The sequence below is a fragment of the Mastacembelus armatus genome, chromosome 11 (genome assembly GCF_900324485.2).
Source record: "Mastacembelus armatus chromosome 11, fMasArm1.2, whole genome shotgun sequence".
Classification (NCBI taxonomy): domain Eukaryota; kingdom Metazoa; phylum Chordata; class Actinopteri; order Synbranchiformes; family Mastacembelidae; genus Mastacembelus; species Mastacembelus armatus.
In genome coordinates this window covers 20,274,063-20,375,000 of record NC_046643.1, presented here as the reverse complement: position 1 = coordinate 20,375,000, position 100,938 = coordinate 20,274,063, and the positions used below count along the sequence as shown (strand labels likewise).

The 100,938-nt window shown below is 42.7% G+C and overlaps 8 protein-coding genes and 1 long non-coding RNA gene across 13 annotated transcripts in view; 6 read left to right on the top strand and 3 right to left on the bottom strand.

Moving 5' to 3' along the window:
* Window positions 1-4,572: 4,572 nt before the first annotated feature.
* Window positions 4,573-11,481, bottom strand: necap1 (NECAP endocytosis associated 1). The gene is made up of 8 exons (XM_026301071.1): window positions 11,339-11,481; window positions 10,143-10,243; window positions 9,958-10,062; window positions 9,726-9,807; window positions 9,328-9,436; window positions 8,633-8,780; window positions 8,361-8,454; window positions 4,573-8,198 (listed from the first exon to the last, which is right to left on the bottom strand). The coding sequence occupies exons 1-8, from the start codon at window positions 11,431-11,433 to the stop codon at window positions 8,144-8,146; spliced, it is 789 nt and encodes a 262-aa protein (XP_026156856.1). The 5' UTR covers window positions 11,434-11,481; the 3' UTR covers window positions 4,573-8,143.
* A 769-nt stretch (window positions 11,482-12,250) lies between these two features.
* epn1b (epsin 1b) lies at window positions 12,251-20,051 on the top strand. 4 transcript variants are annotated; one of them, XM_026301040.1, is made up of 12 exons: window positions 12,257-12,338; window positions 12,843-12,976; window positions 13,080-13,183; window positions 13,396-13,551; window positions 13,845-13,973; window positions 14,199-14,319; window positions 14,446-14,621; window positions 14,847-15,281; window positions 15,384-16,104; window positions 16,623-16,769; window positions 17,250-17,411; window positions 17,913-20,051. In XM_026301040.1, the coding sequence occupies exons 3-12, from the start codon at window positions 13,115-13,117 to the stop codon at window positions 18,473-18,475; spliced, it is 2,679 nt and encodes an 892-aa protein (XP_026156825.1). In that variant the 5' UTR covers window positions 12,257-12,338; window positions 12,843-12,976; window positions 13,080-13,114; the 3' UTR covers window positions 18,476-20,051. The 4 variants fall into 4 exon arrangements, with proteins under 4 accessions (XP_026156824.1, XP_026156825.1, XP_026156823.1 ...); XM_026301039.1 differs by having other exon boundaries at window positions 12,251-12,338; window positions 12,843-12,993; window positions 14,847-16,104; XM_026301038.1 differs by having other exon boundaries at window positions 14,847-16,104.
* A 383-nt stretch (window positions 20,052-20,434) lies between these two features.
* LOC113126943 (uncharacterized) lies at window positions 20,435-23,291 on the top strand. The gene is made up of 3 exons (XR_003295351.1): window positions 20,435-21,596; window positions 21,897-22,281; window positions 22,969-23,291. It is a non-coding gene; the product is annotated as an uncharacterized LOC113126943 (long non-coding RNA).
* Window positions 23,292-23,888: 597 nt separating this feature from the next.
* LOC113126855 (germ cell-specific gene 1-like protein) lies at window positions 23,889-29,242 on the top strand. The gene is made up of 6 exons (XM_026301053.1): window positions 23,889-24,084; window positions 25,020-25,214; window positions 25,945-26,004; window positions 26,154-26,312; window positions 26,571-26,682; window positions 26,980-29,242. The coding sequence occupies exons 1-6, from the start codon at window positions 23,889-23,891 to the stop codon at window positions 27,569-27,571; spliced, it is 1,314 nt and encodes a 437-aa protein (XP_026156838.1). The 3' UTR covers window positions 27,572-29,242.
* A 1,452-nt stretch (window positions 29,243-30,694) lies between these two features.
* Window positions 30,695-33,663, bottom strand: LOC113126881 (recoverin-like). The gene is made up of 3 exons (XM_026301077.2): window positions 33,286-33,663; window positions 31,620-31,731; window positions 30,695-30,780 (listed from the first exon to the last, which is right to left on the bottom strand). The coding sequence occupies exons 1-3, from the start codon at window positions 33,661-33,663 to the stop codon at window positions 30,695-30,697; spliced, it is 576 nt and encodes a 191-aa protein (XP_026156862.1).
* Window positions 33,664-38,737: 5,074 nt separating this feature from the next.
* On the bottom strand, window positions 38,738-40,943 carry tmem238a (transmembrane protein 238a). Its single transcript, XM_026301087.1, has 3 exons — window positions 40,616-40,943; window positions 39,679-39,824; window positions 38,738-39,150 (listed from the first exon to the last, which is right to left on the bottom strand). Exons 2-3 carry the CDS (start codon window positions 39,821-39,823, stop codon window positions 38,987-38,989), a joined length of 309 nt encoding a protein of 102 aa, XP_026156872.1. The 5' UTR covers window position 39,824; window positions 40,616-40,943; the 3' UTR covers window positions 38,738-38,986.
* A 152-nt stretch (window positions 40,944-41,095) lies between these two features.
* Window positions 41,096-43,908, top strand: LOC113126863 (coiled-coil domain-containing protein 106-like). The gene is made up of 7 exons (XM_026301065.1): window positions 41,096-41,242; window positions 41,951-42,124; window positions 42,465-42,656; window positions 42,743-42,889; window positions 43,020-43,220; window positions 43,413-43,573; window positions 43,753-43,908. The coding sequence occupies exons 1-7, from the start codon at window positions 41,206-41,208 to the stop codon at window positions 43,906-43,908; spliced, it is 1,068 nt and encodes a 355-aa protein (XP_026156850.1). The 5' UTR covers window positions 41,096-41,205.
* A 1,810-nt stretch (window positions 43,909-45,718) lies between these two features.
* LOC113126847 (CCR4-NOT transcription complex subunit 3-like) lies at window positions 45,719-70,639 on the top strand. The gene is made up of 19 exons (XM_026301037.1): window positions 45,719-45,868; window positions 51,492-51,554; window positions 55,574-55,641; window positions 56,043-56,117; window positions 57,239-57,328; window positions 58,981-59,109; window positions 59,318-59,413; window positions 61,823-61,951; window positions 62,171-62,261; window positions 62,686-62,819; window positions 64,186-64,242; window positions 64,805-65,801; window positions 65,909-66,014; window positions 66,119-66,248; window positions 67,217-67,313; window positions 67,600-67,801; window positions 68,992-69,124; window positions 69,388-69,513; window positions 69,895-70,639. The coding sequence occupies exons 2-19, from the start codon at window positions 51,530-51,532 to the stop codon at window positions 69,991-69,993; spliced, it is 2,784 nt and encodes a 927-aa protein (XP_026156822.1). The 5' UTR covers window positions 45,719-45,868; window positions 51,492-51,529; the 3' UTR covers window positions 69,994-70,639.
* Window positions 70,640-93,317: 22,678 nt separating this feature from the next.
* The window catches only part of shisa7b (shisa family member 7), a 13,406-nt gene continuing 5,785 nt past the window's right edge, over window positions 93,318-100,938 (top strand). The window contains exons 1-5 of one of the 2 annotated variants that reach the window (XM_026301043.1): window positions 93,318-94,414; window positions 95,518-95,760; window positions 95,867-95,983; window positions 96,163-96,308; window positions 99,810-100,046. In XM_026301043.1, the coding sequence (XP_026156828.1) occupies window positions 94,011-94,414; window positions 95,518-95,760; window positions 95,867-95,983; window positions 96,163-96,308; window positions 99,810-100,046 (1,147 nt within the window). In that variant the 5' untranslated portion in view covers window positions 93,318-94,010. The remainder of the gene's footprint in view (window positions 94,415-95,517; window positions 95,761-95,866; window positions 95,984-96,162; window positions 96,309-99,809; window positions 100,047-100,938) is intronic. The other variant, XM_026301044.1, reaches the window with a different exon arrangement.

The following is a 100,938-nucleotide window of genomic DNA, read 5'->3' as shown; positions in this document are numbered from 1 at the left end:
GCGACAGAGCGCTTCCCAGGGGTGGGATCATGCCCCTGCTGGGATGCCTCGCCACAGGACGGAAACCAAACTAAAAAGGCCTCGACTTTCCCCTTGAGTGAAACTTGGCAGAGAGACGACCCAGAGACTGAACCTCGAGGTCCAACCCACATTACACTTGGATTAAAATTTGGGTGGTGATGAGCAACAACTAGTCTTAAAATTACAAGAGCAACCACACGTTTGCACCAAACACACACAGGTGGGACCAAACACACACAGGTGGGACCAAACACACACAGGTGGGCCCAAACACACACAGGTGGGCCCAAACACACAGGTGGGACCAAACACACACAGGTGGGCCCAGGCGTTCACGTGAATAAAGTGCGTTTGTCTGCAGGTTTCCCGCGCGCTGTTGTTGCCTCCGCACCTGTTCGTGTCCACGAGGAAAGAAAAGCCGCGTTTCAGCCGCGGCCCCTACAACACCTGAACAGGTGTCGCTCAGCCCGTGAATGACGGCCACGCCCACTACGCAGGCTTAATAATGGCATCACAGGCCACTTCCTTTTCCGGCACCAAAAAAAATCCGATTTAATACATAAAATAAAGGAGCAGAAGGAAATAAGAAACAGGAGAAGCAGCTCAGATGTGTGACACAACTGAAAAAGTCCACAAAAAAGAACCGACATAATGAGTTTGGTCTCTCTTTTTTTTTCGCTGCACGTTTTTTGTTTTGATGCGGATTTTTATGTGCGTCATCCACCTGCGTTCAGTCCGCAGTTCCCCAGAACAAACAGCTGCAGTGACGACGTTTTTCTTGGTCACTGAGTCACTTACTGTATTGATTACACAGCCGGAAGGTGCAGCTGTGCGTAATTCTGTGCGTAACGGATGGCACAGCAGCAGCTTCGTTCATGATTGACATGATTCTTTCTCAGGTGATGTGATGATTTATCTCAGCTCCACTGGATGTTCTTCTGTCCTGATGTTCCAACAAATCTGTGGCAACTCTCTCAGGATTTTTAACAATTTTGTGGTCAAACTTCTTCATGTTCCTTTTGTGAAAACTAGTCACTGTTACAGTCACAGTGTTGTTACCACTGAAATGTTTTTAAATCGTGTTGAAACTGAGCTCATTTACTCACAGTACTGCACTGAAGGGGGTTCTTGTACTTTGCCTACATATTTTTATTTTATGCTTTTTACTCCTCTACAGAGGCAAATACTGTAGTTTATACTCTGCCCAGACTGGGAGCTGGTTCCCATTCTACTTTTATAGGAACCACAAACAGACCTAATGAATGTGTTAGATTTAAAACAGGTTTTATAGGACTAGTTTAGACTAGTTCGGACACCTGTAGTACCAGGAATTTAAGTGTAAATATTTAAGTAAAAAAGAAAGAATAACAAATCAGCCAATAACAACATTTGTGCATTAAAAGACACTTTCTTATGTCTCATATTTGAAACTGCATTCCAACTACTCTGTTTACCCAAGTTTGTATGTTCACACTCATACTTCTGGTCTCTGTTTCCCAGCCTGGAAAGGTGGCAGGGAGCAGCTACTGCACAGCTTGTTTGCCAGGAGACATTTGATCTTTGATGCTCCTGTGGAAAAAGGAAAGTCAGCAGCATTTCCAGAATGAGAGGAAGCTGAGGTCAGGGGGAGAGAAGGAGCGTGGCAGACCGCAGAACCTTGAACCGCTGCCCAGTCTAATAAAGAAAAAAACCATACAGGAGTCTTAAATAACAAGCCGAGGTGAAAACACAAACAAGAAAACTCCTGCGGGATAAAGGTACTAGGACTGTGCAGGGCAGTAAAAACCGCCTCAGGCTCAGATCTGGCACCGGGTCTGTGTCAACAGCCTGTCCCAAAGTGATGCAGAACAACTGGTCCATGCATTTGTTGTCTCCTGTATTAGCTTCCTGTGAATTTAAAATCCTCATCCTCACATGAAGCACCTTCACACCTTAAAGGCCTCACAGAAGACATGACTCTCTGAGCGCAGGTCTACTTACCTGCTGGCCCTGCATGGTTAGTTAGTTTGGTTCACTTTAGTCCTTGTCTTCTTTTTGCAATAGAGAGCGTTTCACCTTCACATCCTCGCACTAACACTTCTGATGGACCATAACTGTGTGTATTTCCTTTTCATTATGACCTCAGAGCTGTGACAACATGAACCCAAATCATCTTTATTTCTTCCGAACTGATTCAGAGAGCCAAAGAGGAATCGGAAACTGGCAGCAGAAACTAAAACTCATTCAAAAGCCACATAAATAACGACTAGTCCTTCCTCAACCAGGGGGACAGTCCCTCAGGGAAGGGACCATGTGCGGCCTGTAACCAAAGGGGCCCTGAACAACAGTTTTCATCTTTAAAGTCTTGTGAAAAAAAAAAAGAAATGGCTTTAAAACGCTTCAGATAAATCATAGATCTCCCATTTGTGTCCAGTGTGGCGTCTTTTCCACCTCACTGTGGTGTCCCTCAGGCTCATTACTGCTCTCTGAGGCCACAGAGTGGAAAACACCCACCGGTACTTGACGGGTAGTTAAAACCATAGCGGTTATGTGTGTTTTTCCCCCAACATGAGGCAATAATGAGCCCAGTCCACCCTCAAAAACAAACTCCAACGAGCAGCATGAAGGTGAGCTGTTTCTGAAGTGTTTTCAAACTGGATTCTTCAGTTTCACCAGAGAAAACAGGATGAAGACTTGATTTGGCAGGTGAGTCTGGTTCCTCACTGGGGCTGGAGCGAGTCTAGAATCATCTCTAAAAACAGCACATCAGTGTTCAGACACATTAGAGCCAAATATCTGACTTGATAATGGGAATAATGGGAAGGAACAGGTTTCATTTTTATCATAAATGCAGATTGAGAGATCTGAGCGTTGACTCGGCTTCTTTACAGCTGTGTAAAAGTTTACAGTTTATTTTGACGTGTGATTTATGTTGGCAGTGCTACTGCATGACGAGAGCTGAGAGTTTAAATAGGAAACATGAGGTCGTGTTTACCTGATCCTTTGCTCCCACTCACAGACAACATATATCATCTACACACAGCATATATAAGGCACACAGGGGTGGAACAACTGCTCAGGTCCTTTACTTCAGTAGAAAGTAGCAGTAAAAGGAAACCTTGTTGGATTTTAGCTGGATTGTTAAAGGATTCGCACGTCGGTCAATGAAAACACGGCTGGTTCCTTTGGCTCCTTTCTTTGGTTTCCTTTTTCTTTCTGAGAAGGTGAAAATGTGGAGATACAGGGTTTTCATCCAGGAGCAATAAACAGTGTGAACACATGCACATACAAAACCACAGCGAATGTGTTTTCAAGGTTTGGTTTAGTCCAACAGGAGAGAGGCCCGTGTGTCCCAGCAGCACCTAAAACATGCAGAGCAGCGTATCCACGAATTCTTAATAAACAAAACAGGAGGAGAAACAACTCCAAGTTACATCACAACCGCTCTGAGCCAAAACTAATGAATTAGTGAGCTTGTTAAGGGGAGACAGCTTTATTATCATATCACACTTTGGATGCAGGTCTGAGAGTCCAGGCGGGAGAATGTCTGATCGCCTGTGAACTATCCCGATCCAGACTCTTCTCCTGACATTTCACCTGATATGTTGCATCAACACTATGTGTCTCCGGTATGTCAGGGCTGTGCAGCAGGGTCTGCAAGTATGTGTCTATTTGTCTTGTCTAATTTGGATTCAGTGATAATAGTGAAAGACGAGGTGAAAGTGCAAATGTGTCCAAATGCTGAAAAAGTGAATATATAATAAACTGCAGAGTTTCTGTTAATAAAATATTGTATTGTAGTTAAATGCACCAGAAAATAGTTTGTTTCGTGCACTGGAGGATTTAATGAGGTCAAGATGAGAAATGTGGCAAACGACAGTTTTAATAGACATGAGTCAGTTTTTATTTGAAATTTGAAACTATCTATCGATCAATCTATCGAGGTTCAGAGAAGATTTTTAGGATAATGACACAAGTGGAGCCACAATAAAAAAAAATTCACATCCCTTTGATTAAATCATGTGTGGACTTTCTGGACTGGTCCAGGAGACATGGGGGGAATCTCCAGCTCTCTGTCTTTCTTTCAATATAAGTGGATGAAAGATCAAAGTGGACTGACCAGCCATTCGATATCACCTCCAACACATCGCTGAAATACTGTTCAGCACCTGACTTGACAGGAACCTGGACTTGTGCTGGTTCTGGAGCCTATGGAGCAGTGTGTGAACCTCATTTGGATGTGAAGGAGGCAACAGATCTCCTGTAATGGGTACGTGCAACACGATCTCTGGGCACAGACTCTGGATTCTTCACCTCACAGCCCTGGGCCAAATGAAAAACATACTTGTCTATTTATTTTATGAAGTGCTGATATTTGTAGCTTTGAAAGTGATGCTAAGCTAAGATTAGAGCTGCTGACCCAAATCCTCTGAGTGTGCTAAACATCTCGTCAGTCCACAGCAGACAGATGGACAGACTGAGCGACTCCGAGAAAAAAACCCACAATCCTGAGTTTTGCAGCTGCTAAAAAACAGATCAGAATTTTTTATGATAGCTTGTTTTATGTCTGTATTTGTGTATTATCAGGGGTGATCAATCAGTCAGGCCACCAATTAGGACCAGAGTGAAATATCTCAACAACTGAACGGATTTTCTATGAAATTTAACTTCTGCCACCAGGATTAAGTCAAAAGTGTAATTTGGTTTATTACCAAACACATTCAAAACTAATGACAATCATCTGGACACATGAAGCTAAAACTGAAAATCCTGCGTAACATCAGGGTGTTAGCATAGTGACTGGAAACTCTTAATCCTGTAAAAGGAAAACAAGTCTGAGGAACCAACACGTCTAACGTTCTAGGGATCAAACTCTCTCCCTGTAAACTTGAGCGTTCTGTGATGGGCCTCTTGTACAGTCAGTGAGTTACGGGTTGAACCTTTAAATCTGACCCCACACGTGATGATAGAAGGTTGTCTGGAGGGAGAAACTGTATCTCTAACAAATGTGCAGGGAGATCAAGTCCCAAATTTCTGTGTAATTTATGTTTGGCTGAGAACAAAGATCAAAATGACACACGTGTTTCTGTGAGATGTGCTGCTCAGTGTATGTTACAGAGGAACAGCACAACATGGTCATACAGGGTCTAAAATCCACATACAGCACATTGAGAACATGTTCGATCAGACTGTGCTGTCACAAACACAGACAAATGCCAAACGGCTAAATCTGTCTCGCAAGTGAAGAAAGGTGACAGGAAAATCAGAGGAAGGTTGTCGGTGCTGCTGAGCGGAGGCTCGTCTCCATCCAGCCGTCTGTCGCTGTCCTTTCTGTCTGTGACACAGCACTTCTCATCTCTGCAGCGACTTCCTCTCCTCTCTAACAGCTTCGTACAGAGCTCGTAATCTCTTTGCAACGCAGGAGGAAGTATTTCAAACTATTAGAGCAAAACCTTCGCTAAGGTGCAGAGGTGGATTCCTAAGCAGACGGGAACAGACTGGAAGTGAAGGGGGGGAACTGAGAATAAAGAACTCAAAGTTGTAGAAAAATTAAATTATCCTTCAAATTGAAAAAGGCCCCAAACTGTCTGTGTCCGTCTTTCAGGACATGGAAATTCACCACACACTTTTTTCACCAACCGTCAGGACTGTTGTCAGCGCTAATCCAATCCAGCACAAGAGCCACAGTTCAGACTGTACCTGAGAGACGTACGGCGTCTCCGCTCACAGGGACTTCAACGTGACCTGATCTAACTTTGCAGTTCTTGCATGAGTGCTCTTTAAAATTAGAACATCACTTCGTACATCCTCTGAAAGGATTTATTGCCTCTTTCACATTAGATTGGTCCTAAATCAGAAGTTAGTCCAGTGATTTTACAGCCAGAGTGGAGTGAGTTAGTAAACGGGAGACATCTTTATATTTTAGTGAGCAATACGAGCAGTGTAACCACAGCACACAAAAACAAACAGTTCATGTGATGGAAACACAAAAGAATTCACAGGCAACAAATGTTTCTGAAACTTTGTATGTCAAAGTCGTGTAAACAGCGTCAAAATTCACAAACAGCCAAAGACGTTGCAGCACAAAAAAAAAAAAATCAACATTCATCATTTGCTGCCATTAGGACATTCATCAGATGAAGTGGAACAATCATTTTGTTCTTCCTGCACAACAACATTTCTACAGTCTGACACCATTTAAGTTCATTTCATTACTCAGCAGGTTATTACAGTAAATTAATGAAGCTCTGATATTTTGGGAAATATAACCAAACCAGATGTAACAGTGAGCATCTGAGCGGGAAGTCGAACTTCGTCGAGCAAGTCATGAGAGTGGTATTAATCCTCTCATCTGCCTCTCAGCCATAAAGAAAAGGAGCATATTTAACTGCCCAAAACAATGAACTCCTCCTTAAAGCTCCAGATATTTGCCTCAGATTGTCAAACCTCTTCGTCTCAGTTCTGTTTCTGGCTCCTGCTGAACATGCACTTTCTCTCTTTCCCTGTCTATCAACATTCATCTGCATGAAACTTGCTGTATTTATGACTGAGCCACTGCAGAAATGGCTCTGCAGATAAATTGCAGGCCCCTGAACACTAAACAGCCTCGTGGTTGTTTTACAGAGATGAAAAAGCAGGTAAATTCATTGCATGTGCTTTTCTGTAGCTGCTTCTACTGCACAGCAGAAAACTCATCTTGTGATTTACTGGCTCCGGTGCTGTAAACTGCACGTCACAACAAGTTGGGAAGTTGCTTCTTTTTCCTCTTGGTTTTGTCTTTAGACATTAGACTGGTAGTAAATGGACAGTTCAATGCAAAACAGCTCTTTTAACATCCGACTTTAAACCTGGACGTTAATATTTAATGTTTCTGATAATCTCATGGCATTAAGGGAAGTAACACTGCAAAATATGACTTCCCAGTAACAAGTCCTACATTTCTGCTCTGATCTGCCTCATTCTTCGCATTTCAACTGAACTTTGAAACGAAGAAATTAATTAAGATGAGACAGTTTTCACAACTGATTATAATGACCAAGGCCTCTGAGTATTTAAGTTGGTTTAATTTGACTGCCAGCAGAAAGACAGGTTCAGTTCTCGTCTCTGAATTCAGTAATGTGATGTGAAGTGTAAATAAACGACAGAACTGGTCCTGTTTTGGCTACTGATGACAGTGTTGCAGCCAAACCAACCTGCTGATAATAAGCACCCAGTAGTAAACACATATGTGACTTCACATTGTAAATCTACACTTACAGGGGAATGTGGATGCACTCCTTATATTTCTATGAGCATTTGAAAACATCTGACCTACAGTGAGCTCAATAAACACACTAAATACTCCACACTGGATAACGTCCGACTCCTGTGGCGATAAACAGCCGTAAAGCCTGATATTATTAGATTATATTGGCATCTGCTAATGGGAAAGGTTCTGACTTTGCATCATCAAATACATTATCACTGTGTAATCAAAATCACACTTTACACCTACAGCAGCTTTTTTAAAAACACACATTTTTAGACATTTGACATGGGCTGACCTACAATTCACAGTGTAAAGAACCAGCAGTTCATTTTATACCCAGTTCAGTCGAATAATCACTTTTCATGGAGGTAAAACTTCTGCAAGTGAAGAAAAAGGGTGTTCTGTGTGTGTTTCTTTGGGATTTACACTGACACCAACAGACCACTGCTGAAACATTTAGAAATAAAGTGCCAATTGTAAATCATTAAACAGTAACTTTCTCTGACTGCAGTTCAGCCTTTTCTCAGTTGCACCTGCAGGGGGCGCTGCTGCAGCAACAAAAAGAGCTGTGTGCAGGGAGCCATCTACTGGGGAGGCCATGCAGACAGAAGAAGAACTGCTACTACTCAGGACGGCACATGTAGCCCTTAAATACTGTTGGACATGGCTCATATCAGGTAATGGCTTTGACATGGCTTCATCTTCTAGCAGGAATTTCTGGATTTGATTCTTTGTGAATGGGAAGATGTGAAAAGTGGTTTCTACAGCTCTGTGTTATTTCACATGTCTGCTCTGGAATCAGCGTGTGGGAGTTACACTCAGTGTGATGCGCGGGAAGCTACAGACACAAATGCAGGCGAGATGGAAATCACAACCCACGAAACGGCCGACAACTCAAAACTGGATCCAGTTTGCGGTCTTCTGTGGTCGTGACGGTGGTGGAACGGAGCTGAAAGCACAAAGTGATCTTAGGGTTTTTACTGTGTATTCTGATGATTAAAATATTAACAACTACGAACAATCACAGATACTTTACAGTGACGTGAACACTGATAATGTGAGAAGAACTGCACCACCACCCTCTGTAAAGAGAGACAGATTAGTTTTCTACCTTGCTGGAGCAGAGAAGTCTCCCCAAAGATCTGAACTAGGGTTTGACTGAACCACTGTATTGGAGTTACTACTGTCCAGCTCCAACAGGCAGCCTGAGAGACAGAGAGAGAGAATGAGGAGCTCATTACAAGTAACACACTGACACAGATTTCATTCACTTCAAAGCCACAAATTAAAATAGGTCACGGTGGTAAATCACAGCTGCACAGTCGGTATGAAAGGGAGCTGCAGCAAAAGGCGGTGCAGCTTCAATATTTCAAAACCCTTTACCTGTCGCTGTGCCGCCCATCTGGGGGACTATGTTGTGATTGGAAGGGCCTGATGAAGGGGGAGGAGCTAATTTGCTTCCAGGTGGTGGTGGAAGGAGCCCAAATCCACCTAAGACTTGTGGGCGGGGCTTGTCCTTCTTTTTACCTTGCTGAAAGAAAAAGACATCACATTCATTTATGTTTCAGATTTTATTTTATGTTCTTCACAACATTTAGATAATCTCACTTAACACATGCTTGGATAAAAGAAATATATAAATTAGCTGTTAGAGTATAAGTACAACCAGTACGTATTTACCTTGTAATGTACATATGCATTAATTTACATATGTTGTGTTTACGTGCTTCTGTTTTATCCCAGTTACGTTTCACTGATGCAAAACCAAACATCTCTGAAATAAATAAGGAGACTGAAGAAAGGAAGCAAAACCTGATTTAAAAAATAAAGTGCACTGACATGAGCCATGTGATTTTTTTTAGCACAGGGACACGTGTGTTGAGAAATACTGGAAACATTTATTTGTACACTACAAATGAAACTAGGGCTTTGTTCTTGGTATTACAGGCATCATAAAGCCTTTTTTATATGTCCTACTATAGTCACGTGTCAATTACAAAACCACTGATTTTAACGCCATTACTCTCATTTGATTTTAAAAGGTTTTGTAAACGTGGTACATTTTGATGGTTTCTTACCCCTATGTTCAGTGTGATGGTCTGTCCCTCTTTAAAGCCCAGGTCCAGCTTTGGTCCTGAATCCCCGAGCAGTGCACTTTTACTGATTTCATTCTCCTGTTTCACCCATCTACAGCGAGGGACAGGCATATACACACACACCGTCAGCACTGCTACAGAAATAAACAATGCATCTCAGCAGTTTTCCCACACAGCACGCAGCTGTCCACGAGCACAGTGCTGTATATCTAAAAAAGAAAAAGCTTCCTGTTTAGCTCAGACTACAACCGTCAACAGCTCAGAGGGAAACTGAATGATAACCTGCATTTTTAATGTCTGTTCTCATGCATGCAACTATTTTTAGGAAAGTGGATCTCAGAGGAACCTGCAGCATGAATTTCCCAGCATGCATTACTTACTTGAAATGATCCTGCAAAGCCACATTGAAGTCAAAGGCGTCCCCTCTGTCCCCAAAACCAACTCCTATGAAAGCGCTGCGGCCTGAGGACAATAGAGGATGGAAACTGACATGAACTGCTGTAAATGTAAAGTCCCTCAAATGCACATACTTACTCCACATGCTGGCATTTAATATGCAGATTTAATACATGTAGAGTTGTCTGGATCGGGAACAGAAATACTCATCCTCACCATTATCATCCTGTATCCGCAGAACAAAATATCGGCTGGAGTCACTGACTGTTTCCACTGCCACGCCGGGATACTCCTTAACCGGCGCCTGTGCAAAAAGCTCCCCTGCAGGATCGGGCGACATATTAAACAAGTGCAAAATAAAGAACCATCCTTCATACAGCAGAATAAAAACATCAGTATACCTGAAATCTTGTCCTCCAGTTTGACGTAAGCCACTTTGCCCTTGGCTGTGATCCTCATTCGGCCAGACCAGTCTGGAGCATCCAGCTTCCAGTCAGCTGCCCTGCAGACAAACTGTTATGTTTACTGAACGTAATCCTCTAAATCTAATATTTTATTTCATGTCAGACACCGAGCAGCAGGTTTTTTTTTAGTCCCACAAAGAACAGAGTGAAACAACAGCACCCGAAGCAACATCACTATCAGTCCTGATGTCAACCAGTGTAGTGTTGGATGATTTCTGCAAAGTAAACCTGTAAACTTACTAAACATAATAACTGTTAAAGACGAGTCTGATTTAGTGTGAAATTCTAAAATTTGAGGTTAACATTAATTCTTACATCCACCATAATGAACAAGCAGAAATCCAACTAGAAAGGTTAGAAATGAGAAAAGAGGTTTCCATCTGTATTAAAGCAATAAATAATTCAGCGTATGTTTATTTCTAACAGCTACACAGTTATTTGCTAAAAAACAGTGAAAAACAAATTAAACTTACTAAATACAAAAACATTATACAGACATAACGTTCTCCTCCCTTTTGGTATGACCTTTATTTTATCTAGGCCAGGCAGTGTCCCAAACCCAACCCAAAATATTTCAAATATAAGATATTCATGAATTTATAGTAGTAGGTTACAAAGGTGACTAAAGTCTCTAAAATATTTTGTCAGATCACAGGTGTTAAAAATGTGTATTATGGGGCTGATATTGGCCATATGGAGCCACCTCACAGGTACAGAACAGACATGTTGTTATATTTATGGTGCCCAGACCAGACTGGGCAGAGATTCTGGAAATCTGTGGGTTCTGATAGTTTCAGTGCGTAAAAGAGGAAATTCAACTACAAGCGGCTGCTTCTAACCTGGCAACCCGCCCGTATCGACCCGGTATGACGACAGATATCCCGGTCACATCTGTCACAGCCCACCGCTGTCAACAACAAACAACAACAACAACCCTTTAAACACCACAACTACCACATCTGGAAACCAGTCCTCGTCTCCGCTCGTCTCCGCTCGTGTCCAGCGTCCCTCTCCCCGGCGCAGGGAGCAGCTACACTGGGAGCTGTGTTTCATGTGAGCCCGCACCGACCGACACCGGACACCGTTAAACCCAATCTCACAGCGCCGTTAGCCGCCGTCAGGTGCGTCTTTACCTGTATGCGCGGTTTGAAGCCCGCGGCGGGATGCGATAGACGTTCACTTCGGGTTTGACGCACAGGACCGACTCGTACTCGCCCTCAGCCGCCATCTTCACTCAGCTGTTATTGTGTGACTCATTGATTCGGTTCCGACCCGGTGCCGGGACTTTATTAACCGGGTTCGACTCTCATCCCGACACTTCGTATTTAATAAAACAGGTTACCACTGATATCTTGTCCAATCTCAGAATAAAAAAATATAAATAAATAAGAACAATATAAATATCAGGAGGAGGCGTGGACTTTCTGGACGTGTTGCCAGATTGGATCATTTTCCTCACTTTATTTGGACTTTTTTTTTTAATTCATTTAATTTTTTAACATTACACTTTTAAGATTGAAATAAATAAATAAGCAAAAAAATATATGACACGTTACTGTTGTAAGGGCACAAAGGCGCCAGTAGAAGCTCCACATTATTAAAAGCATGATATCATTTTCTCATTGGAAGCAGTCGTGATCATTTTCACCCTCATGCTTTCTGTTTTAGGGCTATGAAGGATTTGTGCTTGTTGTTAAGATTAATTGGATTCAGTGTGACTGTGATTACCACTGAGGAGCCTTTGTAAAAACGAACTTCCATAAATCCGATTAAAACTTTACAGATTAAAGGTTAGAAATCTGAATAAGAATATCAATACATAAGAATTTACCTGAAAATAAATGTGTTTCTAAGTTTTTGTCAGCATCAAACCAAGTCAGTGAGTATGTAATGATACATAACACACAGAAGTGACGGATAAATAATTCAGCATAACCATTTTGTCTAACGTTAACACTTTTAAGATAAAAGTCAGGTTCAAGCATAGCTCATTCTTAAAAGTTCACATCATATCAGATTGAATTACTTCTTTCAGTCAGACCTGGCAACCCCCCTAGCAGGTGCTGATAACAGCGGAAGCGGAAACCGCCGCGTCGTGTCGTCTCCTCGAAGGTTCCTGAAGATCCTGCCGAGGTTTGTGCTTCATTTCTTGCTGTAAATACTCGCATTTAATACGAACTAACTCACGGCCCCGGGTGGTTTGGTTTGGAACTAGCTGCAGCGGCTGTTCCTCCGAGTGTTGTTCTTCGTTTGGCCGCTGGAGCCGGATGTAAAAGCCGATTCCTTGACAGCAGCGCTGGGCCGTTAGCGTGTTAGCGGTTAGCCGTCTCAAGTCGCTCTCCGAGGTCCTGAAAACCAAATCAATGATCCCTGATACATGGATCGATGACTGGAACGTCGATCTGTTTAGTTAATTTGGGTCAAACAGATCAATAATTGAGATGATAGCTTGACTTTAAGACGCTCGCAGCTAACTAGCTTGTAGCTTAGCAGACGGCTAACGCTACAGCAGGGTCTGTGTTTGTCGCAGTGATGATGGCAAAGGTGTCACATTCAGCAGGTGTAGGCTCTCAGGGGTCCAGTTTTACTGTAGGTCAGGGTCAGCTGCTTTTTATGTTGACTGGTGTCTCCCTGCAGCTGTAGGATCTGGTTTCTGACACCCAGACCAGTCCCGAGGAGGAGAGACCATCAGGATGAACTGTCTCTGAGCCATCAGCTGCACACAACAGTAAACAGTTATTCTTTGACAGCACAGCCACACTCTGCACAAGGTACGGGAGGTTTTTATGTAAGTGCTGATTGGGCAGATATGTGTTTTCTGCATCTTTGACTCTTTGAGCCTGCAGCATTGTTCCTATGTCTTCTCTGATTCAGATCACGTCCCTTTGACTCCCCACCACCCAGACACCATGACGTCTTCTATGCTCCGCCGACAGCTGAAGAACCTTGTCCAGAACTATTCTGAGGCTGAGGTCAAGGTAAGAAGCCTGAGATTCGGACAGTAAAGGCATAAATGGATTGTGCAGCTCTGAATACAATATGTGGCATCTGTGCAAACACTATATGAACATGTTTAAAAGGACTGATGGAGAGGTTAAAGCAAGGAGAACTTGCTGCATTGCTGCCAGTCCATCAATGTCCAGCTGACAGCTCTGTCACACTGTCACTTTTCACTTTGGGTTCTTTACAGGTGAGAGAGGCGACATCTAATGATCCATGGGGCCCATCCAGCTCTCAGATGGCCGACATCTCTGATCTGACCTATAATGTGGTGGCCTGTAATGAGATCATGACGATGCTCTGGAAACGCCTGAAAGACGACAAGAACTGGAGACACATCCACAAGGTGACACTGAATAACACACAGTAGGTGCTTTACGGTCAGACTGGTTTAACAGCCTGGTGCTGTTTCCTGGTATTTACATGAACTAAACAGTACAGGCCTTTCAAAGAGTTGTTTGTGCTCAGTGTGTGTGTGTGAGTGATTAAAAATTCAGTTATTTTACATTACATTACACACATAAACATTCAAATCTAACAGTGTGTCTTATGCACCATAACAAACACATGCTGCAAACATTTAGCTTCATGTAAATTTGTTTATGGTCATGCTTTTTTCCATGTTTTTTGTGACACTAGTCCCTAACGCTGCTGGAGTACCTGCTAAAGACCGGGGACGACCGTGTGCTTCTGAAAATGAAAGACAACATCTATATTGTCAAAGCCCTGACAGAGTATCGCTTTGTAGAAAAGGACGGCAAAGATCAGGTGACACATGCATGTTTCCTAAACATGCACAAAGCACGCAGACCTTTAGTGTCTATTGACGTGGTTGCATGTCATGTATTAAGGTTACTGGTACCGTAACATCCAAATCATTACAGTCATTTAACTTCTAAGCCTGGTTCAAAATTTAAAATGGAGTTTTTCAGGCTGAGATGGCCCAAATGTTCAGAGCCAAATTAAAACATGATACAAACATGTGTGTCCCAGGGTTCAAATGTGAGAGAGAAGGCCAAGGTTGTCCTGGTTCTTATGGAAGATGATGACAAACTGAAAGAGGAAAGAGAGTTTGCCAAAAAGACCAGAGAGAAGACGTCAAAAAGTGCTGCTGGTGAGCCCTTCTGTCTTACATTCAAACTGCTAAAACCCTTTGTTTCAACAGTTTATTAGTGCAGTTCTCTTTAGTTGTCGTTCATGAGTCTCATTTAATCATTTTTTCCCCACCCTTTCTAACCAGCCTCATCCTCAGACAGCGTCAAGGATCCCAGCTACAAGCCATGCTACGTTCCCGGGGCCACAGGACTTCCATCCTTAGACAACATACCCTCGGTGGCCGACTTGACTGCGTCCTTCGCTGCCCGCAAGGAGGAGCGCCTCAGACAAGAAACTGAGAAGAAAGAAACAGAGAGGAGGGTGAGCGTGAAGCAAGAACATTGCTTTTTTTATAGTAAATTGATAAAGTAACATCAAAATAACACCAATATAATGCTTTCCAGTACTGCAACAACACAAATCATGAATAACCAAAGTTATACATATGAACATTATTTTGACAAATATCAGCAGAAGTAAACATTGTTTGTTTTTGTTTTTGTGCTTTCCTGCCCTTTTTCTAATTTTGAAACTGTACTGTCCCAGGCCAAGATGAGTGAAGATGAGCTGCAATGGGAGGATGCAGGCAAAAGCACTGATATTAAAAGAGATGTTTGGGGAGGAGAGAAGCCAGAGGAGGAGGAGGAGGAGAAACCAGACCCATGGGGAGCCCCCAAAGAACCTAAAGAGGCTACGGATCCATGGGGTACACCTACAAGACCTGTAACAACTAACACAGGAGCTAAAAGTGATCCTTGGGGTGCTCCAACTAAAACCGATGAAGACCCATTTGCTGCACCAAAAAATGGAGAAGATCCTTTTGTAGCACAAACAGATGAACCTGATCCATTTAGTGCATCAAATGATGATGCTTTTAATACATCGAAAGACAGTTCAGATCCTTTCAATGCAACAAAAGAAGAGGAGGATCCATTTGCTGCTCCAAAAGATAAACCCGACCCTTTCAGTTCATCTAAAAAAGATGATCCATTCAGTACCCCTAAAGAAGATCCATTTGCTGCTCCAAAAAATAAACCAGACTCTTTCGGTTCATCTAACAATGACCCTTTTAATACACCCAAGGATGATCCATTCAGTACCCCAAAAGAAGATCCATTTGCTGCTCCAAAAGATGATCCCTTTAACACCCAGAAAAATGATCCCTATAGCACTGCAAAAAATGATCCTTTTGATACCGCAAAGGATGACCCATTCAATACTCTGAAAGATGATCCTTTTAATACCCCAAAGGATGACCCATTCAGTACACCAAAAGATGATCCCTTCACTGCAGCAGCATCAACACCCACTAAAGAAGACCCATTTGCAGCATCATCTAAAGTAGACCCCTTCACCGTTCCCACCACACCACCTAAGGAAGATCCTTTCTCTGCACCACCTACATCTACTCAAGATGACCCCTTTGCTGCACCAACAACACCACCCAAAGAGGATCCTTTCTCTGCATCATCCAAACCTCCAAAGGATGACCCATTTTCCACTCCAACAACACCTCCTAAAGAAGACCCCTTTGCAGTGCCATCCAGCCCACCAAAAGATGGTGCCTCAGATCCATTCAATGCACCTCCATTGAGTCCGCCCCAAGACAGTGGAGATGCATGGGGAGCGCCTGCCAGTTCTCCTCCTGCCACCGTGCCAGATCCCTGGGGGACACCATCACCTCCAAAAGAAAAGATAGGTGGAGATCCCTGGGGGGATGGAGCAAGTGCCTCCTCACGCATTGATAATTCTGATCCCTTTGGTGACGCATCCAAACCTGACAATGACCCATGGGGTGCCCCAGGTAAGAAACAAATGCTTGAAAATTAAGAGTCATTCTTGGAACCTGTTTCTGTGAAAAACATATTCCAAACTCTAGACTCACTCAGTAGTTTTTTTTTTTCCCCCCCAGAGTTTCTAACTGTGTCCAGTGAATTAGAGTCACAGAACATGTATTTTAGGGTAAGAGGGAAACGTAATGAAACCCCTGTCAATAAGACTCCCACTGGGATGATTTTGGTGTCCATGTGCTGTTGGAACATTAAGAGTGTTTAAGGAACAAGAAGTCAACAACCATTTGCATCCAACACCAGGGCCTATTTCTGAGCAGAGACCGGGTTCCATCCTACCTGCTACATGCAGCTGCTTGTTAACTATCAGTGGGATTTTGTGTTTAGATCACATAATGATACCTAGTCCCACTCACTGAAGAAGGTTGTTTAATATGGCAGAAAGCTGGGAGGCAAAGCTCATGTTTGTAATATTGTTCTTCTTTCTGTATTACAACTGTGTCAAACCTGCCTGTGTTGTTCCCTCGTTAAGCTGCAGGTCCAGTTAGTACAGATGACGCGTGGGGTTCACCTGCTCCACCCTCAGACTCCTCCCCATCTAACGACCCCTTTGGAGACGGAGCATCAAAAACCAGCGACCCCTGGGGTGCGCCGAGCAATGCAACTAGCAATGGCACAGGTAAACGGCACTTTACACTCCGCCTGAATGCACATTTCAGAGATCTGTTCGTTTTCTATTTTTATTGAGGGTAAAAAAACTCATTGTCTGCTTTGTACTCACCCAGTAAAAGACTCACTCTGATAAAATCAATAAAATCTTTGTTCTCAGTGGTCTGCTCGAGTTTGTGCTTGTTAATAATCAATAAGAGGTTGTGCTGATTGGCTTAATGTGCAGCTGAGAATGGGAACTCTAAAAACTAAACCATAATTGTCTGAGCCTGTCTTTATGAATTATTACACCTATTTTTCTAAAGGTCATTTGCATGCCTGACCATTTTCCTCCATCTTTTTAGTTTCATCTCCATTTTCTATCAATCAGCTGTTGACTAACAACCTTAATAAATTAACCTTCTCTTTCACTTTGCTCTTTCTTCCTCCCTGACCTGTCCCCAAAAGAAAACACCTTTTAGAGTAGAATTGGACCTTTATTTTATTGCAGGAAAGCGAACGGCACAAAAGGAGGAGATTTATAAAAAGACTGCTTCGTTCTTGGGCTCAGCGGGAGCGTCGCTGGTTGACTTGGACAATCTGTTTTCCTCTAACCCCAAACCTAAACAACGCCCTGTTACCAACACGCTCGCGGGTCAGACACAAGCCATTGGTAAGGACAGAAAAAGTGTCTCACTCTGGGTGAAAAATACCAGTTTTGACAAAAGTCTTCATGTGGGATTCTTTGTGATTCAAATGGATGCATGACCAACCTCGGAGACTAACAAGTCACTTAAATACTAAACATCACTGTCCGATGAGGGAACCCACTGGTCAGCTGAAGACACAGAGGGCTGGGTGGAGCAATATGACTGACAAATATTTATCAAGAGGTTTGGATGGAAACACTTATTGTGATTATGTGATTTGCAGACTCACCCCTCCCCTGTGGTCTCACTGTACTGTATAGATGTTATATTGTGTGTGTGTGTGTGTGTGTGGGATCATCAGTGACATCTATAGAGACTAGTGTATATTAACCAATGGATATATAACTCTCCTCAACCCTCTCTCTGTTCTGCTTTGGTGCATTTTCTCTTTGCTGGGTTACTTCAAACTGTATGTCCATCCCTCCCTCTCTTCATCCTCCTGTTTACTGCTTCTAATTTCCCAGGCATGTTCAAAGCCACAGGCATAACATCTGGCTCTGGGGTCAGATCAGGGGCTGTTGTGGGGGTGTCCCTTCCTGCAACATCAGTCCTACCTGGCAGTCCTTTTGGTTCCACCATTGCGCCCTCCTATGGTGCACCCACTTTTGGAGCTGCTAATCCTTCCAGTGAGACTCTTCTGTTTCAGCTACCAGCCCATAACACAGGAAGGTCCCGCTCTGGTCTGAATATGTTTCAGGCAGCTCAGACTCCTCCAGGTTCAGGAAGTGGCATGATACAAACCATTTCTGTAGGAGGGAGTCCACAAATGAGGCTTAACTTGGACCCTCCCTCTGGTGGGGTGGGAATGCTGCAGTCTGGATCTCTGATGGGGAATCCTTTGGCAGACCCCTTTTTATTGGGAACAGGTCAGTCCAGTTTCTCTGGAGGGAATCTTCAAGCAGGAGTGTCTCACTGGGGAGGATCCACCTCAGAGGCTGCAGGTGGAGTCCCAGTGCAGATGCAGCTGCTCTCAGGCAGCAGGCTGGGTGAGACCAGTAACAAAAATAACAACCCTTTCCTGTTCTGACATATGTCCAAACCAGAAAGCCTCTTTGGTTTGCATTTGTTTTCAGCTAGTTATACATGTTTGATTATGAACCACAATATCAGACCTGTAGACCTTCCAGGTAGCCACCGGGTCCTGTTATCCTCATCAGCTGTCTCACTGTTGCAGCTCTGTACTTGAAACTGAACTAACATGTTTTATTGCTTTGAAAACAAAGCAGTTTAAATGTGCGAGGTGGTGACAGTAAACACTAAATTGTGGGCGGAAATATGACAAACCACTTGATGATGGTTCAGGTAAACCCATCGGGTCCTCCTCTCTTCCCTTTCAGTCCTAGCGTCCAACATTTGACAGCCATGGTTTAAATGCATACAACGTAGTACATAAACAGAAGTAAACATTTAAAAATGTGACTCAAATCTACTGCATCATGCAAATTTGGGGCACAGCAGCTGAGTGTGAGTGGGAACAGTGAGTGGGAACAGTGAGTGGGAACAGTGAGTGGGAACAGTGAGTGGGAACAGTGAGTGGGAACAGTGAGTGCTCAGCTGTTGTGCCAGTCCGTGACTGGACGTGTAGAAATTAATTGAATTGATTTGGAAACGTGTTTTCATTGAGTGCATGTGTTTGTACACAGTGTGTGTGTGTGTGTGTGTGCAGTATATATTGTGCTGATGTAAATAGTGGAAGTAATCACAGATAAACCTTGAATTCTGCTGTATATCAGAGTGTTACAGTCATGAGTAACTATTTATTGAGATATTTATTCATTGATTAGCATAATTGCTTGATTATTTATTGATGCCGTAGCGATGACGTCCAACAAAGTGCAGGTTAACTGTCGTTATTGGGCTGCTGTTATCAGACAGGTTGATCTGACGGTATTGGTCACGTGATGCTGAGCGGCTTGAATCTGATTGGCTGTTGAAACACTACATTATCAGTAAGCAGAGGTGGCTTTAACTTTCCATTCATAGCCAGTCATCTCATGGCATTAGATAAGTAGCAGAAATGTATAAATGTGCATGCCGTCTGAGCAGATCCTCCTCTCTATATATGCGTGTCTGCCTAATCCTCGGTGGTGTGTGTGATGAAATGAATGAAATATTTCAACACACACGTACAAAAGGCTCCACTTTCCTCTTTCATTCTGTAGTTTTGCAGACAGCTGCTTGTTAGTGCAGTTACGTTCTGAGACATTTTGACTTGAAAAAACATGAACAGCAGCAGGATTGAAGTAGTTCAAGAGATCAGAGCTCAGTAAATGAAAGTCGCCTCGAAAGCAGACGGGACCAATAACATTTACAAGGTCACATGGTTTTGAATTGTTAATATTGTTTGTGTTTCATGAGCCTGTATGTGCCCTTCATGTGGTTTTGACTCCTGTTAATGTGAGCTTTGGTGGGGAAATGGACTGAAAGGCAGTTTAGCTTCAAGGAGCTCTAGTAGAGAAGGACGACATGAGAAAAACTAGTCCATAATACTAATTTAATTTCCTATGAAATGAATTTATTTTGCTCTGTACTTAAATTCAAGGCTGTGTTGTAAACTGTGACAGTATGCAGTACATTGGAGAAATAAAATGAAGTGACATGATGACAGTTCTGTGTTTTATCAAGATTCAGCCCTTTTCTATTGTGAACTGACATGTGCTGACCACGTTTGTGTCTAATTTGCAGGTGGATTCAGGTGAATTCTCAGGAAATGATTTATGGGGGAAAAAAATCCTGCCTGTTGTCACCACAAGAGGGCGACAAACATCACATCCTTAACACGAGTTTACCTCCGGGACACTAAACATATGAGGGCGGTTTATCACGGATTATTAGAGACCTGAAACATACCACCAAAAATATCACGCTGAAGAGAATAAATCTGCAAAACTGTTTCAAATTAAATGATATAGAATTGACTTTACTAACATAATGAGCATTATAAAAAAAAATTCTCTTCCAGCTAAAATATCCATAAAGTCTGGATTTCTAAATGACAGGAGTAGATGTGTTTTAATGATTTCAGTAATGTATTATTTGAATTTGACTACTTTGTCTAAATGCTGTAAATTTCTTACAATTGCGAACATCAATCAGATTAATTTAGCAGAGTAATGGGAGTGGGGTCAGTTAAGGCCAATACAGAATCTGTTGAGAGCACGAGGAAATGTGGGATTGACAGCTGAGCCGGATCTGAGTCTCCCCCACCCAGGGAGGGAGAGCTTAATGAGTGAGAGCAGACCAGAGGAGACAGTTAATCATCAAGTTACATTAGGACACAATGGTCAGTTCAGTCCTTGTGTTGCTTTTTTTACACAGATTGCATAACACACCAGGAACTTCAGCAGCTGCACATATTAATTACAGATTCTTCCAGGCAGGTCCTGTTTTGTTTTTTCCTCCCAACAGTTCCAGTGGTTAATGCATTTAAGGTAACAAATGGTGACCATGTTTAGATTTTATGTTCATTCAAATATAGCAATCAACTAGAGCTGCTGTCTGTTTCAGGTTGAGCATTATTTTCTTACAGTGACCAGGTTCTAACAAGCTTCGTTCTGTCTAAATGTCATTTACATTGTTTGGAAAGATTAATGAGCGTAGGAGCACACACACACACACACACACACATATCTGAGATTCACAGGTTGAATTTCTGGGGGCAACTTGGACAATGTGTTGTTCCACTGAGGCAAAGTGGGTTTATAGTTTATTCCCAAATGGTGTGGAAGAGGAACTGATTCGTACTCCATTAGAATAAAATCTCAGATATTATTGTGCTGTGCATGACGACCTGCAGCTCAGATGCTGGAAATTTTGATTCAGTTTTTAATTTAGATGTGTCCAGTTGTGTAAATGTGTATTTTCAAATATAGTTTTAATATCTGCAGTTTCATTCTTCTGCAGTTTTTCACTGGTTTGGTTTTTGTCTTGTCCAGGGTGGACCCCTGCCTTTCACCCAAAGAGAGCTGGGATAGGCTCCAGCAGATCTCTGGGACCGTGGTTAGGAATAAAGGGGTACAGATGATGGATGGATGGTTTTTGTCTTTGACATGAACCAGAACTAATCAGTGATGTCAGCTCCACCTGCACTGGGTCGGTAGAAACCCCTGAGGTTTGGTCTCTTGATGCTACGTCAGACTGTGAACTGTGTAAGTTAATAAAATAAAAACAGGGCAGTCTCAGACCAAAGCCCCTTGTTTGTTTGTTTGTTTTTTAGGTCACTGTGTGAAACAGGTCCTGTTGGAGACAAATGTTTCAGTGTTTTGGCTCCTGATTATGTGAAGTGATTTGGTTGTGAGATTAAGTGCTTAGTTTCATCTTGTTATAAAGTGTGTCAGCAGTTTAAAAAAGTGAGCTCAGCATAGAGAGACTTGTTATAAATTGTTTTTGTTTTTTTTAAAAACACATTCTGATACCTGCAATATCTCTTTATGTGTTTTTTCTCACAGGTTGGGCTATAATCTCCATCTGTCATTCACCCAGAGCCAAACAAAGTCATCTGAAGCAGCAAAACCTCCAGAGTTTAAACACAAACACAGCCCAAGCTGTTCATATACCATCAGATTAATCACTATAGGACCACAGGTCAGGAGGAGACAGATGAAGGAAACGAGAGAGGACACTGTGAGGACGGGGGAATGGATGCAGTTTAGAGGGAGTGAAGCAGAGAGAAAGTAACAGATGGACGTGAGGATTAGAGAGAAATCTGTGGTGGGTTTCTGACAGAAACTCGCCCAAGACGCAGGAGGAAAGTGCAAAGGAAAGGTGAAGGAATCTGAATCGAGGAGAGGGGACACAAACACAGAGGGAGTCTCCCCTGGGGTCCCAAACACGGTGAGTCTGGTTGTTTTTTGGATCTTTCTCATGTTGTTGCTTTTGAGCTGATCAAAAGTTAAATGAGGCAAAGATTTCAGCTCATCATGACTGAAAATATCTGACAGGGATAAGACATGTCTTCTGCTTTTCTTTATTTCCTTCTGCTGCTGGTACATGAAGAATATTTTTCTGTGTGTGGTATTTGGATCAGTCAGAACATTCACATGTCAAATGACCATCAGATCAGGTCACAGCATAAACAAATACAATTAACGATCCAGTGCAGACTAGTTTCTCTTACTCTGTTTATTTGGTGACTCTGCTCACATGTTTTTGAAAAGGAAAGTTTCAAAGGTTTTGGAGTAAACTGGAGCGAAACCGTCCATTTATAGGGATATAAAATAAAGCACTGTCACGTCAAACCTCTGGTACTGGCTAATATTAGATGACATCTGTGCTGCGTTGACCCAAACTGAAATGCTGATAATGAAAATCTCAACACGTCTGATGACGATAAGAAAATGCAAAACAAAGAAAGAAGAATCCAGGTTTTCTTCACACAGTGTTATTAAAACTGAATACAATAAGCACCTGACAGAACTGAACTGCAATATAAACCACTTCAACAAAGACTTCCACTTTAGTCGACTGTTCCTGATGACTCTAATCCAGATGTTTGCCTCTGCCTCCCTCCTCTACTCGTAGGTGGTCGTCCACACAAAGACAGCATGAGAGACAGTGGGCATTAATCCCATCCACCTCACCCTGCAAGATTAACACAGATTAGCAGGCCTGGCCAGAGGTAGACCCGAGACCCTGGACTAATCACTGCTTTGTGAGCTCAGTCCCATCCCGGAGAGGTGGAGGAACAGGTGGAGGAGCAGGTTGAAGAACGGGATGTGCCCTGAGAGAGCAACAGATTAATTGTGGAATCTGCAGGATAAGATTTAGACGTCTGTCCTCGCCGGAGAGAAAAGAAGCAGATGGGAGTAGTGATGGAAAGATGAGGTAGAGCAGAAGCTCAGTGAGAAGAGATGTGTGGAGTCACGTGTTCCGACCGGCTTGTGCTGTAACACCGAGAACAAATGAAGTTTGATGAACTTCAGTTCAGTTCAATCTGATGAACCTCTCTTCTGGTTTTCTGTGAGGTGGAGAGCTGGACTTCTTCCTGCCACCTCTGGCCCACACATCTGTCTCTTTGTTGCTCACTGGGTTAAACCCCAGCGCTCCATGTTTCTTCACTCTGCTGTCCTCTGGCTGTGTCTTGTCTTAAACCCTGCCCTCCCTCCATCTCTCCACCCAGCCTCTTTTTCCCATCTTCCCCTCTGATCTTTGTTCCACTTCTCAAACATTTCTAATCCCCTTATCCTCACTTTCCTTCTTTTTTCTCCTCTCTCCCATACTCCATGAATCAGCCTCGATCAAACAAACCACCGCATTGCACTTGATCTTGACTTGTCATAGCGTCACGGATGTCTCCCCTCTCTTTTCCAATCTACGTCCTGATTGGTCAACAACCTCTTGCAGCCAGTTTTGAACCATATTTGAGGTCGGGCTGAAGCGTACTCGTTTGGGCGTCATCTTTCTTGCTTCTCTCCGGGTTTTCCTCAAGTCCAGAGGCAGCCATGCTGGAGAAAATGTCCAGACGTAACCGCTCCCTGCTGTCCCTGGCCCTCACCTCCCTGGCCCTCACGCTGTCCGTCTCAGCTTTCTGCACTTCCTACTGGTGTGTGGGAACTCACAAGGTGGTGAAGCCGCTTTGCCTGTCGCCCATCAAGATGAAGAACTGTGGGCAGAACAACAGCCAGCCGTACACCGTAGGTGAGGGCAGGAAATCATCTCAGCAACCATGTTTTCATTTGACCAGCAACTTAACACTCAATGGAAGTCTGGTCTTCTTCTGAGCTCTGGGGTTTAAAGGATCATTTTCTATATTATTTCCAGCACTGCCCTTACACAGAGACTAAAACCAGAAACGACTGTCCTGTGTTCTCAGTCAGTCTCCGACCTGGATTAGCTTGTTCAGCACATTTAAACTACAGGTTGAAAAATAATCACTGAAATGTTACTGAGCCAAATCCTGGATGTGTAAAACACAGATGTTTGTATTGTGATTATTATTGTGAACCCGTGAGAATGACTCATATCATCAACAGTCTGACCTAAATCTGTTTTCACTTTGTTTTGTGGGTTGCCAGTTAGAGAATTAAGTAAAGCTTCATGAACACATAAATAACTTGTAGATGCACATCACAGATTTATGGAAACGTATGTAAGAACAACGATTAATGACTCCAAAAATATCTCTCAGTAAATAGTAATTTAGTGCAAGAGCTTATGGCCTGGACCATATTTTATTTTTACCTCTTATTCCATCTTTTTACACTTGATTTGACAGAGATTCACATAATCCTGGCTTTGTTGCTAATCTCAGAACTTTAACCTCGTCTTATCTTTCAGCTCTAAGCCTATTTGTTTTCATGTAGTATTCATTTTTTATGACAGAAAAACCACAGATTACCCAGAGAACAGTGTTTCAGGGCTGGATTGTGTTACATACTGTGACCCACTGGAATCCTGTTGTAGGATTTACTTCAGTTTCGTTGGCACAGTGGCCATAAAGACACACACTGCCCATTGAAAATGTCATTATATGTCTCTGACCTTGTTTTTCTGAAACTCTACTCTCTTTAACTTTGGAAATATTTAGTCCGTTAGTACTATCATCACTCTTTGTCCCGTCTTTCCCCATCCAGAAGCCTTCACCGTGGACCCCAAGAACCCGTCCTTTAATGCAACGCTCTCTCCTCTGCAGAAAGAGGAACTGGCCATGATACAGAAGCAGCAGCTGGCCAACGCCGTCCACTACATCTGGGAGACGGGCGAGGACAAGTACATGCTGCGTTACTTCCACACCGGCTTCTGGCTCTCGTGTGAGAAGCACAACGAAGGTTAGTGATGGGAGTGACAGAGCCCAGTGGCTAAATAAGTAGTGGTGTTCTTGCTCATTACAGTCATTGAAGTGACTTCTGGGACTGTTCAGTCTATGGTTTACACTCATCATACTTGAGTACGTTGCAGTCTGTGTTTCATCCCAGGTGTTGGATGGGACTCTGCAGAACAGACTGTGAATAAGCACGTTACTTTATGAACCTTATTTTAGGCAAACCGCTGCCACAAAGTTTGAAGCTCAGTATTGACCTCAATAAAATAGATGATGTGGAGAAGATGAACCACGTGATAATTCAAGTACCATCACACGGTGTGAGAAAACATGCAGGGAACACAGAAAGATACTGTGAGTGGTCGATAATCAGCAGCTCAAAGCAGATTTCAGCCTGAAGGTTGACCTTCAGCTGTCTGTCCCACAGGGAGGTGGTCCACAGCAGCCGAGCTTAAAGCAGCTCTTTGTTTGATGCTTTGAGGATTTACTGTACACTAACAAGCATGGATGTTCCATTCTCAGCGTACGCAAGAGATTATTACAGGAAGTTTGCCCCAAAAACAACATATTGGATTTGTTACAAATGCTATAACATCAAAAACACACATATATATATATATATATATATATATACATATATACACACATATACACACAGTGTTTTACTACCATGTGCCTCTCAGATGACCTAATGTGTCATGTTTATCAGCTGCACTTTCTTGTCATTGTTCTTTCAGGTGAGGATCAGGAAGAAAAATGTCGCAGCTTCATTGAGCTAACTCCAGGAGAGACCCAAGGTAAGTACAGCTTCTTCACCTTTTTCTACATCCCATGCTCCATTTCACTCACAGCTACAGTTACACAAGGTTCCAAAACAAAAACCAAACAGGTCACATCACATCTCTTTGCAGAAAATATTTGTGAGTTTTTCTTTCCCTGCTTCCAGGCGTCCTCTGGCTCTCCGTCATCAGTGAGTTCATGTACATTGGACTGCTGGCCATGGGGTTCCTGCTGATGTGTGTGGAAGTGATTTGCCTCTGTGCCAGGAGGGAGATGAACGCCCTCAAGATCAACGCCTTCGCTGCGATGTGCACTGTGCTCTCAGGTGAGGACAGAGAGAATTTCTGCTGAAGTGTTAAGAACATTGGTAATTCTATTTCTGAGCAGGCACATGTCTTTCACTGTCCTCGAGCATGAGGGGGTTGAGGTTTGTTAAACTGTTGACTGAATTGTTCTTGTGATCCACAGATTTTTCTTCTTCTTGGTCGAAATATTCAAACCTTCATTTGTTTTTCTTCCTGTATGATTCAACTTCTCCTTTTTTCAGTTTTAGACTTTACGTCTGTCATTTCTCCTCTGCCAGGTATGATGGGGATGGTCGCTCATATGATGTACACCACGGTGTTTCAGATGACTGTCAGCATCGGGCCCAAAGACTGGAGGCCACAATCCTGGGACTATGGATGGTCTTTTGCGTAAGTTTTTCAATTCACTCACGTAAAAATGTTTTATTTTACAAACTCTGTGTCCAGGTGTTCTTGTGTATTACTGCATGTGTGTGAAAGACTTGGTTAAAACCTATAGATATAAAGCTGCAGCAGTTCTCTGACTAGTCCTGCGAGTAGGCTCTGAGCAACCTGTCTAATGGCACCAAGAATTTCACAAAGACGTGGATGAACTTTGCTGTGCTGGTGTGACTGGGTATTCAAACAACAAATTGTATTTGCCTGTTAGTTTGATGGAGTCAAGATCTTTACTCCCTGTGCTCTCAGCATGGCGTGGCTGTCGTTCAGTTGCTGCATGGCGGCCGCTGTGGCCACGCTCAACTCCTACACAAAGACCATCATCGAGATGAAGCACAGGGCCCGGGTGAGGCTGGAGGAGGCTCGGACTGCTGCCCGAGCTCCTTCTTATGAGGAGGTTGTTCGAGCCAGTGGTGGAGGAGTCTATTCCGTCAACCAATTGATTCAACTTGGCCAGCAGGGGGCGCTCATGGACCCATTGTGGCCCAGAGGAGTGGGACCAGCTGTTGGACCTCTGGTGTGCAGTGCAGGGGGAGCATTGGTGGTTGGTGGAGGAGGAGTTGGAGTTGGGGGGATGGGAATGGCAGGAACTGGAGTGGGAGTTGGAGATAATGGAGATGGAATGGGTGGGATGGGTGTGGGAGCAGTAGGAGGTCCTGGCGGAACAGTGGGAGCACTGGGAGGAGCCGGAGGATCTGGAGTGGGTGGAGGAAGGCTGGTGGACCCTCATGGCGTGGTGGTGGTGGAGGGATGCGGTGCTGAAGGATGTGAAGACTGTGAACGAGAAATGGATGAGATAGATTACACTCTGCAGGAGGAGAGAGAGGACTCACTCTGCTGAGACTGAGGGACAGAGAACTGTGATCAACATCTTGTCAGGATTGGCTCTTTGACTGAAACTACACTCAAAGACAAGGAAACTGGAACACACACCTACAATAATCTTTTTGGGGGTTTTTTTGTACATTGTATGAAGTTTCAAAAAGTGTAGCATGATGCATTTGTGGACAGTTTTTAATTTGCATCAGTTACACAACAGCAATTTTAAGTTGCGTTATTCAACAGAAACACTCAGCTGTGGTTTATGTTGTTACAGCTATGACGTTAGTACAGAACCACTTCCAAAGACGTGCTGCTGACAGATTATCACCTCATGTCAGAAAAATATCCAGTCGATTCATTTTGAACAGGGTCGTGTTGGTAAAGTTTTATTTTTAATGTAAATCTGTTCGACGTTTCTGGATGAAGGGTGGGTGAAAACTGAGCACACACTAGTGCTGAGCTTTATATTTGTACAATTTCCTAATCTGAACAGGAGAAATACACTAGAGGAAACATTTCAGGGAAGACTATACAGACCTTCACTCTAAATCGCTGTGTGGATTTTTTTGGCTACCTGGAATTTATGTTCATCTCTGAGAGAACAAAAAACACGAGGTTCAAAGATTACAACAACAGAGAGCTTTGGATGTTAAGATGCTTTTCTTTCAAACCCCGGACACAAGATTATTCCATAATCTCCCCATCAGGGGAATAAGAGAGAGACTGACATAATACAGGCAGTGAAGCAGAGACAAACAGGGCTGTCAGGTCACTGAGCACTATTTGGGGAGTAATTAAAAATATAAATTATACAACAGTTTATGTAAGAGGAGCCTCTCACATCATGCAGGTGATTTATTTTCCTTTGTTCATGTTTATCTGCAAAAACAATCAAATGAAAGTTGAATGGATTCATTAATGACTTTATCCTGTACAGGAGCTCTGTGAGAATGCTTCCTTGTTGTTTTTTTTTTTTTTAAGTTTTATTTTGGAAGGAATCCTCCCTGAAACATCCTGCCATTGGTGATCTAGTAAAAGTCACCATGAAGAAATAAGCACCAAGTGTATTTATAAAAAAAAACAAAACAGATGTCTCTCAGAAAGTGAAGACAAGATTTCTATTGACACCATAATATAATAAAATGAATGAAATGTCATAAGGATGCTTAATAAATTCAAAAAGCTTCAACGTCACTTTCCAAAAACATTCTCCTGGTTATTCTGGATAATCCACAAAGCTCACTGAGAACAGGTTCCTGATCCAAACTATTCCCAGTGGAGCATAGAGAGTTTTTCAAATATAATTTCTCTATTGTTTAGGAATAATGGTGGCATACTTATGGACAATTAGAGGTGAACCTGTGACAGCAACATATGATATGAACTGGTAAAAAAGGTGGTCTAAGCACCAGAGTCACACAGTAACACAATGCAGTAATGTGATTACTTTATTCAGTAACAAGTAGTGGAAATGATTAAGAGATTTGTTATTTAGAATTGGACAGTGTGTGAACCAAATAGCTGAGCTTAACATGTCTGAAGAGCTTTGTTCAGTTACAAAGACCAAGCTACAGTATCTACTGCTACTATAAATCAGAAAAACAAATGAAGTATAAATGGCAGTATCATCTGCGTATAGGATGATTTTAGACGGTCGCATATTACATCTTTTAGTGGCCTCAAGACAAATGTACATGCTGACGGTTTTGCCAAAGCTAATTAAATGGATGGTTTTGAGCTCAAACATATTATCTTAGACCTTTCTTCCTTGAGTTGTGATGTTTGTTAAAAGGATTCACTTTCAACTTTATCTATTACCATCATTAAGTAAAATGACATACATTTATGTCAATACACTGGTTTTGACCAAATATCTTGTGATTCTTATCCTCAGCTGGACTTTGTGTTTATGGCTAAATTAGAAAATGAACTAACCATTTTAGTTAATTGTAATTAACACAACTAAAATGGGGAAAGTTTGCTGCTGTGCTACACATTTATGCATTTTTAGCACTACTTGACTTGACTCGACTCAACTTTTGGTCATTTTCCTTTACAATTGAGTACCACTTCAACGTGGGTAGGGCTGTCATAGCATGGTGGTGACAGACACGCAGGCACACCTTGTGTTGCCTTGCTAAAGACTTTAAAACTGGAAAAACAATGGTCACTGTTGCCTGTTTTTAAAAATGGCAGGTTTTTTATTCTTGTGTCGGACATCGTGATCATGACTCTTCTAGTGATGTCACTCCCTGGCCAATCAGTGTCCTGCAGTCTGCTGAAATCACATTTTAGTATCGGTTGAGCTCAGAAAAAGGATACTTCTGACACCTTGAACTTTATTACTTTTTATTGACTTTACTGTAAAGGGAAATTCAGGACCAACACTTAGTTTTCCTTGTTGCCGTACATGAATAAACCTATTCTTATTTATGCATCACATAACTAGATCATAAAATATGTAGGATTGTGACACATGGGTGAATTGAACACTGTAAAAGATACAAAATTACACAATAAGAGTAGATTCCTCCTGCAATTACTGCATGTAAACTATAAGCTACTGTATTTGTTGATCAGATTCATCCCTGGGTAAAATGAAAAACTAGACACCAGCACTGGCTGCCCAGTTTAGAAAAAAAAAACATTTCATGGTAACGATACTTTGACTAATGCAGATGAGAAATTATTAAAATTATTTGAACGTGTGTTTGACTTACTAAAAACACAATTACTTTTTCTAAGAAATGTAAACTAAATACTGGCAGTTTTATTCATACTGTATGTACTTCATCTATTATAATTTCAGGGATCCAGTTAATCTTAGGAGAAAGATGACTGACTGTTTAGCTTTGGGATAGGATCAATTAGCTTGCATGTGATGAGGGAATACTGCTTTGTAACTGCAATTGCAGCTATCCCGGGGGCCATGGCTTCTGATTTCTGTTTAGCATTTATGTTCTATATCATAAAATCCTGTATGTATGCAAATTCTTTCTCATTATTTAATTTTGAGCGGTGATGCATTATTGTCACACCTGCTTTGTGTTTACATTTTGTAAAGGTGCTGTCAGCTGTCATTGCATTATAGATGTGAAGGGTAAAGTGAAAAAGACAAGAGAGATGCACTGAATCTGAACAGTTATTTTGAAGGCTGATACTGAATCAAACGTATAGCTTCCTCATTGTCCAGCACTCCCTGGATGAATTCCCCTTCTGCCACTCGGTCTAGAAGTAAAAAGAAGACATTTTGATTAAGATACTGAAGGGGCCAGAATTCAAAAATATGTCTTAAACATCTCCAGTGATTTTTGGAGATGTGAATCAAATGGATTCACTGGACAAATCTGTGTAACCTAGTAAAACAGTTGTAATGCAGTCCAATTACTTTACTGGGTATTCAGTTTTAATGAATGTGCTGTGCAAATGCATTTTATGCTTGAGAGGCAAAACACTGCATATTTTTTGAAAGTGATCAACTCAGTTTATGAAGTTCTAAAAAGTGCTAATGCAGACCTTTTGTCTTGAAGCAACTAAATGATACAGTATTTGATGGTCTCAGTCATCCTATATGCAGATGATACTGTTCTTCATACTTAATTGTGTTTCTAATCATAAATGTTCTTTGTTTTCACATTAGCTGAAGTCACTTACATTGTGCAAGGTACATTAACATAAATATATAATATATAGATGACAAATTCAAAAATGCCTTTTCAGTTTATACAAGAGCTCCTATTTGTCTCATAGGTCAGAGCTCACCTTTGTTTGCCTTTGAGCTAAAAAACAGAATTCACTATTCTACATGTGATATTACAGTAGAAAGATTACATAAAACTGCTGCATTACTCATGCTAAGATGTTTATACAAAGAATATGGCAATTGTATCTTTACATTATTAACTTTACCAACTTCCTTTCCCCTTAATCTGACTGTTGTTAAAGAGGCAGTACATTGTCCTTGATTTACTCAAACCAGCAGGCAGAGACAGATCAGAAACAAGAGAACCAAGGTTACTTAATGTCTAACGTAAGGTCATGTCACCATTCACAGTACTTTATCTCACCATTTTCGCCCTTATCAAAGAAGTTCCAGAGTTTATCTGCCCTCTTTTCTGCTGTGCTTTCATCATCAGGCAGATCAGCCAGTTCATCTTTAGGAATCAGCTTAAAAATTGCCTGTTTGGAAAAATAAGATATAGATTAATCAGAGGGAAAGTTATTGTTTTAATCTTTTTGTCTGCATTGCAACAGTTAATTTGTCTTTGTGTTGTGTTATTTAAAGCCCTAAACAGTCCTCATTTACGAAATTAATATGAATTCTACTTTCATAACTGGAGTGGAACTTTTTCACCCAAATCTTCCCTTAATGTCAACCATTTTGTCATCTATGACAGGATCATGTGTATATTGACAAACAGTAACAAACAAACTTTCTATAGTGCCATAGATTTACGCAATAGGCTGTTTGGCCTGTGAATAAGTGATCTCAAATTTTTTATATTAGAATGTGGTGGCCATAAACCGCCTGCAGGGGAAAAAAGAATCTCAAAACACATGTAACAGGCCATTTTTAATTTACTTTCATTGAGTGACATTTTGGGTTAGCACAGCACTTTTATATGTGATAACCTTCACAGCATTGGGTTCCTATCTTTTTTTTTTTTGCTTTTTAACAGTGAATTTGAATGATTAGAATTAATAACTTCATATGAAAAATCTAAGCAGGATTGGCAGTCACAACCCAAACTATCAACTAACATTTTACGGCAACTAAGTTTTGCACCTTCATCTTGAGGCCATATAGTAAATAATCTTAAATCAGCCTGTATGCTGATGATACTGTTGTAATTGTTGATACTGCTGATGCACATATAGCAGCACCAAGTGGTTTTTGTGCTCACTTAAATGTAAAGTCATTTTTGAAACTATGGAGACATGTGCTCTCTAAATTCTATATATAAGTCCAAAGCCCTCTGCTGGCTTAGCTCTTACTTTATCCTAAACTCTTTATCAGCATCGGTTAATGTCTAATCCTGCGTTTTAAAAAGTTACCTAACAAGGATAAGTCCGTGGCATGCAGAATAGATTTGAACACTAGAATAAAATGTGGTGACAGAGAAACCAGTGCTATTACTGAATGAGTGGCTCTTCAACATGTAATCAGAAATTGACAAAAAAGAAAATGGGATTAAACATTTAGGGTCATGCATCCAAATAAAGCAATATGTTGAGTTGCTACAATATTCCAGTGATTTTCGTGCACTTCCTTCAGACTTAACAGCACATGAACTCTCTTATTTTGAGCTGTCTAAATAACTTTTACTGTCCAACTTCAATTCTAATCATTCCTTTCACTTTTTTGCCTTCACCTACCATTAACCTTGTCAGTTACACATACTGTTCCATAAGTATACAGGGGAATCTAAACCCACTGGTGAGGTCCTTAAAACTTGCTAATGTCTGGCCTGTAAGCCACATTTACAGGATAAGCCCAGCAGACATCAATTTGTATGCTGATGATATTCTTTCATATTCTGCATTTTGCTTCTAGAAGGCAGATGTTTGGGACATCAAGCAGGAATGTGTTTTGAAAATCAAAAAGTGGTAACTGGTGAAATGCTGATACAGCTGCCTGTGTAAAGTTCTAATGCAAGAAAATATTACTAAGCTTTGCAAACAAAATGGTACCTATAAAAATGTTTGATTTCAGCGGTTTCATCTAGAACTTACAGTGCAAATTTCTTTGACCTCTGCCTTGGTGATATATCCATTTTTGTCCACATCGAACAGTGAGAAGGCCCACTCCAGTTTCCTGGTGGTCTTCCCTGTTGATGTCATGTGGAGAGCGATGATGTACTCCTTAAAATCCAGTGTGCCATCGTCGTTTGTGTCAAAGGAGCGGAAGACATGTTGGGCATATGTATTAGCATCACTTTCTGGGAAGAACTTGCTGTAGATGGTCTGAAACTCTTGTTTAGAGATGCGACCTGATGGGCACTGCCTCTTGAAGTTTTCATACCATTGGACAATCTCAGTCTCAGAGAACTTGGTATTGAGCTTCAGGTCCTCCAGGATCTCCTTGGACACTGCACCACTCTTGTTACCCATTTTTTTGGTGTCGGTGTTGTTTTACAGCTATATCAAAGGATGAATTTGTGGCCCTTGAGCTCTTCTAGGGCAATTAAAAGAGAACTTCAACCTAAAAACCTGCCTCCTCTACTTTACCAAAGCAGTAAACAGAAGATTATTCCTGCAATATGGTTGCTGTATCCTTGTTGATCCTGGTCCTGCCCTGCGAGTCCAAAGAAGCAAAATATCACAGGCAAGTTTCAACCCACATCACTGCTAAAATGTTTTTCAACAATTCTTAACCACTTTACCATTTTAACATATGCTGTTAGTAGTTTGTGCCAGGTGTGGCTACTCTCACATCAGTAATTTTATCATGCACACTGGACATTTTAAGTGAAAACTAGTAAGACTGGTAACTTTATTTAGTCATCTCTCACTAAAAATGAACTCACTCACTTTTTGCTCTAAAATCAGCAGCTATAACCAAAGTGGACAGCAGGTAACAATCGAAGTAATAAATATCCCACAGAGTACACAGGAGTACTTTGCTTGTGGAAGAACAAACCAATTTGACTAAAGGTGTTGGGGCAGGGATTTATCCAACAAAAAAAAAAAATAACACAAAACAAAAATAAACTATAAAGTGCTAGTTTTTATTATTTAAACTTTGTTGTACTGCACCTCAACTGACTTTATATTTACATAGTGTTTTTTCTCAAAAGAGAATCTCACTTAAATCTGATAAACCTAATCAAATTAGTACAAAATGCATAATAGTGATAGTCTAACTACATCTACAGCTTCAATTGTTCCTCAACATATCCTTCCATGTTTGATATCTTGAGTCTTTCTGATTGTGATATTTCACAGTGTCGGTGTAGCTGTTTGTTTCCTACCTGTGTGAGAAGCTCAGGAGTCCAGGACAAAGAGTGATGCTGTGTCTGTGAGCAGCAGAGGAAATCAGCGTCCACCTGCTGAGATAAGTCAATTAAAGTGGATCACTCTGAGGCGGAGCCACCAGAGCACAAACCTGAACTGCTGAGCTTCCTGAGCTGCTGCTTTTCCTCATGTGGTCAAGTCACATTTGTTTTGAAGGTGTTTATCACAAACCGGTCTGCACAAAGTGCTTTGCAGAAAGGATAAATGTTAGATCCCAAGACTCTGGAGTCAGCAGAGGTAACTGGTTAGGGTTAGAGTAAGGTTAGTGTCAGATTAAGAATCATAAGACTCAGACTAAGTTAAAGGGAAAAATAACTAGAGAGAAAATACTTCTCTTCCCTGAGAATCTAAGAAAGAGAAACTAATACCGCAAAAACATACAAATCACTTTGGTTTGGTTGTTTCTGTTTCTCTGTCTGTGTGGATTCATGTCTGTTAGGTATAACCTTTATTTTAAAGGTTATACACACGTAAACAATTACATAATGATTTGTTTACAGTTTCATGTCTTTTTATTATAAAAGCATTATCATTTTGTGGTCATTCCTCAATTCTAGAGTTAGAGGAAAAAAATAAATGCTCTGCAGAGATTTGACATGTGACACAGGTTAAAGGTCAGACTGAATCCACCAGGATGCTGTGCAGCTTGACTCCTGCCCCATGTCCAAGCTGAAAACAAGTCAGCTGACTGACCCTGGCACAGGTGAGCTGCGGGATTATGAGCAGGTTTCATCCACTGTAAAAATAAACCTGATCAGGTAAAGTGACAAAGTGAAAGTAAGTAATTTCCAAAACCAGTTTTGCACACCTGTATTTTAGGTAAACTACAGCTCTGGATAGATGCTCCCGACTGGAGCGTGGAGCATGGTGGGAGGGAAGGAGGAATTAAATGTCCCTACTCATCAGGGCTCAGAGGTCATGACCTTAGTGTTGGAGGGGTATTTAACCACATTCCCCACCTCTCAACTAGCTCGCTCTGATGTATTTAGTAGTAGCAGAACTATTCTGGCAGCCCATCAGCGGCTGCTTTTGGAGTTGGGCACAAAGAAATTTTGGCATGGTTAGGGAATTGAATCTTTTAGGTCATTTTTTTTAATGTTTTGCTTTTTGTCTGGATGTTACGTGAATCTTTTGTTGTACAGAAAAGGGCTGATCGCCTTTATACCTGCATCACTTATCCAACATGGCAACATTAATTATCAAAATGGACTCATATCCATTAAGTGTTGTCTCAGATGACTTTCTGGCTTCCCCTGTTATAATCATTATTAAATACCCAAAAATAAAGATAAGTACTCTTAATCCAAAATCTGATGAGTGTGTTTCATACACATATGTTCCTAATTTAATCTGTAATGAGATGCAATATTCTATATTTGCTATTTGAAAATAATGTCATTTGACTTTATGGCAAATGTTGTGTGTTTCTTTTGATTAAGATTCTTTCGCCGTATTAACCCACTAAAGCACAGAAAACACTGGATCACTGAACCTGGACGCTAATACAGTAAGATGTTTTGAGGTGTTTTGATGTGCTATTATTTGTGTGCATATAATCTGCTGACATAACTACCTGCAGACATCCCCTCCACCCACTGCTTTCGTGTCAGACGGTGCTGCATCGAGCAGGACAAGTATAGAGCAGCATCCACGCTAAGCTTTCTTGGCACACTGCTGATCTCTCCCCTGTGTTAAATACAACAACTTAATTCCTCTGCTGACGTGCTGAGGCCTAACTTCAGCACCCTGCCTCCTCCTGCTGCTGCTCCACAGGTGATTTGGATTTTGCCATCTGCTGCCAAGCTTTGCCAGAGGACATGCAAAACCAGTTCAAATCAGTTTTTAAGAAAAACAGCTTCTTAAAGTGAAGAGAAAGAAAATCCATCTATACAAATGAAATGTTCTGTTACTAAAACATAATATAAATGTTTTCAGTTTACCACACTATCTTTTTTTCTGCTACAGCCTCATTGTCTGGCCTGACCAAGGCAGGCTAATGTTAGCCACCTTTAATTAGCAAACTTAAGATAGTTGTTGAGTAAGTGAGACAAGTTGCAGACTTCATGACTGGAAATCTGACAACACAACGTCCCGCCCAGACTCAAACCACAGACTGAGATTTTACACTTGCTCAGATTCTTAAACTTTCCAGCAACCGGGAGCCTTGTTGACGTCAACTGAAAAAATAAATTAAATTCCTGTAATTACACTACAACTAGCAAACATTACTTAGCTTTTCTTGCAGTCAGCTCTGTTTGTGTTGGTGCCATTGTTTGACCTGTTTCTTATTCAACGTTTACATTTGGCAGTTTGATTAGTTGCATAATTTACATTTGCAATAAAACTACAAGAGGCCTACAGGCGTAAACAGTCAGTTCATCTGATGTGCATACAAATGAGGAAATAATGATGTGCTGCACTGTGCAGCTCTGAGGTACTTTACTTGACTATTTCCATTTTATGCTTGTTTGTCAAAGTATTGCACTTTGTACTCCATTACCTTTGTTTAGTAACAGGTTAGTTACTTTGGAGATTAAATTATTTCATAGAAAAACTATTATTGATCCATAAATATTTAAACTGCACTAAATGTGTAATACTTCTGTACCATCAAAGTACAATGTAGAACACAGCGACTTACTTTCTTAGCCCGGAAACATAAGAGTTCATGGATCATTTCTCAAAAGTGCCGGGAATTCTTTTAAGTTTTTGAGTTTAAAGAATGTGGGAAGCACCCAGTTAGCTCCTCGCTGTGTTGGACCTGCCTATCACCCAGATCTTTCCTCTTTTAGAACAGGGATTTTCCCCTCAGGCTTCAAATACTAAAGAGTCTGGATTTATTGGATTAGCAGTTTTCATCCCTTGGCTCTTGAGATGAACCTCTCCCTCTCAAAATCTCTCCTCTAACCTACAACCTGTTTTAGACTGAGTTCTAGGAAGAGGAATCTTTTGATTGAAAGGAGAAAGAGATTAAAATGCAGGAGCAGAAGGAGGAAGAGGGAGAGAAGCAGCGAAGGTGATGACGTTAGGCGGTATAAGGAGGATTTGGCAGCCAAGCAAAACAGACAGAGTCGATAGAGGGAATGGAAATCGCCACTGATGAGTATTATCAAAGGTCTTTGGCCCGACCTTGAGGAATCTATTTCCAGAAAAGTAATGTTTAATCTGGACACCCTAATGGGCATCACGGCTTCCAGTGGATACTAGCTGAGGAAGCAGAGGGAGGTTGGATTCATGTGACTCCACAGACTCAGACAGTATTTCTGTGGACAAGATAAACACAAACACCATTTGGACTAAGCAGAGCAGTTCTGGATCAGTCCTGACCTGAACACCACTGAAACTGTCTCCCATCATCAATACAAGTGTGTTGAGATGCAGGATATTGCTGGTTTTTGGGAGTCTATATGAAACGTGTCAATCGATGCTTAGAGACAGATAAGGACACAGCATCCCTATTTCCTGCCTCTGGTCATGTGTTTAACCCCTTTATGCTTCTTTGGTTGGTGCTGAGCAGAGGGAACAGTGTCATTGGTCCTGTCACCCACATCCTCACCTCACCTCTGTCATCTCTGGAGATTTTCCATAAATGGCCATTCCCCATGCAGCCACCAGATGTCCCCAGACTCCGTCTGCTGCCTCACCCACTCACACACCTGATCCCAGTGTCCTCATCAGTTCTCCCATTATTTGAACCAGGCAGCTTGTCCTTGCCTGCTGTGAGCTTGAGTCTTACCAACCTGTCTGTTCCTGTTGTCTAGATCAGAACCAGTTCCTGGAGCTGAAGGCCTGCCCTTCTTTTCCTTACACTAGTTAAAAACATTCATGTCACTGCACGTGATGGCCTTGTATGTTTGTGTCTGGGTGCTCCTTCCTGTTGCTTCCTGTTCGGTCTGTGAGGTGGTGATTCTGTCTTATGTTGTTTTTGGAAGATTTGTCATGCTGTTAAATTTCATTGTGTTACACTGATTGTTTTCTAACAAATGTCTTTTGCTCTCTGTATTTGACACTTAACACTGTATCTCAGTGACTGTTACATCCACTCTCTCCTTTATTGTGGTTATTCAAAAATGCTTCAGTAGATTATTTTTCAGTCAAACCTTTAAATGTCAGTTTGCACCAGATTGTGAATAAAAGTCGTATATTGTTGTAAAAATGATAAACCCTGGTCTGCTGTGTGAAGAGGCCTTTATTGAAATACAACAGGAGAAAAGAAATACTGCTAATTGTAAGACATTGACGCTGCAGTATGACTGTAACAGAATGTGTCTGAGGCTGAAATGTTTCTGACATGTTTGTAACACTGGGGTTTTTGTAACCTAACATTTGATTCTGTGTCTGTTTCCTACATTAATACTGACAAGCACAGGTATCACCAGGCTTTTAAATTGAAAGGGGATCTTGACTTCCTCCACGGGGCTCAGCGATGGCTCCTGTAGGTGCGGATCTTGCGGCTGAGGCCGCGGGCGAGCCGGTCGACGGTGCTGGTGACCTTTCCCAGGTCCTTTGCCGACGTCAGCCCCTCGATGTTTCCGCTGTACCACAGCACCCACCCGCCCAGAGACATGAGCACCAGCAGGGCCCCTGAACAGAGTCGCACCAGTCGCCAACACCAGACATTTAATATCAGTGTTTGTCAGGAAATGACTCAAATGTCTATCACAGTTTCCTAAAGCCTCACAGTTTCCTAAAGCAGACACCATCTGCAGACATCTTGTTTTGTTCAACAAACACATTTATAGTTGAGGTTTAGAGAAAAGTGTTATATCTGTACCTTAGAAACAGAAAGATGATGATGTTACTCAAAAATGACTGAAATATCTAGAAAATCAGCAAATATTTCAACTAGTAAAGCTGGAACCATTTTTTTTTCTCAAATCACTACAAACAAATTAAATTCTTACAGCTCAGAAACTAAAACAGAGTAATGTTTGATTATTTTGTTTAGTGACTGGATATGTCTCACTAACATGCCTGAGCTCTACTCTTACTACAGATGAATAAAACAACTGTTTTACTTATTGTGAGTTTATCTTCTGTTTCCTCCTTTTCTAACATCTTAACTCATCATGTTGTAGTTCCCATTACAGATTAAGGCAGGGACAAACATACCAGTATAGACCAGTAAGTCTCCAAAGTCCTGTCCTTTGATTTCCAGAGGGACAAAGACTCCCAGCAGCAGAGACGAAACTCCCAGTAAGTCCATCAACACAGCAAAGGCCAGAGCCAGTTTACAGTGGGACAGGCCGTCACACATACTGGGAGGAGACAGGAGAGGCAGAACTGTTGTTACCTGAAAATCAAGAACTGCAGGTCCACAGACAGATGCTGTGGTGATGTTGGATCTAGTCACAGCTGGATCAGCTCAGTTTTGTGTCTCAGAGGTTTTTCCAGAATAAAACTCTCACTAATTTGAATTAAATGCATGTGGGTTCGGGTTTGTCTGGTACAAATATGAGCTAAGGGCGAGGAATGCAATAATCAATATAGTTCGCCAACAGACAATCAATAACCTTTTTATTATCAGTGAATAGTTTCTCATTTAAAACAAAAATGCCAATAAAATGTCATATAAAAATAAAAATAAATAAAAGACATTTAAAAATATTGCAGGGGGTTTATGGGAAATACCAAAAAGCATGTTTGCTGGTGCAGGACTGTTGGATTAGAGTGCCCTGTTTTATCTAGGTCTACCTAATTAACTGGCATGTATATATTCACCAAAAGCCACAACTACTTCATGTTTACATATTACTGCATCCCTGAAAACTAATAGAATATCAATAATCACAGTAAATAGTTTATACAACGGGTATAAATAGTAACAACATAACATAAAGTCACGCATTGATCTTTGTCCATTTTCAGACTTTAATTTGAGTTTTCTGACACTAAACTGACTTCGGACTGAATCGTGCTTTGTTTCAGTTAAATCTCTGCACAGAACCAGAGTTGATAAACCGGATCCTGACCAGGTTTAGACGGTCTTTGACAAGAACTTGTAATAATTCTGTAAAAACACAGAACTGAAGCTTCGGCTTTCACTCACTTGTTGCTGTTGTTCGTCCTGCAGCGCAGAAATCTTTAATGTTGTCCTGCACTTTATACTGGAGAGTCTTTCTTTCTTCCGGGTTCACCTTCTCCACCTACCTGCGCCCCGCCCTCAGGTGACGTTTCCGGTGAAACTTAAATCTCTGAATCTCTTTTAGAAAAGCAGCAGCAGAAATACTGTCCACCTGTTGTGCCACAGGCAGGTGTGTCCTGACAAATCAGTGCTGTGCATAAACAAACTGTCATTCAAAAGTCTGATTCTTTACGCTGCAGCTCAAACAGTCCAGACCTTCCCTGTTGGACTCTGCTTCCCAGGCTCAGTTCCCTTCACCCTACCCCTAAACACTGACTTGCTTTTTTTTTTTTTTTGGTCAAAGGTGAGACGACAACTCCTTTCTGCGCATGTGTAAAGCATACAAACCTGCGCGCGCTGCACCTGTCCACGCTACTTATAATCAGGTAATTGCAGCGGAAAGTGTGGCGGCTGCAGCCGTGGGTCGTCGCAGGCGATATTACAGGAGTATAACCGAAGACAGAACCGCGGAGGACAAACACCAACACGTCTCTCCGAACATTTAAGGTCCAGTCATGAATCCAACCAGCAGAGAGGACACACACCCGCCAGGTAACATGGCGTTTTCACGTTGATCGTGCAGCAAACAGACGCGCTCGGTGCATGAAAGAAGTTTAAAAAGAAGTTTTCAGGCTCAGAGTTTGCACATGCAGTGTTTGTTTATGGGCTGTAACAGGCCCTGGACCTCAGCATCCTCATGGTTTGGTTCTGGACAAAGGGCTTCAGTCACATTTATGTTCAGACTCACAAACTCACCTTCTGCTTTTAAAATTCATCAATAATCGATATTATTGAAAGGTGTGTGATATTCAGCCTGTGTTTTCATGCCATAGAAAGTCTGTTATATCTATGAGGACTGGCCACATTAGGTTTTCACTGTTATAATAACTGAGGTTCTGTTTGTTAACTAGTCTTTATTGTCTCTTTTATGTAAAGCTCAAGAACATCATGACTAGCCTGAGTCCTGCCTTTATTAAATGTATTATTGCTTGTTATTATTAGAGCTAAAACAATTAGTCAGCATTAATTAAGCTACGACAGTTTTGATATTGATCGGTTGTTCAACTCATAAAGTGAAAATGCCAAACAACATTTCATATCTTTGGGTTTGGATGGAAAACGAAGACATTTGAAGGCGACACCTTCGGCCCAGTGGGACACTGGTGCTTCTGCTCTTTGCATTCTTATGATGTAGTGGAGGTGGGATGTATTTCATGCTGTTTTATAATCTACATTAACTAAAAGTTGTGTGTTCTTTAGAGCACTACATACACCGGTCTTCATCATCATCATCAGCAGCAGCAGCAGGAGGTGGAGGAGGTGGAGGAGGAGGGGGCCTGTATCTGGACGCCTATGAGGTGTCTTTTCCCCTGGAGGAGAGCATCGAGAGGCCTCCTGCGTATCACCTGAACCACGGCCAGCAGATGATGGACGGTATGCTACGTCTACTACACATGACCTTTTCTGTTGTTGTATATATATAGCAGGAACAGTGTGAACGGTTCAGTTTGCTGCTGATCCTGCTCGTGCTTCAGGGTTTATTCTTACCCCACGACTGGGAGATGTTTGTCCTTGTTAAGGCTGTATAAACTAAGACCTGCAGGTAACCAGACATTTTTCCAACAGCCAGCCATGGAAACAGTGTTAGCTGCATGTAGAAACTATTTGGATCCTAAACCTCTAAACTGTCAGCCTCATCACTTGTTGCCCTTTCCCTACACTGGAATTACATTTTGGAAGAAACTGGTTAAGTTCTCCTTGCTGCCCCCTGCAGAGCCTGTGGTGCAGGAGCTGCCTCACTCTCAGTACAGCCCTTTCATCCTGGTCTCTAACTTGCGAGCTCACCTGTACGTGACTCTGGAGAAGAACGCCTGGCTGCAGAAACGCATCGAGGAGCTGGAGGAGGAACGCAACTTCCTGCGCTGTCAGCTGGACCGCTTCATCGTCAGCATGAGGAGTCCGGAGGGTGAGGCTTCAACATGTTCATCTTTTTTATTAATTACCTGAATTAATGATGAGTTGTTAATTTCTGTGGGATCATTATAATAACAGTTACAGAGTGGTGTGGAGACCCCCAGCGGGTAGTGAAGCCTGCCAGCTCGCCCTCCCCTCCCTCCCCCATGACCACCAGGTCTGGGATGACCCTTAAACGCCTTCAGGGACCAGGACCTCGGACCCGTCGCAGCGCTGCCATCCCTGGTGAGGAGGAGGCTGGAAACTTCATCTTTCTCTTTCTATTTTAATATGTTAGAAATATTTGACTGTACAATTAATTGGTTTGTATCCCTCCTGTCTCCCTCCCTGTGTGTTACGCTGTCGGACTCTTCAGTTAAGCAAGAGTTTCATCTGGAGGAGGATAAATACTACACTGAGGACGAGTACTTGGAGGAAGAGGAAGAGGAGGAGGAAGATGAGGACTCATCGGTGGAGAAGGGTTCAAAGAAGAAGAGCAGAGGACGAGCCAATTTAGAGCCAAGGATGAAGATGAGGAGGATCTTCAGGATCACCCATGGGAGAGAGAGGCAGAGAGGTGAGGCTCATCATCAGAACTGTTCTGTATGGCATTAAATACACTATTGTCTTGCAGATAGTGGCATGCTTAAAGGTCTTTACGTGTGTCCAGACCTGGCCCATTTGCATTTAAAATCAATGCAAAGATTCAAACCACAACATTTTTCCTCACACAGTGTTCACACCTCCCTGTGTTTTCTCACTTTCTTAGTTAAAGACCCAGACGGGGTTCTGATTCGTTATAACAAGATCCTGTCCACCTACCAGCGGGTGAGGAGCATGTCCCGAGCCTTCCAGATCCATGGAGTCGACAGAAACACCATGGCCTCCACCTCCCCCATCGCCGAACTGCTGCTGGTGGCTCCAGAGAAGGTGGAACAGTATAGACTTGATGTTAGACTAACTCATCACATTGCAGTTGTCAGTACTGATTCAGAATGTGTGGAAGAATAATGGGTGTGGTTATCCAGCTGTGTTCAGAAGCCTTTTAAAACAAGGCTCTGAAGAAAGAGATTATTGCTAACTCACACTAACAGCCTGCTCGCCTGCAGGTGGCAGAGGTCGGAGAGTTTGATGCATCGAAGGAGAAGCTTTTGGATTACGCCCGCCGGTGCTACAAGACCATGGACGACCAGACACACGCCAAAGTCCAGACCATGAAGAAGACTCACAAGCTGCTGCCGATCTCCTACAGGTTCAGAAACTGACCAGCAGGATGGAGCAGGAAGAGGAAACGGTCGATTTGGAGCAAGGTTTCTACGCTAAACATGTAGAATGTCTTTTTTTGTTAAACTTTTTTATTTTGCCTTGAAGAAAAAGGAGATTTCTGAAATGTGAGGGGGAAAAAGATTAGGTGGTACATTACAGGATGAATTTGCTGTGAATAGTTAAGGATTTTTGCCAAAAAGCTGCTTGATTTATATAAATTTTCTTTTTTTCCCTTTTATTTATTTCGCAGCTTTTATGGTTGCTGTTTTTGACTCTGAATGTATTACAGTTGGTAGTTTTTTCACTGGTTATTGAATTTATGTGAAGTTACTTTATGCTCTACCTCAACAATTAAATTATATTAACTAGAAGATGCAATATATTGTGAATTCTAATGTACTTGAACAAAAGTTGATTTATTTTTCATGCCTGCAAACATTTAATAGAGCAAGACTTTTGAATTTGTGGAAAAATATTCTGCAGATCCCAGGCTATCGTTTTCATTTTGATGATTAATATGTATCATATTTGCTGTATTTTTGAGTCAGTATTATAGTTTATTTGCACCCTGAATGTTGTTTTGTGAGTGTGCACTCCTGTTATGTATTATTGAGAGATAAAGTGTATTTGTTCATGCATCTCATCTAATTTATATATTTATTTAAGTTGTTGACATGGCCACATTGATGTGGAAGTTGTATACTGAGTTTATATCATGCTCGGACTGCAGCACTCCCCAGTGGAAAAAAGGAGTAATGCAACATATGTTAAACTGCTGTAATAGGATAATTAAAACCTGATGGATGGTATTTGAAACTTTGCCTTATTATGGCTGTTGAACATCAGATTCTATAATATAGTCAGTTATATTACATAGCAAGTACACATACTGCCACATTAATAGCCAAAGTTATATCATTATATGACTTCTCTTGCAAACGCCATCCTTAGATAGAACTTCATATAAATACATACACATTAAGTGACAACTGAACAAATGACTTATGAACAGCCTGAAACATAAACAATTATAAAATCATCATGAAATGTAATGACAAGCAGCCAGATGACCCAACATTGGTGCTGGATCTCACCATTGCTGTTCCTGGTTCTAGAGCCTTTAATGAGAACACACAGTTGCAGGAACCACAGAGATGAGGGGTGTCAGAAGAGCAGCCGCCAGCACAGTGAAGCCTTCTGATCAATAACTGGCCATTTTCATCCATAGTAGATCGATTGATCGATCTGGCAGCCGGAGCACACAGCTTGAGTTTTGAAATCAGCTGATTGATTTTCATACTACAACACATTGAAATGAATAGAAAGGCTTTAAAACACGAGTTAATGGTACAAAGTAGTCAAAATCAAGCCAAATATATAAATTATGGATCAATACATGCCATGAACAAATGTACTTCCACCACTAACTGTTATTGTGAGGACTGTTGTTTTTAGGCACGTTAACAAATGTTTAAATAAAAAATAAAATGGAAATAATCAAATTTTGATATTTTGGCTCGCTGTAAAGGCAACTCTATTTCCCAGAAGTCTTTGCGACAAAGTCGTAAAGGGGTGTGTGTGTGTGTGTGTGTGAATTAACGGTGAGATGGGCATAAACCAGAACTCAGTTTACCCTTTCACCTCTCCAAACTGTCCAATCATTGAGCGAGTTATACAGGAAGTAGTAAAAACCAACCTCGCTTGACGGACAGCGGGCTTTAACCAATAGAAGTGCGGGAGCGACCGCAGCGGTCCAATCACAGAAGAGGTGGGCGGGACTACTGTCCAACAGGGCATCGGAGGAGGAGGTGTTCCTGGTAGCCATCTTGGATGTGCGGAGTGATTGTTTAGCGAGGAGACTTTGCAGAATTTTCAGAAAATAAACCTTTATACTAGGCCAAGGAAGATTTACCGGAGTGCAGCGACTACGGAAAGACCTCGTGACTCGGAAAAGTCCAGGTAAATAAGTTTCAGAGCCAAAGGTGCTGGATTTCTGTGCCTCCCCCCTTTCTCTCTCCCCTTTCCAAATTGTGTCTTCCCCGTCGGACAGCGCAGCCGGGGGAGCTGCGGCTCCTCGGGACAACACGGAGCTTTAGAGCCCAAAACCCACCTACTATACTGGAGTTTGGACTTTGCGAAGTGGATCTGCCTGGATGATGGTGCCTACAGGCTGCTCTGGGCTCGAATGGTTGCCGCTTTGTTTGTAAACATCCCGGGCTAACAAATGCTCGTCCGCCGGTCCCAGAATCTCGGTTGGCTCTTTGGTTCCGCTGGTTCCGAACTCAGGTTTGACTATAAAATAGCGGAGGAAGCAGCTAGAAAAGTGTCTTCAGATGGTCCAGACTCAGCTGGACACGGTGCATGTGTGTTATCTGAACGTGGGAGCCCGTCTCCAGGTGTGTGCACCTGTTTGGTAGTTAAATGAACGCACGAGATAAGGTTGTGTTTATTAGCGTCCTGGGACAAAACCAGAATATACAGGTGAGCTCGGAATATAAAAGGTGAGCTGAGACAAAACCAGAATATACAGGTGAGCTGGGACAAAACCAAAATATACAGGGGAGCTGAGATAAAACCAGAATATACAGGTGAACTGTGACAAAACCAGAATATACAGGTGAGCTCAGAATATAGAAGGTGAGCTGAGATAAAACCAGAATATACAGGTCAACTGTGACAAAACCAGAATATACAGGTGAGCTGGGACAAAACCAAAATATACAGGGGAGCTGAGATAAAACCAGAATATACAGGTGAACTGTGACAAAACCAGAATATACAGGTGAGCTCAGAATATAGAAGGTGAGCTGAGATAAAACCAGAATATACAGGTCAACTGTGACAAAACCAGAATATACAGGTGAGCTGGGACAAAACCAAAATATACAGGGGAGCTGAGATAAAACCAGAATATACAGGTGAACTGTGACAAAACCAGAATATACAGGTGAGCTCAGAATATAGAAGGTGAGCTGAGATAAAACCAGAATATACAGGTCAACTGTGACAAAACCAGAATATACAGGTGAGCTGGGACAAAACCAAAATATACAGGGGAGCTGAGATAAAACCAGAATATACAGGTGAACTGTGACAAAACCAGAATATACAGGTGAGCTCAGAATATAGAAGGTGAGCTGAGATAAAACCAGAATATACAGGTCAACTGTGACAAAACCAGAATATACAGGTGAGCTGGGACAAAACCAAAATATACAGGGGAGCTGAGATAAAACCAGAATATACAGGTGAACTGGGACAAAACCAAAATATACAGGTGAGCTCAGAATATAGAAGGTGAGCTGAGATAAAACCAGAATATACAGGTGAACTGGGACAAAACCAGAATATACAGTTGAGCTGAGATAAAACCAGAATATACAGGTGAACTGGGACAAAACCAGAATATACAGTTGAGCTGGGACAAAACCAAAATATACAGGTGAGCTGACACAAAACCAGAATATACAGGTGAGCTGACACAAAACCAGAATATACAGGTGAGTTCAGAATATAAAAGGTGAACTGGGACAAAACCAGAATATACAGGTGAGCTCAGAATATACAGATGAGCTGAGACAAAACCAGAATATACAGGTGAGCTGGGACAAAACCAGAATATACAGGTGAGCTCAGAATATACAGGTGAGCTGAGACAAAACCAGAATATACAGGTGAGCTGGGACAAAACCAGAATATACAGGTGAGCTCAGAATATACAGGTGAGCTGAGACAAAACCAGAATATACAGGTGAGCTGGGACAAAACCAGAATATACAGGTGAGCTGGGACAAAACCAGAATATACATGTGAGCTGGGACAAAACCAGAATATACAGGTGAGCTGGGACAAAACCAGAATATACAGGTGAGTTCAGAATATACAGGTGAGCTGAGAAAAAAACAGAATATACAGGTGAGTTGTGTCTACACTGTGGTGTCAGGTTTAGTTCAGGACTCTGATCACCTGTGAAATAATATCAGGTTGTAAGTGAAGAGGAGGCAAACAAACTAATCATCTCAAACCATAAAGGAAAACTGTGCACGTGTGTGCACCTGGTATTACTCACTATGTGGGAAACCAAATCCTCTTTGCACACATCTCGTCATCACCGTCATGATCATTTTATATTGATGAATCGGTGAAAGGTTGGTGAAAGGTTAGGTGAGCGTTAGGTAAGTAGCGGTTATGGGTAAGGTTAGGGCAAGTCCTGACGAGCAATGACAACACGTGCGTGTGTGTTTGTGTGTGCGCGTCTGTGTGCATTCAAAATGTTTTAATCAAGTTTATTTACTTTTTTACCTTTTTAAAGTCAGAAATGGGAAAAATAACCCTGAGGTAATATTTTACTTCGTGGTATATTGTGAAGTAATCAATCACCCTGACAGGAGTGTCCAATTGAAGCTGGATGTATGAGCACATTTTAATATATTTATATATTTTTGCATTTCTTTAGCTTTATGTGACAGCTGAGGGGAAATTTAAGGAGAAATTACAAATTCAGGAATCCCAACTGAACTCCAGTCTTAAATACTTGGACAGTTGGATTTGATTATCAGTTGGATTTGATTATCAGTTGATTTGATTATCAGTATTGTGTCTTCAATGGGATGTCGGCTTCTGACAGTTTGTTAGAGTCAGCTAGTTAAAACCCTGCAATAAACCCCAGCTTTATGAAGGGGTTTTATTTTTCATTGAAAATGTTGAGTTAGTAGTCTGCAGCACTAGTTGGGCCCTGGTGCACCTTAAAACTTTCAACTGACTTTATTCTCACGTAGTGGGCTTTGGGTTAGACTGCACACTGACAGATTCATGTAAAATGATTTACACCACTGTGAGACATTATGTTTTCAAGTTAAAAAATGGTGTTGGTGCAGTTCTGTAGTGTCATATTGTGAGTTCTCCACTGACATCAGGATTTCACGCTGCTCCTGCTGACGTCTGTACACGCTCAGTGTGCCTAAATATCTCAAGGTCTTTTAAAATGAAAAAAGGTTTGTACAAAATGAAAAGCAACAGCTTCCACAGAAATAAATGTGAAGCTGTCTTTAGGAATGTTTAGTGTTTTTAGTTCAGGGTCATTTCTACTGCACGTACAGGAAAAATACGTTTACATTAGCCACATTAGCAGCCAGATTTCACACTGCAAGATGAATTTTTAAAAACAAAGAAAATAAAAAGGTTATAATAGGACTGGGCGATAAAACGGCTCAACCATCTGCTCCATACTGACACGTCTGGCCAAAATGGGGGGAAAAAAACACATGCACATCATTGGAAATGTAAAAATGAGCTGTGGAAAGTCTTACAGCCTCACAGGATGATGAATTGGTGGCAGAGAGAGGTCACACAACATCAGTGATTTGGAAGTGATTCAGATTTCTAAAGCTGGATAAACAGCAGAGTTTGTTGCAAAATATACAGGCGACCTGTGACAGGAATGACAACAAACCTTTTCCACCCTGTGTAAAAGTAATGTTACCATCCCAGCACACAGAAACCAGAGTCTGCTCCCAAACTGCAGCACCAGCAGCCAGAGCTCACTAACAAGCATCATATAACATCGGTTCAAACGCAGCAGCAGCAGCTCTGTCGCCTTTTCAGTCAATACCCTGTTTGATAAAAGCTGGAGAAAAAAGCAGAGAGATAGTAAATCCAGTTTTAGACTTGATAGACATGATGCCAGTCAGACCAGTTTGACGCCAGTTAAAAAGTCCCAGGACAGAAACCTTTTACAAAAATGGCGCTGCCCAAGCTTTATGAAAACTGGAAGAGCAGCTTTCCGCACTTCTGTTATCACTACTAACATCCAACTGCACATCTGAGACTAATAAGGATAAATATTCGAGCAAAAAGAATTTAAAAATAAATGATGGTTTAGCACTTTAAAAATCCTCGTATTTGTTAAACTGAGCATTCCCTCCTGAGACTCCAACCAAAAGGCACCATGTGGAGTTTAAACATTACTTTCACTATTATTGGTGCAATGTGTTTCCTTTGCACTCAATGTAATAAATGTATAGAATGATATTGCTCAGCCCCAGCTTATCGCATATGTTAAAGTAATTGGTATAAATGAAGGCCCTGTAGTAAAGTTGCTGGTATTTTCCTAAAATGCAGTCAGAACAAGTTTATTAAATTAAACAGTTACCTTGTGTGTTTGTTGGAGGATATGATTGTAGTTGGAGTCAGAGTGTCTGTACACATTTGTTTGTTGGTTATATTGTCAGCAAACCACATTAAGGCTAAAATTAAACTTCTTGAACCTCTTGATACTATTTCCAGGTGCAGGATGATGATGCAGAAGTCTCCAGAGCTGTTTTTATTGGTTCATCTGTAGCTGTTAGTTTTCCTCTGGGTTTGTGTCATAAACATCAGGTTTCTGCAGCTCGATAACTGTCCCACTGCCTTAAAGCTGAGACGGCGTTTTGTCCTGCACCTCAGAAGCATGTCTGTGCCCCCTTTCCTCATTAACCAACATGCTCAGTGTGAATTTATTCAATCTTGTTTGGTTCTTTTCTGAGTTAAGAGGATCAGCTTTTTAATTTAGTGTGCCATCGATCCACGCAGCAGCACTCGTGCCTGTGAAATTCCACCTTAAGCTGCTGCTTGGCGGAGCGGATGCATGCTGGAAGAAAAAGTCGAGCTGACCGCTTTCAGAAAAGATCTATATTTACGTGTTTACAGAGAGACAGCAAGGAAACAGTAAACCACATCATTTGTGCACGGAGCTTAGCGTTGCACGCTGTAGTCTGCTGCAGACGTCAGGCCATGAATCACACACAAGATAACCTTTGAGAAATGAATGATCAAATGTTATTTGTTGACCACTCAGCCTTCTGTAAGATGTACTTACAGCCATAGTTAGCTCTGTGCAGGTCTGCCACTGTGGGTATAAGCATGGTGTCATGGTTTATAGTGTTTCACCTGTATTGGACCAGGACAGTGTGATAAAGCTCTGGTGGTGTTGTGCTTTGCTACGGACTAAACAGATGAATGAAGGTCTGTTTCCTCCCTGCTCTCTGTCTGGATATTTCAATAATCTAATGATGATTTTAAATTTCAGAATTAAATATGACTCAGTATGTATGTATGGAGCACTCCTCTTTGTCAAATTATCAAAAGGTTCTTATTTTATTATGTCACATGATCGATAAATATTTAATCAATTATAGGTTCAGGCTTCCAAGATATTAACGCACATCAGGTTTTATCAGGGCCTGAGGGTCAGCTGAATCCACGTGTCTACACACTGAAGCATGTTATACAGAGGCAGGAAATGGGCCATTGAATGAAACATGTCCAAACCTGTTCTCTGAATGTTATGGAAAAACATCTTAGGCCATGTAGACATTTAGCCTGCAGGTTCAGGGAAAGTACGTCCACAAAATAAGTCTCCACCTTTTCACCTTTGTCCCCAACCCTCCCTGTTTCCCATCTTTCTCTGTTTTCGTATTCGTCTCTTCTGGTTTCTTTCTCACACCGCTCTGCAGCTTTACACCAAAGATTAGACCGTACCAGAGGAGTGTCCCAGTAAATAAACTGATGCAATAATACACTTTTATTGTCTTGTGTTCTGCAGTGAAAGAAGGCATGAAGACATCATCCTAGTCGTCAGTCATGGCCGATAAAAGGAAACTTCAAGGTGAGCTGTGTGTGTGTGTGTGGGTGCGTATGCAGGTGAGCTTTAGGATTTGTTGTGGTCTGATCAGGCACCAGGGGTGTGAGGTTGGCTGCAAATTCTGATACAGGGAGCGGCACAAGTATTTCAGAGTCAATGTAAGTTATGTTACTGTGATTGGGAAGTCCCGTGGTGACATCTTTGTGTTGAACTCCACCCATCTCGTCCCTCTGAGTAGAAGAAAAGAAACACCTACGACTGCTTGGCTACTGCATGGTCTGTCTATTGAGACTTTTGTGTATTTCTGCATTTAGTTTCACACTGCTTGTTTAAAGGAGAACTGAGGCGCCTAAGCAAAAGTCACATGCAATCACAAGTAGCCTGTTTACAGAGTTGTCATCCTGCCCCGTTAGAGGTTTTTGGCGCTAGAGGAAGTTAAATCTGTTTTTACTTCCTGTAACTATACCTAAAACATGAGAGATTCATCTGAGAGAGTTTGAGTCTTGGTACTTTCTCTGGTGTCTGTGACATGAAGAGACAAAATGAGCCCTGGTCCAGACTGTCCTCACTTACGTCCTGACTGTCCTTATGTGCTGGTTTCCAGTCTCTGTGTCCTTTTCTTTCTTCGTCTCCATCAGACTGTATCTCATTGAAAGTGTTTTATCTAAAAGTTGTTTCATGCGGTAGGTTTTAAATTTTATTCTAAATCTTTACAAAAAAATACACAGTTTTCTTGGAAATGAACAGAAACCAGGTTTTCAGTGGTGTCAGTAGTCTTTTACAGATCACAGTAGATTTAGCCCATTTACTATACATTGCTAAATGTGGCTGTTATGGTTCAGGAGGCTGTGCTGACTTTGCACTTTCATTTCAAACACTCGTCTATGTCTGACCACATCTGGCCCGAGCAACTGATTTAAATAAGTTTTGAGAATTAATTCTGCCAGACCAGGGATCAGACCAGGGATCGAACCACTGACCTTTTGGGTATCAGGCTCGGTTTTTGAACATTTTGTCTCCCTAATTTACTGAGTGACAACTCATGAGGAAAAATAGAAATCAAATCTATTTCAAATCAGCACAATAAAGTGAAAAATGAAAGAGCATTCCCCAAAGCAGGAGCATTTAGCCATTACGGCTCGTTTTCTTTCCTGTTTTGGTAAATGTGACACTGGCTCTTTGTGTAACTTTGCATCTGTGTGTGTTGACAGACGTGTGCAAAAGTTTCCTGCATGTTAACAGACGGCAGAGCATGTTTCAGGCTTAGACAGAGTGAGAGCGGTCAGATCTGACTCCCCTTCTGTTCTCTGTGATTTTATGGTAAAACACTGAAACAGGGTGACCGTGTCAGTGAGGCAGATGTTGGCTGGAGCAGCTCACTGTGCTCCGTCCAAGGCTGAACACTCACCACATCAAGCTTTGTAACCCAATGCAGACCTTTGCGTGAAGGCAGGAAACCTCGAGGCTCTGCTCTGTCCCACAGACATTTTCCTCCTCCTCTGCTTTGATGTTGTTTTCGGCTGACGCTTGTCACCGCAGGCTGAAAACACATTTTTGACGGGATTCAACCTTGATGATTCTCCGCCAGCATCACTCGTCTCTTCACGTGCACTCCTGTGACTTCTCCTCCTCAATGGCTGTCACATTAAAAAGCTAAGCACACACATGTACCCCCCCCCTTAAATATCTCCATGAAAAAAAGCCTGAGCACAAGCACCAACTCAGCTCTGACAAATTGTAATGTATTATTACAGAGGAGGTAGACTTTCATCTAAAAATAGCTCAGCCCGAGCAGAATCTTAACATCAAGGCTGTTTAAGGTCATACTCAAGCTGAAGTTCCTTCACACAACTTTCTCTGTGCTAAAGACTTTCCACTTCACCTCTTGTTTCTCCGTTAGTAATCAGCGATAAGATGGCGTTAGAAATGTTAAGAGCTGAGGTACAAGCGGCTGTTCTTGTTTTTACGGTTTTGCAGGGTCTTGAAACAGGAGCTTGAGTGTTCTGCGGAACCTCATCCTGTCATGTAGTTGCATGTCACTTCATCCTTCCATTTTCTACCAAACCCTCCCCCTCCGAGCCCTGATGTCAGCATTATGGAGTCAGTCTGGGTTCACATGCAGAGACAACATGAACCCACAGAAGAACTGTGGCAGCTTTTCTAAGATGGTGGAACAGCATGCCTGCAGCAAAGCCGTAGAAAGTGTGTGCAAGTGTACGAGGATAAGTGGCAAAAGGGGGGGATCACAGCAAACACTAATTTGACTCCTTTCTAGTGAGCATCGAAATAAGAAGTTAGTTCAGTCTTTTCTCTCCCAGCAGCATTTTCCAGCTCCCCCAGTGGGATCTCTAGGTGGTTCCTGGCCAGCTGAGAAGCATAATCTCTTGAGCAGGTTGCAGGATCACCGTGGGGCCTCATGCCAGTTGGATGTGCCCAGAAAACATCGATTTACTCCAGTGTAGTTTTGCTTGTCTGTTTGCTTTTATGCTGATAGTGATATATCTGATAATATCAGTCCTGTGATACGTTGGTCAGACTCTGCTGTCGAGTGCATCTGTCGCCTTTCAGCAGCTGTTCTTCTGAGCTTTCTGTCCTTTCATGCACAGTTGCTGACAGAAACAAACTGACGATTGTGTGCAGACTGTGACTGAGTCAAATGAACATCATCATGACTTCACGCTACTGTTGGAAATAGCAGAATTGCAACCTGGGAGAAACGCACGCCATAACAAGTTGCAGATGTGACGTTTATGTGCAGAACTTGCTTACCCTCCATATTTTCCCATCAAATATGCACATGTTTATGATGACAGAGGTTTTTCCTGGCGGATGATCGTGACTTACAACAATAACATTGTTGGATTTTTACTGCTCAGATGGAGCCATGTGATGGTGAATCATGTTTTGATCAGATGCCCTTAATAGTTAGTTCTTTAATCTGTAAAATACTGAAAAGTCCCAGGTTCTCACAGCTCAATGTCCTTTTTTTCAAAGGTCAGATGTTTTGTTTCTTCAGAGCAACTTTCAGAGAAATTCAGTTTAAAGTACTCTTCTAGTCTAAGAGGCTTAAAAACAGCATTTGATATATTGATTGTATTGATAGTTTTCTGCTTATTTATGGATCAGTTAAAAGTTGCTTTAGCTTTATGGTTACATCTCATGTGTTGTTCTCCTCTTCACACTGCACGTATTAAAACCTACACCTCTGTTGCATTTAAATGGGGAAAAAAATAAAAGCCGTGACGTGATCCAGACCAGAAATGATAAAAAAATACAATAAAATGAGCTTTTTCCTGTTTATATTTAATAATAAACAACTAATCTGTGTCACCCAGCGGAGGGAAACATGAATCTGGGACATGATGGTGATAACAAAGCCTAAATCTAGACATGTTTGTCCCTTCCTGTCACTCCCTAATCTGTTTTGACTCCTCCACCATCCATCATACCCTATTTATGGAGCTGCAGTTTTAAGATTGTGGCATTATGTGGCGTTTACATGAGGGACATTACTGTGTGTGTCACCTCTTGCTCAGTCGCATAATGTACCTTTTACTATATGCATATTTCATGAGATGTCAAACACAATTTGTAAAAGCCCTGCTGTTGTATGGTGTGTTTCTCTGTATGTGCTGATAAAGCAAGTACTTCAGTGGCCTGTTTTTAAAAGCAGGTTCTCCCGCAGTTACCAGGATAAGAACATAGACTGTAGGGCCCAAAATATTGGGTTAATTATTTATTTTAATATTTAATTGCTTTTTAATCCTTAAATCAATTCCCAAACATGAGGTATTTCTTTTTACTGTGTTCTATTAATCACTAAATTAAATGCATGTTTAAACTCAAGGAAGTTACTGGGGTTAATTATTATATTATGTGAATTTTCTGGACTGGTGTAAATCCTGCAGTCCTGTCCCTGATGGAACAAGCTTCTAAGAGTTAGTTAATGTTTCTGTGTGTTTTTACTTTTATTTTCATTTTTTCATGAGTAGCAGATTTTCCTTGTTTCTCTAAACACGTGTTGCTCTGGTTTCTCTTTCCAGGTGAAATAGATCGATGTCTGAAAAAAGTAGCGGAGGGAGTGGAGCAGTTCGAAGACATTTGGCAAAAGGTAAAGGATTGTCATCGGGACTGCAGCAGATTATTATTTACACTGCCGGTTCATGGATTATGTTTTGCTTAGGCCCAATCATTTTAACGATCAGTGCCTGTTTTTCTTTTGTCTTGTTCTGTAATTTTTGAAGCTCGTTTGGCAAGAAATACAAAATTTCTCTTTTTTTACACCTGAATAATTTCTCGGATCGTCAACAACATTTACAACCAATAATTTAAAATGATTAAAATCTTGTAAGAGAAGCTGCTACATTTCCATTCAAACAGGAAGAAAATTTATGAATATCTATGTTATTTATTTTAATCCCATGCAATGTGCCATATTTTAGTACTCAGGTGTTAATATTTGGTTTATCACATTTTCCCTCATCGCCTGTTTCTTTCTTTCTCTCTCTGCAGCTTCACAATGCAGCCAATGCAAACCAGAAGGAGAAATATGAAGCAGACCTCAAGAAAGAGATTAAAAAGCTACAGGTAAACACAAATAAGAATCACATGCCCCAGAGGTACTGAACTCTTGTCGGAGCTTAAACTAAATAAGTAATTAAACAAGAAAGGATTTGAATCTGGTTTTGGAGCAGTGCTGTGGTCTTGTCCTATGTATTGTCTGTGTCTATTCTGACGCCTGTGGACAATTAAAGGGCACATGTGTCTTTATGGGAATGTCTGGAGTCAATAAACCTGCAAACCTTTAGTGCCAGAGCAACAACATCAGTTGAATAAAGTGTCTGTCTGTCGAGCACACTGGGAAAGCACCTAAAAAATGTCAACACACCAAACTAGGCAGGCGTCTCAGAAAGGTTTCTTCGCAGATGTAAACATCAGCCTCACTACAGCAGCGTATGGCTTGTTTTCACACGTCCTGTGATCTACCAGAGTTTATGGAAACCTGGTGAGATTCAGAGAAACTCCCCCACTGAAAGTCGCCCCGCGTTAACGGCTTTCTAAACCACCTGCAGGCTGTTACTGAGAAAACTGGTTCTGACATCACAAAACCGAAAAGATTCATAGTGGATCGATGTGCAAATGGAGAAGTCGGGGCCAGCGATGGGATCATCATGGAGATGATACACTCGTTAGATCAACACTGTGTGCTTCAGAAATCTTTTTGGGTGGAGTTGGACCTCACAGCCGTACACAGCGTTAAAATCACACTTATGTTCTTAGGCTGTTTACTTCAGTGTGTAAACTGGTCATGTCTCACACTGTGCACAATGTGACTGTCAGATCCAGACATTACATTTATGTTTTGTCTTTTTGGAAACTGAAAATGGAGGAGATCCTTGACAGGTGTGAAGTGGTTTAACCTGCCCACAGGCAGAGGTGTGTGTACGTCAGTGTGTGTGTGTGTACATGTTTGCCCGTGGAGTATTAGATATCATCAAGGTCAGCTGGAAGCAGTGTTTGTGCCTCATCGTGATGTTACCATGAGGACCAGACTCCAAGCCAAGCCTGTTTGCTGCATGAAGTTCACCATCCATGACAGCTGACGACTAGTCTCTGCATGTATCTCAGAGTTCACTAATGCATCTGTGCTTCTCTCTGTCCCTCCTCCGCTCTGTTTCTCCCCTCTCCTTCTTCCTCTGGTCCCTCAGCGTCTTCGAGACCAGATCAAGACGTGGGTGGCATCCAACGAGATCAAAGACAAAAGGCAGCTAGTAGAGAACCGCAAGCTCATAGAAACGGTGAGTAGGAACTGAAGAGAGAGGGGAGGTAGGACACACCACGTTCATTATAACACTCCCTCCAGGACCCGTGTTTACTCAGGAGGATTGTGTTTGTTTTGAACACTGGAAACTCTTAAAAATCCTTTTTAAAAAGAAGGAAAAAACTCCAGGTGCAAATATCTGAAGCCCAACACATTTATTCTGAAACAAACTGGAAAATGTAGCAGCAGGGAAATCACACAGCTCTGTCATGGACACATCATGCAGTATTTGAGTTCCAGTAATGGTCCAGTCACTGATGATGGTGATATTTTATTTTGTTCGGGTTTTGACTTTGAAAACTGCAGAATCGATCTGTGCAATATAAACAATTCAGTGATTCTTAACTGAACAACTGCAGTTTCACCTTTTCTGTTTCTGTTGATAGTAAAAGTCAAATCAGAAGAAACAGCTTTGTCATAAAGAAGGACCAAATGAGCTTTATCACTCTGCTTCCCTTCTGTATACTCAGTTTGTCCCGGACAGATTTATTCCTGCTGGATTTCCTCAGTCTCAAACGAAAGTTGTGGAAGTTTTTTCTACATCTCCAACTGCATCTGCGTGAACCTTATTTCTCATGTGTCTTTAAAATAGAACAAACTCAAAGGGATCTTACCTTAAGTGTTTCAGTGAACACATAAAGTCCAGACCCAGGTGCCTGGAGGAGAAATTAGTTTCTGCTCTGAGTCCCTGCTGGTTGTTTATCTGAGCCCAAACAATCTAAAATGCTTTACATGGTTTTAACTAAACCTTCTAGTGTGTTAAATGAGAGCACTAACTTCACTGTGTTAAGGATAAAACTCTGCAGTAGTATCTTTACACTGGATGGACACGAGCTCCAAATGGCCAATTAAAAGTGAGCATAAAAACACAGATCCAAATGAAAATATTCATTAGAATATAAAAAGCCTTTAGGCTGTCCTTCTAACTGCTCACTCATTAAGGTAATAGTCGCACAGGAAGAACAGGTGAAGAAAACATTAATAGTTAGCACTAGCAGCGGTAGCCACCATGGCTAAAATAAACAAGACATTGACTACAGAAACTCAGGATCAATAACAAATCGTGACAGGGAAGCTGGTCCGATATCTTACACCTGTCAGGTGAGAGGGGGTGTTTGATATGGACTGAATGTGAGCCACCTGCTCTCACCATGAGAGCGACTCTCCAAAGCCCTTCTGATCTTAATGAGTTGGTTTGTAGCCCCAAGCTGCTCTTTAAGTTTTCCTGTGGTTTTGTTGGTTAACCTGAAATTACATGTTCAGTCACCAAAGCCCTGCAGGAAGCAGACGGGGTTGGCTAGAAACAAAATTTAAAAAAAATAGGATCTTTAAAATCTGCAGAGACAGAGACACACTTACATTTCTGTTACAGTCTATGGCCTCACTCCTTAGGGTCTTTAAGGCCCTGGAAACAGACTGGATGTTAAATGACTGCTGCGGTTTGATGAGGCTGAAATATTCTTTACTTTACTTTACTTTTTAGGCCTTATTCATTGAATTGCAGTAGATTATTTGTGGGCACCTAATAAAGAATTAAATATGTTAAATATTCAATATGTTCAACCCCGGCACATTGCTCATTGCCTTTCACAATATTTGTTTTCGTTCTGTTTGCCTGTGTATCTGCAGCAAATGGAGCGGTTCAAGATAGTGGAAAGAGAAACCAAGACGAAAGCGTACTCGAAAGAAGGCCTCGGCCTGGCCCAGAAGGTGGATCCAGCTCAGAGGGAGAAGGAGGAGGTCGGCATGTGGCTTACGGTGAGCGATTTGTCAAAATTGAGAAATAAAACATCAAATAGTGCATGTTAGGGATGATTTCTATCATGATTTGCAGGTAATTTCCTTCATTACGTCAGAAAAAGCTGCCAAACAAACTGTGTCAAACCCACTTTACCCTGAAACAAGACCAGCTGATGCTCAGAACAAATAAACGTCGGATGAACGAACTTGACTTTTTTCTCCCCAGAATACGATATACACGCTGAACATGCAGGTGGAGCAGTTTGAAAGTGAAGTGGAGTCTCTGTCGGTCCAGACGAGAAAAAAGAAAGGAGACAAGGAGGTCAGTCTGTCCCCCTCTCTGCTTTGTTTGTTATTTTCTTGGTTCAGTTTTCCTGCTGGTCCGGTCAGTCGGCCCTCAGCCTCACAGCACTTCCTGTCTCCTCCTTTCTCTCCCTCTTTCCTCTGTGGCAGAGAGGTCAGATGAAATATCTTCCATCTATCTTCTGCCTCTGTCCTGACGAGAATAACCCTGCTGATCGCTTCTCTCCTTCAAGTCTCTCCAGGAGCCTCATCTATAGAATAACACTCTGTGGCGTTATTGTTAATAACAGGGCAGACATTTGTAAAAAACACGAGAACAGGTCCTGGGTACAGTTGTTAATGCATTCTGGTTATGTCTTTTTTTTTTTGTGTGCGACTACAGCAGTCCTGCAATAACTCCTTCCTGTATGAGGCTGATGATGTTCAGTAATAAACTGCCAACTCAGTGTCCGTGCTGTTCCCTTCGTTTGGCTTCACTCCCTCCAAAACTGGCTCATATTTGATTCTGAGCATGAAACTTGCACAAAGGACCTTTTCTAAACGAGACCCAGAGGGGTTTATTTCTGTCTGTCACTGATGCAGTCAGCATAGCAAGCCAGAAGCGTAGGACCGTGTTTCTCTGTGGAGATCATTGAAGTGTTGATGAGTTTCTGCTCTGAGATTTCTCACTAACTCCAAAATGACCCACTGAGGGGCCCAAAATGTCGTCTGTCACAGAGGGTCGTCCGCTGCACTGGCTGGAGATTTACTGAGGTGACAATGTTGAAATGCCTTCGACTGTTTGGTTTTAAAAAAACAATTCATCCAAACAACTGAGGCGTTGCCTGTTCCAGGCCAGAGCACATGTACGAAACCTTGACCACAGGTTTTGTGTAACTTCAGCTGTGCATCCCGTGGGCTGTGATTGGCCGCAGAGAAGACATATGGTGAACAAACATGAAAAATGGTTTGATTTTATTTGAGTGTTTGAGTGAGTTTACTCACTAGAAGGTTGTGTCCATGTTCTGTACTTTCTGCAAACAGAATCAACTACAGAAGAGTTTTATTTGGGGAATATTGAAAGACAATATGAATGACACAGCCTTAATATTTTATAGTTTATTTGGTTGAAAAACAAACTTCCTTCCCTTTTAATCGACCTCTTCACTGTAAATGTTTCTTCCCAGTTCCTCTTCTGCCTGAATGGAAAACTAAACTAACTGAAAAAGGACTAGTACTGTAAATTAGTAAAATAAACAAACGATTTCCTGTTCCAGCTCCACAAATATGAGGATTAGATCTTGTTTTGCCATATTTGATAGTAAAATGAATGAATTTGGGTTCTGAACAAATAAAACGGGTCATGTGACCGTGTGTCCCGGGCTGTGGGAAATCATTGCCGACATTTTATAGACCACGTCTGTAATCTGTGGTCACAGCCTTGAAACCGATGTGGCTTCTGTGATTAGTTGTTTATTTTATTCCTTAAAACACAACTATCGTTTTCTTAAGCTCAAGCTTCACCAATGCAATAAAGTAACAGTGGATACAGACCAGAGCCGCACAGGTTTATGGGTAAAACCAACGTATAGCGTATACAAGCACAAACAATTCTTTGCTGATGTTTCAAGGGCTTTTCACCAGCCGTGAATAAAAGACTAAAGCTGTTTTGCACTTGAACGTGTTTTATAAATGATGTGGTGAGGGGAGGTTTTTCCCGAGGCGGCTTTTAGCTGATCCAGTGTTTTTTTTTTTGTTTTTGTTTTTTTATTTGAGCAGTTTAATTATTTGTTTACTTTAAAACGCAGTTAGTTGGTTGAACACACAGCTGGTTGGTGAACGCTCAGTCTGGATCATACTTTAGTGTAGAAATCAGTCTGACCTGGACAGATGTGTTTGCCCGTCTGCCTTGGTTTTGCTCTATAGTCCCAAGAGTTTAAAAATATTTAAATAAAATCTTTAAATGTGACATGAGACGTTTTATTCCTTTTCTCATAGCTCAGTACATTTTGGAAACAGCTTGTCAGCACAGAAAGTTGTTGCATGTGCTGCCGCAGCATTAATATGGACCGAGATGAAAATATATGTTCCGCTCTGCTGCCTCCAGTCAGGTTGTAGACTGGCAGCAAAACAGGTTATGTCTAAAGTGTTTTAACAGCTTCTGTGTTTTTATAATGACATCCGTGCAGCTGGAGATCCAGCTGATATGTGCTCTGCTCCTGTTCTCATTCTTTTATTTATATATCCTGTCCAGATATGTTTGTTTAAATCACCTTTGCAAATATAGATTTAAGGGGGGAAAAAAAGAAATACAAAATAGGTGAATTAAATATGGAGGAGAATTAAATATTGAAAAGTGGAGCTGTACCCTATTCAGTTCTTTGCTCTTTCAGTGATTATGTTCATTTCAATTCACCCTGTTTTTCCATGTCTGGTTCGTGCTGCACAGAAGCAGGACCGGATTGAGGAGCTAAAGAAGTTCATTGAGAAGCATCGGCACCACATCCGGATGCTGGAGACGATCCTGAGGATGCTGGACAACGACTCCGTGCAGGTGGAAGCCATCAGGAAGATCAAGGTTTGTTCATGTGTTTAAAATAAAATAATAATAAAACAGTTTCTGTTTTTTGACTTTCTCTGAACACACAGATGCATCTGATTGATTCTGCATCATTATATATCATCATTGTGTGGTTTATAAATGTTAAACCGCTGTCACCTTTTCTAGCCTCATAAACTATTAAATACATTTCTTTACAAGGTCTCATGTAAGTTGACCCGTTACCTTTCTCTACAGGATGATGTGGAGTACTATCTGGACTCGTCGCAGGATCCAGACTTTGAGGAGAATGAGTTTCTATATGACGACCTGGACCTGGAGGATATCCGTAAGTTAAGAAGGAGCTGAAATCAATCTAGTTTGACAACAACCTACTAGTAACAGTAATCGTGCAGGTAGACCCAAAACAAAATCCCACCATTTCTTGGCCATGAGGAATTTAACACTTAAATTAAAAATGCTTCAGAAAAGTTTAGTTTTTTGAATTTCACATTGACTTTGTCGTGGCCTCTGCAAAAGAACAACTACAAATCGAGCACATTTACATGAAGAAAGAGACTCACACAGCGTGTGGCTTATATGTGTCCTCAGCTCAGATGATGCTGACAAGGATTAGTGTCCTCGTCCTGAGTTGTACAGGAAATTAAACTTACAGGAGAAGTAGCACTTAGTACTGTGAAGCATCTAACAGTGTTTTTCACTCGCTGTGGGCGTTACTCACTGCCGAACTGTCCTCTTCTCTCTCCCTGCAGCTCAGTCTCTGGTTGCCACTTCACCACCGGGACACTCGCACCTAGAGGACGAGATCTTCCAGCACTCCAGCAGCACACCCACCTCCACCACCTCATCTTCACCCATCCCCCCTTCACCTGCCACTTGCACTACAGTATGAAAACTTTAGCTTTAATCACAGAGCTTCTATTTTGCTTGTCATGTTCAGAATGTGTTAGGAATATTTTCGTTTCTGTCAGTGGTCATCAAATTTATTTTGATGTCTGGAAGAGACGATGTGTGAGTGTAAAAGACTCAGAATTGGACTACAGTTTTTTGTGAAACTACAAAACAATACGAGCAATTTGGGCTCCGCTGGTTTCTTTTCCTCGTCATTCAGGCTTTTTATACATATCATCAGTCGCACTTTGTGTCTTAAAATCAGTCAGACACACTCTATTTCCACCAAATACGAACAATTTCCCAGGTTATTACCTCTCCATTGACCCATTACTTGATCTCTAATGGTTATAACGGTGTAATATGTGACATTTTAAACATTAAATCTATTGTTACACTCACTTCAAGTCAAGTCAGGCCAGTATCTAAAATATAAACATAATTGCCTTTGTATCTGCTATTACTGCTATTGTAGTGCCCTGCCATCTGCTGTTTTTGTTCTGCTGTATTGCCATTATATCATGTGTTCATCCTCTCCGCCCACATACAGTATGTAGTGAGAGTTGTTATTATAGGTCTCTGTCTGAATAGAAGGCGTGCACTGTTAAATGCTGCTGACATGAGGCTATATGAAAGGCCGGGATGTGCGGTACGCTGCATTATTTCCTGGGATATGTGAAGTTCGGTCTGTAGTTTAACTTTTAATTATGCACGGAAGGTTTCTGGAAATAGCTGTGATTTCACTTTACAGGAGCTGAGCGCCAGTCAGCAAGGCCACAGCCTTTTAATAAAAGAAAACTATTCACAATAAAAAATATTTCACAAGCATTTTTACAGTTGTATGCAGAGGTTTGACCACCCATGGGCAAACTTTAATATATTTTTTTTAATAATTGCTTTTGTGTTGGGCACCCTACTAAATCAGCATTTAGTACGTCCTTCTTTGGCACATATCTCAGAGTGTGAGCGCCTTGTAACTAACAGTCTTTCTGTGCTTAATTCATGAATTTTCCTGCAGATCGCAGCAGGTTTAAGATCAATCCACAGATTTTCAGTTCTGTTTAAGTCAGGAGGCTGCTCCAAAAACTTAAGCAGGTGTTTCTTGAAGTAATTCATTGTGGATTTTAAGGGTCCGCTTCAGACTGTTGTCCTGTTGTAGAAACCAGCCTCTTTTCACTGACATCTGTGGGGTTCTTTTTGTGTGGAATCCATTCTATCTGTGTGTTATTTCCATTTCTTTATTAACGAATGCTAAATCTACAGTGATGGGTAACTTCAGACTGATGTCCAGCTTTGGTGTTTTGTTTTTTTTTTTTCATTTTTTCATTCAGTTGATGTTTCTCTGTCTCTGTGTTTTTCAGGAGAACTCAGAGGACGACAAGAAGAGAGGACGTTCAACAGACAGTGAAGTTAGTCAGGTGAGTCTGAAGAGACTGAAGGCTGATGCTGCTCATTGTCTCTTTATCATTTCAAAGCCACATCTGCATCAGGAAGACAGAAAGGTCCAGTAAAATCTGAGCAAAGTCATGCTGCTGGTTTTAAAGTTGCTTCACTAATTGGTGGATAGATAAAGCGACTGTTTATGAGCAGGTTTGATACAGTTTTATGAGGTTCGTTATGAATGAAGATCATTTCCAGTTTCTAACCAGGTTATATTTTGTCACTTTTCTCTCCTTTACATCAACATATTTTTTAGTTTTGTTCTATTTGACGGACAGTGACTGAACATCAGTAAGCAAAAACTTTAGATTGATAAATATAAGTATTCATCAGTTGAATTATTATCATGTTTTCCTTAATTAATGCTTTAAAGATTTAATTTCATTTACAGAGGTCTTGAATATTTTTTGCAGCCTGCTGTTGGCAGTAATGTTGGTTATAAAATCCTCAGTCCTGCATTTCCAGACCTCTGACCTTAAATTAACAGTTTAATTGGTTCATCCACATAAACTAATTAGTAATGTTCTGTTTCTTTCCCAGTCACCTGTGAAGAATGGGAACCCTTGTTCCTCATTATCATCTTCCTCCTCCTCCTCCTCCTCCTCCTCCTCCTCCTCCTCATCCTCTTCCTCCTCTGTCTCGGGACTCAACTCATCCTCACTGGTTTCTATGGCGACTATCGCTGGGGGAGGAAGCAGCGGCTCTGGGGGCAACAGTCATCACGGCAACTTGGGGAGTCTCCTCTCCAACTCGCCCGCTGGCAGCTACAGCAACGCCACCCAGCAGCTGGTGCACCCGTCAGCGCAGCAACAGCAGGCCAAAAACTCAGCGAGCTCCTCCTCCTCCGCCCCTGTCACCAACTCCAGCACCTCCAGCAACAGCCACCCCACCTCCTCTGCCTCTTCTCCTCCCAATGTCATCAACCAGGGGCTTCTTACTTCAAACCCCCAGCCGCATGTTCCTTTGGGGCCGACCCCGACTTCCAACAGCCTGGGCCTCAGCCTGGGCCTCTCACTGGGGAAAGGTGGCATGTCCAGCTCCATCACCACTAGCCCGATGTCTGGGGGGCTTGGCTTGTCAGGGATGCCGGCATCCCTGAGCGCCATGACAGGCCTCCTGTCCAGCTCCACTCCAGCACCCTACGCTCAGGCAGCTGCCTCAGGTACGGTGGGCTCCGGCCTGCCGGGCTCGCTGGGTGGTGTCAGCACCACAGCGACCAACAGCACAGTGGGCGCCATCGGCAGTGGAAGTATTGCAGTCGGCGGGCCGACATCCTCGACGGGAGGTCTGCTGGGCGCCGCACCAGGCATGGGTAGCATTGGCTCTGGGATTCTGGGTTTGGGCTCCAGTCAGTCAGGGGTGCAGGGATCTTCCCTGGTCTCACCAAGCCCAGTAGGAAGTTTAGCTCCAGGTAGTGGAGTGGGAGTCATCGGGAGCAACGGAGGCAGCTCAGGATCAGCAGGGAGTGGAATGGTGGGAGGGAACTCATCGCTGTCTGTCCGACCCCCGAGCCAACAGAAGCAGAATGGTAGCACTAGTGAGTATCTGAACACCAGGAGATCTTAAGACAAGGCCGAGAGTCACCCCTATAAAGAAGGCACCGTTACAGACACAGCTACACTGTTTTACTGCTTTGTGTTGCAGGTTACAGTTCTGTGGTAGCAGACAGCACAACAGACTCCAACCTCAACAGTGCCAGCCAATCACAAAGCAGCCAACCCTCATCCTTGACCTCTACAGCCAATCAGCCGTGAGTATGGTGGAGCGGATTTTCCCAGGCGTCTAAATCTATGGGAACAGTTTTTGTCTTTTATTTCTATCTGGTCATTTCTCCCCCTCTCTCCCTCTCTCCAGTAAAGACACTGGTTCCAGTTTACTGGGCTCCATGAGTTTGTCGTCCAGCTCTCCGTCACCAGCCTCCTACAGCGAGGCCAAAACTGCGAACGGGCCGTTGTCTTACTCACAGTCCTCCGACAGCATCAAGGTGAGAATGTGAAAACATGCACACAGACAATCCATCACACTTTGGTTTTACCAGTGAAGGCTTTTTAAAAAATTTTTTGATTCGATTTGATGTTTGTGTGAATCTTAAAAAGGAGTCGTATTTAATTCCCCAAATCTCCACAGATTAATAATTTGTACAGAGCCACCATAAAAAACTCTGTCTGCCACTATAATTTCAATAATTCAACAGTGAAATCCAAGGGGATCATGGTTTTCTCATTTTTACCATTTGTTTGCAGATAAAGAAAACTTATTTCAGATTTTGGTAACACATTCTGAAATCAGCAGCATATATTTAAGTTTAAAGCTTAATTACTCAGAAAGCTCGTGACATGACCAAATGAAACGCTCCAGTGCCTCCAAACCTGTGGAAACGTGGCTGCAGAGATTTGCTTCCTGCCGTAGACACCTACAGCGCTGGCTTGATGAATAGAGTCAGATTTCACCGATACCACCACAGAAACATAAAACATATGATGATCAGGCCTCATGTTTTATTTCCCTACGATAAGTGTTCGATGCAAATGACAGTCGAAGGCTCTGTGTTGATTCATTGCCGAATATGAGGCACTTTCCCACCACATTTGTTTTGTTTTGTTGTGTGTGTGGACAAATGGGAAACTTTTGACACAAAGATGGAAACACACCATTATCAGAAACATCACGGTGTACTGTGGGACTTAGATTTCCCCTTACTGATACTAATGGGTCTAGACCAAACCATGAAAGGACTGTTTCTCAGATATTACGTCACAAAGCATCTTTGTAGGGAGGGGACACGAGCAAAGAAAACAAACAGCCCAAAAAGTGAAGCTGGAAATGATTTCTATTATAACATCATCGCTGGCGCGGGGACTCGAGTTCCTCCGTAGGGGCAGGTACGATAACCGCGCGCACACATCTGGACGAATCTGTTTTCCCATGAGTCTCCTCGTCTGTCCTCATCAGCCCCAGGAGCCTCTGAGCAGCCTGAAGTCCATGGCTGAGCGAGCAGCACTTAGCTCAGGGATGGAGGGAGACGTGGCCTCCCTGCACCTCACCCCAGGTAACACACACACACACACACACACACACACACACACACCTTAATAAGAGGAGATAGAGGCTTGCCACAGAGCAGGAATAGAAAAGCTGTAGTTTAATGGAACAAAATGTCATCTCACCTCCCACTCTCTGCCTCCTCTGAACAAAAACTGCTGATATTATCATCCCTGACTCAACTTCTCTTTCTGGATCTCTCCCTTTTCCGCACATCCTCTCTCACTCCCCTCCATCCTCAGTTTCCTTCCTTTCTCCTCCACAATGTGACTCTGTCACCTCTCTCTCCACAGACATCTTCCCCGGCAGCACTACGTCCCCCTCGGGGCCCCCGTCAGCACCCCAGCCCTCGCTGTCAGAGGTCAGCATCCCCCCCTCGTTGGGGGTCTGCCCGCTGGGGCCGGTTCCTCTGTCCAAAGAACAGCTGTACCAACAGGCCATGGAGGAGGCGGCGTGGACGCACATGCCCCACCCGTCCGACTCCGAGAGGATCAGGTGCAGTGAGATGATTTTTTTCCTGCTGCTGCTTCTTGCACAGACTCAGCACGGACAGTACGAGTACCAAGGCCGTCAGTTTCTAAAAATATCGAGTTTAAACTAAAGAGAAATAACAATTTATTTTTGAATTAACTGAATCAAAAAGTCCTCTGCACATTATTTCTCATCATTGCCAAGACATTTTAGAAACTCCCAGCAGTACAGGCCTCTGTCAGGCTTTTAGTAGAGAAAAATAAGAATTTATCGAGTTTTATTTTGAGTAGAAAAGAATATTAACAGATTTTTTTGGCCCCAGGAGAAAACATTAATATATTATCACCTTTAAGTGGAGGAAATGTTAACAAGCACTATCATTTATTTGGCATCTGCTGAGTCTCAGCCCAGTGTTCCCTCAGTTTGAGCTCTGGGTTTGGTCTCCACCACCTCCTGAGGCAAATCTCTGGCTCTTTAGCTGCTAAATGCTCCAATATGTTCACCAGCTCGTCTCTGCCTGTGTCCGTCTGCTGTCTGCTGTTTGCTGCTGAGCAGGTCGTGGACTGTGGCTTTTTACAGCTGCAGCTCTGGAAACAGCTGCTGCAGCTGAAAAGACATTTTGTGATTATAAAACTATTACATCAGCTTTAAAACTGGCTGAGAATCTGATCATGTGTTGTAACAAATATTTCAATAAAATCACAATATATAGCATAAACACCGACTTATTTGCATAAGATCCATTTTTTTGTCTCCTCATGCTGTTTTAGCACATTTAACATTCTGTCACAACAGAATCATTACAGCCATAATGAACATGACTCAGGTTTTTATTAAAGTCAGGAATAATGTGACATTTTAACAGGAGGCATAATGAAAATCAAATTACTGCGTTGACCATGTATTTAGTGTCTTCATACACGTCTGTATGCTGTAACGTGGCGTCGCACAGACACGCAGCAGCCACAATTAGAGAGCACATTATGCTGGTTATGTATCTGCAGTGCAGCCTGCCCACACAGGTACTATTGACATTTAAATCCAAACACTCAAACCCTCTTGTCCCACAGTACCTGTTGAGTTTTATTCTACACACAAACGCAGACACACGGACCCTGCAGGGATTTCTTCTTATTTTGTGTTTAAAACAAGAACACACACACACACGTTTTACATTTTCCCACTAACAGACTCCCTCTGTGTCGATATTACAGGCAGTACCTGATGAGGAACCCGTGCCCCACCCTGCCTTTCCACCACCAGGTGCCACCCCCCCACTCTGACACTGTAGAGTTTTACCAGAGACTTTCCACAGAAACCCTCTTCTTCATCTTTTACTACCTGGAGGTATGTTGTGTACGTAACTGCCTGACTGATGCTACGTGACGTTATTTTCATACAGTTGTGAGTTTTACGTCCATGTTAATGAGTCAAACTAATGTTTGTTAATTCAGCAGGACAGATGTAAAGTGCAGTCAAAGTGAAATATATCAAAAATGTCACCGTGTTATGTTTCAGCTGATTAAACCCTGATCTCTTCCTCATTTCCTCCTCTCTGCATTTTCCTTTCTCCTCTGTCCTCGCTGTCCTGCCCCTCCTTCCCTCTGCAGGGCACTAAGGCCCAGTATCTGGCAGCCAAAGCCCTGAAGAAGCAGTCGTGGAGGTTCCACACAAAATACATGATGTGGTTTCAGAGGCACGAAGAACCCAAGACCATTACTGATGAGTTTGAGCAGGTCAGCTTCACATCTTTAACCTCGTGTGGAGAAAGTCTGCGAAGTGATTGAAGGATCATACAGTATTTTATTTTAAATATATATTTCATCTTATTTACTAAAAATTAATCTGAACGAAGGTTTGCTGCTGTAGTAAGATTTGAGTGCAGTGTGAGACAAAAGGAGTATTTACCCCATAAATATTATTTCTCCTTTTTTCTTTTAGTAGAACATATTTTAACAATGCATTAAAAAAAACATGAGCATTATTTGTGAGGATGATTTAAGGTGATTTCAGTTGAAAGTTATCAACATGATGGTTCTGCAAAATCCAAAGGAGAACGAGGTGTCAGCTGTCATTGCTTTAGTTTTATTTGTTTATCTTTTATGCTGTTCTTTCAGGGAACGTACATTTACTTTGACTACGAGAAATGGGGCCAGCGGAAGAAGGAAGGTTTCACTTTTGAGTACCGGTACCTAGAGGACCGAGACCTTCAGTGACCCGCAGAGAAACGTGGACGGACGGGCGGACGGCTGAGAAAGAAAGTGAGAGGGACAGACAAACGGACGGAGAACAAACGAACGAATGAAGAAGGGTGGGCCACCTGCTGACATTCCTGGATTTGACCTCGGTTCTTCGGGGAAAGGAGACGTTCAGGCCAGAGGGGGGCCAACCGAGTTTGCAAAGACACGTGTGAAACCCTTCCCTCCCTTTGACCCTCCACCACCACCTCATTATCCTAACCCGGCAGCGATGAACACCACCCTCCTGATCTTCCTCCTCTGCACCCCCTCCATCATCAGGCCTTTTATTTCTACCTTTTCCTGAACTGAAACTCTCTCACACCAGAAGACGACTTTGGTTTGTTTTGGCAGATAAGACACAAAAATCCCAGCTAATATCCAGACTCATGTGCTTCCCCCCCATCTGCATTTTCCTGTTTTGTTGGCTTTAAAAGCTTTTGCTTATATTGTCCCCTTCGAACCAAAGATCATTGGTTAAGCATACAGTACAGGCTCTGTCCGCTTTCTAACCAGAGTGACGAAAACCTCAAGAGATAACAAGTGTAGAAGCTCCAAAACCCGACCCCCAGACCTGTGCAGCGACATCACTAAACTTCGGAGACTGTGATGCAGTAGCAGGCAGGAATCGGCTGAAAAATATCTGAAGTGGGAGCACAGTGCAAACAAAAGCAGAAGTTACGGGTTGCTAAGTTATTGTTGTGTTACCTGTAGAGTTTCACCTATAATCGTGCAAAAACTGAATGTAGTTTGGTGTGAGACAAAGTCATTAAACAACTTCTTGGTCTGATGTCCCTTCTGGACGGTAAATGTGAACTCTGCTGCCGAATCCTGGCAGGACACGAGCGAAATAAGCTCCTGTGCAGCTGCTGCTACAAGAAGGGCTTATGAGCTTCATCGTCTCTACACTGCTGAGCCTTAGAAGACGTCCTGATCAGTAAAGCTGCCTCTGGGCTGCATAAACCAACCTGACAGCCATAGACCAAACACCAACCCAACCATATGTTCACCCGCGTGGGAAATAAACACAACCACCAGCCAAATGTGGGGAAATGTTAGTTGTGGGTGGCACCGCAGACCTCTGGCCCTTAACTACCTTTCAGAGGTCCTGTTGTTGTGTTTGTGTGGAGTGGTAAAAGTGGCTGGTTCATTTTGTGTGAGTGTGCCAGCCACTGTGGTCTAAAAATATCCTGCCCTGCCTACTCCCACTGAGCCACAGCGGAGGAGTGTGACAACACAGCCGGTGAGGTGTTGGTAGTAACCATCTTTTACCTGGTGGGCAGTGTTATGTCACCGTTGAACAGGGACAAGGGTTCAAACTTGTGACACTAGAGAACATTTAAGAGCGTCTGCAGCTCAGTGGTTCACTTTGTTTCTTTAAATTAAAGAGTCAGTTCATCCAAAGTGCATGAAAACATACTTCCCTGCAGCAGTATTGAGTTGGTTCTGGAGGTATTGGTGAGATTTCTGCCACACAGTGGAGGGAAGAGGAGTATTGTTTTTTTGGTTCTGACTACAGAGAAAAATGAAACCGCAGCACCTCTTAACACCAACAGTGTGTTCATCGCTGTATAACTACTCACATCCACAAAAATAGTCTGTAGGAAAACTGCTCACAGTGGATGATCCTGAGATGTTGCCTCAGATTTTAGAATGAGCACAAACTCTCTTCACCTCCGTTGTTTTGCAGGCCACAGAGGTCAGAGTCAACAGCTGCAGCTGAAACCACGTGGACTGGTAGCTGGGAAACCAACACAGTTCATAAGGAAAGCAGCGTTAATTGGTCCGTTCCTGCTGTGAGCAGAAGCAAAGATTAGAAACTTTGTGCTGCAAAGTTCAGTTTTGTTTGGAGTCAGGACCGCATCATTAAACAGACCGTTCAGTTCAAACCCGTGAGATGTCCGCTCAGATCGCAGATGATTTCACATCAGCGACTGAAACATCTGTACAGGGTCTGACCTGCTGTACCTCACGTCAGTGTTGTGGACGGCGTCTACTTCTGCATATTTAAAGCACTGTTAGGACGTTTTGGAAAATACGCTAATTCCAGCTGGGTGAGGACACTGATGGCACTCGTGTCTTAAGTAGCACGTTGACGCTCGTTTGTTTAATCTCTACAACAAACCAAGGGTTTATTGGAGGATGTGTCTCTGCAAATTGGCCCCACACAAAACAAATCTACAGTTCAGAAACATGGTTTCCTTCAGGTTCCAGCCTTCACGCTGAGCTTATATTCAGGCCTGAATATAAATGCTTGACCAGACGTAACTAGAGGTGAGAGAGAAAAGGGTATTTTTTAGTATTGATTGAGTGAACTGAGCCTTTAACACATGCAGCTCCAGCAGTGATGAGCGTGAACACTGTGGGTGTTGGATGCTACCAGCAGCTGGATGGACAGTTTGTTAGTCTCCCACCAGCCTCCCTCCTCTTCCTCCTCCTCCTCCTCTCTGTGCTGAAGAGCACAAACTGAGCAACACCAGCACCTCTGCCCACGCCTGCTCCTCTGTCCTCCAGCTCCATGTTTACACTCTGCCCAGTCCTCACTACCAACATACCACAGCTTATTCTGACTTATTCTCTTATTTTTCACATTTTATTTTGATTCAGTTTTCTCGCCCTCTTCTTCACCTCTCTCTCTCAGCCGGCCACCCCCCTCCTCTCGTCATGCCAGGTAGATATTTCCTTTATTTCTCAGGAAGTATTTGACAGATCATTTAATGAGGAAATGTATCCGCCAGCAGCTCCCATCACCACAGCACAAATATCTTCCCGGACAGATTCGTACCAAAATTTTAATAGTTGCCGATTATTTGGGGAAGGAGCTCCCGAGTGTTTCCCCCCTCTCTTTACCTGCCAGTGGCCCTTTTCATTTCACAAGAGGCTTTTTTTAAAACACAAATTATATCCTCCAATGTTTGGAGCAGCACCTGGAAGACAGACCATCTTTATATTTTGTATTTGTTGGGTTCTTTGTAGTAGTTTGTATATTTTACTTTTTTTTTCAGAGATGGGGAAAGCGTTTTTAAAGCCAGAGGTTAATGAGGATCTTTTTAAAGATCTTCTCCACAGGCGTGTTGGGTGCTTTTATAGCCAAACAGACAGGCAGACAAACTCTACACCGATTCACCTGACTGACAGTCCTGCTTTTAAAACTTTTGTTTACTTTTTTTTTTTGACAAGCGGAAGAGATGAGAGGTCAGTTTGAGAGCCGAAATGTGAATCTCTCTCTGCCCCTTGACAAAAGTGTTGTATAGACTCATTCTTCAAACCTCTGTTTTGTTTGTTTGTTGTTGTTGTCGTCAGACAGCATGGAATAATGACACTTGCAAAGTGGCGCTGAAAAAGTAAATATTGAATTAACCATGAATAAAGGATTGTAAAATATTAATAAAAGAATTACTTTTCAGAAAACCAGGCTTGTGTTGTGTAACTCTTTGAGCCTACAGTTATGTGGCACATCCAGATCAGGAAATTAGTTTAAAATACAACACAAAGTTTTCACATTATCCAACATTATATCCAAGAATTTATGTTTCCCTCTAAACATCTTCCAACCAGTACCAGACGGTGTTTACTGACTGTTCTATGTTAAGACTGTATTTATTATACCTTTAATTTTTAGACATTTTATACAAAGTTTCATGTAAATCAGTTTGTTTCCCATGACCTGCGTGAGAGGAGCTACAGTTTCCCCACATCGCCCTCTGATGCTGAGACCCAGTGTTGTCAGAACAGAAACAAACTGTGGAAATAAAACCCAAACACCCTTTTCCAGGCCGGAATCAGCAGTGGACCTGCTGCTGCTGCTGCTGCTGCTGCTGCTGCTGCTGCTGCACATCTGGGAGCTGACTTTAAAAGTGAGGCACTCTGCAGCAGCCCGTTAGTGCAGCACCTGTCACAGCACAAACATTACGAGGCGAGTGCTTTTCTCTGCCTTTCATGAGTGCGGCTGCGTTATGCGCCGCTGTACGGAACAATAAAGCTTTTATGAAGCTTTAGTGGGAGGGGTTGGGGGTTAGAGCGCGGACCTGCTGTCATGTTCTCGGGGAAACCCATTAGCAGAAGCTGTGTTCGGTTCCAGGTTGACGTCAAGATCCTTTTATTATCGTGTCCGTCTCTGTTGCTCAGCGGCTCGTCTGTGCACTGCGGCTCCAGGACTGAATTGAAGTGTAATAACATTGAGTAACAAATGTTTCCCTGCAGAGTTGGACGTCTGCATGTTGAAAATACTGCGGTTCATTATTCATTTAGCTTTAACAGCAGCCACTAGGCAACAGGTAATTAATGTAACTGATAAAGAGTTTCCAGCTGTTCGCAAGTTTCCAGCAGCTGCTTTATCTCTAAATATTGAAAATGTCTTTATATTAAGACTGTGGGGGTGTGCTCTCACCCCACTGCTGCATGTGCATCCTCGGTCGTTGGTAAATACCCACAATTCCTTCCTCGTTCATGGATGTGGATCTTTTTCACACCTGAGCGACTCCTCCAGAGGGAACAGTGCTGGTGATATCTGTCACCTCTGGGTGTCCACCACCTCTACACCTATTTCCGCCCTGACTGCGTTCATGTTGATGTGCCTGAGCGAGGCTTGTTATGGAGATGTGCTGCCATATGGTCGTGTTCTGCTGTTTGGCAGTGTGACGGCTGCAGAGACTCTTTTTCTTGGAGGACTGACTGCATGTAACTCACATCATAAGAGGACTTAACCCAGGTCAGCGCCTGCAGATGTCTCTTCCCTTAGTTTTCTGAGGCAGCGACTGGCACAAAGCGGTGATGTCTCCGGTTTGGACGTTTTTGAAGTTGATGTGTGTAAATGTGCGAATGTCTGAGCATTTGTGAGAAAGTGTGTGGGTGTGTGTAAAAATACTTGCCTAGATACAGTGTACTGTTGTCGAACTGTGTCCATGTTTGTGTGACAGGGACTATACCACCATATGTCCCTGTCACAGGTGCTTTCTAATGTAGCCTGGCAGCTACACGTCCATAATGTGGGGGTCACAGAGTAAAAACAGCAGAGACTTTTCATCCCTGCCTGGTTCATCCTCATGGATAGAATCAGAGTCAGATTTGGAAAAAGTTAACACACAGCTGAGGTTGATAGAGAGCAAAGTGTGGTTACAATCCACCAGCACAGTTTATAGACGTTTAACTTGTCTCAGCAGCCGGTAACCACACACACACACACACACACACACACACACACATAACTATGACCAATGTTATTGTCTGACAGTTTTTTAACACTGTCAGGGTTGAGGATAAACAGGACAACAGGGTAAAGCTCCTCCAACACTTTGACATTTCGTACCTTTACATGTGTTGTACGTGTCTCTGTGTGTGTGTGTGTGTGTGTGTGTGTGTGTGTGTGTTTGCTTGTGTGTGAGTGACGCACTCTCTGCTTGCCAGAGGACACTTTGACTCATCCCTGTGTGTTGACTGTACTGAGGTCTGGCAGGTCGACCGCTGAGCGCAGTCCAACACACCCCCTCCCTCCTGCCCTGCAGGAAGTGATGTAGAGGCCCAGTTCCATGAGAAAAACTAGAAAACCCAAGGAACAGGAGCAAAGACGTCACGTCTTTACCTAGAACTGTACTTGTCTGTCCTGCGTGTCTTAATGTCCAGAACATTAAGATTCCTCTCAGGCCCTTGGTTCTTCACACTGTGCAGCATCAAACCAAACTGGCCTGATGTTGCCCAGAGGAAACACATTAACATGTTGTGTCTGCAGGATCATTTGTTTTCCTCATGGATGGCTTCTGACACAAGTTGGACTCAGACATGTAAAAGCCCCCTGCTGTTCCCACATAGAAGCAAAACACCTGCAGCCTCTTTGTGTTGTCTGAGATCATTTTGCATCACTATGTGGTCATTTTACGACTATCTGTTTTTTGCATTTTGCATCTCTACTGATCAGTTTTTATGTCAAATAAGTTTTCCTCCAGCAGACGCCATCCTCGCCCTACAGTCGCCTGTCTTAGCACTTCTCCGTTCATACATCTTACTACAGGGATGAGCGTTGGAGGTGGTGCCGCAGGAGGAAAATGCCCTGAGAAGGTTTCTCAGCCCTGCTATCACACTGTGAGCAGCCAGAGGCTCTGCACAGCTGCTCGCTGTGAAAGCCACAGCTTCAGAAATCCCTCAGCATCCTCACACACAGATTACCAAAGCTGCTTTATTCCTCCTGTGTCCGGTCTCTGATAGGACTGTGGCATGAAAAGAGCCCGCAGAGGAAACTAAACCATGACTCAGTCACACAACATCACATCAGAGCAGGACAACAGAGCAACAAGCTGCCCCACAGTCCACAGTCTTAACGCAACGATGGAACCGAACAAGACTCGAGACCTCGAGACTCTTTTTGTGCGTTGCTTAATTTTGGGACCAGTGAAAAACAAACACCAAAATGTTATCAAAGACCACAAAGGAGATTTCAACGACCATGTGATGTAATGAAACTGATGAAAATGTGGAGATACACGTTTCTAAAATGACAATGTTCTCTAGAGAAATAAAGAACGATGTGGAACAGTCATCTTTAGTTCCAGCTGGAGCAGTGACGCACCATTAGGTTTCCAGACAAGCTGCACAGGTCAACTGTTGAAAACTGTTACATTTCTGTTTGTCTACAAGTAAACAAGTAAACAATGACGAGTAGTGACCTTCAGAGGTGTGAGCTCCAGAGAGCCAGGCTAACTGTTTCCCTTTACTTCCAGTCTTTGTGCTAAGCTAAGCTAACTACCAATTGACTCTAGGAACCTGCTCAAGTGTCTCTGAAAATATTAAAAGCTTGGTAAAAGAATAAAAGAACATTTCATGTCTAGATCATCACTGACTGATGCCTCATATTTAATAATATTCCTCATGTGCTGGGATTCCTCTCTAGGAATTTTTGCAGTGGTCTGCTCCGGCCTGGCACCGTGATGGATGTTTGAGCATAATGTGCACAGGGTTATCATCTGACAGCGATATCGATGCGTCTAATATGGCTCTAATTCAGCGGCGTAGATCACATCCATGTGTCTCTAAAGCCATCCTGCAGACAGCTCTCTCTCCCACCCTCACCAGCAGCCACCATATTGAGCGTCTCTGGGGAATCGTACTGATTTTCTGTGCAGAGGAGAGAGTGGGGGAGGCGGCTGGGGCCGAGAGGGGCCAGGGAAAACAGATCAGGTGTCCACTCTGAACGCCGCATAACAGGGTAACGTCGGCTGCATGAGACCTGAGAGTTTGACCTTCCTCATCCAATCAGAACAACGTCCCTCCTCGTCTTCCTCAAGAGGATCATTAAAGGTTCATTTCTTCAAGAAGTACCTCACATCACACTGCCCCCTCTGAATCATTCCTGCTCAGCTATATCTTCCTCCTCCACATGCTCTAATTTTGCTCTTGAAAAAAAAAAAAAATCTCTCTGTTGAGCTTTTTCTTTCTGTTTTCCAGCTTTTTGTTTTTTACATTTTCATCCAGGGGCTCACAGAAACATCATCCCAGCACCCGAGCCTCAGCTGGTGATCCACGCTGCTCCTGTATTTATCTGTCACTGGGAAGTGTAGGTTGCTGGTTAGTGATGGTCAGTTTGTTAGTGCAGCATCTTAAGGTGGAGACCAATTGGAGCCAGGATTTTTGATTGGGGTTGTGTTACCGGGTTTCAACATAAAGTGATGAATTGTGACTGAACTGAGGTTTTATTAATCCCCTACACACACACAGATTTTTAATAAGGATTTTTAACTATTTTTGTTTCCAAGGTGTTTTAATATAAATATGATGAAGATTGTTTCTAACAAATGCGACCAGCACATACCTCATCATCAATTATTAACGAATGCTTGCGGTGATTAATCCTGACAGTCTGAGCACCAGACAACACGGACTCACAATGATGTTAATGAACTAAAATGTGTCCACGCAAACACAGAAAACCACTCACATGTTTAATTCATTGTGCTGCTCATAGCTGATCTCCAGCTGTGCATTGATTGCAGGTTTATTGAAGGTATTGACCTACTGATTCGTCAAGCTCCTGTTTTATTCACTGCAGGCAGGTTAAACCTCATCACCGTGATGCTGCTGTCGTACATAAACACTAATGACACTGATGATATCTTTTATATCGGCTGTGCCCCTAAAGTGTCTCAGTTTGTTTGGAGACTTGTGTGTGAGTTGCAATATGTGCGTAATGTTAAATGCATATTAAATGATGACCGTGGTTGACTTTGGTGAAGGAACAGCTGGCGCTCATTTGGGTAGATGTGTGCCAACTCCTCAGGCTATTTCTGCAGAGACCAACATGTAGCTTCTCCATCTGTGATTCCTCCGCAGTGTTTCTGCTGAACTCAGGTCAGTGCCGCTCTTTCTGCTCGAAAACTCCAAACCTGGAGTCAAATAATCAGAATCTGTGTGAAAACGGCCGATAACTTGGAGGCAGCAGCCAGAGGTCTAGCTAAAGTGGTTCAATAGAAACAACAGCAGACCCGAGGAGCAGGACTTTATCTAGTGAGGGACACAGTGGAGATTTAACCTCTTCACTTTTCCAGCTAACATGAGGATTTTTACATGCTCACATTCATTTCTGACCGTAAATAGTTTAAAAAAAAAGGTTCTCTGTGTGACCATGGGACAGAAAACCTTCTCTGCATTTGTTTTGTGCAGGTTAACATCATCTTATTTAACTGTAAGAGGAACACTGGGACACTTCGAATAAGGAACTCATTTGCATACAAATAAGAAGTGAATCCAGTTTCATGTTAGCCGGAGAGGAATCTTTATCACATTACAGACAAGAAGAAAAGTGACACTGAGTGAAGCATCAGTCAAAATGAGAAACAAACAAAAAGCATATGCAAATAAAAATATAGATATAAATAACAATGGAGTTCATTCATGATACTGGAAGCTGTTTTTGTTGTTCAGTCTTTTTTCACCTCTCAAAACCAAATGTGAATGCCCTGTGCTATTTTTGTCTAACTCTCATGCCAAACTCAGCTAATGTCTAAAGAGGCCTTCGGTGCTTTTATTTCTGCTTAATGTCCAATAAATTAAGGCGAACTATATTGCAGCTAATGTTGCTTCTGCAGGGTTAAGATGGTGCTGCCTGCAGGTTTTTCCATCACTACCGTTCATTGCAGAGAAATATAAGCCAGAGCTCGAGGCAGAGCGCTGTAGAGATTTGCATATTATATTTTCTCTCTTGTTGTTGAAGTCAGCACTGAATGATGGAGGCAAAAGGCCTGAGCTACAGAGGCTGGGCCAAGAACAGGGAACAAGCCTCTGCTAATTTCCTGGCAAAAAAATTCATAATTAACACGTTGGATGAGAAGGCTGCGGTTGTCAAGGTAACTCATGACACCGCATTATCCCTTGGCACTTCTGCATCCTCCATCCTCACTCCTTCCTCCCATTCATCAAGCAGCCATTGAACAGCTCCAAGCAGGGAGGAAGTGGAGGGCAAGCCATAAACTCCTATTTATTCAGAGCGTTCGTGCACCTTCATTAGTCTGCTATTAATCTTGCAAACTCAATTACCATAATAGATGATTATACATTACAATGGGGAGTGGTGAGCTTGGGAAATCCTAAATTACCGCATAAACCATACTTTTATCGGTGCATACTTCCTTTTAAAGTCTCAGTTCATTCAAATTATTAAAGACACATTTTCTCACTTACCCTTTTATCTATTCATGTGGACAGTCGTGGTTTTATCTGCCTCAATTTTGAGATGTCCTGAGATTTCTGAGCACATTAGAGGTGAATGGAATTTGTGTTCACACCGCAAATTTCTATTCAATAATCTGACAAGTAGGGGCAGCACGGTGGTTAAGTGGTTAGCACTGTTGCCTCACAGCAAGAAGGTTCCTGGTTTGAAACCCATCAGGGGCCTTTCTGTGTGGAGTCTGCATGTTCTCCCTGTGCTTGTGTGGGTTTTCTCCAGGTACTCTGGTTTCCTCCCACAGTCCAAAAACATGTATGTCAGGTTGATTGGTGACTCTAAATTGCCCATAGGAGTGAGTGTGAGTGTGTGAGGTTGTTTGTCTCTATGTGGCCCTGTGATGGACTGGGGACCTGTCCAGGGTGGACCCCTGCCTTTCACCCAGAGAGAGCTGGGATAGGCTCCAGCTGATCCCTGGGACCCTGGTTAGGACTAAGGGGGTCCAGATGATGGATGGATATGAAAAGTATCACGTCTTGCCAGAAACCATGTCCCCTTTAATCCACAGAACTCAGTGTCGGAGTTTTTATAGGCTCCGTTTCTTTAGGGTAAATGTTTTAAATATCTTTGTTATAATATTGCATGTTACCACACAGACAGACTTTTCATGCAAATTGACAAAAACTGAAACCACAAAACCCTGCACCGTGTTGCTGCACCAACTACTGGACTAATGGATACTAACGAATCTTTATATACTAAATCTTTATCTTAGAGATTCAAAACGAGCACAAAGTGATGCCGAGCATCTACGAAGTGATGCAAAACAACAAACAGATGGCAAACAACTACAAACAGTCACCAAGCCATGACAAAATGACACACTGGCTGTTTAATGGGGGCCTTAAATGTGTCTGTGTCCATGGGCCCATTGTGTCAAATAACTTCAGCGTCGAAACAAGCGATAAATCCGACACACTCAGTGTCTCGTAAAGGCTGCCATGAAAATAAAATTAAAAACTCTTAAAAAACAACAAAGCAAACAAAATAAGAACCAGCGTATTATGTTAATGTCAGTTTGGCTTGTTGTTCATTTATAATGGAAGCAAATAGTTTTGTTGTTGTGTTCATGGTGGCACGTAAACAATAAACATGTATGTTTAGTTGTTAATAATAAAACTTTATGTTTTTGGATAACAAGGATGACTAATCTCTTTGGCATTAGTGCGGAACTACATTAGCCTTCAGCGCATTAATACCTGACTTGATTAATTGTTAGCGCATTGATATTTACGTTCATTGTTAAGCAGTCGCAGGTGCGCTTGCGTCGGGATTCACCGACGGCTTCGAACGCTGCTCAGCCAATCAGCTCTCACCATGAGAGCTATCCGCTCCAGGATTGGTCGATCCTTCCCCGCACTGAGGAATGTAAACGTGGGAAAGAGGCGTGTCGACCAATCAGAGAGCTGGCCGCGGAGCCCGGCGGACCTCAGTGAGAGCAGTTTGCGGTACAGGCGGAGGGAGCGACGTGGATCATCACGCATTCACCGCAACGACCAGGCTCAACTAACGTGACCAGACTCGAAAGATAATTTTTTACTAAAATAAAAAACGCGTCCTCTCGTATTTATTTCATTTTTCTTTCTTTATGTTGTTTGTAACCGGAGGGCGACTGGCGAGCGACGCTTCGCTGCGGCTGCTCGGTCTCCTCGTCCGGACCCGGGAATTACAATGAAAAATGTAGGTGACACATTTGGTTTTACAGTCCAGGAGCCGTAACGGGGTCCAGGAAATCCAGGACAAGACTGGGAGCCAGGACAGCAGGTAAAGACGCGTCTTTCTGAGCTCGGTAACGACGTGCGGTGCTTCTAACCGTGTGGAACTTTGCCGCGTCGTAGTTTCCATCATATCAGTCGACAACAGGCTGTTTATTGTTATTTCCGGCGGATAATACTAAACTTAAATTGGCCAGTCGTGGTGCATTTGAGCCGCCGGAGCACATGTTGTGGCACTGCAGTGTTTGTTTATCTGTTGAGGGCAGGAGCTGCTGTGGCCACCTCGATTTATTTGGATTCAAACGAGGCTCAGTTTTCTTCTCCGTGTCTTCAAAGGGGAAAATGGTGACGGATGCCGCATCTATAGGATCCGCGTCCTCTCTGTGGAGCCCCTGCACAAAAGCGGAAACAGGTATTTTTTTTTTTTTTTTGCTGCTTTGGTTGTGTCGTTGTTTGTGCTGCAGTGTGTGTAAAACACGGTTTTATAATGAGGCTCTGCTCTCATCTGCTGCCGTGCATGCATGCATGCACACACACACACACACACACACACACACATACATACATACATACAACACAGTAACGCCATAATGCAACAAAACCCTCCCATTTTGTGTGTGTGCGTGTGTGTGTGTGTGTGTGTGTGTGTGTGTGTGTGAATGCAGCAGTATCAGTCATACATGGAGTCACCTAGCAGCTAAAAAAAAAAAAAAAGGGGAATTATGGTGTGTTTTTTTTTTTTTTGCATCCATGTGTGTGTTGCATTAGAGCCATGCAGGAAAAGGCAGATCACACGCATGCACACGCACACGCACATACAATGACTGGCTCCAATGTGAGCATAATTGCCTTATGAATGCTAATGCATCATGCTAATGCAGAAACACTGCAAGCAGACTGCTGCTCTCTGCACTGCTGCCTCATGGGCTCACAGGTGTTAGCTTAGCCTTACCTAACTTACTGTGTGATTTTTATTATTTGTGTGTGTGTGTGTGTGGGTGTGTGTGTGTGTAGGTGAGTGTTTGTGGATGATATCACCTTGCATATAGTTGCAGGGCCATGTGTGGTTGAGGATGTGTTTTAACCAGGGTTTTCAGAGCTGCACACACCTACACCTGCCTCACTGGGTTACTAAAGTGAGCGTACATTAGATTAGCGCTTCCCGTCCTCCATAACTAACACACTGAAATTCGTCTTTTTTGGCCACATAAAAATTCTGGTGTGACGCCTCACCTGCAGCGAAGTGACTAATGGAAACTTCAAATGGAAATACACCCTGAAACACTTTAAAATCTGTTTTTAAAAAGCAGCTTCTAACGATGAGGTCTGTGTTTCTAATCTCTTTTTGATCCACGTTATTTAGTTACTGTATTAAAGCAAATAAAACACAGATTATTTAAATATCTTCACATCGGGTCCAGATATTCCAGCAGTCTTACTGAGTTTTGTAATTGGGGGATGTTTTAGTGAACAAAGCAGCACTTTATTTTTCTGTATCTCATCTATCACTAATATTTTTAATTCATTAGTCAAAGAAAAATGGCCCTTTCCCGGAGCCTAAAATGTCTTTAGCTTTGAGAAGCTGGAAGTAGTAAACCTTTTTTGCTCAATTAGTTACTTTAACAGTTAATTGCTAATGAAACTAGCAGGCTTTTAATTGGCTTTTGATCAATACTTTATAAATTCATTAACAATCTTGGCACTACAGACGTGGATCACATTACATCTCAGTGAAAGGCAAGAGACTGTTTACCCACCACAACTAATGATTAGTTTCATTATTGATTTATCCCTCAATTAGTTTTTGACTAAGGTATTAATCAGAAAATGTGTCAGAAAGCTGAGTAAAAAGGGGGCATCTTAAAATTGCTTTGCTTTAATAACATGAAATGTAATTCATCATAGACACATAAGACAGAATGGGGCTGCAGCTGATACCGATTTTCAGAATTGATTAATCAGTAATTCCAATAAATTGGTTCATTTTTTTAGTTTATTGGCCCAGAGGCCCAGCAGAAAAACCCCTCACAGTTAAGAAGCTGAAACCAATTAAGAAACGGCTTCATCGATGCTCAGGCCTTTGCTGTGTAGATTCCTGATTCCTCTTCTGAGATCGGCTCGTTCCCACCAACATGCAACATCACCGTGAGGGTGAAAGAGAGCGCTGTGCACGCCCACGGGAGCCTCCATAGACGCCGGGACGCGCTCAAGGGGCATAGCTGAGATTATACATGCGTGTAACCCCACAGCTCAGCGATCACACTTTGAAGCGGTTTGCATGCCTATATACGCCTACCTTTGAGTGAAATCAACAAGTTCACGCCCACTCTCTGGGGGCCGGTGAAAGGCATCCTGGGAAACGCAGGGAAACACTGACTGAACTGAACTGGAAGCAGACGAGAAAGTGGGAACAAGAAGTTGATGACAAAGCGTTGCACATCACACATGGATGATATAACGGTGTCAGCGTTATCACAGGGCTTGGGCCTCAAAATGTGTTGTTGTGTTTTGGGTGATATTTGCTTTGACTGCAGGGTTTTAGTGTCTTAAAAGGATGTTTGCAGGGCACGGTGGGCTCATTCCGGATGTGGTGGAGGAGGTGGATCGTCCGCGGCTTCGCCGTCCATCATGGTTGCTTTTATGAGTCAGTGGTGATTAATGTGATGGGCAGTGGTCAAGCCTCAGTGTCCCCCAGCTTCGGCTCCGTACGTACACAGATGAGCTAGGCTGCGCCCCCGAATGCTGGATTTTACCGGCAGCTTGTGGAGATTCTTGTGTTTACGTCATGAGCGGGGACGTGGCTGCGTATTCTCAGCACAGAACAAGCTTCAGGAACAAATGCTGTTGTACATGTACAATGACTCCTCTTCCTGGAACTCCTCCACTGCATTATTGATGTGACAGATAAATGTAATGTGCTGGCTTACAAGTGTGGAAAAACCCTGATCCACCACCTGTAGGTGTATTTTTCTTTTTTCTTTTCTTTTTTTTTTTATTCAATGATTTCTGTGCAGCACATTATCCAGTTTCAGGTGGCTTGAAGTGACTGTGTGTCATTCATTATGTTGTAAAAGGAACTGTGACATTTCTTTTCAAGGTTGGTCCCCTAGAAGAATATAAGCATTGAATTAATAATTCCTAACACACAATAATGTAGTTGCAATGCAGCTATAGGGACGTGTATGTGTTTATTGCTGTTGTGTGGTGTAGCTTCACCTATGAAGACATTTCATATTATCACATCTTTACTAATGTGATTCATTATGCGTTTACACGCCCAGCTCCTCTTATGGGTGTCCACATTAAAAAACACGAAGGTGGGTCGTGTCAGATTTTAGCACGGTCCATCTGTCGTCCTGGTCTTTATGAAAGGTTTGAGTTTTAAATGGTGACATGGGGCTGACCTGGTTGGGCTCAGTGTTGGCTGCTCCCAGGTCAGCTGGGACTGGGGACTGTGGTGATACTGGAGCAGACTCAGGACTGGCAGCTATTTCGAGTCAATCACATCCCTTATGCAAAGACAAAGTAGAACAGAGCCTGCTATTCACAGTTTGCCGGTTTCACTGTTTGGAATTTAAGTGACTGGTTTTGTTCCTGTATTTTTAGGTGACCTCATTGGAAAATAAGCTTTTCTGTTCATGTAAAAAAAAAAAAAATATTTACATAGTCCTTGTTTCGTATTTGAACCTGTCAATCTCATATTGACTGAAATTTAGCTGTATCAAAACTTAAAATTAAAGAAACATACCAACAAAAAAAAATCTGCCACTGTTTTGAAAGTGTTTTTAAATGAGAAGCTATAAAATATTCTCTGGTTTCATTTTCTCCAGTGTGAGGACACACCAAATAACATTTAACATTTCAAATCCTCCCGAAGAAACGGCTTTGTAGAGATGATGACAGTGCTGTTTATACAGAGCACAGCCCTCAGTTAGATTCATGTCTGGGTCTGGTGTCTTCCTGTGACTTTTTGTCTCGTTTCCCTGGGAAAACATTTGGCAGCAGTGACTGTTGTTGCAAAAATTATTTGTTGACTTGCTTTGTCCAGTGCTGGTTGCCAGTGTCGCTGCCTGAGCAAAGGCGAGCGGCCGCCGGGCGCCACAGTTCAAACTGGAAGTATTTACCAGGCGGTTAGTCACCAGTCGGGCCTGAGAACTGAAAATGCCCCTCGCCGAAGCGACACCTTCCATTTGGCTGTGAGAGAGGTGCAGCTCTTTTTCTTTTTTTTTTTCCTCAGCCATATCAACCACCTTCAGCAGATGGGCCAGCGTGGCAACATCCCACTGCTGTACATACACAACAGCAAAACATTATGTTTTAATTTACGCCTTCTGAAGCTGTCACTAAGAAAAATTACACCACTGTTTCCATGGAAAGAGAATAATTATGGCCTAGATCTGATAGACTAATTATACCGTTGGTAATCTTTTGAAAGAAATATTCAGTGGTTTCGCAGGACGGCGCAGTGTTGGGACTAACGGAGCAAAGGAATCTGTGAGATGTCTCACAATTGTCCTCATTCACAGTTGCTGTCACTGTCGACTTCACAGTTACGATGAGAGCATACGGTGCCATAAACTGAGAGTGCATGATGCAAAATCATTTAATGCCATACAATAAGTCCTGGCACATACAGTGATGCTCGGTATTGGCTGATTAAACGCTTACCCTTCATAGTTATGATATAGAACATGTAAATCTTAGTTGTTTTGCATCCCCTTCACTGCAAGAGTCACTCAGCAGTTGATCTGTCATCCCCGTTTTCAGAGTAAGTTTGGTTTTTCCGATCTTCACACTCTCCCAAATACTGGCTTTTAAGCGACATTTGTCCTCAGGAACTGGGACAGGATGTTGTGTTGGGATGAGACGGTGTAAAAGTAGGCCAGCTGGACCAGAGAGCAAGTCACTGAACGGTTGAGTTCCTGTGCAGAACTTTCCAGTCCCTGGCAGTGAGCGCTGAAAATAGGATCACAGCTGTCCAAGGTTGTTGGTGCTGAAGTGAACCTGTTGCAGGTTTTATGAAGAGAAACGTGGGAAGTGCATTCTTCTGTTTGTCTACTGGTTTAATATTCACTGTTGTGTGTGTGTGAAGTAAGAGGCGTGTTTGTACAGTGTTTCCATGTGTTTACAGCTGCTGTTTGTGTCTGAAGGAGACTGCATCATGTCAAACAGACGTTTGGGTTAGGATGAACCTCTGCGTGTCTCACTGGTTAAGGCTAATGAAAGATTGTCTCTGAACGTTTACAGTTTCTCAAGTGGTAGTTTTTCATAATATATGATTTATTGATTAACAGGATGTCAGTAATGAAAATGGGGCTTAATTACAGCCCTCGTATTTGCTTTAATATTAATAATAATAATAATTGGGCTTTGATTCCTTTTGGCAGTTTTAGTGTTGTTCTGTAACTGTTATCTAACCATGTTGTGTGTGTGGATTACGGAGTAAGAGGACAGACCTTGGTGCTTTGTGCTGCTCAGGTCAGACATTCGTTTAAACGATGTAGTGATGGTTCAGCCGACCAAACACCAGATGACTCAACTCTGGGCTGAAATAAATCGTTATGACATTATGTTGTGTCATTTTAATGAGAGTTAATGGAGGCATGTGCCTTCTGTAATGCTCCTCACTCTACACAGTCATCTGAAAACTGGGTTACATTAATGGATTTTATCTTTAAACCGGTTTCGTTCCACCACCTCCACATCACATCAGGACCAAGGGCAGTGCATTGACCTTTATGGACAGAGTTCACAGCAGCTGTGAGGGCTCTGCAGCTACGCCCCAGTCCACACTGCAGCACAGAGCCTCGCTGCTGCTGCCGCCACATTTCCCAGCATCCTTCAGAGAGGGAGGAAGAGGGTGACCATCGGGGTAAAGAAGAGGAAGAAGAAGGAGAAGGGGAAGGCTTAGAGAGAAAAGATGGTGATGGAGGAGACAAATGAAAGTGAGGAAGGAACGAAGATGCAGCAGGAAGAATGAGGAAGAGGAGACAATAGATTCATATAAAAATGCCAGCAGGCAGGGTTGACTGCCATTTTTGTGTAATACACACACACACACACACACACACACATACACACAGGACAGATTTTAAAAAAAAAAGATTATAAACTAACGACAGGAACAAATATATATATTTTAATCTTCTCCCCTTTTTCCTTTGTTTTGGTTTTTCTCTCTTCAATGCTGCAGTGTTTTTCTCCCTGAGACGTCTCAGCCCCTGCACCGCTGGATAAGGAGGGAATGAATGGAAGGAGGGATGGACTGAGGAGTGTGTGTGTGTGTGTGTGTGTGTGTGTGTGTGTGTGTGTGTGTGTGTGTGTGTGTGTGTGTGTGTGTGTGTGTGTGTGTGTGTGTGTGTGTGTGTGTGTGTGTGTGTGTGTGTGTGTGTGTGTGTGTGTGTGTGTGTGTGTGTGTGTGTGTGTTACAGGGGCTCTGCTGCATTAACTCACTGCCTGTCAGATTTTTATTTCTTTAAAACCCGTGTTCCTACAAGAGAAAGTCATGCGCTAATGAAGCATATACAGACGGACGTAACACACATACAGTAGGGTTAGGCAATACTGTCTATCGACACGCTAAATGGCAAATATATGTATGAAATAATCAATTTGATGTTCGGTGCCGTGAAGTGTAGTTTACAGCTTTCCATCACAGTCATTTAGGGCTGCAGCTCACAGCTTTTTTTCATTATCGATTGACCTGTCAGTTACTCTTTATTATCGATCGATGAATTGTTTTGGTCTATAAAACGTCAGAAAAATAATGAAAATGCATGTGGTGTTAGAGTAACTGCAGGAAGTCAGACAGCTGATCATCAAAATTGTTGATTTGTCTGCTGGATATTGTTAATATTACTTTCTTTACATGTGTAAAACTGCCCAACTTACTTAGTTTACACTTTAGACAGGAAGCCAGCACCAACACCTTGATGCTGACAAAACTTTATTCCTTGTGTAACAGGGGTTCACTGCTCTGTATGTGCTGCTTGAACTGAAGGTTGTCAGGTCCCTCGCAAATGAAGCACAGTGTGGCAGCAAGTCGACAGACTGGCACCACGACTCTGAGTGTTCGAATCACTCAGGAAGGCATTACTCATACATTAGGTTTTGTAACACAGCGCTTAAAATAACTGCATTTTCAAACAGGGTTTCTCTGGGGTTACTGCAGTTTATAAGAACAGCTGCAATTATTAGAAAGTTAGATTGGGTAAGACTTTAGATACTACAACACCTGAAGCCACGTGTCAGTAGGTATCAGGCTGTACGCAGCAGGAGACCGGTATGTAGGTGCAAAGGTAGATGGACGTGCATCGTGTTGTTGAATATGTACTTTGTTCAGACTGTGCCAGTGAAACACACAGTGTCCAGTGTGGCGTACAAAGGAGGTTTATCAGCTGCTTAAAGCTGCAGCCCAAATGGTGGATGGTGGTAAATCAGCTCCAGGATGGAAACAAAAGACTAAAATCTGTGGTAGAGACTCTTCTCTCTCCATAATTTGAATTGACGGTCACAGTTGACACAAGTCCTGTTACTACAAAACAGTAGGAGTGGACAACAGGGTTGGAGCAGGGTGGTTTGATCACTAGTGACAAATGAAATTTAATTTGTCTCCTGTCAAATGTCCTACGCTGTACATTCCTTGGTTGATGGGGGGGAAAAAATGATGAATTGTCACAATAAATACCGTTTTGTTTTGTTTTGTTTTTTTTATTTTTGCTTCACAAACATGATTTCATTACAAAATAGCTAATTATCTGTCACATAAACTGATCAGTGAGTCATCACGGCTCTTGTTTATCGTATTCAGCGTGGAAATGGGTCACAGCTATAGTACGCCGTGTAGTATTCTGCTCTATAGTGTGTAGAGAGACGAGTGGCCGGGCTCAGCTTTATGCAGACAGACACACAGTATACAGCAACACAGGACAACATGCTGAACAGTTGCAGTAGCTGGAAGACACGATAACGGTCTTCATTTGTTCTGTCTGCCTGGTTTTGGCTGATGTCACAACTCAGTTCCCCTCTGGGATTAAAACTGTTTTTTTTTTTTGTTTTTTTCTATCTATCATCCAGGAGTTTTGACGGAGGCGTAAACAGCTGGCTGTTTTTTGTTTATGTTGTGTAGATGGTCACTGCACATCTGACCTGCATACACAAGCTGTTTGGTTAATTAACAAGCTGAATGTCCATTTGTAATGAATGGAAAATCCCATTACTGTGACTTCCTGTTGTCTTTAGTGTTACTTTGGGTTCTAGGGTCTAAACAAAAATAAAACCAGCCAGTAAAAGTGTCCAACCTCTGATCCTTTCATAGGGTTTTAGGTAAAATAAAATAAAAATACGGTCAGTGGTGTGAAATTATGTTTTGTTAGTCTGAAACCTGCAGACACACAGTATAATCACGCATGAGTCCATTTAACATCAGGCTGTTTTTATTTATCCTTCATTTCATTGTTAACGCATTGACGCATTGATGCTTCGAAAGCCAGTGGACGTTCAGCTGTTTGTCAGAGGGGACTTTCTTAATCACGACGTCTGAGGAAGCGGGTTGGAAAAGCCCCCGAAGGGTCGGGACACACTGATGTGTAGTCAGGCTGTCAGGGCGCCCAGAACTTTCCAGCAGGGAGGACCAGACTATTTAGGTTACTGTGGTTCAGGAAATAGTTTGTGTCATCTCCTTAACCCTGGAATAAGAACGCTGTGTTCTCGCATTATATCGCCTCCCCATCCATGCAGAGAATAAGGTCACTTCAGCATTTCTTACTTGAAAAATATTCTCTGGCTTGAACTTGTTTTGTTTTACTGATGATGCCTCGCTGCGTGTTCTGTGTGTAGGTAACGTCGGTGCTGCGGGGACTGAATTTTGTTTCCCTTTGTCCTGGAAAGAACCGGCTGCCAGACGTACGGTGAAGTACGTTTCCCTACAGTTGTGAGATAAGCAAGAGCCCCTGCTGGGCGAAGTCCCTGTTAGACCTACAGCACATGGCAGGGTCGGGACTGACAACACTTCACCAAATCCTCGTCACGTTCTCTCACATCAGATCTTATGTAGTTTCAGTTAAGATGCTGCAGATTCAGTTTAGAAGCCAGAAATGCAGTTTTTAAAAAAACAGTGATATTAATGAAATTATCCCCAGAGCCAGCAGCTCCAACCTGAAAACGAGATTAGACCCGGAACATGTGAAATATTGGTTGTTGATTGGTGTTTATTGATGACATCAGAGCTACTCCCTTCAGGAAATGAAGCGTCTGTGGTTCATGTTGATGTAAACTGTAAGAAAACAAGTTATATTTCTTTCCATGGCTGCAGGCCTCTTTCTGTGAACACACACACACACACACACACACACACACACACACACAGGTCTGTGGTGTCTCTTTGCTCTGCCCTCATGTCAGATGATCCATATGGCAGCTGTCATGTCGCCTGCTCTCTTTTTATCAGATCACGGCTGCTCCCATCGCCTCTGTCAGCTGTTTTATATGCAAGAGTCTGAGTCTGTGTGTGTGTGTGTGTGTGTGTGTGTGTTGAAGGAGCTAGTGTTTAGCAGTTTCAGGCTTAATTGTAAAGAAGCTGCGTGTCACGCTGGTTGTGGTTACAGTATTATATTAAATTACCCACAGCCTCTCAGCCTAAATCACAGTATTCCTTGTAACAGGCGTCCAGGAGAAAACTGAGCAAAATATTAAATGCCGCCTCCTCATAACGTGGAGAGATTCAGCCTCAGTGATATTTGTTTGTCCTCCTCAGCTCGGTTTTCTCAAGCTGCAGGAAACATTTGTACCTAGTGGCTTGTTTTACAGTGTTGGAGCTTAAATGTGTCTCTGACTCACCTGAACATTTTACTTTCTGCCACCTCAGGAAACATGTCGTTGTGTAATGCATGTCCTTAACTTTAATCATACATCCAGTGAGTCACCGTCACAGAGCTCACACTCACCGATTCCTAATATCTTTATAAACATGCTGCATGTTGTCTTCCTGTCTTGCAGTGTTAAACTGGTGAACAAGTGGATGTGTGAACCTGGGAAGCAACTTGGATCTCGTCAGGACACCCTGAACCACGTGGAGGTTTTCTGAGGGAGGTTTTCAGCTGCTGACCTACTCTTTTTGATTTTTTTTTAAATTTTCTTCACGTTGTTGGGGATCAAAGCTTCAAGCCTCTTTCCCTCTCGTCAGCTGTTCTGTTCAAAGCGAGACCAAAACCAGGTGCCAAAGTGTCAGGAATCTGTGAAACTGAACTTCACCAAGTCCTCAAAGTTTATTTAGCTATTTAGCTTTGGAAGCCTGATTTATCAACTAGAGTCCTGCTTTACTCCTCACCCCACAGCACAGTCATGACAGCATACTAAAACCTATTTTAGAAAACACTACGACTGTAAATATTTATATCCGTCGTCTTCTGCCCTCAATGTTAAAACTGCAAGATTTTCTACCGGGATTAGCATCAGTACATTATTGGTTCTAAGTGCTTTATACGCAGATTAGTCGTTGGTCAGTGTGTAGTCGGTACCGTGGTGCGCCGTGATAATTCTGCCGCCGTCTGACCATTTTAAACACGATGGGTTTGGACTGACGGGCAACAAAAGCCACGTCTAACCTGATAATTCCAGGCACCGCTACCAGTCCTGCCGCCGCCGCTGCTGCTATCTCAAAGGCTCGGATATACCGTGGTCCGTCTGCGCCGTGAAACACTGCTGACACATCTCTTTCTTCCAGTTGCTTGTATGAGAGAGGCCTCTCGCGCTTTGTCGGCTTCCGTTTCTTCCACACGTGGTGCTCGATCACGCCACGCTGAAATAACCGAAGGCCCCTTTATCTGCTCCCAGTGACCCTGTCGTCCTTTTTTTGCATTCTTCCTTTTATTCTACTAAACACATGCAATCTAAAACCTTTCACTGTATTTGCATATTTCGTGGAAGAAAAGGAACATGACCTAAAGCCATACCGAACACCAGCCATACGCTTTCACTTTTACTAAACGGCTCATGATGTTGTAGATTCCTTCATGAAAGTGATTTGCACGATTTCCATCTTTGCACGAACACATTCAGGGAAGAAGCTGCTCGTGAGAAGAGTCCGAAGTTTCATGCTCTAGGATGAAAGAACGGATTTGAAAGTTCTGACTTTTTCTACCTGCGTCTTTCTAGATCTCGCCTCTAAACTGAACCCGTGACCCGAGGCCAGTGTGGCAGCGAACGTGTCGAGTTCCCGTCGTCGTTCCTGTCGTTGTTCCCGTGTTCCTCTGTGGTGACGGATGAATCCAGACATTTTCATGTCTGTTCTGTGGGCAGAACCTCGCTGCCCTGCTAGAACCGGGCCCAAGCCCTCCTTCGTTCTCTTCTGTTGGGCCAAGCTCAATTCAGAGCAAAGACACTCACACAAGAGTATCGAACGCACATAGACTCCTCGCCATTTTTACCTTTTCTTTCTGTGAATCTGTCCCCAGTTTCTTGCTATTGATCCCCGTTTTTGTAAATTCTTTCACATTTATTGATCCGGTCTCTGTCCTCTGGTAGCTGCTGGAAGGACTTTTTTCTTTTTAAAAAGGTTTGACGCTGCTTTAATGCTGCCGTTTAGCAGCAGCACTTTCATTTGTCAATTCACTGTCCTGCTATAATTTAAACCAAAATTTCAAGCATACTGACCTTTACTGATTCTCTTCCTCTGAGCCTTCGGAAAGAAAATCTTGTTTATTGGACGTTGTGAGTGTGGTGTAAAGAGAAAAAAAACAAAAACCTTTTTCTCAGCTTGTTCACCAAACAAAGCTGCCAACACTGTTTACACACACGAGACGCACAGCTTGAATATTTGATTCGATTTAAGAAGCGTTATTTTTCCACACATCAGTTTTCCACGCACAGGACGACAGAAGTGCCAAACCCCCGACTAGAATTCACCCAGCATCTGTTCGAGCTTATCCAACGTGTAAAGTAAAGTTTACATACTTAATGTTTACAGACTATATTTGTCATTGCAGTTTCTTATGTGAAGTGTAACTTTTGAGTTAGAAACAACTCACAGAAGTCTTTAAGACTTTTACTGGAGGGGCCATTACATTAAAGAGTTTACAGTTTTTCTCACACTCATGTTGTTTACATAAAATGTGAAAAAAGTACTGCCGGTTTTATTTAGGATTTTGGCCAGTGGGCGGTAAAACACCACTTCGTCAACCAACAGACCAAAATTAAATATCTGATACCATCTGATGCCAGAAATCAACCCCACAGTCTTCTATATTTTTAATTTACATGGATGATTTCAGAACTGCAGCCTCTTTGCAGTTTATTAGGGCCTAAGACTCTGAAACACCTCAATGTTTACAAAAGCTGCTTAAGGGACGAACTTCTTTACAGAGAGAAATGTTTACACTAGGATGAGAGTGAAAAGCTGATGACACCGATGAAACAAAGAGGGATTCTGTAATCCTTTGCACGTGTGCACAAGAAGGGACTAGTTCACTTTTCGTACATCCTTTTTTATAAGTGACTGTTGTTTTTGGAAAAGGACGCCGAGAGTTCACAGCACGTCACTTTTTTAACAGCGGCTCAAGAACCCGGATAAAACGATGACACCTAAAATTTCAAGCGGGATGTTTTGCTTGTCCCTCGTCCTCCTGCTTTTTTCCTCCCCTGCTGTTTCCACGGTAACCATCACCACAGAGCGACGCGCTGTTGAGGGTGACGCCAGGACTCTGACCAGCGGCAGCGGCTCTGCCGCCGCTAAAGCGAGCACGACCTTGTTCCTCCTGACCGGCTACAAGCCACCGCCGCCCACCGGACCCAGAGCGGCGCCGAAAGCGGCCGAGGTGGAGGACGGAGATGATCCACCGGTTATGGCCGAGCTCCCTCCAAAACCCCTCCCTCAGACCATGTTGCCACGGAACATGACGGCCGATGCCCTGAAACCTCCGCTCGGTGCGGCGCAGGTGGCTCCGCCTCCAAGACAGCTGGTGGATGTGGACGTGTGCAGGTACAGCCAGAACGCTCTGTATTTGTTCGGTGGTGTCTCATTGCTCATCACTGTTTATTTTTGGTGGCTGCAGTTGGAGCATTTCTGTAATGTGTTGCAGAAATGTGGGCAGGGTTTAGTTATGAAAGGCAAAACAAAATATGAAACTTGATATGAGAAGCAGATATTTTGTGACTATACAATGCTGCACGATGCAGAGCTGTGTAGAGAGATGAAACCTCCACACAGGTCAAGTGAATAAATTACATCGTTGCATTAGAATAATTTTTTGATTTCAGAAATATCACCAACAAAGCCTGAACCCTGTTCCATCACCAAAACCATTTCTTGTTTTATTTACTTAGTGATTCTAATATGAGCAAGTTCATTGTCCCCTTAACGAAATCACAGCTCCTGTGATCTGCTCCCTTTAGTAAGGCCTGAAGGCTTTTCAGGTTGAAAAAATACTGAGCCTCCAGTGTGTTGTATAAAGTTAAAGTTAACCATTTCCGCCTTGACCTTCAGAAGTTAAGCTGCAGTCGATCACACTGAATGCCAAAAAAAGCGAGGCTCATTATGACTCCTCTCCCGCAGGTCTGATTTCAATCTCACTGAAGCTTATATTTCGCACTGAGAGGCGTCTTGCTGTTTCTAGGCAACGTGTAATCGGCTCTAAACCAGTTGTGTGTTGGTGAGCAGCTACGCGCGGCACACAGCTCTCAACAGCAGCTACATGGAGCCAATCTGAAACGCCACTAACGGCACAGTAACCAGCAAAACGATCTAGAAGTCACGTAACGCTCCAAACGCCTCATCATTGTCCCTCTGAACCTGATGCCTGGTGGTCAGTCCTGTCTGTAAGATCACACAGCAGCAGCATCCAGCAGCCTAATCCTACATGCTGTGCTCTTTTCACTACACACCAGAGAAAATGCAACAGTGACCTACAACACTTACCTGCCTTGGTTTCTTTTTAGAAGCAGCCATGGGTTTGAACATGTTCATAGAAGTTTTAGTCTTGAATGTTTTCTGTTATTCTTGCTGGGTTGTCCCAGTGATGTAGCTGCTGCCACCGTCGTCGTTTGAGCCACATTGCAGGTAAACGTACTGACTGTGCTCCTCAGGGGTTACTTCGACGTGATGGGGCACTTTGACAGCACTTTCAACTGCTCCAAGGGCAGCTACATCTACTGCTGCGGTACCTGCCACTACCGGTTCTGCTGCGAGCACCAGAGGAACCGGCTGGACCAGGACTCCTGCACCAACTACAAGTCCCCCGTCTGGGCTGACCCACAGGTCCCTGTCACCGTGCCCGCGGGCAACAAGCCCGACCCGGACTTTGAGACGCTTCAGCAACAGAGCAGCAGGTCAGAGTCTGGAAGTCAAATATTTCATGATAATTTTGTAAGTAGAAACATATTAAACCAGCAGAAAATCTATCTGTGTCCTCAACCCTCCACCTCCTAATTACAGCACAGCCTATGTGATTGGAGGCGTGATCTCCTTCACGGTGGTCGTGGCTGTGGGCGTCAGGATCGCCTTCAGTAAGGTGGCCCGCCGGCCCCGAAACAGGGACATCAACATGCCCAGGTGAGACCAAGAAAAACTAAAAGACTTTTAAATGAATGAAGTCAGGTTGTTGGAGTTAGTTGAATTTTTTAAAGTATTTCCTCCACAGTCTTATTGTGGTTCTTATTGAGCTCCTGTCCTCCATCTTTGTCTTTCTCTGTGTCCTCTGCTCCCTCTCCATCCATCTTCTGCTGGGTCAGATCACTGGTGGATATCTTACGTCACCAGTCGAGCCCGGTGCAGCAGGGAGAGAGGAACAACAGCACGATGTTGACCACCACCACCTCGGATGGACGCACATCCAAAAACCTCTACACCCCGATCCTGCAGAGCAAAGACAACCGCAGTGAGTGACAAGACACTGATGTTAGAACAGCAGAACTTCACAGAGTTTTTTCTGAGCACTCTGCTTAAAATTTAGAACAAAACTCAAGTAGCTTAAATATTATTTTGCTATTTAAATGGTGAAATTCACCTTTTAAGTTTTCCATCTTTACCACACAGGTGGATCTTGGCTGTATTTTTGTATTTCTTAAATACTGTCAAAGCAGCTCAGTGATGCGCTTCAGAGGTTCTGACTTTTCCTTTTGAGGTACCTGAGGCTTTGACGTCGTCTGCAAATCAGAGACGAAATCTAAAAAAGTCTTGGTTTTGTTTTGTTTCTTTATTCTTACACACCTACAGCTGTGTTGCTGGAACAGTCACATTTCTCTGGTTTCAGAAAAATCAGAAGCTCTGATGTCTCTGAGTCCTGGACATGGTCTTGTACTGTAACAGTCCAAACACAGAACAGCGACACACACTTCTCTCTCTTTATTTCTGCTCTGCCGCTGTCGCTCGTGTTTCAGTCTCTCCAGGATTGGTGGAGTTGTTTCATAATTTCGCAGAAACACATTAAAAACACATTATTTATATCATTTATATATTAATGTGAATTTTTCCACATAACTTTTTTTTTTAAAAACTAGGTGGTTTTACTGCAGCCCCTTCTCATTCTTTTCCTGTCCCTCGAGACATGAAAAATCCAGCTGAATTTAAGTTTAATGATTATTTATCAATAATAGATTTTCAAGTAAACATTCCAAACATTTGCTGATTAAAACTGGAAAGTAATAATTTGGTGTGATTCTAAACTTAATCATGTTTTTACTAATTGGACTGTGTGTAATACATATAAAATCTTTGAAACTGCCCTTCACTATTCTCTGAACAAACAGTAACTGTCAGATTAATCGATATTTGCAGACACACTTGCTAAAAAAGTGTCAAGAAAAAAATAAGGCCAGTTCCTGAAGGGACCATCTTTCCCTCCCCTGTCCCTGTCCTCCTGTCCCTCTCTCTTTCTCTGTCTCTTTATTGACACAAATGCTTACTCGACACATGGCTCTTGTGTCTCTGGAGTCCATCAGTTTGTCGGCTCTGCTCTCTTTGCAGCTGGGAACTTGCACCACCATTTTAACCAGCAGGGGTCTGCTTCCAGCCCCAAACACTCTGCTACCATCGGTAAGCCTCGTGGTTAGCAGCACAGTCCAGCACAGGCGGCGGAGAGCTGCCGGCCGGTCCCCGGCCTCACTCCCCTTCTGTCTGTCTGTTTTGTTGTTGGTGTGACGGCCCGTTGTCCTGCGCTCTTAAAACAGCTGTGCCCGTGTCAACACCACCTATGGCTGTGCTTTAAAACATACACGTGTTTCTAAAGACACATGGTTGTGTTGGAAGGGACACATCTTTCATAAGAGTGTGAGCTAAAAGTTGTCTGGCCTGCGCTTTCCCCAGGGCAAGCCTGTCTGTCTGCACCCCCCCCCCCCCACCCCACACCACCACCACCACCTGCTTTCAGCTGCTTCTTTCTGTGTAGCGGTGATGTGCAGTGTGCTTACAGCTGGCACTACGCCTACCTGAGACTGGGGAACACAAAAACCAATGCTAGCACAAGGGAGTTAGCTCCCAAAAAATGTGTTGCAGTTTCACTCAGGACCTTGTTTGGTGCATCAACATGGCTGCCACAGAAACCTGGAGAGGGCTGCTGTGGAAGTATGAGGAGAAGGAAGACTAGCGTGACTTCCCCTAAACTTTTAAGCCGTTTCACTGCCGATTATTGCACCGCCATTACAGCTACAAGATCAGACCTGCAAGCACCACTTAGTTTCACCTGAAAACACAAAGTTAACAGATCTGCTTAGTTGTTTTGCTGACACCAAAAGGTTTAATTGCTTAATAATGGTCTTCAGATATTTTTAGTAAATCTGATATTTCAGGTTTTACACATATTATAAATCGTCTTTTAACATCTCTTCATGATCACAACCATGAACCTTAAAGATCTGAGTTCATTTGTGCTGATTCGTTGAGCTATTTTGGTTCTCAAGGTTTCGGTTATTTGTCTTCGGTTTACTTTGGTTTTGTCCTCGCTCTTCCTGTGTTAGGTAATGTTAGCGGCTTCCGGGGACAATACAAGAACAGAACACTTCAACTCTCTGAGTCAGATCCTCTGCACACATTCAGGCTCATTTCTCCATTACACCATTATCACATATCTCTGTCAGCCATCGTAGGTGTTCCAAAGAAATCGATTGCACTGTTGGAAATGACCAGGCTAATTCTGCAGCCTGACACAAAAAGAAAAAACAAAACAAAACAGCACGTTTACCTTAATCTCCGATGCTTTTAGCTGTGTTTTCTGCAGCCAGCATCGTGCTCAGTGCATGCTTTATGAGCTATGTGATCTCAGAGCTAGCATTGCTTTTTCCCAACGTGTGCGTAACGTGCACGGCACTGAGGTCGATGTGGTGACTGTGACGGACACATTACTGGCCGTTTATTGCCCATTACTGTCAGCGCCCAATAACCAGCATATGTCCAGCAGTAATCTTAAGATCACAGCCCATAACCATTATCACCCTGAATGGACTCCACGTTGGTTGAGCCTGTTTCAAACACAGAAAGCAACTGACAACGACCAGTTTCCCCCAGTTACATAATATTTTACTGCTGCTATATATTTTTTCCACCCTCTGCTGAACCCCAGCGATTAATAACTCTTCTCGTTGTCTTGTTTCACTAATCCAGAATCTCCAATGATTCCTCAGAGGCTTAACGATGATCCAGCAATGGGCAGCATGTGTTTGTTCCAGATGTTTCTGTTGGATGTGAGCTCCTTGTCGCTGTTTAAATGTCCAGAACCTGCACATGTGAGGACTCTGCTGAGTGCACCCACATGTTGGCTCATTCAAAGTGCTGTCTGTGTGCTGTTTGCTAAAATATGATGTAACCGGTTCGAGTATACATGTTGAATAACAGACGCCCCCTCCCCTCCCCCACCCCACTAATCTTACTTAAGACAGATCATTTGTATGTGTATTGATCGATGTGCCGCTTTTGCACTTTGCCTAAATGTGTGTGTGTGTGTGTGTATGTAGATTCCTCTGGACGCTGTGGTCCGTGTGTTTCCCTGTATTTACATGTGGCTGTTTGTGTTCGAGCCTCAGATGAACAGTACAGAGTCGTATTTATAGATGGTCGCCATGGAGCTCGGAGGCACTTCCTGTGTTTACTGATCATTAACCAGCCTGTTTCATCTTCTCTTTTTTTTCTGCTTCTTAATTCCTTTCTCTGTACTTTTCCGCGTCCACATTTTCTTCCTTTATGTTCTTTTCCCCATACATCTCAACTCTTCTGTTGTTTTTCTTTTGTCCATCTTTCTCCTGTTCTTCATTTCCTCCTTTAAATGTTTTTATTTTCCTTCCTCATCCTCGTCCTGTCCAATTCAATCTCACTTGCTGTCTGTATTTTGTTTCTCCTCTTCCTTATCCCTTTTCCTCTTCGTCCATCTCTTTCTGTCTCTCGCCAGAGCGTGGACCCCGTTTGAACAACACTACCCAGCTCTCCTCTGGTCCCACCTTGCTTTCAGGTAGCGGTAAGGGTCCTGGTGGTGTTGGTGGCGGCAGCATCATCGGAGGCGGCATGAGACACAACAGCAGCCACCAGTCCTTCTCCCACTCCTTCCACAACCTGGCCCAGCTCCCGCCATCCTACGAGGTGGCCATGAAACCTGAGATCAGCCGCTACAGTTCCCTGAAGAGGCTGGGTGAGTCGGGGGGGGGGGGACGGAGGGCGGAAACACTTCTCCATCAACTAACCGATAAACTGGTTTTCCTTAAGTAAATGTTTTACTGCCACCTCATGACTTTCTTTCCAGGCGTTTCTCTTTTTGTGGCTGATTCTTCGGTGATCATTGATCTTTGCTGCTGAGCGAAACACTGACAGTGAAAAGGGGGAAATTAATGAAGCGGTTGGGGAGAAAAGCGAGATATTGAAGAAATGGAAGGAGACAAAAGAAATGGAAGGAGATGTGTGAGATGGATGACAAGAAGAAAGGTGGAAAATCGACAAAGATGGATGATGAATGCAGAAAATGTGGAAATGGAAAGAATGAAAAGAGGGTGGCTGACCAGAAGAACAAAGGATTGATGGGAGTAAATGAAAGAGACGATTGGTCAAATGAGGAACTTGCAGGAAGGAACAAAGGGTATCAGGATGATCAGGAGAAGGTTGACTGAGCAGAAGAAGAATGAAGGGAGAGGTGGTGGAAGAAGAGGAGGAAGGGATTGGGAGAGAGGGGGGAGGGGCGTTGGCTGCTGGTCTGCAGGGGCCTGGTTGTTTTTAATGGGGAAAAAAGAGGCAGCGGCTGGCGACCTTGCTCCCCTCTTTGCAGGGGGAGGGGCGTCTCTGCAGGTTTAGTGATGTGTGTGTGTTTGCAGGCGGCACGGCTGCACGTGGATATGAAAGCACTAATGAGGCTCCTTATTGAGCCAGTTTAATCAATAGGAGAAAATAGACGACGCTGAACGGCGTTTGGAAACGCTTCCATCTGACCTTCAGAGGTCGCCCCACTTCCCTTCGTCTTTCTCTGCTGCAGTAACCACATCTGTCCTGCAGCTTTTACTGCTCAGACTGTCAGAACGGACAGTACGTGTCTT

Coding starts and splice junctions, on each gene's coding strand:
- necap1 (XM_026301071.1), bottom strand. CDS start 11,433: ATGGCGGCTGAGGGCGAGTACGAGTCGGTCCTGTGCGTCAAACCCGAA. Junction 9,808..9,957: donor GCGGATACAGGATGATAATG/GTGAGGATGAGT, acceptor TATTGTCCTCAG/GCCGCAGCGCTTTCATAGGA. Junction 8,781..9,327: donor CCATCACACTGAACATAGGG/GTAAGAAACCAT, acceptor TTTTTCTTTCAG/CAAGGTAAAAAGAAGGACAA.
- LOC113126863 (XM_026301065.1), top strand. CDS start 41,206: ATGAATCCAACCAGCAGAGAGGACACACACCCGCCAG. Junction 42,125..42,464: donor CGGCCAGCAGATGATGGACG/GTATGCTACGTC, acceptor TGCCCCCTGCAG/AGCCTGTGGTGCAGGAGCTG. Junction 43,574..43,752: donor TGCTGGTGGCTCCAGAGAAG/GTGGAACAGTAT, acceptor GCTCGCCTGCAG/GTGGCAGAGGTCGGAGAGTT.
- LOC113126881 (XM_026301077.2), bottom strand. CDS start 33,663: ATGGGTAACAAGAGTGGTGCAGTGTCCAAGGAGATCCTGGAGGACCTG. Junction 31,732..33,285: donor AGGTCAAAGAAATTTGCACT/GTAAGTTCTAGA, acceptor TTTTCCAAACAG/GCAATTTTTAAGCTGATTCC. Junction 30,781..31,619: donor CTTTGATAAGGGCGAAAATG/GTGAGATAAAGT, acceptor TTTTACTTCTAG/ACCGAGTGGCAGAAGGGGAA.
- LOC113126847 (XM_026301037.1), top strand. CDS start 51,530: ATGGCCGATAAAAGGAAACTTCAAG. Junction 59,414..61,822: donor AAAAGAAAGGAGACAAGGAG/GTCAGTCTGTCC, acceptor CGTGCTGCACAG/AAGCAGGACCGGATTGAGGA. Junction 69,514..69,894: donor TTACTGATGAGTTTGAGCAG/GTCAGCTTCACA, acceptor CTGTTCTTTCAG/GGAACGTACATTTACTTTGA.
- LOC113126855 (XM_026301053.1), top strand. CDS start 23,889: ATGCTGGAGAAAATGTCCAGACGTAACCGCTCCCTGCTGTCCCTGGCC. Junction 25,215..25,944: donor GTGTGAGAAGCACAACGAAG/GTTAGTGATGGG, acceptor TTGTTCTTTCAG/GTGAGGATCAGGAAGAAAAA. Junction 26,005..26,153: donor AACTCCAGGAGAGACCCAAG/GTAAGTACAGCT, acceptor CCCTGCTTCCAG/GCGTCCTCTGGCTCTCCGTC.
- epn1b (XM_026301039.1), top strand. CDS start 13,115: ATGACGTCTTCTATGCTCCGCCGACAGCTGAAGAACCTTGTCCAGAAC. Junction 13,184..13,395: donor ATTCTGAGGCTGAGGTCAAG/GTAAGAAGCCTG, acceptor GGTTCTTTACAG/GTGAGAGAGGCGACATCTAA. Junction 16,770..17,249: donor TGCAACTAGCAATGGCACAG/GTAAACGGCACT, acceptor ATTTTATTGCAG/GAAAGCGAACGGCACAAAAG.
- tmem238a (XM_026301087.1), bottom strand. CDS start 39,823: ATGTGTGACGGCCTGTCCCACTGTAAACTGGCTCTGGCCTTTGCTGTG. Junction 39,151..39,678: donor AGACTTACTGGTCTATACTG/GTATGTTTGTCC, acceptor GACTCTGTTCAG/GGGCCCTGCTGGTGCTCATG.